Raw genomic sequence first — 144,179 nt, 5'->3', positions numbered from 1 at the left:
TTGTCTCCAGAACATGTGCCCATTATCCCTGGTCCTTACATCTCCAGAAAATGCTTTCATTGTCCACAATCTCCTCCACCTCCAGATCATTCCTCCTCCATTCTGAGTCCCTTCCACTTCCAGAATGTGTGTCCACTGATCCACTTTTCCAAACAGTGAGTTTATTGAAAACTTTAGTGCAGTACAATTAAAATAGCTCAGTAAAAGAGAATCTGAACAAGTACAACAATACACACAGTGTACAGTAAATAAAGATGGGCAACAACCAAAATGCAGGTATACAGAGTACAACCGGTTAGTGCTAGCCAATATAGGTCGGTAGTGGTGCATGAAGATAAACAAAGACAGAAACCATGTAAGGCGGGCAGTGTTCAGAACAAACGTATACATTAGTGTCTGGACAACTCACCCACCTGTCCCAAATTTTATCAAACTTGGCGGGACATCCCCTGTGTTTATAGAGCAATTTGTGAAAGGGAATATTGGTATTTACCTCACGTATCCACCTAGCCAAGGTTGGGGGATCACTGCGCATCCAAGTCCTAGCTATCAGTTTCCCAGCCACAAACAGCGTCTCCTGCAAGAATATGGACATAAACTTATTCATATCCCCATCAGGGTATATACCCAGGAGACACTGCTTGGGGTCCAGTTGCAGCGGAGACCCCATCTTGTCATGTAGAAAGGCCACTGATCCACTTTTACTTCAGAACATGGTTTCACCGTCTCTGTCACCTCCACCTTCAGAATATGTCTCCACCAACTCCCTCCTGTCCATGTCCAAAACATGCACCTGTGATCAGCAGTCCATTCCCTTTAGCACATTCATCCACCGTCCTCTACACCTTCAGAAGATGCCTCCACCATGCCCAGTCCTCTCCACCTTCAGAGCATGCTTCAACCATCCTCAGTCTCCTATATCTCCAGAACATTCCCCAGCTCCCACAGTTTTCAGGCCATTTCAACACGTTTTTTTAATGATAAAGAATAGGGATCAAGAGAACACAATGCTAGATGTTTTTGATTGAATCAGACTATTTATTAGAGCTGTGGGTGACACGAATGTAAGCAATGAAGGTAGAGCAGTTTACAAGGAAAAATTGGCTGGACTAATGTCAGCTTCATCAGCTCAGCATAGAAAATGCACTCTGTGATTTTCAGTTTAAATAAGTGTAGCATGCAGAAATGCTCAACTGATAATATCCAGAATCAGTGACTAATTAAAGCCATTTCGTCAAAGATCACACGGTTGCAGAGCAAATTTATACAATGTAGTAAATATGTTTGCTTACTAAATTCAGACTGTCAAACCAATGCTAAGTAATTAATAGTCTCAGCGTCTTTTGTTTAAATCTTTGACTCTATAGTCACTCTATAGAGTTTCATGGAGTCTCGGCCTGCAGATAATTATTCTATGTGGCTGCATCTCATGTGATTTGAAAGCGCTCCTGTACTTTAGCAATACCAGATGTAGTAATTGGCTTGCTGCAGAAACATTCAACTAGTATTCAGGTCAGCAATGGCAGTCTCCATGTATCTCTCTGTTAGAGTGGTTGTAAATCCTTACATACTGTATATCCAGTGAAGTGATTGGCCTCAGATGATACACAGAGATGAAACAAATCCTTTTTCATAAATTATACCCAATTATTATCTGCAACCATATGTCCTGGACAGCCTTCTACAACACAGAGATTACTACAGAATCTGGCAGCATAAGAAAGCAGGGGGCAGAAATCTGAATTCACACACTACACAGCTAAGGGAGAAGAACTCTGAACTCTGATTGGATAGAAGGGACACACCCCCATCCATACACTACAGAAGAACAAGCACAACTGTGGCTATCAATTACAGGCCGTGAGCTGGAGCTCTCCTCCCCCATCTTCTTTTTTCTCTTGATGTCCAGAAAAGCTGTCAGAAGTGAGTCATGCTGGTAACCAAAGAACTAGGTAGAAGGAAGAAATGCCACTCAAAGCTTTGGTGAGAGGCAAATATACAGTATAGAGGGATATACTTTGTTCAGGTTTCATGTCTGAGGTTTTTTCAACCACTTAAAGGCAAATTTTAACCACTTCTGGACCGGAAGATTTTCCCCCTTAATGATTAGGTAATTTTATGCGATTCGGCACTGCGTTACTTTAACAGACAATTGCGCGGTCATGCGAGGCTGTACCCAAATAAAATGTATGTCCCTTTTTTCCCAACAAATAGAGTTTTCTTTCTGATCACCTGTGTTTTTTTTTTTTTGGGTTTTGCACTATAAACAAAAAAAGAGCGACAATTCTGAAAAAAACAAAAAACAATATTTTTTCATATTCTGCTATATAACGTTCCCAAAAAAATAAATAAATTAAACATTTTTTTTATAATTGTAGGCCAATTTGTATTCTGCTACATATTTTTGGTAAAAAAAATCCCAATAAGCGTATTTTGATTGGTTTGCGCAAAAGTTATCGCGTCTACAAACTAGGGGAAAGATTTATGCCTTTTTTATTATATTTTTTTTTTACTAGTAATGGTGGCGATCAGTGATTTTATGCGGGACTGCGACATTGCAGCGGACAGATCGGACCCCTAACTGACTTTTTTTTACACTTTTGGGGGGACCAATGACATTACTACAGTAATCAGTGCTAAAAATATGCACTGCTACTGTAATAATGACACTGGCAAGGAAGGGATTAACCCAGAGGTGATCAAGGGGTTAAATGTGAGCATAGGGGGTCCAATGACATTACTACAGTAATCAGTGCTAAAAATAGGCACTTTTACTGTAATAATGACACTGGCAGAGAAGGGGTTAAACCAGGAGCGATCAAGAGGTTAAATGTGAGCATAGGGAGTGTTTTCTAACTGTGGGGGGAGATGGGCTTGTGAAATCAATACAGAGACCTGTGTTCCTAAAAAGGAGGAACACAGGAGCTCTGCATTGATTCCTGAGAGAACAACAGTCTGCTGTGTTTACAAGAGCAGACCGCCATTCTCTCTTCACAGGGAGCGATTGCAGGTGCCTAGCGGCAAATTGCGGCCGTCAGTCCCGTAGATGGGCCTCCTCACTGGTGAGTGGGCGCGCAGGTGCGCCCCCAGGATCGCTGCCTGCAAACCGCTGTACAGGTACGGCGATTCGCGGGAACCTGCCGACCTGCCGCCATATATAGGTGGCTGGTCGGCAAGTGGTTAAACATAAGCATTGCTACCTCTGACCACCAGAGGGGGTGATTTTCACACATTAAACATTGGGAATAGAGTATTCTCTGCTATAACCTTGCACTTTAAAGTACTGTAATTATAAAGGCTTTTTCTTTTAATTAACAATAAACAGGTTTATACTCACTTGCTCTGTGCAGTGTCCCTTACCTCCTATTCTGGGGTCCACCACTGGTGCTTTCCACTCCTCCTCTTCTGCATGTGACCCCATAACAATACTATGGGGACTCACGTATGGGTGCGTCCCCTAGTTGGGTTGTGTGTGTCCATAAACACACACAGTGCGACTCGGCTCCTTCCTCACATAAACCAGTGGTTGACACTGCTCTCAGTGAGTCCTGTGAGACCAGGAAATGGGGAGACAAGATCTGCAACCGGGGACAGTACTGGACTGATACAGGACTAGGTAAGTGTTTGCAATAGTGAAAGTATTCAGTTTTTTTTTTTTTATATTATTTTTATTCAGTTTCAAAGGTTATAATACAAAACAGCCTATTAGGCATTCCCAGGCTCATTTCTATACATACCGGTAGATATTGAAGCACACAAAATTCCCTAATCGAACAAACAACTTAATAAGTACTTTCAATGACTATGTAGGACCGGCAGAGTATCATTAACCTCCCTGGCGGTATGATTAACTCAGATCCGACCAGAAGTGGGAGTGGGTACCTGTCAAAACCCCCCCCAAAAAAGTGCCCAAAACAGAAGAGGAGGGGGGAGGCATAAAGCAAAGCTTCCCCTTTAGGGAGAAGTTCTGCTTTAAAGTGGGAGAGTTCTCCCATGTATGATTTTATCCAGGGGTCTTCAAACTGTGGCCCTCCAGTTGTTCAGGAACTACACTTCCCATCATGCCTAGTCATGGCTGTGAATTTCAGAGTTTTACAATGCCTCATGGGATGTGTAGTTATGCAACAGTTGGAGGGCCGTAGTTTGAGGATCCCTGATTTTACCATTTTACCTATAGGGAAGCCTATAAAAAGGCTTACCTATAGGTAATGTAAATATCTCCCAAACGTTCACCGTAGGAGAGATTGACTTTAGATGCAACTGGTGACATCACCGGTGCATGTGCTCTGAAGGAACAGCATAACTGTCAGAGCCCCCCGTGCTCCAAAGACAACTAAATTCACAAAGACAACTAGCTAATTGAAATGCTTGCCCTATCTTCTGAATGAGCTGGTAACTCCTCAAACATGGACTTTCAGGTATAGATCTTCTACCACATACACCATATTATACCCTGAACCATAAACTCGAGGTTTCATCTGGTAATCAGGACCAATGATTTCATGTAGTTACTCTGTACGATACTTGCCAACGATAAAACAGTATTGAAATGTATTCTACATAATGGACAGATGTATTCAACCAAGGTTATTATTATGTATTGCTCTGTATTACTTTACAATAAAATATTGTGGAAAAAAAAAGAAACACACTTTACAAAGCTATTGGAAAGCCATAGGAAACTTTGTGTACAATCGTAGTTTCGATTCACTAATTAGTTTAACTGTCTTTATCCAGGCATCTGCAGAGTGGACCATGTAAGCAGTTCCAGCATGTGAAGGTTGATGCTCTCATTCAGCCAGAATCCATATCCAGTGTGTCTGTTCCAGGTAAGCTCTCAGACATCTCAAACAGAAGGCTTTAAAGCAAATCTATCAGTCACAACAGTCATTACATAAGATCAACTAGGCAAGGTGCTTGCACATGCTATAATCAGTTCTAAAAATACACGCAAGGAAAAAAAAACTAGCAGGTTCGCTGATCAGCAGTTTAGTATAGCCCTCCAGCTGTCTATTGGTGATAATTAGACAGCTGCTGCTCTTTATAGATCCTCTGGGTGGCAGGAACACATCTAGACAAAAACACAAAACAAGAGAGAGCACAAAGCCGCCCTAGTGTAACTCCGCTTTAATATGGTAAAGTTAAAAATAGAGATAGGCTCAGGCGTGTTCAGGATCCTAGCCCCAACCCACCTGCCCGATCCGGCCAGAAAGCCAACACTGTACACCACCAATCACAGGCAGTGAGATATTTCCCACGGTCCGCAGCTACACAGCCTGGGAAATGTCTCAATGCCTGTGATTAGCGGTGTGCAGTTTCGGCTTCCTGGCGGTATTGGGATCCCGAACACGCCTGGGCCCATTCCTAGTTAAAAACACTACAATGAAATTACAACCCCGACTGCGACCCTTCAATACACTTACCACCTTTGAATCCTTATATATTGACCTCCCGAAATCCAAACACTTATTGTCACAAATGTACAAACTTGTGCTTATCTCACAAACCAAATCTGTCCCCTATTATATTCGAGATTGGGAGAGAGAGCTAGGTCAGGATTCCAGTCCTTCACAGATACAAAGGATGATCAAATTCACACATACTTCCTCTGTTAGCTCACGTATTCAAGAAACATAATATAAATTTCTTACTAGATGGTACAGGGCCCCATCCTGCCTAGTCCAGATTTGTCCGGTGGCCAATGATCGCTGCTGGAGGAGGTGCAACCATTGGGGTATACTTTTTCACCTATGGTGGACATGTTCCATGATTAGGGCCTTTTAGGAGACAATCACCCCATGGATCCAGAAAACAACCCTTTGTCCCATATGGTTCTCTTCCTTACATTTCCTTTTCCACGGGGCCTCATCATTGGCTAAAGTATATAAGAGGAGTGTCACTCCTCACTTACTAAACACAGCCAAATCCCTGATCCCTAAATACTGGAAACAGTATGTATCACGTTGCTGGACTGGAAAAGGGAGGTTGATGCTATTATGGAGGCGGAGAGGTGGATACACATGGTCCAACAAGACAAATTTAAAGACATTTGGTCAGGCTGGATGTATTATTCCTTGGAAATACCTGCTAACTAATTTTGATCCCTGTACTCTACCTCAAACATGTACATAATTGCTACCTGACCATCCTATAGACGTACCCAGCATTATTCGTTACATTGATTGCTACTTTCCCTGTATTCTTTTTTCCTAAAGGTTAGTTTCCCTTCCTACCGCTACCCTTTCCTTTTCTTCCTCCACTTTACTGATGCTTTACTTAAGCCACATCTGCTCACTGTATGCATGCTATACGTGATGGGCCAAGTCAGGTGTGTCTGTATGATGAGGACGCATATCGTACCTTGGTTTACCACCCCCCCCCCCCAATCGCCCACACCCATGCTGACGATGGTGTGGGGATAGGTGGAGAGATTGGGTGCCTTTGGTGTTTGATACACACTTGATCTGTACATGTGTAATGTGCATTTTTGTATTTGGTGGAGTATTTCAATTATGTACATCAGATGTGGAATTTATGCTTCTACCTCTTTGTGATTTTTGTTGCATATATTGCACTTTGTATTTCATAACTTAAAAAACATTCATTAAAAAAAAAAAAAAAAATAGATCCACATCAAGTGACATATAATTGTGAAGTGGAAGAAAAATGATAAATGCTTTTCAAATTTTTTTAGAAATTAATATCTGAAAAGTGTGGCATGCATTTGTATTCAGCCCCCCTAAGTACTTTGTAGAACCACCTTTCCATGCCATTACAGCTGCAAGTCTTTTTGGGTATGTCTCTACCAGCTTTGCACATCTAGAGAGTAACAATTTTGCCCATAATTCTTCAAAATAGCTCAAGCTCTGTCAGATTGGATGGAAAGCCAACAATTTTCAAGTCTTGCCACAGATTCTCAATTGGATTTAGGTCTGGACTCTGACTGGGTCATTCTAACGCATGAATATACTTTGAGATAAATCATTCCATTGTAGCTCTGGCTGTATGTTTAGGGTCATTATCCTGCTGGAAGGTGAACCTCTGCCCCAGTCTCAAGTCTTTTGCAGACTCTAAGGCTGGGTTCACACTATTGCGAATTGGAATGCGGTTTTCCCCGGTTCACACAGCCTGGAGACGGCTGCAGAGCAAACTGCACAGGAGTCCTGTGCGTCTTCTGGTCCATTACAGGTCCGAATTCAGCCAAAAAGTCAGACCGAAATCAGACCTGAAATGGTGAACAGGGACGCACTGGACCCCTGCTGTGAGCCACTCCGCAAAGATATGAACCCAGCCTAATAGGTTTTCTTCTAAAATTGCCCTGTATTTGGCTCCATCCATCTTTCCATCAACTCTAACCAGATTCCCTGTCCCTGCTGAGGAAAAGCATCTCCACAATATGATGCTGCCACCACCATGTTGGTGTGTTCAGGGTGATGTGCAGTGTTAGTTTTACACCACACATAGCGTTTTGCTTTTAGGCCAAAAAGTTCAATTTTGGTTTCATCTGCCCAGAGCACCTTCTTCCACATGTTTGCTGTGTCCCCCACATGGCTTCTTGCAAACTGCAAACGGGACTTATTATGGCTTTCTTTCAACAATGGCCAGTCAGTTTAGGTCACATGTGTCAAACACAAGGCCTGCGGGCTGCATCCGGCCCTCCAGGCCATTTCATGTGGCCCTCGCACCTCTCCTGCAGCTGCAGGAGAGTTCCAGCCCTTCTTTGGTCCTCCTCTAGACCCTGCACATGCTGCTTCCCAGCAATACCCCAGCTTCTTCCCAGCAGCAGCACAAGGTAAGGGGGGTTTACAGTGATGTAAGGGAGGGTGGAGAACTCTTGACTTCTGATGGTGGGGGGGGGGGGGGCTCTTGACATCTGATGTAAAAGGGGGTGGGACATCTAGGCTTACAGATTCAGCCAGCCCCTTGAGGGCAATCATGATGCTTATGCGGCCCGAGAAGACATTGAGTTTGACACCCCTGGTTTAGGTGGACGGCCATGTCTTGGTAGGTTTGCAGTTGTGCCATGCTCTTTCCATTTTCGAATGATGGATTGAACAGTGCTCCATGAGATGTTCAAAGCTTGAGATATTTTTTTTATAACCTAACTCTTCTTTAAACTTCTTCACAAGTTTATCCCTTACCTTTATGGTGTGTTTCTTGGCCTTCATGATGTTGTTTGTTCACTAGGGTTCTCTAACAAACCTTTGAGGGCTACACAGTATTTATCCGGAGATTAAAATACACACATGTTGACTCTATTTACTAATTAGGTGACTTCTGAAGGTGATTGGTTCCACTAGATTTTAGTTAGGGGTATCGGAGTAAAGGGGGGCTGAATACAAACGCATGCCACACTTTTCAGATATTTATTTGTAAAAAGATTTGAAAACCATTTATCATTTTCCTTTCACTTCACAATTTTGTGCAACTTTGTGTTGGTCTATCACATAAAATCCCAATAAAATACATATACGTTTTTAGTAACATGACAAAATGTAGAAAATTTCAAGGGGTATGAATATTTTTTCAAGGCACTGTATATGTGCTATAGCATGACTGTTCCCATGGAAAAGTTTGTTCCCTTTTCTAAAGATTCATTGTCACAGAAATTTTTCTAACATAAAGCATTTTATTGTTAACCCTTTCCACCAACAATTATAGAGTAAAAATGAGATGGTATGTTTACTGACCAAAGGTCAGCTGTCACTTGAGATGGCAGTAATGCATGGCTTGATATTTGCTGTGTGTTTGCAATATTTGGAGTGTAAAGAAACTGATTGTCAAAGGATAAAGAACCCTCCTAAGCTTTAGAAGTGCTTGTAGGGCATTTCTATATTCTTTCAACAGTTTCTTCCTTCTCCCTATAGAAAACCTAAGAAGAAAAAAAATGGAGAAGTTGGGACTTTAAATGAGAGATATTGCAAGGCTGGTTGGACAAAAAATATATACATTTATTGGTACATACATACATACATACATACATATATATTATAATATAGAATACAGAATGATAAGAAAACTTGTAAGTGGTCCCCAAATCCAAGTACATATCAATAAACAAGGCAGAGATTCCAAAGAGTAAAAGGTATTATGATACAAATCATGACATCATGGGACTCGACGCGTTTCGTGGACTGTGTATGCCACTTCTTCAGGAGTAGACGTGTGATACGTATCTAAAAAATAAATTAGTATAAGGAGATTGCAACTATGATGATGAAGGGAACAGGAAGGGGGAAAAAGGGAGAGGGGGGGGACAGAGCCCTCACAATCCCAAACTTACATAAAAGTTATCATGGCACCAGCACTGAATGTAAAGACACGACCATGAGTGCCCCCCATGGGAGCTGAGGGCACACAGAGAAGGCAGGCAAGGAGAGATGCAACACACATGGCGAGTCTGGGTGATTCAAGAGTACACAGTCCACGAAACGCGTCGAGTCCCATGATGTCATGATTTTGTATCATAATACCTTTTACTCTTTGGAATCTCTCTGCCTTGTTGATTGATATGTACTTGGATTTGGGGACCACTTACAAGTTTTCTTATCATTCTGTATTCCATATTATAATATATATGTATGTATGCATGTACCAATAAATGTATATATTTTTTGTCCAACCAGCCTTGCAATATCTCTCATTTAAAGTCCCAACTTCTCCATTTTTTTCTTCTATTGAATAGGGATGGAGATGCACGATACAAAGCCCCTTCGTGCATCTCACTCAAAGTCCCACATCTTCCCCCTCCTTTTTTTTTTTTGCTATAGAAAACCTAATGTTTATGCATGTGCTGCAGCCGTTCATTGGCCATGCTGGCTCTTAGCAGTTTCTAGTTAGATTGTTGACAGGCTCATTTGTTACAGCCCATCATTGTCAGTAAAAGCCGTCATTGTATGCCTGTCTTTGATTTACAGCTCTTGGTTAATTAGATACATTTTTTTTCCAGCTTCCTGGTGTATCCTGAGCCGAGACTGACAGCATTTCTTGTGAAACTGTCCAGATTCTGTCTGTAACATCAGTGGCCCACTGAGACTTGTGTCACCGTCCCACCAGAAGACCTCAATTATTCTGGCTGAGATATGTCTCCTCCTGATGACAATGTTCAAGTGCTGTCTTTTCAATCCACCTAGTGGGGAATGTATTTGCTTGTTATAAAGGGAAATCCTCAGAGAGCCAGCTTATGAAATGCCTCAAAATATAAACATAAAATTAAAAATCAAATTCAAAATAACCATAAGTGAAAAACAGCCTTAGCCAGGATCAAGGAGCCCACCTAGTCACCCATATAAACCAGATCTTTAGGGACTAGGCCCATGACACAGACCTTTAAAACTGCATGTAAAACTAAACCTGACTTTTGTTTATAGGTTACCAATACTCCACAGGTATACAGTAGGATCAAAGTCAATTTTTAAAAGAAATATTATTGAAAACTATTCACAGTAATTCACGTTTAGATGCTGGATTATTTATACATATCACTACTTTGCTGCCCTTTATTAGAAAAAAAACATGGTAGACCCATTCTCATCTTCTGATCCTAGTTCTAACCTTAAAAAGCTTCTCCAGGAAACAGCAAGTCTATGGCAACACTGGCAACTAACCATTTGTTGGCTGTGACCTCACAGAACACTGAAATCATAGGCCACTTTCACACAAACGGATTGTTCGTCCATTTTTCATCCATCCATCCATTGATGAATAAAAACAAACAGACATCAATGCATTCCTATGGAAAATCGGATGTAAATGAATGATCATTCATTTACATTCATTTTCATTTGCTTCGGTCAACATCCATTTTTTTGAACGGATGAAAGCCCTATTTTTCATCCCTTAAAAAATGGATCAGACGAAAAACGGATGAAAAACTGATGACAAATGATGACAATGGATGAAAAACAGAAGTGAAACTGATGTTGACTGAAAAAAAATCATGACAAAAAAAGTGACTGAACTGATGAAGTGAACGGCCTTGGGCCCCTTTCTCACAGGGCAGATCCACTCGGCGGACTTTGCTAGCTCACGGGGGAATCGCTCCATTGATCCTCGCTGAGCAGGCGGATGACAAATCAGTCTCTGCTCACTGTGCAGAGACGGACCTGTCAGAGTCCAGCTCTCCTCTATGGGGAGATCGGATGAACATGGACAGCATGTCTGTTTTCATCAGATTCAACCTGCTGGACGGATGATGAAGGTATCGCCATCTGTCTGTTTTAAGCGGATCTTGTCGGATCGGTTAACAGCGGAAATGTGTCTGCTGACACCCGTCTGACATCCGCTACTCCATAGAGGAGAATGGGTGGCCCGATCAGGTCCACCTGAAAAACGGACAGACGGACCTGATCAGTCCGATCGTGTGAAAGGGGCCTTAGTGTTGTTAATCAGGTGAATGCCAGCAGGTACTTACTAGTAAATTGATTTAATTACCAGTGTAGCCCTAGCCTTACCCTCTCTTTACTCACAGATGGTAGCTGTCCAGTAATATACACATCCCTTCCTGCTTATGTGGTTCCATGGGGAATCAACATATGACATTAGCTGAAATGAACTGGTCGTGAGGTACATGTAGAGCTGAATATACAGAGTGCTTTCTGTACTTGTAGGAATTACCCAGTGATAGCTTTTATGTTTTTCAATACATCACAATCTGGAGCATACACGGTCTCTGCAACACAACTGGGAGCACACACAGACCTGGCATCACAACTGGGAGCACACACAGGCCTGGCATTGCAACCCGGGAGTGCAGACAGGCCCAGCATTGCAACCAGGAGCACACACAGGCCTGGCATCGCAACCAGGGGCACATACAGGCTTTGCATCTGAACTGGGAGCACACACAAGCCGGACATCACAACCTGGAGCAAACAGTCCCTACATCATAAACTGAAGTACACACAAGCCCAACATCACAAACTAAAACAACACAGGCCCTACATAAAACTGGAGCACACACAGGGCCTGCATAGCAAGCTGGACCACACAAAGGCCGACACAAATTGGAGCACTCACAGGCCCCACAGATATCACAACCAGGAGCACACATAGGGCCTACATCACAAGTGGGGACACACAGGCCCTGCATCACAACTGGGAGCACACACAGGCCCAATATCACAACCAGGTGCACACAGGCCCAACATCATGAACTGAAGCACACACACCTGCCCACCATCACAAACTGGAATGCACACATGCCCACCATCACAAACTGAATTACATATAGGCCTAACATTAAAAACTGGAGTGCACACAAGCTTAACATACCAAACTGAGTGCACACATGCCCAATATTAAACTGGAGCACACACAGGCAACGTCACAAACTGGCACGTACATAGGCCCTATATCACAACCAGGTACACCACAAGCCCAACATCACAAATGGGAGCACACAGGCCCACCATCAGAAACTGGAGCAAACACAGGTCCCGCATTACAAACTGGAGTGCACACAACCCGGACATTACAAACTGGAGCAAACACAGGACCCACATCACAAACTGGAGCGCACACAGGCCTTACATTGTAACAACAGTGGCTTTAGTGTGAAGACATTGGGTTGATTTACTAAAGGAAAATAGGCGGTTTGCAAGGGAATTTTTTCTCAGCTTAATGACTTGGGGGAAAATGTACTTTGCACATGGTTGGAAGTCAGCAGAGCTTCACTTTACTCACTAAGTTAGGGAAAACTTCTTTGCAAAGCATATATTCCCTTTCAAAATGAACAGCTTATTTGCCTCTAGTACATCAACCCCAATGTCTCAGCTAAAGAATGTGCTCCTCCAGGACACTTCCTTTATTACCTGAATTTGTTCTTCCTTTTGGGAAGTTGCACAGCCGATCTAGCTAAGGACTTAAAGTGGTTGTAAACTCTCCAGCAAAACTTTATCACATTGTATTCTACATCAGTAATGCTAATGATTGCCGTCTGTTACACTTTATGTCCCACAATGTTTGAATACATCACCGGCGCATGCGCAGTTCGTCTTTAGATTCACGGAACACTATGTGTGCCATCTCCCTAACAACATCAGGCCGTGTATGTCCATTCCGCTGACAACGGCACAGCTAGCAAGGCTTGTGATACTATTTCTGCTGCTATTAACAGCGAAGACTGGTTGCCATAGTAACGTCTATTGAGAAAGAGGCTTGGATCACACAGGATCGCGCATGCGCAAGATTTTAGTAGGAGAAATGAAAAAGGGCGGAAATGGCGTCCATAGGGGAGCCATAAATCATTAGTAACGATGGTGCAGCTTTTATTCTTATAACTAAAAAAAAGTAAGTGAGAAGTGTTTTTAATAACTATACCCTGTGCAATTAATGATAATTATTTTTTAAATGACAATATTTAAAAAAGCGAAATGGAATGCAGAGTTTACTTCTTCTTTATTCTTAACCCTCTCTAATTCAGAGATCTATTCAGCTCAGACAGTCACCCTTTGAAAGTAATGTGAAAGAATTTAGCTTCATCCTGGAAAACATACCTAGCTGCATATCCTGGGGGCAGTTTTTCCTAATTTTATCCAATGATGCATGGCTAGGTTCACAGAGCCACTGAAGCAGCTGACACCTTTACCCAGTTATACATTCTTTTTTTTACCCTGGGAATGATTAATATAGAAGACCTTCTCGGAATGTTGATTTCTTTTTTTAATTATGTATTGTTTGATATTCTATATATGTAAACTGTTCACTATTGGTATGGGAATTAATGCATAGTACAATGCAAGTTGCTAGAAAATGTCTTTCCAAAGGAGTTATTTAATATAGGAAATGTACAGTTGAAACGTACCTAATAAAACTCTTAAACTATGTTGTGTCATTGTAAAAAAAAAAAAAAAAAAAAAAAAAAAAAAGCTTCTGTTGTACTTTATGATCATTGTGACTTTTTTTTTTTAAATGTATCTGCTAACTGCCTTTATTTTAAGAACATCTTATTTCACACCCACCTGTACTGTTTTACTATAAAGTTGCTTATATTACTAAACTCATGCGAATCTAACCTTCAAACATATGGGTTTGTTCAATAAGATGCTGTGAAAGTGCGGCCATCTCTCAAATCCAGCGACCTGAAAATAGATTGCCTGGTACGAGTTGCTATATTGTGATCTGAAGCACCACCCATTGATGAAACTTGGTATAGCAGTTCATCCATCTAAATGCAATGGTTCCCTTTGTAAGCACAGCTTACAAGCTTTTACAAGAGCTTAGTGATTATTTAAGGGAGTACGAAGAGCATAGCAATCCCTTGTAGCAGATTCCCCCAATAAGGGACAGGGCTCTAGTCTGAGGGTGAAGTAGAACTCTAGGTTTGATGGTACAGCTGCTCTTTTATACAGTTTTCCCCCACAAGGTTACCTCCCAGGATGACCTTGTGGGGAACAGGACATGAAATTCACAATCCAATAAATACAGAGTTTTACAATCAGTCACTCCCATACAGTGTACACAATCCCCCCCCCCTTCTGCCTGATTACATTATCATTTGCAGATTAAATTGTATACAGAAACAGAATTAACCTGAACTAATTATCTAGCCATCTGGACAGAACAATATGAGGTCATTTTCATTTAACAATGGGACAGGCAGACTTAACACAATACACATTATCTCAATACACAAACAATAGGGAGAGCCTGTCTGACATTGGTGGACATGGAACAGAAGCCAATGTGATTAGATCTTTCAAATATCACCAGCAGAAGGAAGGAGGTCCTGATTCCCATCTACAAGTCTTTGGTGAGACCTCATTTAGAATACTGTGTCCAGTTCTGGAGACCTCACTTACAAAAATATTTTGATAAGACAAAACGAGTCCAAAGACCGGTAACAAAAATTGTGGAAGGTCTGAGGGATAAAACATAGCAAGAGCAACTTTGGGAACTTAATATGTACAGTCTGAGGGAAAGGGGAACCATGATTGAAACCTTTCAGAAGGGCAGGATTTTCAATATGAAGCCAAGATCAAGAATATGGAGACATGATCTCAAACTAACAGGAGGAAAGTTCAATGCTTGATGTTTGGAATAGACTTCCAGCAGAGGTAGTGAGTCAGTCAACAGTAAGTAGACTCAAACAATCTTGGGACAAACACAGATCTATACTCAATTTTTTTATATATATATATATATATATATATATATATATATATATATATATATATATATATATATATATATATATATATATTGGCAGACCATTTGGTCTTTTTTATGCCATCACTCTTCTATGTTTCAATACAGCCAGCAGTAAGCCTTCTGTAAATAAAGACCATGGCTGAAATGTCAAAATCATTTAAAGAGGGTGTGGGAACTGAAGTGGGTAAAACTGCACATATAGTTCCAGCCTAAAGATCTCTGACAGTATTTTTGTTATCACAGAATAACATGATTGTATAAGGAGATGTCAGCTTCTTCTTGTCCAGTCATCACTAGGGGGAGGCTGCATGTGAAGAAGGTTGTCATCTGTATGACAAACAAACAAGTAACCAGCACATTCTAGGAATATTTCTCAATTCTCTACTTTCTCCAGCTGATCATTGACAGCAAAGGCTTCCGCCTTCGTTAGCGCTTTATTTCTACATCTATACCACTTAAGGCCCCATTTACAAGATCAGACCGATCTGGTCCACCTGTCCATTTTTCAGGCGGACCTGATTGGGCACCCATTCTACTGTATAGAGAGGTGGATGTCAGCGGATATGTGTCTGCTGACACCCGTCTGTCATCTGATCTGAGACTATCCACCTAAAACAGACGGATTGCGATACATTCGCGATCTGTCCAGGAGGTCGGATGGGATGGGATCGGATGAAAACAGACATGCTGTCCGTCAGAGGAGAGCGGGACTCTGACAGGTCCATCTCTGCACAGTGAGACGAACTTGTCATCCGCCTGCTCAGCGAGGATCAACGGAGTGATACCCGCTGAGCTAGCGGAGTCCACCGAGCGAATCCACCCCATGAAAAATGGGCCTAAGTAAGCAGAATACAAGTTTTTTGGATATTACTGTAGTTGATTCTTTCTGCCACATTATATATATATATATATATATGTAAATATATATATTTTTTTTTTTTCTAGCAATTATATATATTGTTACAAGCATAAGGCAGAGATTTTACTTTTACCAATGACATAATGTATTCAAAGTTTAACTTCTGGCAAATGCTAAAACAGTGAGGGGAATTCAAGTGATGACAACACTTTTCTGGTTGTATGACCATTTTGACATGGCGTACATGCTAGTTTCAGTACCAGTACCAACACAATTCAGGTAGTTCTTACTATCACAACTTTTGGAATCTCACTGTGGCTGCAACAGAGTCAACAAAGATTCCAGTTTACAGTAAGGCAGATTGGTACTGAATAAGACCAACTCTTGGCATACAGAGAGATGCCAGTTCATATGAGCTGGGAACTGTCATTGATGTGACAGCATCCTGCGTAGGATTCCTGGGTTGCTAGGACATTGGCTTCCTTGCCATTCATCCCCAGCCACATTCAGCTGCCAACTGGGAGATTCCCAGGGCAACATCTGAAAGTAAATAAAGGGGTGGGGATGCTGATTGACATCATTATCCAAATATGATCATTGAGATATTTGGGGAATGACGTCTTCCAGCATCCCGGCCTCTTTGTTAGCTTTTAGGCAGGGAATCTCCTGGCTAAAAGTGAACAAAACTTTGAGGATAGTGACCGACATTTTGGGTAATGACTTAGACTGGCACATAGACCCTTTGCTTTCATCCTAGGAATCTCCCAGCTGCCAGATAAATTGGTGATTTGTTGCTCTGATGCTGTTGGTCCCACAGCATCCAACCTAGAACACCTTTGGACACTCCAGGCTCAGTGACGCCCATGCTTCAGATACATGTACCTGTTTCCAACAGATACACGAACGTCTCATCTGCGCTGACATTTGTCATGAAGTAGAACTGAATTCTAAAGAGTGGGGAACTGATAAAGAGTGTCATAGACAGCCACTTTTGTGATTCATATACCCCTATTAAACATTTTACAGAGAAAGGTGGAGTTACCATACTACAGAGAAAGTGTGTGTAAAGCCAATACAATACAATATTTGCTAGTTTTGGATAGCATAGGGAAGAGTTAGAACTCCTTTTTATTACTATCCCCACTAGGGAGATTTACCCTTCCTGGTTAGACATGTGCAGTTCATTCCGTTCCGAATTGAAATTCGGACGAGTTTTTGGTTTTGGGAAATTCAGATGTATCTGAATTTTCTAATTAAAATAGTACCGAATTGAAACAAATCTGGAAAAAAAAAAAATCGGATAAAACTAGATTCTAATAGTTTTCAATTCAATTTCAAATTCAAATCAATTTCAAAAAGTTTTTGAATTTAAAAAGTTTTTGATTTGTTTTCTAATTTGCAAAAGAGAATAAAATAGAATAGAAAGTAAAGGAATATAATAGAAAAAAAATAGAATAAAAAGAATAGAATAAAATATAACCATCTTCTGAAATTCGAATTTCAAATAGAATACATTCAAATTAGAATACATAAGAAAATAATAGAATAGAAAAGAATAGAATAGAAAAAAAAATAATAGAATAGACTATATTAGAATAGAAAAGAATAACATTTAAAAAAAAAATAGAATAGAATATACTAGAATAGAATATAACCATTTCCCAAAATTCAAATAGAATCAATTCGAATTTGAATAGAATAGAAAAGAATAGATTAGAAAATAACAGAATAGTATTGAAAAAAACAACAGCCTAGAATAAAATAGAATAGAATGAATATAACCATCTTCCGAAATTAGAATTTTGAATAGAATAAATTTGAATAGAAAAGATTAGACTAGAAGAAAATAGAATAGAAAATAAAATAGAACAAACAAATAGAAAAAAATAATAGAATTCAAAAAACAATTGAAGAGAATAGAAAGAATATAACCATTTTCCGAAATAAAAAAAAGAATCAATTAAAATTTGAATAGAATAGAAAATAATAGATTAGAATATGAAGATGGTTATACTCTTTCAATTCTCTTCTATACTATTCTGTTATTTTCTGTTCTAATTTAATCTATTCTTTTCCATTCTAGTCAAAATTGAATTGATTCTTTTTGAATTTTGGGAAATGGTTATATTCTCTCTCTTCTATTCTATTGTTTTTTTAATTATTTTCTTTTCTATTCTATTCTGATATTTTCTTTTCTATTCAATTTTTTCTATTATATTCTACTCTTTTATTTTCTCTTATATTCTTTTCTATTCTATTTTTTTCTATTCTGTTGCTTTATCTTCTTTTCTATTTTGCTATCTTTGGAAATTGAAAAACAAATTGAAAACTTTTAGAATTTTAAAACCTTTTTAAATTTGAAAACTGAATTAGAATACGAACAAATGAAACAAATTCTGAAAACTAATTAAACAAATTTAACAAAATGAATTTATGCAAATAACAAATTGAAGGTTTTTACGTTCTGCACATGTCTAGTCCTGGAGACCACTGTCCCTGAGAAAGAATTTAAGCAGAGATCGAAATTTTTACAGTTGTCACCAGAGCAAGAGGCAAGGGGGAATTTTGTTCAATGGCAGTGGAAACTAAGATAGGATTATACCCTCACTTTGTAGAGATTGCTTCTGGCTTCCTGTGGCAGCTCAAGAACAGGAAGTACAAGGAAATCTCAATAGAGCACAGATAGCAAAAGATAAAGTGGCACAAATCTTAACCCCTCCCTTCTTTAGTCAAAACTAAAACAAAAGTTGGGCTATATGTACACTTTAATGTAACAACCGCGTCACCTTTCTGAAATCAGACTGCTGATTGGACAGTAAGGTAGCGGCGGTAGACAGGTCACTCTGAGCACTCGCACCCTGTAATCATAGTTTGGGCCTATGCCAACAGGCTTTTAGTTTGTGTCAAAACGCAATCCGTCCATCAGTCTGAGATTGCTCCGAATTCAGGTGTATTCAACCTGAGAATAATCTGCTTTAAGCTGCTTTTGCATTCCCACAGTATGGTTGAGAGTTGTAGATACAAACAAAAGTTCATCAAAACAGGCCCTTTATGGTGTTTGTCAGCATTTTACACCATTGACCCTTCCTCTCGAGTTCTGTAATGGAATTACAGGGAAATATAAAGATTGATTTAGGGTACTTATGTTGGCTGTGTTTAAGCTTGTTGAGTGTTTAGGGAATAGAATGTGACTTCTGTACTAAACAATAATTTGGAACAAAAAATACCCTGTTCATTTTTTCCCCGAAAGTCAACAATTCCTGATGATAGTTTATTATTTATTAATTAAATAGGACTTAAAAAAAGAAAAGAGGACTGCGCCCAACAAATGGCTGGCAGAATGAATGCAAAGGACTAGTCAACAGTATTGTCTTGTTCAGCTCAGTATGGAGGTGGCCATCTTGATAGAGGGAGGGTTTTGCATCCTTATGTCAGTTTCCAGCAACAAAAAGAATCAACAGTACAGTAGTGGCATCACCGGTTACAGTGTCTTCAATCTCACACTACAGATACATACCTCCCAACTTTCTGAGATGGAAATGAGGGACATCTATTAGCAAAAGTATGTAGGCATAGGACACACCCCCTACCCCTTAAAAGAAAATTGTACAAAAAAAAAAAAAAAATGATAGGTTAACCACTTTACCACCGGAGGATTTTCCTGCTAAAAGACCAGGGGTTATTTTGCGATTTTTTACTGCGTGACTTTAACGGACAATCGCGCGGTCGTGCGACGCTGTACCTAAACGAATTTCACGTCCTTTTTTTCCCACAAACAGAGCTTTCTTTTGGTGGTATTTGATCACCTGTGCGATTTTTTGATCACGCGCTATAAACAAAAAAAAGAGCGTAATTTTTGCAAAAACAACAATATTTTTCACTTTTTTTTATATGAAATTCCCCCCCAAAAAAATGTAAAAATCAAAATTTTTTTAAATTTTCGGCCAATTTGTTTTACGCTACCTATGTTTGGTAAAAAAAAAAAAATCGCAAAAAGCGTATTTTGATTGGTTTGCGCAAAAGTTATCGCGTTTACTAACAAAGGGAAAGATTTTTGTCATTTTTGGTGTTTTTTTTTTTAACGAGTAATGGCGGCGATCTGCGATTTTTTTTGCGGTACTGCGACATTGCGGCGGACAGATCGGACCCTTGACTGACATTTTTGACACTTTTGGGGGTACCAGTGACATTACTGCAGTAATCAGTGCTATATATATGCACTGTTACTGCAAAAATGACACTGGCAGGGAAGGGGTTAACAGTATTGGACAGGGAGGGGTTAAGTGTGTCCTAGGGGCGTGTTTCTAACTGTGCAGGGACAGGTCTTCTAGTGTAAAAACAAAGATCAACAGTTCTACATAGTAGAACTGTTTGATCTTCACTTTTACACAGGGAGAACTGACAGGTGGCTTGTTTACACAAGCCGCTCTGTCTTTCTCCCGCTGTACCGGCGATCGTAGTGTGACCGGCGGACATCGGGTCCGCCAGTTACACTCCCGCACTCCTCCGTGAACGAGCTGAGGCGGGCGCGCGCCTCAGCGGGCGCGCGCCCGCCCGCTATTGGCTCTGGAAGGAGTGACAGGCGAGCGACGTAGACCTACGTCACTCTGCCTGGCCGGGGCCGACTGCCGCAGTAAATATACTGTGCGCAGTCGGCAAGCGGTTAAACCAGCAAGTGCTTTTTTTTTTTTTTACCTCTACTATTGCTTTATAGTGGCTTTTGGAATTTTCAAATGCAGCAATTAAGAAATTGGATTAAAGGCTTAGCACTGGGAAACATATGAAAGATAAATAGTGCATTTTTTATCCAACCATATAGATCAGACCAAAATGAGGAGGAAAGAGGGACAGAGAGTAATTGTTCCAAATCAGGGAAAGTCCCTCAAAATCAGGGACAGTTGGGAGCTATGCAGATGAATACAGCTAGGAGGCTGTAGACACATGGAATAACTATGCATCCTCATGCAAGGCCGCTGATAAGGGGTCCGGGCTCCATCACGTATCAGGGGGGCCCAGCCAGACAGAAGCCTCAAGGTTCACATAATACATGTTCTATACTGTGAGTACATAATTTTGCCCCTTCCCCGACTGATTGGCAGTGCCCCCAATCTGCCCACACTAAGCACCAGAACCCCCCATCTCCCCCTACTTAGCACCAGTGCTCCCCTCCCCCACTGACAGGCAGTGCCCCCAGTTTGCACCCACTAAGCACCAGGACCTCCCCCCTCCCACTAAGCATCAAGACCACCATCTCTCCCCACTAAGCACCAGAACCCCCCCCCCACTAAGCACCAGCACCCCCCCCCCACTATGCACCAGGAGCCCCTCCTCTCTCACCACTAAGCACCAGGACCCCCCCCCCCACTAAGCATCAAAACCCCCACCTTTTCCCACTAAGCACTAGGACCCCCATCTCCCCACTAAGCACTAAGAAGCCCTCATCTCTCCCCACTATTTATTATTATTATACAGGATTTATATAGCGCCAACAGTTTGCGCAGCGCTTTACAATGTGAGGGGAGACAATACAGTTACAGTACAATTCAATACAGGAGGAATCAGAAGGCCCTGCTCGTTAGAGCTTACAATCTAGAAGGGAGGGTCAAGTGAAACAAAAAAGGCAATAACCGTGGGGGATGGGCTGATGGAGAAAATGGAGGTAGAGTTGTTAGGTGTGGGTAGGATAGGCTTCTCTGAAGAGGATGGTTTTCAGAGATCGCCTAAAAGCTAATAGAGTAGGCGATAATGCAGGGGTCAGCAACCTTTTTCTTCTTAAGAGCCAAATTCATTGTATGTGAATGCGTGGAGAGCCGCATTCACCTGCTAATAAATACAGATAACATTACACAACCCCCGCACCTCTGGCACCCTTTACATTACACAGCCCGCACCTCTGGACCCCTTTACATTTTTACACAGCCCCCCGCACCTCTGGTCCGCTTTATATTACACAAATCCCCACACCTCTGGCCCCTTAACATTACACAACCCCCCGCACCTCTGGCCCCCTTTACATTACACAGCCCCCTGCACCTTTGGATTCCTTTACATTACACAGCCCCCACACCTCTGGACCCCTTTATATTACACAGCCCCCTGCACCTCTGGACTCCTTTACATTACACAGCCCCCGCACCTCTGGACCCCTTTACATTACACAGCCCCCCTACATATTACACAGCCCCCCTACCCAACCTCCCCTGCATATTACACAGCCCCCCTGCATACTACACAGCCCCCCCTACACATATCCCTGCATATTACACAGCCCCCCCGCGCTGCTACTTAAGCTACTACTTAAGCCACTTTGTTATGTTAACACAAACGTCCCTGTTTGCTACTGACAAGTGTCCCAGTGCCTGTGCTTTATAGCACAGGCACCCCCCTGCACCTCTGGCCCCCTTTACATTACACAGCCCCCTGCGCCTTTGGACTCCTTTACATTACACAGCCCTCGCACCTCTGGACCCCTTTACATTACACAGCCCCCCTACATATTACACAGCCCCCCTACCCAACCTCCCCTGCATATTACACAGCCCCCCTGCATACTACACAGCCCCCCCTACACATATCCCTGCATATTACACAGCCCCCCCCCCCCCGCGCTGCTACTTAAGCTACTACTTAAGCCACTTTGTTATGTTAACACAAACGTCCCTGTTTGCTAATGACAAGTGTCCCTGTGCTTTATAAATAAAATGCCACTATATACCTGATTTCCAAGCGGCGCTCACGTGACCAGCCGGCTCTCTCCTCCTCCATCCATACTAATGTCAGCTGGGGACTCTCAGCCCCTCCTGCTCTAGCTGTCAGATCAGGAGAGGGGAGAGCTGGCCATTCACATGAGCACTGAGCAGCATTTTATTAATAAAGCACAGGCACTGGGACACTTGTCATTAGCAAACAGGGACGTTTGTGTAAACATAACAAAGTGGCTTAACAACCACTTTAAAATGTCCAAGACGTGCACTGCCGGGCAGGACATTTTAGCGACAGTTGACCGGGTGCACCCCGTGGGCTGTAGGTTGCTGACCCCTGATCTACACAAAGATGCAGTTCTCCTTTAAAACCTTTATCAAATGAAAAAAACAAAAGTCAGTGCCTGATTCCCTTAGCCTCTGCCTAGTAGTAAATTACAGGTGTGCTATATATAGGGGCCCATTGGGAAGTGGACTGAAAGCAAAATGACAGATACTGCCCTGAGCATTTAGATCTTTGCTTTGCCTTCTGACCTGCAGCAGAATTACAAAGATACAAGCTATGTGCCATGTGACGTTCATTCCTTTTGAACAAGCACTTGTATCGCAACAAACAGCTTGCTAAGTAATTTATTCTGCTTTCTGTCTTGTTATAACTGTGTAAAGAATGTCACCCAAATCTTTTTTGGAAATAAAATCATTTAATCTTGAAAAGGATAAAAAGATAAGTTATATAAAAATATTAAAAATTTCAAATGAAAATCCAACACATCTCAGAACTTGTGCATCAGTTCCATAACGGCGATGGTTGTACTCTGACCAAATATGAAGGCTCCACAGAGGACAGAAATGATCCCCCAAGCGATTAGACACGTCCTGCAAAGACATTAGCAAAGGATGGGTCAGACGTATATTACAATGAAATAAACACATCTATAGAAAGTCCATAGAATAAGAGGCGCGGGATATCTTAAAACATTCAAGTGTTTGAAAGATAGTTACAGGTACATCTCATAAAATTAGAATATCAAAAAGTTAATTTATTTTAGTAATTCAATTTAAAAAGTGAAACCCAAATGTTTATATAGATGCGTTCCACACAGAGTGATATTTTTTAAGCATTACTTTCAATTTTGATGACTATGGCTTACAACTAGTGAAATCCCAAAAGTCAGTATCTCAGAAAATAAAAATATTACATAAGACCAGGATTTTTTAATACAGAAATGTTGGCTTACTGAAAAGTATGTCCATGTACAGTATAGTTGCACTCAATACTTGGGCCGGGGCTTCTTTCACATGAATTACTGTATCAATGCGGCGTGGCATGGAGGCGATCAGCCTGTGGGACTTGTGTGGTGTTATGGAAGCCCAGGTTGCTTTAATAGTTGCCTTCAGCTCAACTGAATTGTTGAGTCTGGTGTCTCTCACCTTCCTCTTGACAATGGGGTTTAGGTCAGGTGAGTTTTGCTGGCCAATCAAGCAAAGTGATACCATGATCATTAAACCAGGTATTGGTACTTTTGGGAGTCTGGACAAGTGCCAAGTCCTGCTGGAAAATGAAATCAGCATCTCCATAAAGTGTGGGCAGATGCCAAGTCCTGCTGGAAAATGAAATCAGCATCTCCATAAATTTCCAGGTAGAGAGCGGTGACTTTGTATTTAATAAAACACAGTGGATCAACACCAGCAGGTGACATGGCTCCCCAAAATCATCACTGAATGTCGAAACTTCACACTGGACCTCATGCAACTTGGATTCTGTGCCTCTCCCCTCTTCCTCCAGACTCTGGGACCTTGATTTCCAAATGAAATGCAATATTATCTACAGTCTGTGATGATTTGGGGAGCCATGTCATCTGCTGGTGTTGGTCCATCAAGTCAAAAAGTCAGCCTAATCCTCTATCAGGAAAGTCTAGAGCACTTCATGCTTCCCCCTGCTGACCAGCTTTATGGCATTGCTGATTTATTTTTCCAGCAGGAATTGGCACCTACCCACACTGTCAAAAGTATAAATACCTGGTTTATTGATCATGGTATCGCTGTGCTTGATTGGCCAGCAAAGTCGCCTGACCTAAACCCCATAGAAAATCTGTGGGGTATTGTCAAGAGGAAGATGAGATACCAAACCTAAAGGCCCATACACACGATAAGAAATTCGGAAGGGAAATTTCGTCCGACGACCGATCTGGCGATTTTCAGATTGTTAGTATGGTGCTTTCGACAGCCGACTCCAACTTTTCGGCTGACAAAATCCTGATGTGCAGGCATTAAAATTTTTGTCCCTCGTCAACACACGTCCGGTTTTCCTCTGATTAGTACAGATTTTGACGGGGAAAAATCTTATGAGCAAGACTAGGCATGCTCAGAAATGAAAGAACACATACAAAACAATCCAACACATGACATCACTTCCGAAGTAGAATTCTGTCATACGGGAAAATTCGTATGAAAATAACCTCTTCACTTTCCACATCAGACCAGCATGCCACAAAAAACGGACGACAGATCGTTCGATAATCTTATTGTGTGTACGGGGCTTTACAATGCAGATGAGCTGAAAGTCACAAAGAAACCTGGGCTTCCATAACACCTCAGCAGTGCCACAGGCTGATTGCCTCCAAGCCACGCCACATTCATGCAGTAATTCTTGCAAAAAGAGGCCCGACCAAGTATTGAGTGCATACTATACTGTACATGGACATACTGTTCAGTAAGCCAACATTTCTGTATTAAAAATCCTTTTTTTTTTTGGTCTTAATTTCTGAGATACTGAATTTTGGGTTTTCACTAGCTATAAGCCATAGTCATCAAAATTGAAAGAAGGAAATGCTTGAAATATATCATTCTGTGTGTAACGCATTTATTAAAATATATGAGTTCCACTTTTTGAATTTAATTACTGAAATAAATTAACTTTTTTTGATGATACTCTATTTTTATGGGCTGCATGTGTGTGTGTGTGTGTGTGTGTGTGTGTGTGTGTGTGTGTGTGTGTGTGTGTGTGTGTGTATACACACACACACACACACACATATATATATACATACAGTATAAAGAGTCCTAACAGAGAAAGTATGTGCAAGCTGGTGCAGTCAGATCGCAAACAAAAAATCCAAATGTGCAGATAAAAGGAATTGTAGAGTCTCTTTTTTTTTTTTTTTTTTTAAATAGCAAACATTTTATACTTACCTCTTCTGTGCAGTTGGTTTTCCACAGAGCAGGCTGCCTGGATCCTCCTCTTCTCAGGTCCCTTTTTGCTGCTCCTGACTCCTCTTTCCTTTCGGGTGCCCCCACAGCAAGCAGCTTGCTATGGGGGGCATCCGAGCCAAGCTGCAGCTCTGTGTGTCCATTCAGACAGAGAGCTGCGGTTCAGCCCCGCCCCCTCTCTCTCCTTATCTCCTTATTGGCTAATTAATTTTGATTCACAGCCGCGGGAGCAAATTGCGTCACGGCTGTGTCTCGGCCAATCAGGAGGATGGCCGAGAGACTCGTGGATATTGCTGGACAGAGATGGGGCTCAGGTAAGTATTAGGGGGTGCTGGGGAGGCTGCTGCACACAGAAGGCTTTTCATCCTAATGCATACAATACATTAAGATAACAAACCTTCTGACTTTACAACCCCTTTAAAGCCTCCACAACACACCCTTCGTGCTTCACCACAAGCCTCCTTAGTGGAAATGCCTTAATTTATAATATACCTATAATATAGGTCCTGGTATATAGTTTGGCTCGCAGATGATCCACTTGTTCAGGTCATGAAATCTCTCGAATGTCAAAAAGAAAAGCTCCTATAGTGCATTACCATAAAATTATTTCAAAAGATTGCTACTCACAAACATCTTAAAAATACAAGCTTTACTTATCCACACAGGTTACAACAATCCTGCTGCTAGCATGCATCCCTGTGCTTTCCAATGTGCCACAGCCTCCGTCATCTCACCTGCCTATGCAGACTCTAAACCTCTAAGCCTGATGCAGCTTTTCTTTTCGTCAAACCAACTTTCTCAAAGGGCCAAACAATTTATAACCTTCCCCTTTCAGGAGTTAACTGTTTCACTACAGTGGTAATGAATTTAACGGCTTCATTCACTGCAGGGAATTGGCTTCATATATGCACCACAGACAGCATATAAATGCATTAAATGCATTAACACAATGCTCCAAACTAATAAAACATTACAATTAAAGTAAAACACATTCAATTATAAGAGTTTGCCCCTTTATACATCATGACCTTTGAAAAGTTTTCCCTTTTGTTTTTAGGGTGTCACAGCAATCACCCATGGCTGCTTCAAGCTGCACCTTGTAGCTAGTAATCAGTGGCAATGTGTAAAGTCTACTGGGCTACTCGCCTCATTTTTTTTTATTTTGTCTTTCAGTTTTTACTTTGTATCTTCTGCAATCATCTTCTATGGTTTATTACAATGCCACTCATATATTTCCTTGAGACCAGGCACATAAAGAGGGGGGCGAAGGGAGGGGGCGGGCGGTCGATCGGAGGGTGCTTGAGTACCTGCCTCTTTGCCCCTAGATGTCCAAAGTGCTCTTTTGTCAAAGCAAGGCTCTCCTTTTTTTGGTAGAGTCCTTTTATGAATGACTGCCCAAGTGCCCAATGTAGTTATAAGTACAGGCATCCCAAGTCTCCCGCGAGGTGCGGGAGACTCCCGCATGCGGGCTGCGGCTCCCTGACACCCGCAAGTGCCGTGCGAAATCCCTGCTACCAGCTGTCAGCTGTCAGAATGGAGCTGATGCTTCCTGTATAGTTCTGGCTCCATCCTGTCACGGGCTTAGTGATATCAAATGCACTCCGCCTGTGAGAGGAGAGATACAGGAAGCATCAGCTCTGCATATTTCCTCCAGTGCCATTCCTCACACTCCGTTAATGTCTCTCAGAGGAGCCAGCATTTCCCGCCAGCAGTACCCACCAGCATTACCCGCCAGCAGTACCCACCAGCAGTATCCACCAGCAATACCCGCCAGCAGTAAGTCACATGTGCTAGGGGTGCAACTAGCCCCCAGCACATAATTGTAAGTATCCCAGCATGCGCAGTGTTTCTGACTTCAGTATACAGAGGTTTACTTCTTCTGAGAGATATTAAAGGAACGCTTTAACCACCATGACCACTTCAGTGATTTTACATGGTCATGGTGGTTAAAGTGTTGCTTTAATATCTCTCAGAAGAAGTAAACCTCTGTATACTGATTCCACGGCCCTGACGAGTCATTTGGTGATGAAACGCTGTGACGTCATCGCGCTGAGGACGCAGCGGCTATTTTATTGGTGGGAACCGGACTACACATTGAATACTGACCCTGTTCTGCATTTTTAGGTGAGTGCAATAGTTTAATAAAATAGTTTTGACCTTAATCCTTACATACTACTCTATGAGTGTTCTTATATTCTTGGGGTCTTCTGACACCTCTTCCCTGGGGACTGGATTCTGAGTCTGGGGATTTTGTGAGATCCTCCCCTGAGAGCTTGTTTGAACCCTGACAATTACTTGATATTGATCTGAATACGGGATGAGCCTGGGATTTGGATATGGATGCCTTATGTTAACATCAGGACAGTAAGAGGCAGTGTGGTTGGAGGTGATCTGGTGGTGGGAGCACCTATTTGCCCTGACAGCTGACCCTGGTGAATGGATGGATTTACTCTTTCATTGGACTAAAATTTACTCACTTTGTTTCTAGCGCAGCACCTTCCTTTATATACTGATTACTGATATACTGATATACTGATTCAGTATTTGCCATGAAAATAGCCACAGATGCTGACATGGCATTAAATAAAACTAAACTCTTCTGTACGAAACATGGGCCAAGTTCATTTTGTCCTACACAGAGTTTCCTATAACAGCTGTTCTTTATTATTCTGTATAACAGAGAAGAAAAAGTCTTCAAATTTGCACAACTTAAAAGTTAAAAAATATTTTGTGTCTTAACTAGTCTTTTCTGTTCTGTTTCTTTTTCAAAGCTATATCACAGCATTTTTCTGCCCTATCAATACAGAATCATTCATATCGATACACGCATCAGTAAGGAATGCATCACGATACATTGCTGTATTGATATTTTGAGCACAGCCCTATTTAAAACCCTGTTCCATGTGCCCCCTTTATACTTTGAGCACCTTCCCCTCCCAAGGTCTCTGCATGGCCCTGCTTGAGACCCTTTCATTCATACCAATGAGGTCATCGACACCACACTTTGCACATATTTTACAGACTTTGCCCTCTGAAATGCACTCTGCAGTGGATCTATATTACATATTGTGAGTGATTACCACCCTTCACCATACAGAAGATGATCATTCTTTTAGGCTGGGTTCACAATGGATTGGGGACCAGCTCGCAGCAGGAGGTCCGGTGCATCCCATTCACTGTTTCAGGTCCGAATTCCATCCAAATTTTTGGCTGACCAGAAGACCCACGCAAAGACCCACGCAAATTTCCTGCAAACTGCTCCCTAGCTGTCCCAGGGCTGTGTGAACCGACTCCATTGAGAGCCGGTCACAGTCTCCTGACATTCGAATTTGATGTGGGGAAACCTGCACTGCGTTGCTTTAATTGACAATTGTGCGGTTGTGCGACACTACCCAGATAAAATTTATGTCCTTTTTTTCCCAATTTGTATTTTTTGTGCTAGAAACAAAAGAACAACTGACAATTTGAAAAAAAAAAAAAAAAAACTTTTTACTCTCTGCTATAAAACCTATCCAATAAAAAATTTTTAACAATCAAATTTCTTCATCAGTTTAGGACTGCATGTATTCTACTACATATTTTTGGTAAAAAAAAAAAAATCCCAATAAACCTATATTGATTGGTTTGTGCAAAAGTTACAGCGCCTAAAAACTATGGGATATTTTTATTTATTATTTTTACTAGTAATGGCGGTGATCAGCGACTTATAGCGGGACTGCAATATTGCCGCAGACAAATTGGACAGCTGACACTTTTTGTCACTTTTTTGTCACTTTTTTGTCACTTTTTTGTCACTTTTTTGGGGACCAGTGACGTTATTACAGTGATTCGTGCTAAAAATTAAACAGCGTGAAATTTCCCCTGACAGCTATTTTATTTTGACAGCTAGCACCTCTGGCTGTGGAATACTCAGACAATGGCTTCATCTGATAGGATGTAGCACCTGTTTGTAGGTGCAGCATAATGCGGAGGAGAAAACACACAGAGTTCAAGTGCAGAACAGGAATACTCTATATTGTAAAAAAAAGTCCAGCAACACACAACAGACCTGGCAAGAAGGGAATTCTGACCAGGAACACGCACAAGTTGTAACAGCAATGAGACAGTAGATCGAAGACTGTCACATGGAACAAAATGTGGCCCAGCCGGTCTGTACCCAAACCTGGAAGGCTTCCAGAAAGGATGGCATTTCCCTGCACTTTCCCTACTCCCATGGAACTTTAGAGCCAGGGTCTTAAATAGACTCTGCCTGACCCAAGATGTTCGCCCAAGTTATATGGAGTGCAAGCATCCAATCTGATAGCTGCTTCCCAGTAACCAAGAAAACCATAGAGTAATTAGGTTCCCCTCAACTTCCTCTCCCATCTGCATTGCAGCTGTGGACAAGCACCACCTGCAATAGAGAAAATCGACTACACCTACCTACATGTTCAGCTGGCAATTTTCCATCCAGCTCCTTTGATTTTCAAATTAAAAGATGGTGGGTGCTAATGCAGGCTCAAATTTCAACCTGTTCATCAAGATCCGGCGGAAATTCTCTGTTTATGGGCAGCAATAGTACTATAACAAAGATAAAGGTGACAAAGGTTGGAAATTTCAGTGCCCATATTTTTGTCCTAGTAGGTTCCTTTTCAAGTATTAGATATGGGGGGCTGTACTGGGATTGGTCAGTTCCCGGAGTCTTGGTAGAGATGCAACCAATCTTTACTAAGCAAAAGCATCATTACTGAGGGAAACTGACTTGTGGCTTGTTTGCTACAATGAGAAGCTCTGCACTGATCTCATCCTAACCACAGAAATATAATAGCAGGCATTTAAAATGGCTAATAGGTTCCCCTTACGTGTTACTTTAACCCTTTCACCCCCCTCCTGCCCAGGCCAATTTTCAGCTTTCAGCGCTGTCGCACTTTGAATAACAATTGCGTGGTCAAGCAACACTAACCATAAGAAATTTTTATCACACAAATATAGCTCTCTTTTATGGTATTTTATCACCACTGTTTTTTTTGTTTTTTTTTTTATATATGCTTTGTTAAATAAACAAAAAAAGGCCAAAAATGTTCTTCGTTTCTGTTATAAAATTTTGCAAATAAACCTTTCTTCATTATTTAGGTCACATTGTATTCTGCTACATTTCTTTGGTGAAAATAACCCAAATCAGAGTATAATATTTAGTCTGTAGAAAAGATATAGAGTCCACAAACTATGGAATATATCTGGAAATTGATCAGTCCTGATATACTGACAGACAATCTCATTTCTTGAGGCACGAAAACGCCAGAACAGTACAAATACCCCCCAAATGACCCCCTTTTTGGAAGAAGAATGTCTGAGGTAATTAGTGAGAGGCATGGCGCGTTTTGTAATTTTTTTGTCACTTTTTTAATATTTTTTTTTTTTTAAATTTTCTTAAATCTTTTTTTTTTTACATTCTTTTTACCATTCTGTGACCAAAGCAATACAGTGTTATTATTTATAAAGATTTTAATTTTTTAAGGATATTTTTGTGTTCTGTGTTTGCTTACAGCAGTGAATTTTTACTGAATAACAGTGTGTAGACACTGTATATTTTTGTATTTGGCTGTGATTGATCACTTCTAATCACAGGGTGCAAATGGGCTATGACTGGCCCTGTTTGTGCCATGTGATCACTGTGCCCAAACACAGCTAGCAACACAAATGAATGGCATGAAAGGAAGCCATTCATTGTTTACAATTGTCATGTGGTCTGCTGGGATTGGTCACAGCGATCACATGACACTGGCAGCGGGTTGGTATAGTGATCAATTATCGCAGCAGGTCACAGATCGCGCCTGAGCGTGGCCCAGTGAAGGCGCGTTCTCAGGAAGATGTCATAAAATATCCTCCCAGAACAACAGTGTTCCCATCCATCCGTCATTTCACAATGACACAGGCGGGAAGCAGTTAAAGGCCTTATCAATATTCCTACCTGCACCTTATGTGTTTTACCTGCAAAAGATATGCATTGATCATGTAGTTTCATAGTGTAAATTTTGCCTTGTACGCTCAGCATATAGTAGAGGAAATCTTTACATTCTTGTGTCAGAGGTTTCTGTGTGTTCAAACATGAGACATGCCACATGGCATAGCCCAGGTTAATGCATGACCTCTCTAGTCTAAGAATTTACACTTTTTGTGAAGAAACTATATATCCCACAACCCCTGGGTCTCTCAGGCCAGCACTGGTGCAGGTGAAGTAATTAGACTTGGCACAGCCACAAACAGATCGAACATTCCATATTGGAAGAGATGTGATGCAGCACAAAGGAAGTGGCAAGGCATGGATTGGATGCTACATGGCCTGGAAGAAGAAGTTGCCTGTCCCCTTAGGGAACAGGGACAAGCTAGGTGAATGAATACATGGACTTAGGGGAATCAATCGCCCATGAAACTACAAACTGCAGCCACAATATGTCAGCCTGGCCATTAAAAAGGTAAGGAAGCAGGAAAGCAAGCAGGAATTACATTTCTGGGGGTGTTCTGTACACCAACTGTGTACAGAATGCCTTCAGGTTGCCATATTTCATTAAATTTTACAACGTTCCACACTGAAAAGGAAAGGTGATTTTTTTCAATCATTTAATTACAATATGGCTTGTGTAGCAACTGTTTATGCTAATTTTTTTTTTATTATTCCTTATATTTTTTTCCTACAAAAGTAAAATTACCCTTTAAGTATATAGAATCACTTACTTTTTCCTTGGATCCACTGCTTCAAATTCCATTGCACATATCAAACACAGCCCTGCAATATACAAAAAGATAAATTAAACATTGTTTACAAAGAGCATACGTTTTCATATCCACACACAAAGCCTATTTTTCAGACACCAGCAAAAGATGGACAGCACAACTAAGAGCTACACTTGACCCAATGGATCTGTGCACAGTTTGGGGGAGAAGTATTTTGCTCAGTGATTGCTCAAATCTTACTTAAAATGGTTGTAAACCCTTAGATATACTATGTGAAGTGACTGGCCTCATGTGATACACAGAGATGACACAAATCCTAATACATAAGTTATACCTGTTTATCTGCAGTATTCTCTTCTCTACATCTGTCCAAAGTCCAGCATTTATTAAGCTTGTCTGAGCAGCTGAAAAAAGAGGGCCGGGAACTGAAGTTATACCCTGCAGAGCTCAGTGGGGAGAGCTCTGAGAGCAGATTGGAGGGGAGGGAAGGGAAGGGACACCCCCCCCCCCCCTCTTCACTCTTCACACTTCACACAGCCCACAGGAACAGAACTGAGGCTGTCAACGAGCTGGAGCTCCCTCCCTTGTTACCTTTTTTTTTTTGAAAACATGTGAGAAGTGATTTATACTGATAGCAGTGGAACAAGACAGTGGGCAGAAATTACACTTAGTGCTTGTAATTGAGACAAGTACACACAAGGGATATGCTTTGTTCATATTTTATGTCTGAGGTTTACAATCACTTTAAGCCAAGCTGCAGAACAACAGAAGTCAGCTGCACACCACTGTGAAGATACCCAACTCAAATTATTTCATGAAAGTATCAAATGAAGACAGCACATGAGACACAGAGAAATGCTGTGGCTGTTAACGCGTTTCACACATATGCTAGAACTTATTCTTAACAAACAGGAAATCAGAAGTGTGATCCCTAAATAGTCACCAAACTCTTGTCTGGAGATTGGCCTGAGAACACACAGCTGATTCCTTCCTGACAATCATACTACACATCAATTAGGAATTGTCAAAAACAGACAATCCAATTTGAGCCATAAAAACAAATATCACAGGAATTCTCATCACTAAAAAATACACAAAATTATTCCTGAGTAAAATTGCTCAATCCATCTCACATATAAATTAACTTTTATTCACTTCACCAATGTAAACATTTAAGATGGAATTTCAACACCAGTTCATGCAGGAGAGATGCATCCTGTGGCTTATTCATAAAAGTGGCTAACATCCCATTCAAATTTGAGTCCATTAGGATTGTGGGTTTGGCATTGGAATATCCAGGATACCTCTCTTCTACACAACAGACCAAATTCATCACCTCCCTTTTGGGTGTCCATACTTTTTCAATGATCTGCTGACATGTCCCCCACATGATGATTATTTGAAATGCAGAGCCACTTTCGTTGAATGATTTATGTCTATAATGTATAGATGCTTAATAAAATCATCTCGGGGCACCTTGTGGTCCTGCCCACGTATTGAAAGTGGCAAAGACCAAAAGTGATAACAGAGATCACGTAACGGGTGTTAAAATAATAAAAAATATTCTATTTTAAACTCCTTTCCATTCCCCGAAGAACAGTCTCTTCCCTCAATGTGTGATTACAACAAGAGCAACCTGAAATCCCACATTTAGAATTGCCCTTAAAGTGCAACCAGGTGGTGGAGACCTTGCCCACTGGATTGAAAAAGCTAAGTGATAGACTGTAACGCTTCTGCGTTTCTTATATGGTGTGGATTTTCAGCTGCAGAAATAGTTCCACGTCAGTAGCCATGTAAGAGATATGCTGAGATACCATTCCCAACCTCAATGACTCATGTGTGGAAGGTCTTATTTCAGCCAGTAAATACACACAATTAGCAAGCTGGTTCCTAGAATGACTTGATGTATGTGGTAACACAATGATGAAGGTTGAGGGATAGGTTGAGTGGAGGTGGTAGGTGATAGACACTTGAAGGTGAGACAGTAGCAGATGGATGCAGGAAGGTTTAGCAATGTTGTATGGTAGCAGATGACAGAATAGCAGGTGGACATACAAAAGAGATCAACCCAGTGCAGAAAAGTAGCAGTAGTCTCAAGAGCTAGCAATCTAGTTATGCAGATGTGATAAACAGTCCTTACTATGCAGAGCTAGATAGTGTAAGCTTAGTATAAGTTTATAGAGAATTCCCCTGCGGGGTACTTAGCACTATTAGCGATACAGCCGAAGGGTGGTTCAGGAGAGGCGGATGATCCAGTAGCGGGATACAGGGATCAGCGCGGCGAGGTTCCGTCAGCGAGGTAAGCTTGCAAGCATGGAAGCTTCAAGCAAGGTTAGTATCCAGGTAAGGGTGTTTGAACGAACACATGTGAGTGAGAACCGACGCCTTAAATAGCCATCTAGTCCGGCGCTGAGTGATGACAGCTCCAGTCTTAAAGGTGTATGCGCACCTTTCCAAAAGTAAATGGTGGGGCGCATACACTTGTGGAAAGTGTAATTTAGGGTACCAAAGGTACCGGAACATTACATAGACTAGTGCCCAAAGTGGGTGCCCTTCTGGGCACTATATTGATGCCACCTTTCAACATTTCTGCACAAATACTGTCACTACATAGAATGGGCAAATATCTGTTTATAATACATTTTACTTGTTGAACTCCACACTGTATGGTGTCGAAGTGCTCTATTTGAGTCATTCTGTTGTTTAATTCCTTTTAGAAGGTGTCCCCTATGTTTACCTTTAGCAATGGTGAGGGCCCTAGCCAACATCTATTTGGGGTAACCTTTATCTCTAAAATGCCCATAAAGTATAGATGCCTCATGTTCAAATTGTTGATCGCTACTACATATATGCCCGACTCGCAGGAACCAGAATTCATCTAATTGTATGTCTTGGATAGCCTGAATGGGCCTTGAGTAATGAATTACCTGAAAGGGGTTTCCTATACAGGGTGGAATTTCCTTCACTGCCCATACTCGTCAGATGGACATCCAGAAAACAAATTTCGGTTTTGGTTTTGGAAAACAAAAATGGCCAGTAAAATGTAAGTTCCTATTGTTCTGATTAATTTACACAAGAAATGAGTCCAGCTGTTCCACACCATCTTTCATAACTAATAAAAAATCATCAATACATTTTAAATAAGTTCTAATTTATGGTAGAAAGGGGTTCTCACCACCATAGATGTGGGACCGCTACCACCAACCCATATAAAGGTTGGTGAGTCAGAGCAAAAATTTCTCCCCATTGTGGCCCTGCCTCTCTGGAGGTAGAGTTCCCCATCAAAAGCAAAATAATTGTGGGACAACAGGTACTCAAGAACTTCCAGGATGCAAGTGCGATGTTCTACTGCAAGGTCTGTCTCAGCCTCTAAGTAAAATTATACTGACTCTATCCCCAATTGATGTTGCACAGTGGAATACAGGCTTGTGACATCACCTGTGACCTAAGTCTCTCTCCTCACAGGTAAAGCCATCTATAATTCTCAAAAGATGGTTGGTATCCTTTTTATAACCCGGGAGTTGTGTGACAAGTGGCTGTAGCTGCCTAACTAACTACTGTCCCAAGCACTCATTCAATGAACCGATGCCCGATATTATAGGTCAGTAATGGCAAACCTTGGCACCCCAGATGTTTTGGAACTACATTTCCCATGATGCCAATGCACTCTGCAGTGTAGTTAGGCATCATGGGAAATGTAGTTCCAAAACATCTGGGGTGCCAAGGTTAGCCATCACTGTTATAGGTCTATCTTGGGAGAATTATGTTGTACCCAGTGAGCTCCAAATAAACTATCACAGAAACAAGGGAATTGTTAAAGTGCTCAAGGTCTTTCATACTCGGTAATTTACTACAAACAAAAAAAACAACAAATTACAAACAAATGACAGTCCTTTTTACATAGAGACAGCAAAATGACCTGGGAAGATGAAGATGAAGAAAGCACTTATTCCTCCGATGATGGAAATGACCTCACTGATGTCAGGAACAAACAAGGCAATGATGAGTGTGACCAGAATCCATAGTACTGTAAGTATAATCCGTACAAAGCGCTCATAGGAAGCGGTCACATATACTGTCATGTGCTTGTGATCCATCCAGACCTCCTGTAGGACAGACCTGTGGAACAAGGAAACATTATGTAACAGTGACATGCCAACAGGGATGGGGGATGGCAACCCCATTCCATGCCCATGGTACCTAGGGTAGATCTGCATGCAGGGGAATAGCTAAAAATCATGGCGCCCCCATGACTTCTGTCCATGATACCTGGCAGTGTCAAATGTGACAGTACTGTTATTGATTTGAACAAAGTATGCCCAAATAAAGGACAGGTACTGTAACATAAGAACTGTCAGCGAAGTCAGGACACTCTTAGGACTATTGCTGTGGATAGGTTGGGGAAGAGAAAGGCAACATCTCAAATCTCAGAACCTTGGTGTAAATTTTGAGCCCCCCCCCCCCCATCTCTTTTCACCGCCGCAGCAAGCAAGTCCTCAAAGAGGCAATCCAATAGCAAGAAAGGCAAAAAGGAAGGAGAAAGAAAGAAGGAAAACAAGACAAGAGTTGTAGTACCAAAAAACCATCACAATATTTTATTTGATTACATTATTGGTAATGCTCCAGCACACAGTTGATCTACATATAACCCAGTTAGCTGAGGACACACTCTTTACAGCCTGAGAATACTGTAATAGCATACAGGGTTAATTTAGAACCAGTTAGGATTTTTAGTAAATGTTCGGCAAGCAATAAATCTATACTATTAAGCTAGCTTAACAAATGTTCCTTACAGTAACAGAAAGAAAAGAGGAATCTGTGAGTAGCCACATTAGAGATGCATTATCTTCACATTTACACATTTTCTAACTTTTATTTAGCTTAACAATCTTTCTAAAAGGAGCCACATCCCACCCTTAGGCTCCATTGCAGTAGTATTGGCCGCAATGGCTATTGTTAGACTACAGTATGCAAGTGCATAATACGAAAAGTGAAAATTGCCATGGAGACTTACCTTAAAAGACAGTGGTTCCCCATTTTAAAAAAAATGCCAACTGCCAAACCATACACCCAATGGTCACTATCCTAAACTCTACTACCAGTCTACATTGAAAAATTACCTGCATACCTGTTGTCCTACATATTAAATCCTTGTCGTTGCCACTGTCCTAAGTCCCTGTAATAACCTGTGTGTTACCTGCTTCCAAGCACTGCTGTCTGTATTTATCTCAAAGGAAGGAAGTAAATCACATTGCAAGAGATTACAGCTCATACCCAGTAGCAAGTGAAGCTTTGTGAATTCAGATTCCATAACACTCAAGGAAAAAAAGGTCTACTAAACAAACCTAACATTTTTACATAGTTTCAGTGCTTTCCAAACAACATCTTCACGGTATTTAAATATTCCTGTGGTTCCTCCTTAGGCACTTACCTTCCCAGCAATAGGATGATTGGATAGATGGTGATGATTGAGACAGCAAACAGTAGCCTGGCTATTATCACAACCACATCATCTCCAGGGTAAGACATCAGAATATCAGCTGCTACAACATCTCCAAAAGTCAGGTACCCATAAATACCTGGAAAGTGGAAAAAGGTGACAATGTTGGGAACACGCTAAACTCTAAAGCCAAAGGATAAGTAGTCCACAACACCTTCAAACAGGGCAACATTCCAAACTTTTATTTTGTGTTACTGTGGGGGTATGAGACAGGCAGAAAGCACCACCATCCCAGCAGATAAGTGAAGAATTTTTTCATTCAAAATGTTTGGTTAAGGTGGATCTCAAGCCAAAAGTTTATCTTTTTTCTCACTTTTGTCCTCACTTTGTGGATATTTTCTCTCAATGTCTTTTCTGGCACTTGGACAGAAAACAAGAGGAAGGGGAATCTTAGTTGAGACAGGAATATATACCTTCTCCAAAAATTTGGGAGTGGTTGCTATTTTAAGCATTTGCATCCAACAACCTTCTACAGATCTCTAAATTCAATGTGTGTAAGAAGCCCCACCTTCCAGCCTCCAGGTTGTCATACTGTTCTGTTAGTATAATTTGCAGTTAATGAAACTACCTGCACACCTCAGACAGCTAGGACGGTAATCAGCATGCTCCAAGGTTAGTTTAGTTATTGTTTTAGGATTGTGCATTGGCATGGCCTGGTCATTAAAAAAAACCCAGCCCTGTAATGAGTATCGAAGGAAGTCTTGTTGCACCTAACAGGAAGATTAAACCATACCGAGTAACTAATGTACAAACATTTACTACATTGAAAATGATTTCCCAAATGCTATTGGTATCTACTCAAATCCTTGTGAGACAAAATTTTACAATGCCAGCAGGCCCCAGAGCAATTACATGGTCTACTAAGTTGTAGTCATGCTAATTTTACAGTTCTAGAGGGGCCCAAAGCAGTCACATGGTCTGCTAGGATTATAGTCGTGCCAATTTTACAGTGTTAGCAGGCCCTAGAGCAGTCATGTTGTCTTCTGAGTTATAGTCATGACAATTTTACAGTAGTAGGGGGCCCCAGAACAGCAACGTGGCTAGGGTTGTAGTCATGCCAATGCTAGGGGGCCTCAGAGCAGTCACACAGTCTAGTACTAGGAATGTAATCATGCCAATTTTACAGTTCTAGGGGCACCATAGCAGTCACATGATCTTCTAGGGCTGTAGTCATGTCAGTTTTACAGTGCTAGGGGGTCCCAGAGCAGTCACATGACCTTCTAGGGCTGTAGTCATGCCAGTTTTACAGTGCTAGGTGGCACAGAACAGTCACATGATTCACTAGGATTTTAGTCATGCCAGTTTTACAGTGCTAGGGGGCCCTAGAGCAGTCACTTGGTCTGCTAGGGTTGTAGTCATGCCAATTGTACAGTGCTAGGGGGCCCCAGAGGAGTCACATGGTCCGCTAGAGTTTTAGTCATGCTAGTTTTACAGTGCTAGGTGGCCCCAGAACAATCACATGGTCCACTAGGGTTTTAGTCATGCCTGTTTTACAGTGCTAGGGGGCCCCAGAACAGTCACATGGTTTACTTGGGTTTTAGTCATGCCTGTTTTACAGTGCTAGGGGGCCCCAGAACAGTCACATGGTCCTCTAGGGTTTTAGTCATGCCTGTTTTACAGTGCTGGGGGGCCCAGAGCAGTCACATGGTCCTCTAGGGTTTTAGTTATGCAAATAAAAGCTCAACGTTGTAAAAAGTACAGCAACCTGTACAATTAAACTTTTTTCTATATAATTAGCTTAGATCACCCAATAAAATGTCAGTTTCTTGTGGTCCAACTTATTATTTACTAAGTCTGTATATGTAATATGGAAACTTGTAATATGGACGAAAAAAAAAGCTGCATTTGTCTACCTGTCAGGGAGTAAATAAGAAGGCAGATCAGCATGGACACCACAGACACCGCTACCCAATTAGACAGGCTCTTGTTCCTCATGCTGCTGTAAATTGTGATACAAGCTTCATGGCACTGGAAAGCAGAAACAGGCAGTTATGTCACATCAGCTGGTATATTCTTTTTCAAGACATTAAAGCTGAAAGATGTGATTGCTGTTGGCTATACACAGCGGTTACACCACTAATGGTCAGTCACTCCATATAACATTACTTACTGAAGGCTTTCTTTTTTTGTACTGATAGCATTTTTCCTATTTGCTGCCACCCAAAGCAAGAAAATATAATTCCATTTCATTCTAGTGTTATGCATGGTTAGCAAAAATGTCAAGTCAACAAAAAACAAGTCAAATGGAAATCATAAAACTTAATGAAAGTGTTTCTTTGATTTACTGCCTTGCTAACATAAAATGTAGGCCATTTACAGTAAATCTAAACCCAATCACCTAAAGTGTTAATTTAAATTCAAAAGTCATTTTCAGTGATAATAGGAGTCCCCCATTAAGGTCCTTGACATGGTAATTACTACTATGGGGTGACAACACTGTTCCTGTCAATTAAATTGCCTCCTGCGCTATCACCCTGTCTCATTTTTCCAATGGATATAAGCGGTTGTGCGGATGATAAATGTGCAGTATGTTTTGTGGTTGTAACCATAAGAAAGCTCATCCTGAGCAGTGACCTGCAGCTGCTGCTTGAGTGTGCATGCGGGTACGGTAGATACAGTAGGCCTCATGCACACTGGATCTTTATCCCCAGTGCTTGGGATCCTGGAATTTTGGTACAGATGGAAGGTACATGTACACTTTCCAGCCTCATCGACTGTAGCCTGTGCAAAATGGTGTGAGACTAAAAGCTGTGACAGCTGGACAGGGTTAGACCAGAAGCAGCCAGTCCATAGGGGCGCAGGGGTGCCGCCCTCCCTGGTTTGCATGTGGGGTGCCTGACTCATAGGTTTCTATGAATTTTTTTTTTTCAAGCACATGATTAGAGCCTGAGGCTCTAATTGGCTTAAAAAGGTTGGGCTCAGGGCACAGCGCCCACTCACTTGTGACACTAACGAATCAATATTCGCTATTGGTGTTCGGCTTCTCCTCCCAGGACAGGAGGTGGATCTAAAGAAGGACAGGAGGTGGATCTAAAGAAGACCGGGTTGGCCGGGAGGAGAAGCCGCGGTGCCACAACCCTGACGAGATGAGTGCCGACCTGGGGGGGGAGGGGGGTTTGTTTGTTGCCCCTCCCCCCAGAAAAACATTCAGCATCAGCCGCCATTGGGATTGGACAGTGCACCCAGTGGTACTTGCATTTAGGGCAGTATATGCCCAGGAACGAATGCCTGAATGCAGACTGCTTAAAGTTGAGTTCCACCCATTTTAATAACTTTAGATGTATGTAATCCCCTTTAAAATTACTTTTACCAATGGAAACTTTTTTTTTCCCTAAAACGTCTTTCAGGACAGCACCTTAGAGAGATGGCTCCTCCCTCTCCTCATCAGGAAACACCCCATCCACCAGATTTTAAAAGGAGGCTTCTCCCACCATTCATCAGTTTTTTGTGTTTCCTCCGGCCGAGGAACACCTCTGTGGGGAGCTTGGCTCTTAAGGTGCTATCCTGAGAGACCGGGCTTCCTACGTCCACCTACCCTTTTTTGGAGACGATTGCTTATCCCATTCACGCGACCGACTGCAGTGCATGGGCTCCTTCTTCCTCTTCAGTGCTCTAGGCTGAGTCAAGACCCCGCAGAGCACAGCCCTGGGAAGGCATCTTGGAGGAGCGGAACGATTTTTCTTAGGTTTCCGCCGCCTTTTTTTCAAATTTGCCGCCATTTCTCCGGATCGAGTGACGCTCGTCCGGACCGGAAGTGAGGTTCCGGAAAGGGCAGCGTTCTGCAGGGGGCGTATGGCGTCATTTCTGCCGTACGCAGAGGAAGAAGGGAGGAGCAAGCTGGTGACTTATTCCGGATCCGGTCCAGTGCAGGTGCGCTTTGGTCTCCGGAACCGGTACCGAAGCCACGGGTGATACCGCTGCCAAGCGATGGAAGCTTCTTCAGCGAGTGGGACAGGCACAGGCACCAGTAAGGCCCAGGTAAGGGGTATCTTTATATGGCCTATCTTACTGTGGGGTCTCTCTCCATCCCTTTTACTTTCCCCCCGGTGGCTGGGGGCCTGTCAGGGCACATGGGACTTCCCTTTAAATGTCTTTCTGTGCACCTTTGGTGGCCCTGAGAATCAGGCTGACTTTTAAGAAGCATGTGTATGTTTTCCCATTCATGTCTTCCAGGCTAAAAGCTCTGAAACTGTTTTCAAGAGAAAGTGTCCTTCATGCAAAGCAAAGTTGTCGGAAAGTTGGAAAAAGACACTTTGCCAGGGATGTATTGATGCACTAGTAAAGGAAGAAGCATCTGCAGTTTGTGGCGATTTAGTCGCATCTGTGAGGAAGGAATTGGATGCTACCATCCAATCTTTTCGGTCATCCCTACAGGACCCTGCCCTGAGTCAGCCATCAGCCTCACTGTCCTCTCAGGGTTCACAATTGGTTCCTTCGGTGGGGACAGAAGGGGTTCCTTCCACCCAAGGAGATAATTCCCCCTCACATTCCAAGGAGGATTCAGAGGAAGAAGAGGAGGGAGGGGCACAAAGCAGGCCCACTAAATACAAACTATCCTTAGAGCAAGTGGATGGTCTCCTGAGGGCAGTTTACATCACCCTGGGTCTAGAGGAGGAAAAGAAGGAACTGTCCCTACATGACAAAATGTATGCAGGCTTGGAAGAGCCTAAGGGCCGTATCTTCCCAGTGCATCAGACCATCTCAGATGCAATAAAATATGAGTGGGCTGATCCAGAAAAGAAAACCTTTTCCCTAAAGCCTTTAAAAGGCGATTTCCTTTTGATGAGGACCCAGGAGCTCCCTGGAATAAGATGCCAAAGATTGATGCAGCCTTCTCCCAGGTTTCTAGGTCAACAGACCTAGCATTTGAAGACATGGGAATCCTGAGGGATCCCATGGATAAGAAGATGGACCAGCAACTTAAGAGATCCTGGCAATCCATCATGGGGAGTCTGAAACCTGCCATGGCAGTAACCTGTGTGTCCAGGAATCTGGACTGGAATACTGGCTTAGCCAGCTAAAAGCACACATCACAGCAGACTCACCCAAACAGGAAATTTTGGATTCCTTTTCCACGCTCTCCACGGCCATAGCCTTCATTGCTGACGCTTCAGCAGAGTCAGTGAAGATGACAGCAAGATCTGCAGCTTTATCCAACTCAGCCAGAAGGGCTCTTTGGTTAAAGACATGGCCTGGAGATACAGCTTCTAAAAATAAGCTGTGTGGACTTCCTTTTCAAGGGGATCTACTATTCGGGCCTGGGCTAGACTCTGTTCTAGATAGAACAGCAGACAAAAAGAAGTCTTTTCCTGTGAAGAAGAAACAGGCAGCAAAGAAGCTTTTTCGACCTCAAAAAGCTCAGCAAAATAGCAGACCCCAGGAGAAGAGAAGAAACTGGTCGACACAAAAACCCAAAGGGAAAGGAGGTGTTCTCTTCCATCCTCCTGTGTCAACCAACAAAACACAATGACAAGACATTGCCGGTGGGAGGAAGATTGAGGGAATTCCTCCCCTATTGGGCAGCCATAACAGAAAATCAATACATTCTGGGTATGCTGTCCCAAGGCTACAACATAGAGTTTTCAGAGACGCCACACGAAAGGTTCTTTGTCACAAACCTCCCAAGAGATGCAGAAAAAGCCCTGGCTATGATGGACCTGTTAAAGGACCTGAGGCGACAGGGAGTTGTCTGTCCAGTTCCAGTGGAGGAACAACATCAGGGATTTTATTCCCACATATTTTTGGATAAAGAAACCATCGGGGGATTTTCGTCTTATACTGAATCTGAAACCATTAAAACAGGTCAGTTCTGTACAAAAAGTTTCGAATGGACTCAATTCTTACAGTCAGAACCCTGTTAACAAAAGGATGCTTCATGGCATCAATCGACTTAAGGGATGCTTACCTACATATCCCTATTGCCCCTCGCTCACAGAGATTCCTAAGGTTGGCAGTAAATCTGGGAAAGGAAATGCTCCATATCCAATTCAAAGCACTCCTTTTCGGGCTATCATCCTCCCCTCGTATTTTTACGAAGGTAATGGCAGAGTGTCTAGCTCCCCTCCGCCTTCAGGGAATCTCTGTGGTGCCTTACCTGGACGACCTGCTTTTCTTTGCCCCATCAAAGGAAAAACTTCAAGAGGACCTGCACAAGGCAAGAGGTCATCTAGAAGCTCTGGGATGGATAGTGAACATCAAGAAATCGAATCTCACACCGGCTCAGCGGGTTCAGTTCCTAGGGTTTCAGTTATGCTCTGTGGAACAAAGAATCTTCCTACCAGAAGACAAACAGGTCAAAATACAGAATTTGGTAGCAAGGCTACAAACAAATCAGTGGTGGTCGATCAGAGAGATCATGTCAGTCCTTGGAAACCTGACTGCATCAATTCCAGCTGTCCAATGGGCAAGGCTGCATTTTCGACCACTCCAATATTTCCTCCTCAGAATCTGGGATCACAATCCAGAGACTTTGGACTTAAAGGTAAAAATCCCCACCAAGGTCAAGAGGTCCCTTTGGTGGTGGAGAAATCGGATAACCTTGTCTCAGGGTTTGGCCTGGTCCTTCCCGGCAGACCAGAGGTTAACAACGGATGCCAGCAGGTGGGGGTGGGGAACCCACTGGAACCAAAACCTGGCACAGGGGGTTTGGTCTCAGACCGAGACAAGAAAATCCTCAAATTGGAAGGAATTAAAGGCAGTCGGCCTAGCCCTAACTGCCTTCTCTCAAAATCTTCAGGGGACTCATGTTCAAGTCCTTTCAGACAACGCCACTACAGTGGCATATCTAAACAAGCAAGGGGGCACAAGAAGCAAAACCCTACAGCTTTTGGCAACGGAAATTCTGCAATGGGCGGAAAGGCAGTTACTTTCCTTGTCAGCAATCCACCTAAAAGGTACACTAAACAGTGTGGCGGATTATTTAAGCAGGCAGAAGATCCGAGAAGCAGAATGGAGCTTGAACCCAGAAGTCTTTATGTTGATAACCAAGACTTGGGGAAAGCCAGAGGTGGATCTGTTTGCAACGAAAGAAAACGCAAAACTTCCACTTTACTTCTCACTCCACAGAAACGACAACTCTCTGGGAGTAGATTCCCTGGCACATCCCTGGAGGTTCAGGTTGGGGTATGCCTTCCCCCCCTTCCAGCTCATTCCATTGGTGTTGAGAAAAATCCAAATGGAAAGAGCCTCAGTGATCCTGATCACTCCTTATTGGCCCAAAAGAGTTTGGTTTTCGACTGTCCTTCAACTATCAGTCAAACCTGCTTTTCAGCTCCCTCTTCGTCAAGACCTACTGTTTCAAGGTCCAGTTTATCATCCAGAAGTGGAAAAGCTAAAGCTCACCGCCTGGTATCTGAGGAGCAACTGCTGAAAAGGAAAGGATTTTCAGACGCATTAATTGCTACTCTACTTTCCAGTAGGAAAAAAGTCACAAGGAATATATATGCAAAAGTTTGGAAGACATATAATACCTGGTGTGAATCGAAAGATCAAAAATTGGACAGTATTACTTCAATTTTGGAGTTCCTACAGGAGGGCGCAGGAAAAGGTTTGGCAGTAAGTACCCTCAAGGTACAAGTTACAGCCCTGGGGGTATTCTTGGAAAGGCCCATTTCTTCAGAATCTTTAATCATCAGATTCTTCAGGGCCCTTACCCGCTCCAGACCAGTGCCTATCAGAAGCTTCCCCAAATGGGATTTGTCGGTGGTCCTTCAGGCTTTCACAAAGGAACCTTTTGAACCACTAGAAACGGTTACACTAAAAAACCTCAAGACAGTCTTCTTGGTGGCAATAACATCAGCAAGAAGAATCAGTGAATTACATGCTTTATCAGCTATCGAACCTTTCTTGTCCATATATCCAGATAGGATAATTCTCAAGACGGATCCAGGGTTTCTCCCAAAAGTAGCTTCAACGAGAAACCGATCACAAGAAATTGTGTTACCTACCTTCTGTCCTAATCCATCAGGAGATAAGGAAGAAAGCTTTCACTACCTAGATGTAAGAAGGGTTCTTATACACTACTTGGAGGTTACTAAAGAGTTTAGATCATCAAACTCTCTTTTTGTTCTTTTCTCTGGCAACAAAAAAGGTCGCCAGGCATCAAAAGGATCAATAGCCAGATGGCTCAGATCCGCTATTTCAGAGGCTTACTCCCAAATGAAATTGTCTCCCCCGCAGGGGATCAGAGCTCACTCTACTAGAGCGTTAGCCACTACATGGGCAGAGAAAGCTGGTGCCACTCCAGATCAAATCTGCAAAGCGGCTACGTGGTCAAGCTACTTTACATTTGCAAGACACTATAGGTTGGACCTTTTGGCAGCTGAAGATCAGGCTTTTGGCAGAAAGGTCCTGCAAGCTGTGGTCCCTCCCTAAATTATGTAAGTCTCGATAATCCTCTCTAAGGTGCTGTCCTGAAAGACATTTTAGGGAAAATTCAAGTTAGACTTACCGGTAACTTGTTTTCCAATAGTCTTTCAGGACAGCAGGAGGATCCCGCCCTATTGTATAAAATGTATTGCTGTGATTAACCATATCTGTTTATGTGTTCCAGCATGGGCCGGAGGTACTCTTCTACAAACTGATGAATGGTGGGAGAAGCCTCCTTTTAAAATCTGGTGGATGGGGTGTTTCCTGATGAGGAGAGGGAGGAGCCATCTCTCTAAGGTGCTGTCCTGAAAGACTATTGGAAAACAAGTTACCGGTAAGTCTAACTTGAATTTTTTTTGCTAGGAAATACCTTATTTTCTTCTTTATTCATCCTCTCCTCACTTCCGGGTCCGGCCGCCGATCGGCGATTACGTCATTCGGCGATTTGCAGGGGGTGCTGGGATGTATCTCATGGGATGAAATCTCGCATTATTACACAGGTATCCTGAGCTGTACTGTATGTATTGGATTGAGGCCATGCTCTGCCCCGCCTCCGCTCCGCCTCCTCTCAGTGAGCGAGGACTGAAAGCATTATATCCTCACTGAGCTCACTGAGAGGAGGTGGAGCGGAGGCAGGGCAGAGCACGGCCTCAATCCAGTGCATACAGTACAGCTCAGGACTCCTGTGTAATAATGCGAGATTTCATCCCATGAGAATAAAGAAGAAAATAAGGTATTTCCTAGCAAAAAAAAAAAGTTTCCATTGGTAAAAGTAGTTTTAAAGGGGATTACTTACAACTATGTAATCCAAGTTATTAAAAATGGGTGGAACTCCACTTTAAGTTCTTGGCATTTGTCCCTGTGCACATAGTGCCCTAAATGTAAATACCATGCTGTGTACCGTCCAGCCGCAGCGACTTTCAGCGTCAGACTTTTAGGCTTGGTTCACACCAATGCAGTTTGCTTTTGATCCATTTCTGCAGTGCTTTTTGCATTTCTGTACACGCCTTTTTGACACATCTTTTTATGCGTTTGGGTTTTGCATTTTTTATGTTTATTTTTGGCCAATTTTTTGTTGGGTGGATTAAAAAATGTAAACTGTGGAAAAATTGCGGACAAATCATGGCAAAATTGCAACAAAAATGCAATACCTGCTTTTCTGCAGCTTCTCTATTGAAATCCATTGAACCAAAAATGCACCGTTTTGCTTTTAAAAAAGTCTCTGACCCTTTCCAAAAATGCAGTGGCTGAAAAAAGCATAGATGTGAACGTGTCCCATAGGAAACCATGTTAAATGGGTTGTAGTGTGCGTTTCTGCAAAAAGCATTAAAAACCGCATAGGTGTGAACGTACCCTAACAGGCTGCCAGCAACTGGGTTTGGGCGGAGCACCTTTGCCTTTCTCCTGCACAAAAATGCTGGGATCTCATGCAGCGGGGGCCAAACACCCAGTATGCATGAGGCTAAAAAGGTGGCTGCAATGTGTTGGTGTGAAAAAAATATAAAAAACAAAAAAAACAAAAAGCTAACTATGGTTTATAATACACAGTGCTTTAGCAAACTAGGAATAATTTAAGGGTTCAGATATTCTTGAAGATACATCCCCAATTCCAAAAATATTGAGACTAGGGATTGACCAATATCGTTTTTTAAATACCGATACCAATATTTTGGTCATCGGATATCGGTATGTAAAAATTCATATTTATTTTTTCCAAGTACTCCTTGTGGAGGTATCTGGGGGTCTATGAGACCCCAAACACCTCCTTTGAATGCTGTCAGTTTTTTGAATGTGGCACCGAGTACCCGGAAGTGATGTCATGACATTTTACATGGAGACCCGATCAGAGCCGAATGCGGGTAGGATGTCCGGGTCTCCCGGTGGGACGGGAGACCTGGGCGATGCACGGAAGGCGGCGGGCAGGGGGGGGGGGGATGTCCCCTCCCGCTCCTTGTAATGACAGCCAAGCGGCTTCTCAGCCACATCGGTTGTCATTACAAGACAGCCGACCGTCGGCTATAGACACCGGTACCGAGGTGATGCCTTTAGCTGCAGGCATCACTCTGGTACAGCACTTTCCCGAAATATCGGCAATATTGGTAACCTCAGGGGCCGGTTTCGATATATCGGGGAAATTGCATATCGGCCCCTGATATATCGGTGGTGCAGATAATTGGTCGATCCCTAGTTGAGACGCGGTGTAAAATCTGCATAAAAACAGAATGCAATGGTTTTCAAATCTCACGAATCCATATTTTGATAACATTAGAAATAGAATAACACATCAAATGTTTAAAACTGAGAAAATGTACCATTTTATAGTAAAAAAAATGATGGCAACAACACGTCCCAAATCAGTTGGGACAGGATAACAAAAAGCTGGCAAAATAAGTAGTACAAACAGCAGGAGGAACATTTTGCAACTAATTAGGCTGATAGGCAAAAGGTCAGTAACATGGGAATTAAAGGGGAATCTTAGAGAGTCAGAGTGTCTCAGAAGTAAAGATGGACAGAGGTTCACCAATATGTATAAATCTGCGCCTAAAACTTGTTGAACAACTTTAGAATAATGTTCCTCAATGTAAAATTGCAAAGACCTTTATTATACGATCATCTACAGTACATAATATCATCAAAAGATTCTGAGAATCTGTAGTAATCTCTGTGCGCAAAGGACAAGGACAAAACTCAAGATTTAATCTCAGTGACCTTTGAGTCTTAAGACAGCACTGCATTAAATACAGGCATGATTCTGTGATGGACAACACTGCATGGCCTCAGGAATATTTAAAAAAATCACTGTCTGTAAACACAGTCTGCAATGCCACCCAAAAATGCAAGTTAAAGGGTAACTCCACTTTCGTGGGGGAAAAAGATAGCAAATAAATAAAAAACAATATAGCTTATACAATTGCGACACAAATCATATTGTAATTAAATGTTATTAAAAAGTATCTTTCCTTTTCAATCTGCAGCTGTTGTAATTTTCTGAAAATGCAATGCAATATGGCTACCTGGAGCTGTTCTGTACACAGAATGTATACTGGCCACACCCCAGAAACATAATTTCCTGCTTGTGTGATTCGCTCACCAATTTTCCCAGAAGTCTGCCTAAAATACAAGTCAGATTTCTGGCATCCCCTGCAACAAAAATGTAATTTGTGGTGAGATAATCCCAATAGGAACACGTCTAAAGGGATGCAGGCCCAGCAACTTTCCTCATTAAAGATCTGCAGTTGCCACAGATGACAGATAATTATGAAACCATTCCCATGACCGCATGACTGGCACACTCAGCACAGAGGAACAAACAATGATTTCTTCAGATTAACAAAAGGTAGAAATCTGCAACAAAGTTTGTTAAAAACCTTGTAATGTACATACAGTAGATCACCCAGAGGGGAATGTTTTTTTTATCAACAAAAGTGGAGTTACTCTTTAAAGCTCTATCATGCAAAGAACAAGCAATATTTAATCATGATTTAGAAACACCACCATCTTCTCTGGTCCAAAGCCTTTTTTAAAATGGTCTGTTGCAAAGTGAAAAAACGTTCTGTGGTCAGACAAATCAAAATTTGACATTTTTTTTGGCAACCATGGAAGCTGTGTCTTCTGGGCTAAAGAAAAGAGGGACCTTCCGGCTTTTTATCAGCACTCAAAAGCCTGATGGTATAGGGGGTGCATGAATGTGCATGGAACGGGCAGCTTGAATATCTGGAAAGGAACTATTAATACTGAAAAATATATCCAGGTTTTAGAGCAGCATATGCTCCCATCCAGAAAACATCTTTTTCAGGGAAGGCCTTGCATATTTCAGCAGGACAATGCTAAACTGCATACCACATTTATGACCACAGCATGGCTTCATAGTAAAAGAGTTCAGGTGCTTAACTGACCTACTTGCAGTCCAGACCTTTCACTATTTGAAAATATTTGGCACTTTAAACAAAAAATGCAGCAAAGAAGACCCAGGACTAAATTAGCAGTTAGAAGTCTATATCAGGCAAGAATGGGACAACATTTCTTTCCTAAAACTCCAGCAATTGGAGGAGGCTACATCATGGTAAACAAGGCCCTTTTCCATTTTCTCAGTTTAAACAGTTTATGTTTTCTATTTGTTTTTGAGATTTGCAAATCATTGCAACCTGTTTTTATGTACATTTTAGACAGCTTCCCAACTTTTTAGGAATTGGGGTGGTTTATTTTGAATTTAATATCACAAGTTATTATTCGCAGATCCTTTTTTTAGGAAACTTCTTTTTACAAGTCAATACAAATTTACCATAGTGTTACCTACTCTTCAGGGATATGCCTGATGATTGCCTGATTCAAATTCAACTCTGCTATTTGAATATTTTAATAAGCATGGGGACCAGGACCAAGAGAAAAGAGCCATATTCTGCATTGCATTATCTCTCAGAACAGAACCCATAGGTGACCCTAAACTACAGTTTAAATTAAAAAAAAAAATCTATACCAGTATGTACTCTTAACTATTAAATATAAAATCTTCTAGTGCTCACAGCGTCCTCCAAATGTTTTCTTTTATTGCTGCTGTGATCCTGCTTCCTGTATTGTTCTCAATAGCTAAAAAATGGACTAGGAACTATAGGGTTCGTAGTGTGCATGGAGCACTGCAAATGACCGCATGACTGGCAAGCACTGATTGTTCCAAACAAACAGAAGTGAGGAGGAAATTTGGGAGGATGTTACAGTAAGGCAGAAAAATGCAGTAAGAAACAATTCCCTGAAAAGTAGATTAGATTACAGGGCCATTAAGTAGTATATGTGTATGGATTATTTTTGTAGACATTTTTTGTAGAATAAGAATATCATTTAGTGTCACTAAATTTAGATGCTATGTACCTAGCTGGCAGTTTTTGCAATTTACCTGAAAGCCAAAGCAGATTGTGGGAATCACGCTGAACATTGAAGCCAGTGAGGAAACCCTAGAAATAAAAATGCATGTATTAAAGGATATTTCATCCAAACCATAGCATCCAACATTATTCCTCACCAAAATAGAGTATTGTATGACTGGATCGTTTTATGTTACCTGACCAATATCTTATGAGAAGAGAAGATAGAAAGGAAGAGGAGGCAAAGGAGAAAGGGAGAGGAGAGGAAAAGAGAGGAGGGAGAAGAGGGGGAGGAAAGGAGAGGAGAAAGAAAGAAAGAAAGAAAGAAAGAAAGAAAGAAAGAAAGAAAGAAAGAAAGAAAGAAAGAAAGAAAGAAAGAAAGAAAGAAAGAAAGAAAGAAAGAAAGAAAGAAAGAAAGAAAGAAAGAAAGAAAGAAAGAAAGAAAGAAAGAAAGAAAGAAAGAAAGAAAGAAAGAAAGAAAGAAAGAAAGAAAGAAAGAAAGAAAGAAAGAAAGAAAGAAAGATGATAGGAGAGGCGAAAGGGAAAAGAGGAGAGGAAGGAGGGGAGAAAAGGAGAGGAGAGGGGAGAGAGGAGAGGAGGGAGAGGAGAGGAGAAAGGAAGAGAAGGGGAGAAAGGGAGAAGAGAGGAGGGGATAAAGGGAGAGGAGAGGATAAAGGGAGAGGAGAAAGGGGGGGGGGAAGGTAGAGGAGGGGAGAAAGGAAGAGGAGAGGAGGGAGAAGAGAGGAAAGGAGAGGAGGGTAGGAAGAGAGGAGAGGAGAAAGGGAGAGGAGAGGCAAAAAGGAAAAAAGAGGAGAGGAAGAAGAGGAGAAAGGGATAAGAGAGGAGAAATTGAGGGGAGAGAGGAGAAGAGGGAGAGGAGAGGGGAAATGAAGAGGAGGGGAGAAAGGGAGAGGAGAAAGGGAGGGGGGAGAAAAGGAGAGGAGGGTAGGAAGAGAGAGGAGAGGAGAAAGGGAGAGGAAAAAGGGAGAGGGGAGGAGAAAAGGGAGAGGAGAGGATAACGGGAGAGGAGAGGGAAAAGGGGGAGGAGAGGAAAAAGGGGGAGGAGAGGAGAGAGGGAGAGGGGAGGATAAATGGAGAAGAGGGGAGAATGGGAGAGGAGATGAGGGAGAGGAGAGGAGAAAGGGAGAGGAGATGAGGGAGAGGAGAGGAGAAAGGGAGAGGAGATGAGGGAGAGGAGAGGAGAAGAGGAAGAGGAGAGGAGAAAGGGAGAGGAGAAGAGGAAGAGGAGAGAAGAAAGGGAGAGGAGGGAAGAAAGGAAGGAGTAGAGGAGAAAAGGAAAGGAGGGAAGAAAAGGAAAGGAGAGGAAGGAAAGGAAAATGGGAGAGGAGTGGAGAAAGGGAGAGGAAAATGGGAGAGGAACGGAGAAAGGGAAAGGAAAGGAGAGAGAGGAGAAAGGGATAGGAGAAGAGAAAGGGAGAAAAGAGGAGAGAGAGGAGAGGAGATGAGGGAAGAGGGGATAAGGAGTTGAGGAAAAGGAAAGAGATCTTTTATTGAAGCTACTATACATGGACCATTTATTGGAAAACTATGAGACTTTCTGCCATTTTTGGCCAGTGCTGGGTACCATTATGATCATAAATACAATTACAGTATCATTATGTAAAATACGTAAACCTGCTACTTTAACAACCAACCAGTCTTCAAAGTTTAGTTAAGAAAGACCAGTGAAAGACAATTTCTAATTGGTTGTGCTAGGTTTCTGCTTTTTAGACACTGATCAAATAAAAGGTTTAAGCAATCTTTCAAACATCTAATCCAGGTCTAGAAGAAGACAAATAAATCTCCCTTTGTTCCCCAAAACAAATATGTCCTTTTTACCTAAATAACACCTAAACTCCAAGAACAAAACTGTAATACATTGCATCTTACCGGTACATAGATGTGGTGGCTGCAATGTTTTTTTTTTCAGCTTTTGCTCCTGCCAGTAACACTTTCTGTCCCAAGGTGACAACACTCACTCACTGTACTGTATGTATGGAGGAGCAGTGTTGTCATACTAGGATGGGACGTATGTTAGGAATGGAGAACCCCTTCTCATCTCCGTAACATATGGAGGGGTGGGGGAGGATGTTTCTGGTCCACAGAAAGAAATGTTGACCACTAACTGATATTGGTGGAGAAAAAGCAGAGAGTCTAGGAAGCTATTAGTTCAACAGATGGCAGGACCACTGGGTTTTTTTCATCAAGCAGATATTTCAAATCACTTTTATTTGTAAATTTAAAATACCAAAATGGAGCAAAATTAGTGTTATTGTTCGGGTTTGCATACGCTATCATTATCTCTTACCCTTGCTTATAATATTTTCTGCAGTGTAGCCATGGCCTTTTCGTTTACCTTGCATATGCCAATAAACATGTACTAAAAGCAATATAAATGGCAGTGTTTGAAACATTCTTCATTTAAATACCTAATTTTCCTATGACATTGTAGGCACTTGTAGCATGAAGAAAATAATATCAACATGAATTGTGTGTGTCCACAAAAATCGAAACCGATAGGAATTTACTCCATTTTATGCACACACACACACATTAATAATGTTAATAAATACTTCTAGGTAGAGCATTTAATAACATAACCCAAATCAAGTATAAGGACTCTTATCTTATGGCTGGGATGACATATGGGAAAAGATAATCTGGTGTATTTTGTGATTTAGATAATACAGTATTAAATGATAATGTATGGGAACATTACAGCTGATTTATATAAAGCTCTCTTTTTAAAGTCACTCTAGAGACTGACCATTTGTGATATTTGTTGTCAGAAAGATAAAATAATCCCAACCCCTAGCAGAGGACCCAATAACCTACCCTCACAGGAATCCCTACAACTCTCATTAAAGCTCTCCCATAGAGGGCATTTCCATAAGTAGCTGTATGGCATGCCAACACAATAAGTTAAGGGTGCCACACTCCCCATCTGTAGCATAAGCTGTCCAATCTTCAAGTAGTGGTAAAAAGTAGCTCTATTTTTGAAGGAGACGAGAACAAAAATGAATAATAACCTGTAAATACACTATATAGCCAAAAGTTTGTCAACACCTGACCACAACATCTGCTATATGGTGAAGTTATGCGGGCACTCCTTCATAAAGTTTGTAGTGATAGGCAACTTTAACTACTTCCGCACTGCTCACTAGAGCTGTACTGCGGCAAAGTGGCTCAATAACATCTGGCGATGTAGACCTACGTCACCAGACATTCCCCTCTCTCGGTGGCGCTCGCGCGCCGCCAGAGGCTCGCTCCCGCTGTATTCAGTCACAGCGGGAGTCGGGCCAGGGGAGGAGCGGCGGCGATCGTCGGGGAATCGAGTGTGGAGATCCGCCTGCTTGTGTAAACACAAGCGGGCGGATCTCCTAAGTGACAGGCAGGGTCAGATTGCAGGGATCAGCATAGCTGAACCTGCGATCTGTCCTTGTGTCACATAGTCACCTCCCCCCACACACGTCAGTAAGCACCAGTCATACATTAACCCCTTGATCACCAATAAAAATTAACCCCTTCCCTGCCAGTGTCATTTTTACAGTAACAGTGCATATTTATAGCACTGATTACTGTAGTAATGTCACTGGTACCCCCAAAAGTGTCAAAAATGTCAGCCAGGGGTCTGATCTGTCTGCCGCAATGTCGCAGTCCCGCAAAAAAAAAAAAAAAAAAAAAAAAAAAAAAAAAAAATCGCAGATTGCCGCCATTACTCGTTAAAAAAAAAAAAACCACCAAAAATTACAGAAATCTTTCCCTTAGTTAGTAAACGCAATAACTTTTGCGCAAACCAATCAAATTTGCTTATTGTGATTTTTTTTTACCAAACTTAGGTAGCAGAAAACAAATTGGCCAAAAATTTTAAAAAAATTTAGATTACATTTTTTTGGGGGCGAAATTTAAATTAAAAAAAATGTGAAAAATATTGTTATTTTTTCAAAATGTATGCTTTCTTTGTTTATAGCGCAAAAAGTAAAAATCGCACAGGTGATCAAATACCACCAAAATAAATCTATGTTTGTGGGAAAAAAAGGACATAAATTTCGTTTGGGTACGGTGTTGCACGACCGCGCAATTGTCAGTTAAATTCGCACAGTGCCGAATCGGAAAAAGTGGCCCAGACGTAAGACAGCAAAATCCTCCGGTGGTAAAGTGGTTAATGCTACAGCATATAAAAGACATTTTATACAATTGTGTGCTTTAAACCTTGTAACAGTAGTTTGAAGAAGGCCCTTTTGTGTTCCAACATGACTGTGCCCCTGTACAGAAAATAATCTTCATAAAGACATGGCCTGAGGACCTTGGTGTGGAAGAACTGGAGTGGTGTGCTCAAGTCTACTGAACACCTTCCACATCAATGGGAATGCCAATTGTGAGCCAGGTCTTCTCATCCATCAGTACCCAACTTCACAAAATGCTCTTTTGGCTGAATGGATTGCCACATACTGTACACAATCCCAAATAATTTGGAAAACCTTCTCAGAAACTGTTCAAGCTCAAAACAAAGCTGAGGGAAGGAGGTAAACTCTGTATTGATGACCATGGTTTGGACTGATGTTCAACAAACTCAAGTAGATGCAATGGTCAGGTGTCAACAAACATTTGGCCTTATAGTGTTAGTCTATATATGCATTGAGTATGTATGAAATTCTTTGCTCCTGTCTTTGTAAATTATTTCCCCTAACTGTGATCACCATGGCAGGGCCATTGTTAGACTAATTCTGCAATGCTGAAACTTCAGCTTCAGCTAATTAAAAAGAAGCTGACAGGACTGAAATATAGGAGCATCCGTTACAGATTGGGTTCTGAAGATGCAGACTCTGGGACTAAAATCACTCATTTAGAAGACCGTTATCTGTGCTGACCCTTCACTAGCTGCATGCTTGTTCTAGGTCAGTGTTTTCTTAGAAGTAAAGCAAACATTTATTATATTGCAGTTTACCAATTCTTAGATGTGATGGCTTCATTAAATGTTCTTTTTTAGGCTCTCTTTCCTTACTTTTCCCCTGGTGATCCAGCCAATAAGTCTGTTTTTTCAACAGAACAAACTCTCCTGCAGATGCAGCTGTTAAAGCATTGAGACATACCATTTACCACTGACGGGTGCTTACAATGATCAGTTAATGTTGAAAAATGTAAAGTAATGCACTTGGGTGCCAGAAACCAGAAAGCAAGCTACTCACTAGGGGGGGAACCCCTGGGTGAGTCTAGGATGGAAAAAGACTTGGGGGTACTGGTAGACAACAGGCTTGGCAGTGGCATGCAATGCCAAGCCGCTGCAAGCAAAGCCAACAGAATACTGGGATGTATAAAAATTCAAGTTAGACTTACCGGTAACTTGTTTTCCAATAGTCTTTCAGGACAGCACCTTAGAGAGATGGCTCCTCCCTCTCCTCATCAGGAAACACCCCATCCACCAGATTTTAAAAGGAGGCTTCTCCCACCATTCGTCAGTTTGTAGAAGAGTACCTCCGGCCCATGCTGGAACACATAAACAGATATGGTTAATCACAGCAATAAATTTTATACAATAGGGCGGGACTCCTGCTGTCCTTAAAGACTATTGGAAAACAAGTTAACGGTAAGTCTAACTTGAATTTTCCCTAAAACGTCTTTCAGGACAGCACCTTAGAGAGGATTATCGAGACTTACTCAATTTAGGGAGGGACCACAGCCTGAAGGACCTTTCTGCCAAAAGCCTGATCATCAGCTGCCAAAAGGTCCAACCTATAGTGTCTTGCAAATGTAAAGTAACTTGACCACGTAGCCGCTTTGCAGATTTGATCTGAAGTGGCACCAGCTTTCTCTGCCCATGTAGTGGCTAGTGCTCTCGTAGAGTGAGCTCTGATCCCCTGCGGGGGAGACAATTTCATTTGGGAGTAAGCCTCTAAAATAGCGGATCTGAGCCATCTGGCTTTTGTTTCCTTTGATGCCTGGCGACCTTTGTTGTTGCCAGAAAAAAGAACAAAAAGAGTTTGAGGATCTAAACTCTTTAGTAACCTCCAAGTAGTGTATAAGAACTCTTCTTACATCTAGGTAGTGAAAGCTTTTTTCCTTATCTCCTGATGGATTAGGACAGAAGGTAGGTAACACAATTTCTTGTGATCGGTTTCTCGTTGAAGCTACTTTTGGGAGAAACCCTGGATCCATCTTGAGAATTATCCTATCTGGATATATGGACAAGAAAGGTTCAATAGCTGATAAAGCATGTAGTTCACTGATTCTTCTTGCTGATGTTATTGCCACCAAGAAGACTGTCTTGAGGGTAAGGTTTTTGAGTGTAACCGTTTCTAGTGGTTCAAAAGGTTCCTTTGTGAAAGCCTGAAGGACCACCGACAAGTCCCATTTGGGGAAGCTTCTGATAGGCACTGGTCTGGAGCGGGTAAGGGCCCTGAAGAATCTGATGATTAGAGATTCTGAAGAAATGGGCCTTTCCAAGAATACCCCCAGAGCTGTTACTTGTACCTTGAGGGTACTTACTGCCAAACCTTTTCCTGCACCCTCCTGTAGGAACTCCAAAATTGAAACAATACTGTCCAATTTTTGATCTTTCGATTCACACCAGGTATTATAGGTTTTCCAAACCTTTGCATATATATTCCTTGTGGCTTTTTTCCTACTGGAAAGTAAAGTAGCAATTAATGCATCTGAAAATCCTTTCCTTTTCAGCAGTTGCTCCTCAGATACCAGGCGGTGAGCTTTAGCTTTTCCACTTGTGGATGATCGTCAGGACCTACTGCTGCAAGGTTCAGTCTAAGAGGGAACTGAAAGGCAGGTTTGACTGACAGTTGGAGGACAGATGAAAACCAGACTCTTTTGGGCCAATAAGGAGTGATCAGGATCACTGAGGCTCTTTCCATTTGGATCTTTCTCAACACTAACGGAATGAGTTGGAAGGGGGGAAAGGCATACCCCAAACTGAACTTCCAGGGATGTGCCAGAGAATCTACTCCCAGAGAGTTGTCGTTTCTGTGGAGTGAGAAGTAGAGTGGAAGTTTTGCGTTTTCTTTCGTTGCAAACAGATCCACCTCTGGCCTTCCCCAAGTCTTGGTTATCTACGTAAAGATTTCTGGATTCAAGCTCCATTCTGCTTCTCGGATCTTCTGCCTGCTTAAATAATCTGCCACACTGTTTAGTGTACCCTTTAGGTGGATTGCTGACAAAGAAAGTAACCGACTTTCCGCCCACTGCAGAATTTCCGTTGCCAAAAGCTGTAGGGTTTTGCTTCTTGTGCCCCCTTGCTTGTTTAGATATGCCACTGTAGTGGCGTTGTCTGAAAGGACTTGAACATGAGTCCCCTGAAGATTTTGAGAGAAGGCAGCTAGAGCTAGGCCGACTGCTTTCAACTCCTTCCAATTTGAGGATTTTCTTGTCTCGGAGTGAGACCAAACCCCCTGTGCCAGGTTTTGGTTCCAGTGGGCTCCCCACCCCCATCTGCTGGCATCCGTTGTTAACCTTTGATCTGCTGGGAAGGACCAGGTCAATCCCTGAGACCAGATTATCTGATTTCTCCACCACCAGAGGGACCTCTTGACCTTGGTGGGGATCTTTACCTTTAAGTCCAAAGTCTCTGGATTGTGATCCCAGATTCTGAGGAGGAAATATTGGAGTGGTCGAAAATGAAGCCTTGCCCATTGGACAGCTGGAATTGATGCAGTCAGGTTTCCAAGGACCGACATGATCTCTCTGATCGACCACCACTGATTTGTTTGCAGCCTTGCTACCATATTCTGTATTTTCACCTGTTTGTCCTCTGGTAGAAAGACTCTTTGTTCCACAGAGCATAACTGAAACCCTAGGAACTGAACCCGTTGAGCCGGTATGAGATTTGACTTCTGGATATTTACTATCCAGCCCAGAGACTCTAGATGACCTCTTGCCTTGTGCAGGTCCTCTTGAAGTTTTTCTTTTGACGGGGCAAAGAAAAGCAGGTCGTCCAGGTAAGGCACCACAGCGATTCCCTGAAGGCGGAGGGGAGCTAAACACTCTGCCATTACCTTCGTAAAAATACGAGGGGCGGATGATAGCCTGAAAAGGGAGTGCTTTGAATTGAATGTGAAGCATTTCCTTTCCCAGATTTACCGCCAACCTTAGGAATCTCTGTGAGCGAGGGGCAATAGGGATATGTAGGTAAGCATCCCTTAAGTCGATTGATGCCATGAAGCATCCTTTTGTTAACAGGGTTCTGACTGTAAGAATTGAGTCCATTCGAAACTTTTTGTACAGAACTGACCTGTTTAGTGGTTTCAGGTTTAATATAAGACGAAAATCCCCCGATGGTTTCTTTATCAAGAATATGTGGGAATAAAATCCCTGATGTTGTTCCTCCACTGGTACTGGACAGACAACTCCCTGTCGCCTCAGGTCCTTTAGCAGGTCCATCATAGCCAGGGCTTTTTCTGCGTCTCTTGGGAGGCTTGTGACAAAGAACCTTTCGGGTGGCATCTCTGAAAACTCTATGTTGTAGCCTTGGGACAGCATTTCTAGAATGTATTGATTTTCTGTTATGGCTGCCCAATAGGGGAGGAATTCCCTCAATCTTCCTCCCACCGGCAATGTATTGTCATTGTGTTTTGTTGGTTGACACAGGAGGATGGAAGAGAACACCTCCTTTCCCTTTAGGTTTTTGTGTCGACCAGTTTCTTCTCTTTTCCTGGGGTCTGCTATTCTGCTGAGCTTTTTGCTGTCTGTTTTCTCTTCACGGGAAAAGACTTCTTTTTGTCCACTGTTCTATCTAGAACAGAGTCTAGCTCAGGCCCGAATAGGAGATCCCCTTGAAATGGAAGTCCACACAGCTTAATTTTAGAAGCCGTATCCCCAGGCCATGTTTTCAACCAAAGAGCCCTTCTGGCTGAGTTGGTTAATGCTGCACATCTTGCCGTCATCTTCACTGACTCTGCTGAAGCTTCAGCAATGAAGGCTATGGCCGTGGAGAGCGTGGAGAAGGAATCCAAAATTTCCTGTTTAGGTGAATCTGCTGTGATGTGTGCTTTTAGCTGGCTAAGCCAGTATTCCAGATTCCTGGACACACAGGTTACCGCCATGGCAGGTTTCAGATTCCCCATGATGGATTGCCAGGATCTCTTAAGTTGCTGGTCCATCTTCTTATCCATGGGATCCCTCAGGACTCCCATGTCTTCAAATGCTAGGTCCGTTGACCTAGAAACCTGGGAGAAGGCTGCATCAATCTTTGGCATCTTATTCTAGGGAGCTCCTGGGTCCTCATCAAAAGGAAATTGCCTTTTAAAGGCTTTAGGGAAGAAGGTTTTCTTTTCCGGATCAGCCCACTCATGTTTGATTGCATCTGAGATGGTCTGATGCACTGGAAAGGTACGACCCTTAGGCTCTTCCAAGCCTGCATACATTTTATCATGCAGGGACAGTTCCTTCTTATCCTCTTCTAGACCCAGGGTGATGTAAACTGCCCTCAAGAGACCATCCACCTGCTCCAAGGACAGTTTGTATTTAGCGGGCCTACTTTGTGCCCCTTCCTCCTCTTCTTCCTCTGAATCCTCTTTGGAATGTGAGGGGGGAATGATCTCCTTGGGTGGGAGGGACCCCTTCTGTTCCCACCGAAGGAACCAATTGTGAACCCCGAGAAGAATGTGAGGCCGATGGCTGACTCAGGGCAGGATCCTGCAGGGATGACCGAAAGGATTGGATGGTAGCATCCAATTCCTTCCTCACAGATGCGACTAAATCGCCACATACTGCAGATGCTTCTTCCTTTACTAGTGCATCAATACACCCCTGGCAAAGTGTCTTTTTCCAGTGTTTGGACAACTTTGCTTTGCATGAGGGACATTTTCTCTTGAAAACAGTTTCAGAGCTTTTAGCCTGGAAGACATGAAAGGAAAACATACACATGCTTCTTTATGAGTCAGCCTGATTCTCAGGGCCACCAAGGTGCACAGGAAGACATTTTAAGGGAAGCCCCATGTGCCCTGACAGGCCCCCAGCCACCGGGGGGAAAGATAAAAGGGATGGAGAGAGACCCCAGAGTAAGATGGGCCATAATAGAAATCCCCCTTACCTGGGCCTTACTGGTGCCTGTGCCTGTCCCACTCGCTGATTAAGCTGTATCCATCGCTTGGCAGCGGTATCACTCGTGGCTTCGGTACCGGTTCCGGAGACCAAAGCACACCTGCACTGGACCGGAACAAGGCACCAGCTTGCTCCTCCCTTCTTCCTCTGCATCCAGCGGAAAGGACGCCATACGCCCCCTGCAGAACGCTGCCCTTTCCGGAAACCTCACTTCCGGCCGGACGAGCGTCACTCGATCCGGAAAAAATTGGCGGCAAATTTGAAAAAGGCGGCGGAGGCCTAAGAAAAATCGTTCCGCTCACCGAAATGCCTTCCCAGGGCTGTGCTCTGCGGGGTCCTGACTCAGCCTAGAGCACTGAAGAGGAAGAAGGAGCCCATGCACTGCAGTCGGTCGCGTGAATGGGAGGAAGCAATCGTCTCCAAAATAGGGTAGGTGGACGTAGGAAGCCCGGTCTCTCAGGATAGCACCTTGAGAGCCCAGCTCCCCACAGAGGTGTTCCTCGGCTGGAGGAAACACAAAAACTGACGAATGGTGGGAGAAGCCTCCTTTTAAAATCTGGTGGATGGGGTGTTTCCTGATGAGGAGAGGGAGGAGCCATCTCTCTAAGGTGCTGTCCTGAAAGATGTTTTAGGGAAAAAAGGGATTCACTCCAGAAATAAAGAGATTATTCTCCCGCTCTACAAGACTCTGGTCAGGCCACATCTGGAGTATGCCGTCCAGTTCTGGGCACCGGTCCTCAGGAAGAATGTGCTGGAACTGGAGAGAGTCCAGAGAAGGGCAACAAAAATAATTAGGGGACTGGAGGACATCAGCTATGAGGAAAGACTACAAGCACTGAACTTATTCTCTCTGGAGAAGAGACGATTGAGGGGGGATATGATATCAATGTACAAATACTGTACTGGCAACCCTAGCATATGGAAAAACCTATTCAGAGAAAGGGAATACAATAAGACACGTGGCCACTCACTAAAACTAGAGGAAAGGCGGTTTAACCTTAAAATAAGTCAGGTGTTCTTCACTGTAAGAGCAGTAAGGATGTGGAATTCTCTTCCGCAAACAGTTGTATCAGCAGGGAGCATCGATAGTTTCCAAAAACTATTAGATGGGCACCTTTAAGACCACAACATAGAGGGGTATACAATGTACGGTTAAAAGCAAACACACACACACACACACATCATAGGTTGAACTGGATGGACTGATGTCTTTTTTCAACCTCACCAACTATGTAACTATGTAAGCTTTTAATTATTCATGTAAAATGTTTGTTCCAAAGGGAACAAAACTGTTACTGTAACTGCTTGGGTAACTTCAGGAGTTCAGCTTCAATGTGTTAGTGTATCTAAAATTTACTAGTACATCTAACACTCCCTTCCACCCAGACTGACAATGCTGCTCTCCAGAGGTTCCCATGTGCTCCTTCATCTAATACAGGTTTGTTACTGGTCAGATCACCAGGTAAAAACAAAAAAGGGAAAAAGCTTAACATTGAAAACGAATGAAGCCACCATATCCAAGGATTGCTAGGCTGCAATTTATTACATTTGTGGTTTTGGGTTAGCCTAGTGTCAAAGGCTAATTACTGTATATGATCATTTTGTCAATTTGTTGTGGCCCCGATAAAGGGGGAGTGGTTGAATGTTCAAGCACAGGTTGGTAGTCCTGTCCTGTCCTATGCTATACTATAACATTTTTTGGAATGTTCACAACTCTTTATGCCATGTTTCTCTCTTGATAAAGGCAGAAGAAACTAACAGGACAAACTCAGTATTTTATTGTGTCCTAGTTTTAAGTCTAGGAGATGATAGAAACTGAAGGCATTCTTCTGCCATACTTACTTTGAGGAATGTTCATGCTTCTGGAATACAGTGTGCTCCATGAGATAGTACTTCACAATGATTACCACCGTCAGGTAACAGGCCGCCAGGGTGCCCAGAATACTGAAACCACAAGAAGGAAACAGGGCATTTATCCTTGACAATTACTTTATTCAGCATCAAGCCGTACACTTCATTTACTATTATACAAGTATGACTATTCTGTTTCTTACATTTCTGACAGGATGCAAATGATATCCAGTGTCACTGCAAGCATTGGCAAAAATATCGTTTATACAATAAGTATTCTGTAAAATATTGGACTTTTTCTTTCCATTCTGGACCTTACGGATTTCAAACCCTGAAATGTATGCAAAGAATAGGAAGAGAGAAATGGGGGTACATTCTCAACTGTTCAATAATTATCTAGCACAAAGTCCTTCTCCAAACACCTTTGTTCAGTTTCATATTGAATATTTACAGAGCAGTAAATGATGACCAGGGTAACATGTTTCTTTCTGCAAGTTGGTCCCTAATTATACAGTGGGTACGGAAAGTATTCAGACCCCCTTAAAATTTTCACTCTTTGTTATATTGCAGCCATTTGCTAAAATCATTTAAGTTCATTCTTCTTCCTCATGAATGTACACATAGCACCCCATACTGACAGAAAAACACAGAATTGTTGACATTGTTGCAGATTTATTAAAAAAGAAAAACTGAAATATCACATGGTCCTAAGTATTCAGACCCTTTGCTGTGACACTCATATATTTAACTCAGGTGCTTTCCATTTCTTCTGATCATCCTTGAGATGGTTCTACACCTTCATTTGAGTCCAGCTGTGTTTGATTATACTGATTGGACTTGATTAGGAAAGCCACACACCTGTCTATAAGCAAAAAGAACAAAAAAGGGGCGCACCGACCTAGCGCATTATCCTCAATAAAAGGCTTTATTTAAATAACATAAAAAATGGCTACTCACAGACGTAGATAAAAGTAAAGCATATCAAGCTGGATTGCTCGAAAGTCCGTGTTTTAGTCCATATGGTTGTCCATGATGAGATGACTGACGCGTTTCGAGGCCTAGCCTCTTCCTCAGAGCCACTGTGTCATGACTACCTCTCTGGTTTAAATAGTAATGTGGTGAAGTAGCGATCCAGCCACCACCCCCAAGTGGGAGTGCCTCCTCCCCCAGGGGGGTGCGGCTAGAGCACCACCCACCTACTCTTGTGACATTAATAGTAGTATGCAGTGGCATACATCAATCATGAACGTACAATACAAGTGCTAAAATAATACCATTATATACGTGAAATAGACACATGTCCATAAAAACAGTACAACAAAATCTAGATTAAAAACCACCATGGGCTAATGTTAAAAACAAATAAATAAATAAAATTGCTTTCACAGTGCACTTAAAATCAATGTAGATGCTCCCTGGATTGACAGTAGAGAGCAACCAATATCAGTTTTGTTAGGTAATTACCCCACAATTTTTCTATTATATGTACCTTCTGCTGTACCTGATCTAGGCTAGAAATTCCTCTATTCATAGTGGTGGTGTTCCTCCCTCTCCATGTTTTCCATCCTGTTGGGGGGGGGGGGGGGGGGGTTTGCACTGAAAAGAGGGATCAAAGGGGAGTAGAGGGCCGATAGTGTACTCAGTGCCCCTAACCTGCTTCGTTAGACTAGTGGGGCACAGACCGTAATAGACCGTGGAGCCGATCGGTCATGTTGCACCGATCACCGGCTCCGTGGAACGCACGCCGCTGCCCTACTTCCGGGTTATTGCGTCATGCGTTCCACCCATCGTCACTTCCGCCGATGTCACATCCGCCGACGTCACTTCCTGTATCGACGAAAACAGTGTACAGCGGGGCGGTCCGTCTCCAGGGCAACTCTCTCTATCCCGGCATTGGCCCGACAGATACCGCCCACCATGTACAGCATCCTATTCCACTACACTCTACATAGGCGCTCCTATTGCAGTGTTCGGGTATTGATAGTGCTGCTATCTCCACTTGCAGAGCCTCTACCCCTCTATGTGTTCAATTGGGGACCATTTTGGGCCACTATATATTTAATGAAATCAAAGAACCAACATTTATATTCATATTCATCCCTGTGCACATCCTGCTTGTTTATACTGTTAGTGACGGTGCAGCCCTGTTGCATACACGTGTGAGCGCACATGCACAACCACATATATAGCCCACAGGAAGCTTGCAGGCAAATGCACATACGCGCGCACACATGTACGCAACATTGCTACTGTACACCATCCACATAGATTTAAAATGAACCCTCATCTGATTTAACGTGTGAGTCCAAACAAGAACTATATATATATATATATATATATGTATGTGTATCGCACCATGTATCTACATAGATACTTCATGTGGTCACAATATAGAGAACAATTAAAATCAATATAAATAAAGGCTGATAACCCAAAGCATATATAGGTGTACAAATACACCTTCTTTTAGAAATTGACCCAAAGGAGGACTATTTTAGAGAAGACATGTCCTCCAGGCTAGGTGAACTGATGTCATCGTTCACTTACGGCTCATTGCAAACTGAATGGGACCATAATTTTAGATATAGTTCTAAAACCCAGGAACCACGTCCATAGACGTCGTTTCGGAAATTTGAACCATATAGGAATGTGTATATAAAAAAGTATGTGTTGAGAAATTATTATCAAATTAATATAAAAAAAAAAAAAAAAAAAAAAGGAAACAGAGATGGAACAGACCGAATGTGCGGTGGTCATGGCATATACGAGCCATACAGCACCCGCATCTGGCCTGAAATGTGAAGGATGCATGAGGATCTGGGGAGCTGACCAAATGGTGAGCCCCATAGGCCTTATAGAACCCCATGAATCTCTAGATCCTCATTTATGCCCCCTGGTGCTAAAGACCCCAGGGTGAATATCCAATAGGATTCTCTTTTGCAGAGTTTCTGGAATCTCATCCCATCGTCTTGATCTTTACCGATGGCTTCGACTCCAAAAACCCTTAACCCCGTAGGGTCTCCATCGTGGGACTGGCAGAAATGGCGAGGTACCGAGTAGTTGTTGTTACGGTCTCTCGGTCCTTCCTTAGTCTTTTTGTTAATTATACTGCACTTATGCTCCCCGAATCTTACCCTCAGGGGTCGTGTAGTGCGTCCGATATATAATAGACCACATGGGCAAATTAGGGCATATACAAGGTAGCTGGTGCCACAATTAATAAACTGTTTAATCTCGTGGCTTCGCCCATCTGTACCAGCTACTTCCTTCTTCCGATGCCACATAAAGGTACAGGCTCCACAATTTTTAACCCCACACCTGAAGTTACCTTTCTGGTCAAAAGCTGAGAACCAAGGGATGGATGTTGATACCCCTCGAGAGACTTTGGGTTTACGGACCCTGCTGGGAGCAATTTGGCTTCTCAAATCCTTTGGCTTTCTGAACACTATTTCTGGTCTTGGTGGCAATATCCTTCCCAAGACAGGATCCTGTTTGAGAATTTTCCAATTGCGCTGGATCACGCGTTGGATATCAAAGGCTTTGTTACTGTAAACAGTGCTGAACCTGACTGACCCAGTATTCCCAGCTTTAGGGGACTTTTTCTTGGAAAAGCTAGTGTACTGGGGGTTGTACGTTGAAGAGGAATGTTCGACAAGGATGTCACTCTCATACATCAACAGATATTTAGCGTATGCCTCCTCAATATGTTCAACTTTGTAGCCCTTTTCCACAAATCTTTCTTTGAGGATAGCACTTTGTTCTTCATAATCGGACCTTTTTGTGCAGGTCCTGTGCAATCTACAGAACTGCCCAAAAGGGATATTTCGTATCCATCTGGGATGGTGGTTGCTGGTTGCATGAAGGTAGGCATTGCCCCCACTCGGCTTGAAGTGAGTTTTAGAGACAATGCCTCCATCAGAATCAACACACAGTTCTAGATCTAGAAAGACTAAACGGGTATCATCCATTACCTGAGTGAAAGAGATCCCAAAGGGATTATTTGCGCAATGTTGCACAAAACCTGCCAAATCCTCCTGTGTGCCATCCCAAATGATTAGTATATCGTCGATATACCTGGCATACAAGGCTAGATTCGCCCTAAAGGGATTGTTCTTCCAAATGAATAGGTCCTCCCAGTACCCCATAAAAAGGTTGGCGTAGCTGGGAGCAAACCTAGCCCCCATTGCTGTTCCTCTAATCTGCCTGTAGTAGTCCCCTACATAAGAGAAATAATTGTTATTCAATACATAGTTGATACAATCAACCAAAAACGTGATTTGTAGGGGATGCAAATTACTGAGGCTCAGGTAGTGTTCAACAGCTTTTAAGCCATAGACGTGTTCGATGGACGTGTACAATGAGGACACGTCCAAAGACAGCCATTTATATTGAGGGGACCATTTCACCGGGGTCAAAATGTCCAACATATGACTTGAGTCTCTCACATAAGATGGGAGAGACACCACCAAATCCTGCAGGAAATGATCTATATAACAGCCTAAGTTGCTAGTTAGGCTGTCTATACCAGCTATTATCGGCCTGCCAGGGGGGTTCTCAAGGTCCTTGTGGACCTTGGGGATATGATAAAAGTGCGGGGTTTTTGGATGTTGCTTTAATAAAAAGTGATATTCATTCTTTGAAATCACTTTATTACCCAAAGCTCCATCTAACAGCGATTTTAATGATGCTGTATACTCCACTAGAGGGTCCTTTTTTAACTTCTCATACGTCACTTGATCGTTGAGCGGGAACTTAGGAGACTTTCTCTGGCCAAAGGCTTCAGTAACAGCATTAATACATATGAGCAGCGGACAACTGCAGACAGCATCCGCACTGATGAGATAGACACTGTGGATAGGGAAGACACCATGGTGTCCCTTTTTTATAGACTGAGACGAACTCTGGAGAAAGAGATGACCCAGTGGTGGGACATTCTACTTTTAGAGAAGTACCTCGAGGTCGATCGGATTCCGAGAGGTTTAAGACTCACCAAAATGTGCCTCTGGCTAGATGAGGACTTGCAAACCGAATGGTTAGCTAAAATGAGAGAGTGTAATAAATTTTTGTTAGAATCAATTATAAAGCAGAGACAGAGATATTTAGAAACAATTCGTATAGATGTGAAAGATGTACAAGAAAAGCTAGCCGAATTTGTGGACATAGCTTCATTCAATATATGGGATGGGAATGTAAATGAACAGGTGGTGAGCTTTGAGACCGAGCTTATCAGCAAAAAATCGGGCAAACTTGAAAGGGATAGGCAGGACTATCAAGAGGGACGGGAATTTAATTGGAAAAGGGGTCCTGGCCCGCGTTCACAATCCAGGAATACTGGGGGGTCCAGGTGGGCTGAACAGAATAACTCCCCAAGAACTGGACACACCAGTCAAGGGGAAGGCAGGTCTGGAAGAGCTTATAATAATAAAAACAATAAAAATAAAAATAAAAGAAGTGCAAGGAACAACAGCCATACCAATAACACCAGGAAAGATAAATCGCATTTTGGAACAAATGCGGGTACTAAACCAAATACAAGAAATTCCTGCATGGCCCCCATGAGGAGGAGTGTTAACGGTAGGCCTGAGCCTGCCGTCAACCATGTCTCCAGTGAAACGGTGGAAGATAGAACCCTGGACACCACTCCCACATTAACCAGTGCCATAGACATGGTTGGGACCGTTGCCCAGAGTGAAGGAACACATCCCCAGCCTGTCATTTTTTTAGGGCAGGGGGCTGTGGGGGGATTCACCCCCACGGCCTTGAAACATCTCAACTCCCTCCCCCAGAGGTATCCCACAAGGAAAAGGGGAGAAAGGGAAAGAGAGGAAAAATAGGAGGAAAAAAGACCAAAAAGAGGGCGGAGATAGGTGGAACACACTCCACCATCAAAATTTACAACCTTTCTGGAACGGTGTTTACGGAAACTGAGCTAAACCTGCTTAGAAAGGGGCTCAATTTCGCCCCCCCCAGCTATCCAAATCTATTTGAGGTATTTATTGACCTGAATAAATATATCAGAGGGCTTACAGTTAAAAGATTCTATGCCCTCAAAAAGAACTTGGATTCAGGATCTGCTATTCCGGATGAACCGACTCAGAATAACGGTAGGGAAGAAGACGCACTAACCATCCTCGAGAGTCTTTTCGAGGAGGGGGGTTGTGACGATCTTCCAATAGTTCCGGAACTTATTGGAACAGATAAAACCCTGATATATACCTCCTTTAGACCTAAGTCATCTTTTTTTCCTCATTGGGCAAAGGGCAATTTTATACCCACTTTTTATGAGGTAGTGTTGGAGGAAATTAAACAGGTCTGCCAGAATAAGAACAGAATGCCCAATAAGCATAAGTACCAAGTGAGGGGTTTCGAAATTGGTGAAAATATGATGGATACCATAAAGAGTCTAAAGAACAACGAGGAGATTATTATTAGGCAGGCTGACAAGGGGGGTGGCCTGGTCATACAGGACCGATCTGCATATCTGGCAGAGGCTTATAGACTTTTGAACGATCAAGTGACGTATGAGAAGTTAAAAAAGGACCCTCTAGTGGAGTATACAGCATCATTAAAATCGCTGTTAGATGGAGCTTTGGGTAATAAAGTGATTTCAAAGAATGAATATCACTTTTTATTAAAGCAACATCCAAAAACCCCGCACTTTTATCATATCCCCAAGGTCCACAAGGACCTTGAGAACCCCCCTGGCAGGCCGATAATAGCTGGTATAGACAGCCTAACTAGCAACTTAGGCTGTTATATAGATCATTTCCTGCAGGATTTGGTGGTGTCTCTCCCATCTTATGTGAGAGACTCAAGTCATATGTTGGACATTTTGACCCCGGTGAAATGGTCCCCTCAATATAAATGGCTGTCTTTGGACGTGTCCTCATTGTACACGTCCATCGAACACGTCTATGGCTTAAAAGCTGTTGAACACTACCTGAGCCTCAGTAATTTGCATCCCCTACAAATCACGTTTTTGGTTGATTGTATCAACTATGTATTGAATAACAATTATTTCTCTTATGTAGGGGACTACTACAGGCAGATTAGAGGAACAGCAATGGGGGCTAGGTTTGCTCCCAGCTACGCCAACCTTTTTATGGGGTACTGGGAGGACCTATTCATTTGGAAGAACAATCCCTTTAGGGCGAATCTAGCCTTGTATGCCAGGTATATAGACGATATACTAATCATTTGGGATGGCACACAGGAGGATTTGGCAGGTTTTGTGCAACATTGCGCAAATAATCCCTTCGGGATCTCTTTCACTCAGGTAATGGATGATACCCGTTTAGTCTTTCTAGATCTAGAACTGTGTGTTGATTCTGATGGAGGCATTGTCTCTAAAACTCACTTCAAGCCGAGTGGGGGCAATGCCTACCTTCATGCAACCAGCAACCACCATCCCAGATGGATACGAAATATCCCTTTTGGGCAGTTCTGTAGATTGCACAGGACCTGCACAAAAAGGTCCGATTATGAAGAACAAAGTGCTATCCTCAAAGAAAGATTTGTGGAAAAGGGCTACAAAGTTGAACATATTGAGGAGGCATACGCTAAATATCTGTTGATGTATGAGAGTGACATCCTTGTCGAACATTCCTCTTCAACGTACAACCCCCAGTACACTAGCTTTTCCAAGAAAAAGTCCCCTAAAGCTGGGAATACTGGGTCAGTCAGGTTCAGCACTGTTTACAGTAACAAAGCCTTTGATATCCAACGCGTGATCCAGCGCAATTGGAAAATTCTCAAACAGGATCCTGTCTTGGGAAGGATATTGCCACCAAGACCAGAAATAGTGTTCAGAAAGCCAAAGGATTTGAGAAGCCAAATTGCTCCCAGCAGGGTCCGTAAACCCAAAGTCTCTCGAGGGGTATCAACATCCATCCCTTGGTTCTCAGCTTTTGACCAGAAAGGTAACTTCAGGTGTGGGGTTAAAAATTGTGGAGCCTGTACCTTTATGTGGCATCGGAAGAAGGAAGTAGCTGGTACAGATGGGCGAAGCCACGAGATTAAACAGTTTATTAATTGTGGCACCAGCTACCTTGTATATGCCCTAATTTGCCCATGTGGTCTATTATATATCGGACGCACTACACGACCCCTGAGGGTAAGATTCGGGGAGCATAAGTGCAGTATAATTAACAAAAAGACTAAGGAAGGACCGAGAGACCGTAACAACAACTACTCGGTACCTCGCCATTTCTGCCAGTCCCACGATGGAGACCCTACGGGGTTAAGGGTTTTTGGAGTCGAAGCCATCGGTAAAGATCAAGACGATGGGATGAGATTCCAGAAACTCTGCAAAAGAGAATCCTATTGGATATTCACCCTGGGGTCTTTAGCACCAGGGGGCATAAATGAGGATCTAGAGATTCATGGGGTTCTATAAGGCCTATGGGGCTCACCATTTGGTCAGCTCCCCAGATCCTCATGCATCCTTCACATTTCAGGCCAGATGCGGGTGCTGTATGGCTCGTATATGCCATGACCACCGCACATTCGGTCTGTTCCATCTCTGTTTCCTTTTTTTTTTTTTTTTTTTTTTTTTTATATTAATTTGATAATAATTTCTCAACACATACTTTTTTATATACACATTCCTATATGGTTCAAATTTCCGAAACGACGTCTATGGACGTGGTTCCTGGGTTTTAGAACTATATCTAAAATTATGGTCCCATTCAGTTTGCAATGAGCCGTAAGTGAACGATGACATCAGTTCACCTAGCCTGGAGGACATGTCTTCTCTAAAATAGTCCTCCTTTGGGTCAATTTCTAAAAGAAGGTGTATTTGTACACCTATATATGCTTTGGGTTATCAGCCTTTATTTATATTGATTTTAATTGTTCTCTATATTGTGACCACATGAAGTATCTATGTAGATACATGGTGCGATACACATACATATATATATATATATATATATATATATATATATATATATATATATATATATATATATATATATAGTTCTTGTTTGGACTCACACGTTAAATCAGATGAGGGTTCCTTTTAAATCTATGTGGATGGTGTACAGTAGCAATGTTGCGTACATGTGTGCGCGCGTATGTGCATTTGCCTGCAAGCTTCCTGTGGGCTATATATGTGGTTGTGCATGTGCGCTCACACGTGTATGCAACAGGGCTGCACCGTCACTAACAGTATAAACAAGCAGGATGTGCACAGGGATGAATATGAATATAAATGTTGGTTCTTTGATTTCATTAAATATATAGTGGCCCAAAATGGTCCCCAATAGAAAACATAGAGGGGTAGAGGCTCTGCAAGTGGAGATAGCAGCACTATCAATACCCGAACACTGCAATAGGAGCGCCTATGTAGAGTGTAGTGGAATAGGATGCTGTACATGGTGGGCGGTATCTGTCGGGCCAATGCCGGGATAGAGAGAGTTGCCCTGGAGACGGACCGCCCCGCTGTACACTGTTTTCGTCGATACAGGAAGTGACGTCGGCGGATGTGACATCGGCGGAAGTGACGATGGGTGGAACGCATGACGCAATAACCCGGAAGTAGGGCAGCGGCGTGCGTTCCACGGAGCCGGTGATCGGTGCAACATGACCGATCGGCTCCACGGTCTATTACGGTCTGTGCCCCACTAGTCTAACGAAGCAGATTAGGGGCACTGAGTACACTATCGGCCCTCTACTCCCCTTTGATCCCTCTTTTCAGTGCAAACCCCCCCCCCCCCCCAACAGGATGGAAAACATGGAGAGGGAGGAACACCACCACTATGAATAGAGGAATTTCTAGCCTAGATCAGGTACAGCAGAAGGTACATATAATAGAAAAATTGTGGGGTAATTACCTAACAAAACTGATATTGGTTGCTCTCTACTGTCAATCCAGGGAGCATCTACATTGATTTTAAGTGCACTGTGAAAGCAATTTTATTTATTTATTTGTTTTTAACATTAGCCCATGGTGGTTTTTAATCTAGATTTTGTTGTACTGTTTTTATGGACATGTGTCTATTTCACGTATATAATGGTATTATTTTAGCACTTGTATTGTACGTTCATGATTGATGTATGCCACTGCATACTACTATTAATGTCACAAGAGTAGGTGGGTGGTGCTCTAGCCGCACCCCCCTGGGGGAGGAGGCACTCCCACTTGGGGGTGGTGGCTGGATCGCTACTTCACCACATTACTATTTAAACCAGAGAGGTAGTCATGACACAGTGGCTCTGAGGAAGAGGCTAGGCCTCGAAACGCGTCAGTCATCTCATCATGGACAACCATATGGACTAAAACACGGACTTTCGAGCAATCCAGCTTGATATGCTTTACTTTTATCTACGTCTGTGAGTAGCCATTTTTTATGTTATTTAAATAAAGCCTTTTATTGAGGATAATGCGCTAGGTCGGTGCGCCCTTTTTTGTTCTTTTTGCTTCTAGTATTGGTGGACTACCCCAGTCCGACAAGGGCAGCAAGATCCTAGCCATCTGAGAAGCCAGTTGTCAATCCCGTGAAGTGTGTGGCCAAGGGGCCTGGATACCAAGCGCAGGAGAAGGGTGGTTACAGCTTATTGTTTTTTAGAGCACACACCTGTCTATATAAGACCTTCCAGATCACAATGCATGTCAGAGCAAATGAGAATCATGAGGTCAAAGGAACTGCCTGAAGAGCTCAGAGACAGAATTGTGGCAAGGCACAGATCTGGCCAAGGTTACAAAAAGATTTCTGCTTTACTTAAGGTTCCTAAGAGCACAGTGGCCTCCATAATCCTCAAATGGAAGACGTTTGGGACGACCAGAACCCTTCCTAGAGCTGGCCGTCCGGCCAAACTGAGCTATCGGGGGAGAAGAGCCTTGGTGAGAGAGGTAAAGAAGAACCCAAAGATCACTGTGGCTGAGCTCCAGAGATGCAGTCAGGAGATGGGAGAAAGTTGTAGAAAGTCAACCATCACTGCAGCCCTCCACCAGTCGGGGCTTTATGGCAGAGTGGCCCGACGGAAGCCTCTCCTCAGTGTAAGACACATGAAAGCCCGCATGGAGTTTGCTAAAAAACACCTGAAGGACTCCAAGATGGTGAGAAATAAGATTCTCTGGTCTGATGAGACCAAAATAGAACTTTTTGGCCTTAATTCTAAGCGGTATGTGTGGAGAAAACCAGGCACTGCTCATCACCTGTCCAATACAGTCCCAACAGTGAAGCATGGTGGTGGCAACATCATGCTGTGGGGGTGTTTTTCAGCTGCAGGGACAGGACGACAATCGAGAATCAATTGGTTGCAATCGAGGGAAAGATGAATGCGGCCAAGTACAGGGATATCCCTGACAAAAACCTTCTCCAGAGTGCTCTGGACCTCAGACTGGGCCGAAGGTTTACCTTCCAACAAGACAATGACCCTAAGCACACAGCTAAAATAACGAAGGAGTGGCTTCACAACAACTCCGTGACTGTTCTTGAATGGCCCAGCCAGAGCCCTGACTTAAACCCAATTGAGCATCTCTGGAGAGACCTAAAAATGGCTGTCCACCAACGTTTACCATCCAACCTGACAGAACTGGAGAGGATCTGCAAGGAGGAATGGCAGAGGATCCCCAAATCCAGTTGTGAAAGACTTGTTGCATCTTTCCCAAAAAGACTCCTGGCTGTATTAGATCAAAAGGGGGCTTCTACTAAATACTGAGCAAAGGGTCTGAATACTTAGGACCATGTGATATTTCAGTTTTTCTTTTTTAATAAATCTGCAACAATGTCAACAATTCTGTGTTTTTCTGTCAGTATGGGGTGCTATGTGTACATTCATGAGGAAGAAGAATGAACTTAAATGATTTTAGCAAATGGCTGCAAATATAATAATTGTAATGAAAACAATGAGTTAATTTGTGTTCATTAGTTTCATTTATTTGCAACTGCAGAGGGTTTTGTAAGTTCCATAATGTGCAGCAATTGGCCAAAACCAGCCCATCGAATTCGCAAGGCATTCAAGTCGCATCAAAGTTGCAATCTAATCGTATCAAAGTCACAATCAGGTCCATGCAGGTCGCACTGAAAAGTCGCACTGGAAACATAACAAATGAATCCAAATCTTCAGAAATAAATTCCAAAAATACGATTCGGAACAAATATACAGTACAAAACAAACTCAAATATACAAAATGAATTCCAAAAACGAATCAGTCTAACATCACAAATTGATTTACTTAAAGTGGAGTTCCACCCTATTTTTATACTTACCTCCATCTTCTCGCTCCGGGTCACCTGAAAAAGAAATGGATAATCGCATATTTTTTTTTTTTTTACTTACCTCGTAGCGAAGAAAAAATACTTACCTTACTTCCTTCTTCCTCCTTCCTCGGCCGCGGCCCGTCGTCACTTCCTGGCTCTGCAATGATTCCTGGGAGCTGAACGTCATAGCTCCCAGGAATCATTGCGCCTGCACCGGCCCCGACGTCAGTTCCGGGTCGCGCGCGTCATCCCCTTCTAAACAGCTTCTGGGCATGCCCAGAAGCTGTAGAGGGATGACGCGCGCGACCCGGAAGTGACGTCGGGGCCGGCGCAGAGCATCGTGGGACCAAAGAAGGCGGAAGAAGACGCCGAAGGGGATCTCGCTGGCTTCAAGCTGCCCACATCTGAGATGGCAGCGCTGGACAAGATGTTTTCAAGGTAAGTATTTGTCCTAACAGGTAAGTGCAACCCGGGACAGATCAGAGGCTAGCCATTGTGGAATGCACTAGCCCTGACTGTCCCGGGGGTATTAAAAAAAAAAATAAAAAATCCAGGGTGGAACTCCGCTTTAATGAACAAATATGAAACAAAAGTAATTTTTTCATCATGCACATCTCTAGTGTTTAATGCTAGGGAGAGGCTCCTGGCGAGGAGGTACAGAGGAAGGTTACCATTGCTGGTTCTGCTATCCTGGAGACTTCAGAGAGTTGGGAAAAGGATCTTTCTATCAGTCATCCCCTTCAGTCTGAAGCTATTCTGGTAATAAAAGCATTATTAAGGCAACATCTCAAGTGCTGGGACTGTGGTAAAGTACCATCAACATTGCTGAGAACTGTTGCACTCGAGTCGCCTGTGATAAAATGACTTTGATGCCATATTAGTTAGGACTGCTAAGTAAGCACTGTTCTGCTGTCCTCCATACGTTATTTGTTACTTCTAATTAACCAAATAATAACGGTGCCATTTCTTTGGTCTCTTTGTCCCTTTACTTCATCTTGGGTACCCATTAACTGGCCCCACCCGCAAAGCAATCTAGTTCAGTTTAAGAAAAGGGAGAACAAGCTTTTAAGAGGGTCAAGTTATGAATATTTGAAATAACTATTAATATGTTCTGCATTTGTGAACATAATGGGGCACCATTGTGTGAAACAAAGGAAGACAGGAGCAGAATGTAGGCAGATGCAGGCATTTGTCCCACCTGTAGGTGATACTATACCGATTATACAGGGGTAGAGTGTGATAAGGGGAACTGTCCCCTATGGACTCGGTCAGTGTCTCTGGAAAGGTGGGTGTCTAAAAGACATTTCGCTGTGAATTGAAATTTAGATTAAATTTTATTTATTCTGCGATTCGGATGCATTCAAATTTCCAAAATACAATAGTAACTAATTTAAATGAATCCGAAATAACGGAACTAAAATTTCATCTGAAATTCTATTCGAATTAGAAAATGAAATCGAATTTGAAAACAAATTTGAAATATAAATATATTGCTGATTTCCTTCAAAGACTTTGCGTATTAGTGTTAGAATATAGCCATGTTTCCTGAAATTTGAAAAGAATAGAGTAAAACAGAACAGAAAATAAAACAGAACAGAATAGAATAAAAATAGAATAGATTAGACCAAATTAGAATACAAGAAAGAATATAGCCGTATTCCAAAATTCTAATAGAATAGAAAAAAATAAAACAGAATAGAACATAGAATAGAAAATAAAGGAATAGAAAAAAAATAGAACAGAACAAAATAAAAAGAATAGAACTGTCTTCTGAAATTTGAATTTTCGAATAGAATAGAACCAGCTATTCTTCACAATTAATTCTGATCGATTCGATATTTTTAATTCCAATTCAGTTCAAATACTTCTAATCCATTGGAAAAAATGTAATCCGGTCGAAAACGAAGAAACAAAACTAAATTAAATGATTTTCGTTATGAATGCAAGAAAACAAAATTAGTAGCTTAACTAATTGATCCGTAATGAAAAAGAATTGTTCATTCTGCACATGTCTAGTGTCTTTTTCCATGCCGAATCCCCGTGAGAGTTCAGGTGGCCATCTTAATGGGGAAACCTTTAAATAGAGGATGTCATTGGGATGCGCTTTGAGAGGATGGAAGGTTGGAGAAAGAAACTTGCTGCTTCGGGACCATGCTTGGCACATAAAAGGGTTCCTGGTGAGCAGGGATAGTGCCGGAGTTGTCAATATCTCAGTTCTCACACCCAGGGTCGCAGCTCACATGGGCTGGAGAGGTAACCGGTAACAATGGCAGACCCACATCAGGCCACAGGCCTGGAAAACCTGCTACACATGACAAAGTGTGGAAAATTTCAAGGGGTATAAATACTTTTTCAAGGCACTGTATGAGCCATTGTTCCCAAAAAATTAGTAAGGTTGAAGTGTTGCTTTACTAGATATATACCTATTCTAGGTCTGCATTTCCTAGGTAATAAAACCCAAGTATGTGGATGACAGATCTGGAAGAGCATGGACCTTTACAAATTCTAGGTAAAAACATACTTTGGAAAATCCATTCATAACCAAAATTGAATATTTATTCCTCCATTCGTGGTTATCAATTTATGACTGAATAAACCTAAATCACTATCAATATTTGTTTCTGGTGGACAGAAATCCAATCAGAGATTCAGCCACATTAAACTGAATGTCCAATCGATATGATGGGAATGAAATGCTGAGGCAGCGGTTCTATGTAGTATACAAAGTATTTGCTTAATGAACGTCAGATGCAGACCTACATTCCACAGAAAATAAAAATGGAGCACAACCTGAAGAATGTTAGGAATTAAAATCTAGCTAAAGCCACTGCAATATATCATTCATCATTTGGTAATATTTTTGTTTTTAGTGTTCTGCATTTGAATTAAACCTGTCACAAACCTGGCAAACTGAATACTTAAAGAAGAAGATGCCCCTGAAGTTAAAACGGCATCTTAAAGCGATCAACAGATCCATAGATATAGGCAGCTAATTCTATTTCCTAATCTCTACTTTACCTGCAAAAAGTCAATCTAAAGCCTCGTACACACGCACCGATTGTTGGCCGAACGATCGGCCGTCTTTTGTCCAGTGTTGTTGTGTTGGTTGAAATGTGCTCTAGACTGCACACGAATTTTGTCGGCCAACAACAACCAACTGCAGAAGTGATGTTATGTTCTGGTCTACTTTCCGTGTGTTTTTTCTTCTCTGAGCATGCCCAGTCTTGCTCATCTGACTTTTGTCGGCCGAAATCTGTACTGACTGACGAACAATCGGCCGTTCTGGTGACGGCCAACAAAAATTTTATAGCCTGCACACCAGATTTTGTTTGGCCGAAAACTCGCAGTCGGAAGCATCATACTAACAAGCCGACAATCGGCCGATCGGACGTTGGCCGAAAATTTACGGCCAACAATCGGTGCGTGTGTACGAGGCTTTAGTCTAATCCCTTTGTGCTTCCCAAGCCACCCTATTGCTTACTTACCTTAGTGATGGTCAGCCTCATTAACCAACAGCTAGTCATAGAAAGGATAAAGTCAAGCTCTGAGTATTCAGGAAAAGTCAATATGAAGCTGGCCACATACAAAGATTTTTCTCTTTCAGCCCAGTTGGCTAAACATAAGAATTCTATACAGTAGATTCTCCCATTCAGGCTATTCAGTAAGAAAGGATGAAACTCCCTATGCCAGCTATTGTAGTCTGACAGCCAGCACCATGGCTGTCAGAATACCCAAACATTGCCTGCATCTGATTGGCTGCAGTCACTGTTCTCCATGTTTTCTGCCCAGCTCAGCTGAAATTTGTTAAGCCGGGTTGTACCACCCATAACTCGAATTTGAGCTGTGTATGGCCACCCATAACTGGAATTTGAGCTGTGTATGGCCACCCATAGCTGGAATTTGAGCTGTGTATGGCCCCCTTAACTTTATCTCTGGATCTGACATGTAGTTTTAACTAAAGATCATCTCTTTATAATGCCCAGTGGAGCACCATCAGTCATTTGCGGTTTTCCACATTTTTATAAGCCCTTTTATACTAAAACTCTCAGTTTTCAATATCAAGAATACAGCACATTGTTTTTTTCTGGCGCTTAAGAGTATAGCATTACTGCCACTCAGAATTGACAGCAAGGAACCCTTTCTTACCTTAATAACCAACGTGCTGCAATATACACCCAGTAGGCCATACCAATGAGTAATCGGTCCATTAGGGCATCCTAACCCCAACAACAGGGGTGCAACAATGGAAACTTTTCCTCAAGTAGCTAGACAGAAGCAATTCCAAAGGTCTGGTAGGGTGCTTCTCCTTCCCCCAAAAAACTTGCTCATCAGGATGCCACTTCCTCCAATACATAGACTTAAAGCAGGACCCTGCTTTTCCCTGAATGTTGCCAGTGATAATTGGGATCTCCATTTAGAAAACCTAGTTACTAGTTTACAGTACATCAGAGCTTCCGCATACTTTCTTAAATGTAGCCAGTGATAACCAGGACCTGGTTTTAATAAACCTATCACTACTGTGCATCAGGCCTTTATTACACATCCACCAGCAAGTGTTTAAACTGACCCAGCATCAGATATATAATTTCATAATCCATGCAAGTGTAACATCTGCATGTATTTATAACTGCTCGAAGAGATCACAGTACTCCCCCCAGAGTTGTATAAAGTACTCGAAACCCATACTTGAGTAAAAGTACAAGTGCTCGATCAAAAAGTGACTTGAGTAAGACTGGGATGCCATTAAAGTGATTGTAAAGTCTCATTTTTTTTCCTATAAAAATAATAAACATGTTATACTTACCTGCTCTGTTGCAGTGGGTTTGCACAGAGCAGCCCAGATCGTCCTCTTCTTGTCTTCAGTGCTCCTGGCCCCTCCCTCCTGTTCATTGCGCCCCCCCCCCCCCCCAGCAAGCAGCTTGCTATGGGAGCACCCAAACTGAGTCACATCTCCCTGTATCCATTCAGACATGGAGACTCGACCCGACCCAGCCCCGCCACCCTTTTTCCCATGATTGGCTAATTGACTGATTGACAGCAGATGCCGCTGTTGTGTCTCAGCCAATCAGGAAGGAGAATCTCTGTCGGCTGAGACAATCATGGACATCACTGGACAGAAAGGGACCTCAGGTAAGTATTAGGGGGGGATGAGGGGGGCTGCACAGAAGGCTTTTTATCTTAATGTATAGAATGCATTAAGATTAAAAAAAAAAAAAAACTTCTGCCTTTACAACCTGCCGTCACCCAGCCAGTCCATTCCACTGTGGTTCACTGTCAGCTTCCTTCTGCTGTGGTTTGAACACCCTGCTTGGCCCTGGCTGCTAGCTAGATCAACAGGCATTAGTGCCACTCTGTGCTCTTGTCCCTCCTGTCCACCCTATCAGGGGCCCTGAGCTAGAGGTGCAAGAGAGGCCTCATCAAAACATGCTCCTCTATCAGGTATCTGACAGCCCTATAGTCATAGTCACAAGGACGCGCTTTGAAAATTGATTTTTTTCCTTTAACTCAATAATGAACCCTACGGACTGAAACTGATGCCATTAACCACTTAAGCCCCGGAAGATTTTACCCCCTTCCTGACCAGGGCCTATTTTGCGATTCGGCACTGCGTGATTTTAATGGACAATTGCGCGGTCGTGCGACGCTGTACCCAAACAATTTTGAAGTCCTTTTTTCGCACAAACAGAGCTTTCCTTTGGTGGTATTTGATCACCTGTGCGATTTTTTTGATCATGCGCTATTAACAAAAAAAGAGCAACAATTTTTTTCACATTTTTGTATATGAAATCCCCCCCCCCCCCAAAATGTAAAAATCTAAATTTTTATAACATTTTAGGCCAATTTATTTTCTGCTACATATTTTTGGTAAAAAGAAAAAAAAAAATAAATAAATAAAAATCACAAAAAGCGTATTTTGATTGGTTTGCGCAAAAGTTATCGCGTTCACTAAGGGAAAGATTTTTGTCATTTTTTTTTTTTAACGAGTAATGGCGGCGATCTGCGATTTTTTTTTTTGCGGGACTGGGACTTTGTGGCGGACAGATCGGTCCCTTGACTGACATTTTTGACACTTTTGGGGTTACCAGTGACATTACTACAGTAATCAGTGCTATACATATGCACTGTTACTGTAAAAATGACACTGGCAGTGAAGGGGTTAACTTTATTTGAGAAGGAGGGGTTAAGTGTGTCCCTAGGGGAGTGATTCTTACTGTGATTGGATGTGGCTGTGTGTGTAAAAGCAGAGATCTACGGTCCTACATAGCAGGACCGTATGATCTCTGCTGTTACACAGGGGAGAAAGACAGGCGGCTTTGTTTACATTAGCCGCCTGCCTTTCTCCCGGTGTAACCGACGATCGCGAGTGACCGGTGGACATCGGGTTCGCCGCCGGTCACTCGTGCGGGGGGGTCCGTGAGCGAGCGGGAGCGCGCCTCCAGCGGCGCGCGCTCACTGCCTAGAGCCTCACAGGCTAGCGACGCAGTACTATGCCTGTGAGGGGCTGACTGCGAAATCGTCGTTAAGCAGTCGGCAAGTGGTTAAAGTTCATGTACAGTACGTGTAAAGGCAGGAGTCCCAATACTTTTGACAATATGTACTGCTCCTCTTGTCCATTTAGTGGTGTCAGAATGATTGAATTTCTTGTCCCTGTAATAGTAGGCAAGGCATTAAAGAGGTTGTAAACCGAGAAAAAATTTTTTTCTCTTCTTTACATCCTGAAAGAGAAACACATAATGAGCTAGTATGCATCGCATAGTAGCTCATTATGAAATACTTACCTTAGAACGAGCCCCCGCCGTGCCGTCCGCTTACCTGTATGACGGGCGACATGTATAGTCGCCCGTCTTCCGGGATCGCGGCATCCGGCCATCTGATTGGCCGGAGCCGCGGTGACGTCAGTCCCGCGCACGCGCGCGGGAGCCGACGGTCACGGCACGGGGCTCTGAAGGAACGGCACGATCTGCCGTTCCTTCAGAGCGCATGCGCCAGTGACGTCACTGGCTGCATTAAAGGTAAATATCTCCTAAACGGTGCATGTTTAGGAGATATTTACAGTACCTATAGGTAAGCCTTAATATAGGCTTACCTATAGGTACAACTTCCTGAGGAGGGTTTACTTCCTCTTTAAGAAGTTACAGAAGACCAGCTTAAAATTGGAGGTGCTTTGGAGACAAGTCATGTTCCTAGGTCTGTAAGGTATCTCTAAACCCAAGAACAAAAATGTAATATGTTGCAGCTTACTGGTCCTTAGATGTGGTGGCTGTATTAGTTTTCATTTTACTCCAATAACATTTTCAGCAAGTACAGAAATATCTGTTGACCATGGCAGAAATTCTATGCCCTTGTAATTTCATGTGAGCTCAACAGAAAGCAAAAAAATCTTTACTTTCTTCTGTAAACTACTGATCTCTAATGTAACGCTAATGAACAACGGCAGACATTTGAAATCCAGCCTGGGTGACAGCCTTGGATTCCTCCATCGAAACAATATAGAAGCGAGTGTAACCAGCTACAGACAGGAAGTGTAGTATTTGTTGAATTATTGGCTGAAAATAAAGTGGAGTTCCACCCTAATTTTATACTTACCTCCATCTTCTCGCTCCGGGTCACCTGAAAAAACAAATGGCTAATCGCATTTTTTTTTTTTTACTTACCTCGTAGCGAAGAAAATATACTTACCTTACTTCCTTCTTCCTCCTTCCTAGGCCGCGGCCCGTCGTCACTTCCTGGCTCTGCAATGATTCCTGGGAGCTGAACGTCATCGCTCCCAGGAATCATTGCGCCTGCACCGGCCCCGACGTCAGTTCCGGGGCGCGCGCGTCATCCCCTTCTAAACAGCTTCTGGGCATGCCAAGAAGCTGTGGAGGGATGACGCGCGTGCCCGGAAGTGACGGCGGGGCCGGCGCAGGGCATCGTGGGACCGAAGAAGGCAGAAGAGGACGCCGAAGAGGATCGCGCTGGCTTCAAGCTGCCCACATCTGAGATGGCAGCGCTGGACAAGACTTTTTCAAGGCAAGTATTTGTCCTAACAGGTAAGTGCAACCCGGGACAGATCAGAGGCTAGCCATTGTGGAATGCACTAGCCCTGACTGTCCCGGGGGTATTTTTAAAAAAAAAAAAAAAAAATTCCAGGGTGGGACTTCGCTTTAAGAGAAAAAAGGCATGGCCAAAAAAGAGAAAAGAAATGCAGCTGCCTTAGGCTAGAATACTGCAATACATTATTTTTTGATTTGGGGTTTAGATATGCTTTTTTTTGGTTTGCCTGAGTGTATTGTCAATTTTTCTGAACAGAGAAAAAAATTTATTTATATTATATATATATATATATATATATATATATATATATATATATATATATATATATATATATATATATATATATATATATATATATATATATATAATAAAAGCATATAAAATTAAATAGGAATCCATATACTGAATGCCATAATCTCATGAATTACCACATAAAGTTGTCAGTGGACAAAATTTTTCATGATATTGGTCTTTGAATCCCTGGTCAAGTATTGGTTAACCACAGATATATGACTGTAGACTAATAATACCACAATTATATTCCTTGAGAAATGTAGTGACTAATCTACATTGAGGAGCACGGATATAGAATTAAACATGACACTTCAGGAAACCATCTTGTAAGCTTTTGACATGTTATAAGAAAACCGGTAATTGAAGATAATATGAAGAGCCGAGATTGATTGCTCTCAATACCTTAAAGTTAAGCCTAACTAGAACAGTAAAAATGAACTATTTAATTATATACTCACTGCGAGAGAGGGCTATTCATAAAAGTCAAAGTGATAAATGAGAATCTCTTACCAATGTATGAGTTCTGTAATATGCAATATAGTGTGCAATATATACTAAAGCACAGGAAATTATCATTTTTCTTTGACATGACTATTAAAAAGGAGATTCCTGGTTTGTTTAAAAGCAGTAGTGTAATTGCCAACGGAGGGCCCGCATTGCTCATTTTGGACCTCACCTCATCCTGGCTAGTGGCTACTACTCATCTACTGCTTTCACCCTTGCTTGCCCCCTTACTGCCCTCTAGTCAGAGGCGTAACTAGAACCTTCAGGGCCCCGGTGCAAGAAACCATGAAAGGCCCCCCAGACCCCTGGCCAAGGCCCTTCCCTTCAAGCCTGGGGCTCTTCCCACTGATCCTGGGGCCCTTTATTCTCATTGCGGGGACCTTTATTACGGTCCCGCAGTGGGACCCTTTCACAAGTTCTGCAGTTGGCCCCCTTCCTGCCAACTTGGGGCTACGGTGTTGGAATGCCAGGGCCCGGTTGCAAGTGTGACCTTTGCAATCCTGGAAGTTCACCCACTGGTGTAAGTTTTTTTTTTTGGTATTCTTTTTTATCACTTTAATTAATTTTTTTACAATGTCACTGACTATGACTCTGTCCATTCAGAAAAGGAAGGAGCTGGTAAATTACATATTTACCAACTCCTTCCTAGTTCTCTATTGTGACACATCCCCTGCAGCAGGAGAGGGGAGGGAGCACAGTGATGGGGGGGGGGGGGGGCAGGCGAGGACACAGGGGCCCAGAGACAGCAGGACACGAGTGAACTGGATAGGAGTGGTGGGGGCAGCATACAGAGGAGCCAATCTCCTCCATTTTTCTCCTGCAGCTACTGGAGGAAAAAGGAGGACAGTGATTTCTCTACATGCTGCCCCCGCTGCCCCTCCTATTCAGGTGTACAGGGGAGCGGTACAGGCCCCCTGGAGCATGGGGCCCAGTTGCAATTGCAACCCCTGCATCCCCTGTAGTTATGCCCCTGCCTCTAGTATTACCACTTAAAAGAGACCATGACCAGGCCATTTAAAAAAAAAAAAAAAAAAAACAATCCGTCAAGAACTTGTCTGTGGCCTTCCCTGGCTCCTCCCCTGGTCCCTCCTCTTGCCAGTCTATGGCTCATTAGTCCATTTCTGTGCATTATTTACAGTTTGTTATCCTTCCCGATGTCTCTTCCATATTTTCTCCACTCCTTTCTTCTCTTTCTCTCTTTGTCCCTTCTTTCCTTTCTCTCTCCCCCTTGCACTCAATTTATCCTTCATACAGACTTTTTTATATGCTGCTTAATAGGTTTTCAGCTCTCTTGTATTTTCTTTCAAAGCTTCTCATAAGGGGTAGCCAACAGCTTTACCTGGTATAACATGCTTCTTTAATTCTATATACCTATGGCTCCCAATTGTTTGCAATACAACTCTCTATGTTGCCGCTGCCCTACTTTTAATGTTTTCCACCATGTTACTCTAATGATATATTTCCAGTTGTTGAGTTTTACATATTTTTCCAATAAATTGCAATAAAAAAAAAGGACATACAAATTGAAGAAAGAGGATACAGGCCGTGCATCATATATCTTTACATACACTTTTTGAAGAAGACAATAATATGCAATACTATAAACCAACTTTTAACATGGTCACCACCACCATCTTACTATCTAGTCGGAGGGTTTGCCTTCTGGTGGACATGACAGAAGGCAAAGACATAAATCATTCTTCCATGTAGTAGTAGAGGTGGAAATAGCATTCTAACATTAAGATAAGAATCTACAGTATATGTGTCTCCTGCACCTGTAGTAGCCTAAACATAACTAGTTGTGGTGGTGCTAAACCTGGGGTATTCAGCCAAGCCTGCCATATAGAGTATCATTTTCAGAAGGCGTTTGTGTGCTCGTAAGTCAACTGCCCCTTTATGAGAATTATTTAACTTGTTTTACCCATTATTTTTAGGTAGGAATATGTGGAGCGAGCCAAAATATGATAATTGATATGTTTGGGGGGGGGGGGGGGGAGTATATACACAGTATCTCACAATAGTGAGTACACCCCTCACATTTTTGTAAATATTTTATTATATCATTTCATGTTACAAGAAGAAATTATACTTTGCTACAATGTAAAGTAGTGAGTGTATACTTGTATAACAGTGTAAATTTGCTGTCCCCTCAGAATAACTCAACACACAGCCATTAATGTCTAAACCTCTGGCAACAAAAGCGAGTACACCCCTAAGTTAAAATGTTCAATTGGGCCCAAAGTGCAAATTTTTTGTGTGGCCACCCTTATTTTCCAGCACTGCCTTAACCCTCTTGAGCATGGAGTTCATCAGAGCCTCACAGGTTGCCACTGGAGCCCATTTCCACTCCTGCATGATGACATCACAGAGCTGGTGGATGTTAGAGACCTTGCGCTCCTCCACCTTCCATTTGAGGATGCCCCACAGATGCTCAATAGGGTTTAGGTCTGGGGACATGCTTGGCCAGTCCATCACCTTTACCCTCAGCTTCTTTAGCAAGTTTATCTTGGTCTCATTAGACCACAGGAAATGGTTCCAGTATTCCATGTCCTTAGTCTGCTTGTCTTCAGCAAACTGTTTGTTGGCTTTCTTGTGCATCATCTTTAGAAGAGGCTTCCTTCTGGGAGGACAGCCATGCAGACCAGTTTGATGCAGTGTGCGGCGCATGGTCTGAGCACTGACAGGCTGACCCCCCCAGCACTCATACATCTATTTCCCAAAGACAACCTCTGGATATGATGCTGGGTACGTGCACTCAACTTCTTCGGTCGACCAAGGCTACAATGTAAAGTAGTTCTCTTCTGAGTGGAACCTATCCTGTTAAACCGCTGTATGGTCTTGGCCACCATGCTGCAGTTCAGTTTCAGGGTCTTGGCAATCTTCCTATAGCCTAGGCCATCTTTATGTAGAGCAACAATTATTTTATTCAGATCCTCAAAGAGTTCTTTGCCATGAGGTGCCATGTTGAACTTCCAGTGACCAGTATGAGAGAGTGAGAGCGATAATACCAAATTGAACACACTGCTCCCCATTCACACCTGAGACGAGTCACATGACACCGGGGAGAGAAAATGGCTAATTGGGCCCAATTTGGACATTTTCACTTAGGGGTGTACTCACTTTTGTTGCCATCGGTTTAGACATTATTGGCTGTGTGTTGAGTTATTTTGAGGGGACAGCAAATGTACACTTTTATACAAGCTGTACACTCACTACTTTACATTGTAGCAAAGTGTCATTTCTTCAGTGTTGTCACATGAAAAGATATAATGAAATATTTACAAAAATGTGATGGGTGTACTCACTTTTGTGAGATACTGTATTTCCTTGTCAACTGCTCCTAAGAAACATAATATAGGGTCCAATGGAACCCTTATCGTGTATGTTGTAGATATAGTTTCAGTTATTTCCATCCAATAACAATGTAATTTGGGACAGCGCCATATTAACCACTTAAGCCCCGGAAGATTTTACCCCCATTCCGACCAGGGGGTATTTTGCGATTCGGCACTGCGTGAATTTAACGGACAATTGCGCGGTCGTGCGACGCTGTACCTAAACAAATTTGGCGTCCTTTTTTTCCCCACAAACAGAGCTTTCTTTTGGTGGTATTTGATCACCTGTGCGATTTTTTGATCACGCGCTATAAACAAAAAAAAGAGCGTCAATTTTGCAAAAATAGCAATATTTTTCACATTTTTTTATATGAAATTCCCCCCCAAAAAAAAAATGTAAAAATCAAAATTTTTTAACATTTTCAGCCAATTTGTTTTATGCTACCTATGTTTGGTTAAAAAAAAAATCGCAAAAAGCGTATTTTGATTGGTTTGCGCAAAAGTTATCGCGTTTACTAACAAAGGGAAAGCTTTTTGTCATTTTTGTTGTTTTTTTTTTTTTAACGCGTAATGGCGGCGACCTGCGATTTTTTTGCGGTACTGAGACATTGGGGCCGACAGATCGGACCCTTGACTGACATTTTTGACACTTTTGGGGTTACCAGTGACATTTCTACAGTAATCAGTGCTATACATATGCACTGTTATTGTAAAAATACACTGGTAGTGAAGGGGTTAACTTTATTTGGGAGGGAGGGGCTGTGTGTGTCCCTAGGGGTGTGCTTTCTACTGTGATTGGCTGTGGCTTGAGCTGTAAGGACACTGATCAACGGATCTACATAGTAGATCCGTGTGATCAGTGTTTTTACACCGAGGAGAATGACAGGTGGCTTGTTTACACAAGCCGCCTGACTTTCTCCCTCTCCCCCGCCGATCGCCGAGTGACCGGCGGACATCGGGTCCGCCGGTCACACGCGGGGGGGGGTCCGTGACCACGCGGGAGCGCGCCTCCGGGGGTGCGCGCTCGCTCCTTAGACCCTCACAAGCTAGTGACGTAGCCCTACGTCACTTTGCCTGTGAGGGGCTGACTGCCGACGTAGATCGGCGTTAGGCAGTCGGCAAGTGGTTAAATGAATTAAAGACCCTTCCTCATTGCAACATTTGGGATATAGAGCTGCATCAAAAGATTATAGTTAATTCAATATATTTAAAGTGGTTGTAAATCTCTGAAATTGATAAATTAACAAACCACATCCTTCTATAGTGTGTACTTGCCTTGATTCAAAGCATCTAGTGCAATTTCTGTCTGCTTTTTCATTATTTTGCTATCTACATCCATGCGTCACTTCTGAAAGTCTACAACGACACCTGACAATCCTGGGAGACACCCCCACCCCCCTCGAGCACACAGCAGATAGCTGACAACTTCAGTTGTTCATGTTTCCCTTTGAGACTGTGTAGAGGAGCGTGTGTCCTTTCCCTACACTCAGGTCTCATTTTACACTCAGCTCCCTGCTGGATATATGTAAGGGTTTTCAACCACTTTAAGTATGTAAACGTCTCCTTTGTGTACACATGGAAATGCCCCAAGACTACTGCTAGGCACCGCCATCTTGGATGTGGTTTCAACAGCCCCAGCAGACTCAGAGCTGTCACTTAAGGATTCTCCTCTGACTGCTATATAAAAGATAAAGAAGAAGATAAAGGGAGAGGTGGAGGAGCAGGGCCAATATATAAATGGATTTTTGTAAGATCTTACCGTAAAATCCTTTTCTCTTAGCTCATTGACAGACGTAGTCCTCGGTAATTCAGCACCTTTGGGTTATGCTGCCTCCACAGGAGTAGGACTAGACAGGAAATAAAAAATGCTCTGGCCACACCCTAGGGGCAGTCCCCGAGGGTATATCCTCTCTCTCCCTGCTACAGCACATCAGTTATGTCACAAAGCAGTGTTTAGAGAATTTAACCCAACCCAACTCCAAAACAGAGGGGCGGGTACTACGTCTGAGCTAAGAGAAAAGGATTTTACGGTAAGATCTTACAAAAATCCGTTTTTCTCTATCGCTCATTGACAGACGTAGTCCTCGGTGATTCAGCACCTTCGGGACGTCCCAAAGCAGTACCACAAATGAGGGGTGGGAAAATGGAAAATTAAATCCAAATCTAGAAGGCCCAACCGGTGCCAACTAGAAGTTTACAATGCTCATCCTCAATGATGAGACTCAACAGAAAAAAATTTTTCAACAGAAAAAACCCTCGAGGTAGACCGCCGGTCTCCTCAAATTGCGGCCTGCAAAACTTTGCGGCCAAATGAGGCATCCGCCGATGCCATCACATCAATCTTATAAAATTTTGTAAAGGTATGTACCGACGACCAGGTGGCCGCCTTACATACCTGGACCACTGACGCCTGATGGCGGAAGGCCCAAGAAGTACTGAGCGCTCGAGTGGAGTGCGCCCTAACAGGGAACGGAGGACTCCGACCCTTAATAGAATAAGCCTGTACCACCGTCTGTCTGATCCATTTGGCGATAGTCGCGGCAGCTGCAGGCAACCCCTTTCTGGGGCCATCCGGGATCACAAAAAGTGAATCCGTCTCACGGAACGATTCCGTCGCCTTCAGGTATACCCTGATTACCCGAACCACATCTAAGGAATGCAACGCATGTTCCCGATGATGATTGGGCTGAGGACACAAGGAAGGTAGTACAATATCTTCATTCAGATGAAAATCTGAAACCACCTTAGGAAGAAAGGATGGCTTAGGATGAAGCACTACCTTATCCCTATGAATCACTAAGTATGGGGACTGGCATGATAATGCAGCCAGTTCTGACACCCTGCGTGCAGAAGGGATAGCCACCAAGAAGGCCACCTTCTGGGATAAAGTAAGCAAGGGAATCTCCCTGATGTTTTCAAAGGGCGGTTTCTGTAGAACCGTCAAAACCAAATTAAGATCCCAGGGCGGTAAGGGCGCGTGGACTGGTGGAGCCAGGTGCCGCACCCCCTGGATGAAATTTCGCACCAAGGACTTGGTAGCTAAAGGTTTCTGAAAGAAGATTGCTAATGCTGAAACTTGACCTTTGATGGTACTCAAGGCTAGTGTCTGCTCAACCCCTTTCTGCAGAAAGGCCAGTATTCGGGTCACCGAATAGGTACGTGGAGGAATCCCTAAAGATTCGCACCACGCGATATAAGTCTTCCATGTGCGATAATAAACCTTGCTGGAAGTCGCTTTCCTTGCTTTAATAAGGGTAGGAATAACTGAAGCTGACAACCCTCTGTCCTTCAGTACCTGGGTCTCAATGGCCAGGCCATTAAAACCAGCGACTGTAAAGCATGATGGAAGATTGGTCCTTGAGACCGCAGACACTCCCTGAGACGAAGTTCCCCAAGGAACGTCCGCGACCAGTCTGTCCAAGTCGGCCAGACCGGCTAGACGAGGCCAGCCTAGAATTTCTAGGACCACTGGCGTTGACTGGATCTGACCCAGACAGCCCTAGAGCTATCTGGTCCTGATCATCAGTCTGCTCCTTCTCTGTTCCCACACATTTATCAGACACCTGATTCCTATCCGGAACGGTGATTTCTTCTGGTTGAACCTCCGGGACCGAAGTCACCTGGCTAGAGGCTTCTCGGGCTGTCTGTTCAACCGGATCCGTTTCTTGTGGGGAACCTGGACTAATCTTTGAAAAAGGTAAAGAAAAAGATCTGTTCAGGGAACGGTAACTGCCACTCCCTGTAGTACTTAAATGTTGGAAGGGAAGAATCGCACCGTAACAGTGATCGATGCTCGATCTAATGCCCTGAAAACCGGTGAAGACGTCCCCCCACCCTCAACACGGGTGGGGGCACACCTTCAAGCTGTGTAATTCTTTGCTTCGGGTTTGGCTGAGTCGGTCTTTTGTTTGTCCGTCCAGCCCCTTTTGAACCCGCCTGGAGGAGCCTTGCCTTTCCCGCTTGTTCCAGCCGGGCGTGCGAACCCTTTATGGGCGGTAAAGAAAGGTCCTCGCTTGTTACGAGGTCCTTTAGCTCTTGCCGTTTGTGGCAAGAAAGTGCTCTTGCCCCCAGTGGCATTCTTGATGATCTCATCTAGAGTGGCACCAAATAGGCGATTCCCCTGAAAGGGGAGATTCGTCAAGGTCTTTTTGGAACCTAGGTCTGCTGACCAGCATTTTAACCACAGCACACGTCTGAGGATTACCGCTGACATAGATGCTTGCCCTAATAGGGGAGTAGTATCCAAGGCTGCGTCACAGACAAACTGTAGTCCTTGTATAATCTGTTCCATTAATTCAGATGTTCCCTGGGGGATATCTTTCCCCCTCAGGTCTTGGCGTACCAGTCTCGCCCATTCCGTTAGTGTCTGGGAAACTAGACCAATAACAATTACTGGTCTAAATGCTGACCCTATCAGGGAGAAGATAGTGCGGGACTCCGCTTCCACCTTTCGATCCACCGGATCCTTAAAGGACGAAGTGTCCTCCACTGGGATAACCGTGGCTTTATTCAGCCTGGAAATAGGTGGGTCCACCACCGGTGGTACCGTCCATTTCTTAATGAAGGATTCCTCAAACGGATAACGTCTATCAATACGCTTGGAAATAGTAGAGGTACGCTTAGAATGTTCCCATTCTACCTTAATCTTATCAAAACACTTGGGTACAGGAAAAACCTTCACCGTTTTGATGGGCTTGTTAGTACCAAAGGGAATCTCTGTTTCAGTTGCCTCTGCCGGTAAAACCTCAAGTCTTAATGTTTCCCGCACCGCCACAACTAGTGCGTCCACCAATGCTTCTTCCCGAATTATGGCGGAAGAATGAACGTCCTCCTCACTGTCTGAGGGAACTTTACCTGAGATAACAGCCCTTGCAGAAGGACCTGCAACTGCAGTGACCATCTCTGAATCTGAGTCAGAGGTGTCAGATGATATAGGGGTAGGCGGGGGTCGCTTTCTTGACCCACGTCCCTGGCAGGCCGTCTCCACCCGAGCCACCAAAGACTCCAAAACTGATGTAAATGCATCTATACTCTGTGCAACGGCAGGTCCCGTGGTCCCCTCGAGGGAAACAGGTGGGGGTGCTTGTGTGGCAGGGTCCATGATAATTCCAGTTACTATCCAAAAATAAAACTTTTTTTTTTTTTAGACCCCCAGCGCCACAAAGCCCCTCAGTGTTAGCTGCTTAGGGACCCCTATCGAGCGAGAGAGATCGACCCCCAGGCTCACCACTTGATGCTCAGAGTTTTCCACTGCACTTGTCTCAGCCCTGTCTGAAACCGACAGGAAGTCTCTTGGCTGGCTGCCCGGGAAGAAAGGGGGCGGCTCCGCACGCCTTCCGGCGCCTCCCCAAGCTCCACGAGGTGTTTGGGACACATCAAACATGGCCGCCCCCGTGCTGGAGACACGAGGCTACGCCAAAATGGCGGCCTCGTGCGATCTAGCAAAACAATGGCGGCGGCTGCACGCAATAGCGGCGTGATCACAACACCTTCTCTACATGGGGATTTAGCCTGGTCGGCGGTACCGAACCCTGGCGGACCGTAGGGCCATCGGAAGGCCTGCTATTGCTGGAGACCTGATTAGGGAGACAGTCTACATATCCCTGGCTTCTGACTGGTAGGAAACTTATTATATCATAGCAAGATTCCAGTACTGCCGCTGATTACAATCTTTTAAACATTTTTACAATTAGATTGTCAGCTCCCAAACCAAGCCTCCTGGCTTTTTGCACGCAAAAATCACACTCAAAATAGGGGGATCTGTGCCATGTTTATAGGATAGAGGGAAAAACTCATCCTTACCATACAACGAGGGCCCGCGTTCACCACAAGACCCGTCAGAGGGAAAGGGGGAACATACTACTCACCATACCGGAACCAGGCGGGCGCCAACTCCTGACAGTACCCCTCTCCACCGGGGTGGGAGGGCTGTCGACCAATCCGGACGCCGTGACTCATGGTCCTTGGCGTTTCAGCGAGACGTTTAACTCGCAGGGTCAGTCCCCGTCCAGTGGGACTATGTCGCGGCCGACCCAGCGCGGAGCTATGGCCTGCACGCGCTCGTAGGCTGAACTGGGGTGACCACTGGATCTCAACACCCAGCCCGTCGCCCAGTTCAGCTTTCTTGCTTGAAGATCTCACAGGAACACTGGAGAAAAAAAAGCTATCTAAAAATCTTTTTAAGCAAAAAAATCCTGCCAGGACCGAAGATCCCAACAAGGTATCTAGGTCCTTACTCCTAACTAGACAGAAAAAAACTGATGTGCTGTAGCAGGGAGAGAGAGGATATACCCTCGGGGACTGCTCCTAGGGTGTGGCCAGAGCATTTTTTTATTTCCTGTCTAGTCCTACTCCTGTGGAGGCAGCATAACCCGAAGGTGCTGAATCACCGAGGACTACGTCTGTCAATGAGCGATAGAGAAAAAGTAATTCAACATTCCATAAGAGAAGGCTATGACATGCAAGGAGGGTGGGGGCTGTGCTAGAGAATTGAAACTTTCTGGAGTGTTAATTTCCTAGCTCAGAGTCCTGTTGCAAGCCAATACAAATTTGTAAGGGGGAAGGAGAGAAAAAAAACCTAGCCATTAAACACTTTATATACTTGATTTTTCTGTGTGGCAATTTTTTTATTTTTTTCATTTTGATCACAGGGTCTCTTTCAAATTAAACACATGCTTTATGGCAGAGCTACAAATGCAAGATGCTGAGGACTAGTGCAAACCTCAGATGGATTTCCCATGCATCATCATAACAAGGGTCCTGTATGAAGGGGTTCCTAACAGGGGGTCACCATTAAATTGCTCAATTTCATTCTACTGTATTACTAATATATCTTGATTAAAAGTAGAACTAAATTTAAAAAAAAAAGTTTATCCATTTTGGATAAAGTAAGGGAGGGTTATAACTAGGGATCGACCGATTATCGGCAATGCAGATATATCGGGGGCTGATATGCACTTTCCCTGATATATCGGAATCGGACCCTGAGGTGACCGATATTGCCGATATTTCGGGAAAGTGCTTGAACCGGAGTGATGCCTGCAGCTAGAGGCATCACCCCGGTAGCGGCGTCCATAGCCGACGGTCGGCTGTCTTGTAAAGACAACTGATGCGGCCGAGAAGCCGCTCGGCTGTCATTAAAAAGGAGCGGGCGGGGGCGTTCCCCCCCCCCCCCCCCCCTCCTGCCACCTTCCGTGGCTCGCCCGGTTTTCCCGTCCTGCCAGGAGACCCGGTAACCATCCTGCAGGGCCGCCGAAGACCCGATCAAAGCCGCATTTGGCTCTCATCGGGTCTCCATGTAAAAACCCGGAAGTGATGTCATGACATTCCAGGTACTCTGCGCCACACTAATAAAAATGACAGCATTCAAAACAGCCAAACTTGGCGTTTTTAATGCTTTTAAGTGCAGAGGAGGAGTTTGGGGTCTTTTAGACCCCCAGATTCCTCCACAACAGTACCTGTCAAGAAAAAAAAAAAAATTTAAAAATGTACAAAAATATCGGCCGATACCGATATTCAATGGCCAAAATATCGGTATCGGCTTTTAAAAAAAAAAAACAATATTGGTCGATCATTAGTTATAACCCCTACTGGGTTTTTATTTGCCATCTGTGTCCCATTAAGGGGATTTCTCTTCACTTGTCATACTATAGCCACAACGGGAAGTGTCAGGAAATGCCTCCAAAGTGAGGGAAACCCTTGGTTGTCACCAGGGTCTCCAGAAGTAGTGTCTCCATTGGAAGATTTCCCCTCCTGCCCTGTTCTGGTGACCACTCAGAATTTGGTATTGGTTTTACTTCCTGGGATAATGATCACCTCCACTGTCTAAAGAAAAAAAAAAAAATAGCATTTAATCCTATTTATATTTCTGCTGCAAACAGGTACACTTTAAAGCAAAAGAGGCGTTCAGTACTGCATGGACTAGCACACAGCTTGCAGCCACATGAATAAGCAAGACGTAAATGCAGAAATATGACCATGAAGCAGTTTAAAGTAATCTGCAAGCAGTGCCATACATAATGATGCCATATACGTAGAAACTCAGAAAATGGGTCACATCTCCGGGCTTCTACTCGTATTTGGGACAAATCACTGCTTAAAGAAATATATACGAAATCTAGAAGAGGTAGAAATGACCCAGATTCTCTATACTAAAATTAATTCACTGATGTACTGAATGATCATACCCTAAAGCCATCTGACCAAGTTGCCCTAGCGATATCCCCTGACAGCATTGCTTTTGCTTCCCTTAATCGCAACATTTTCTACAGAGATATCAGGGTCAAAAGATGGGACATTTTATAAAAAGTAGGTTTAAAGCAAAATTAGATCAACTGTGCATCCAAGTCTACATATTTAGCATTTTATTAAAATTATTTGTACTATAGTGTGCTGCCACCTAACTCTTTCTTGATCAAGGTCAAAACAAACCTTAAAGACTGAGTCCAATTTTTAAATCTTGAAATTCTTTAGCAAACCTGTACCTATTAACACAACTACTTGTACTGTATACATGTGGCTTGTTTTTTTTTCCAGGACAGATTGGGCTTTCATTTGGTGGTAAACGTAATGGATAGCTCCTGATTTTGTTTTATTATCAAAGAAAAACTTGCCCAAAATTGTAAAAAATAACTTTTTTAAACTACGGTATATACTGTATCTTAATGCCATTACCATGACCCACCACCCACAAACGTATTCTACTCCTGACTATCACGATGATAACGCATATGTGTGCATTATTTGTTCATTGGGCCAAGAAACAATAGTACACATATTGGGTTTTGTTTTTTAACCACTTGCCGACTGCCGCACGATTATTTACGTCGGCAGTCAGCCCCTCACAGGCAGAGCGACGTAGGGATATGTCGCTAGCCTGTAAGGGTGTGGGGGCACTCCTGCTCCCGCTCGGTCACGCACCCCCCTCCGCGCGTGTGCCCGGCGGGCCCGATGTCCGCTGGTCACTCGCGATCGTCCGTGACAGCGGGAGAAAGGCAGGTGGCTAGTGTAAACAAAGCCGCCTGTCAGTTCTCCCTGTGTAAGAATGATGATCAAACGGTTCTACTATGTAGGATCGTAGATCACTGTTCTTACACACACAGCCACAGCCAATCACACAGTTAGAAGCACGCCCCTAGGACACACTTAACCCCTCCCCAATACAGTTAACTCCTTCACTGCCAGTGTCATTTTTACAGTAACCGTGCATATATATATATATATATATATATATATATAGCACTGATTACTGTAGTAATGTCACTGGTAACCCCAAAAATGTCAGTCAAGGGTCCGATCTGTCCGCCCCAATGTCGCAGTCCTGAAAAAAAAAAAAAAAAAATTGTCCTAAAAGGTTAAAAAGTTTTGATTTTTACATTTTTTGGGGGGGGGGGGGGGGGAATTTCGTATAAAAAAAATGTGAAAAATATTGTTATTTTTGCAAAATTGATGCTCTTTTGTTTATAGCGCATGATCAGAAAATCGCACAGGTGATCAAATACCACCAAAAGAAAGCTCTGTTTGTGGGAAAAAAAGGACGCCAAATTCGTTTAGGTACAGTGTCGCACGACCGCGCAATTGTCTGTTAAAGTCACGCAGTGCCGAATTGCAAAATAGGCCCTGGTCAGGAAGGGGGTAAAATCTTCCGGGGCTTAAGTGGTTAATGTCCCACCTAAACTCACTGACACTAACACTCACACTGACACTAAATATAATACCTTTTCTTTCTAAAACATACTGACCCATAAGCTGGCCATAGATGAGTCAGTTTTTTTTGCTCAACCAGTGGGTTGATTAAAAAAAACTGACCCGATTCCACCATCCACACCATCAAGGTGGATAGGGGAATCCTCACAGCTGCGTAATTGTATTCTGACAGTGGGGAGACTTCCCCTCCATCAGAATACACTGCTCAGCGCTGCAGGCTATAGCCTGCGGCACTGATCGATAGGAGATTTTCCAGCAAGGTGGTTATACAGAAGTCAATCAGTAGATCAAACTGATTGGACAATATCGACTGGAGTCGCATGCATCAGAAAGTAATGAATGGAACGAAAATAATTTTGGATTCATTCATTATGTTATGATTAAGTGATTAAGAGATTATGATGGATCTACCTCCATCCAACCCAAACACAATAAGTAGGAATAATCTTATTTCACTTTTTTACCTTACTGTATTTATTGCAATAGGTTTCCATTTCATATGTAGTGTATTTTTTATAATAATGAAAAATATTAATGCAAAAAGTATTGGCTGATGGTCTAAGAGTCAAAGACTATCACGCCACTCATCTGAATAAAAAAAACAAATCCAAATTATTACATATTTATTCCTTATGTAATTAAGTTGAATTCATTTCCTTATTCCCAATTGACTTTGTTGGGCTGCACACATACAAATTAAACAAATGGTCTCTCTATTTCAACCCTGATACAAAAAGAATCGCATTAGAATATTCACACTATGCTCACTAGAATAAAAATGAATGAATCCAGATCAATTCGGATCATTTGTTATGTTATTTTGGATGCTTTAAACATTAAAATGATTGTAAAGTCTCATTTTGTTTTTCCCTATAAAAATACTAAACATAATATACTTGCCTCCTCTGTGCAGTGCTTTTGCACAGAGCAGCCCAGATCCTTCTCTTCTCGGATCCCTGGCTTAAGCTCCTGGCCCCTCCCTCCTGTTGAGTGCCCCCAAAGCAAGCAGCTTGCAATGGGGGCTCCCAAACTGAGCTGCAGCTCCGTGTATCCATTCCCCCTCTCTCTCCTGATTAACTGAGTTCGATTGACAGCAGCGGGAGCCAATGTGTTTCAGCCAATCAGGAGAGAGAGTCCTGATGGCTGAAGCACTCGTGGACATCGCTGGATATAGAGGGGGCTCAGGTAAGTATTAGGGGGGGGGGGGCTGCTGCGCACAGAAGGCTTTTTATCTAAATGTATAGAATGAATTAAGATGAAAAAAACCTTCTGACTTTACAACCACTTTACCAAAAGACCCAAACTATCACATAATGTTATCAAAATGAAACAAATGTATATGAATTAATTTGTTGTTTCCGTTATAATTCATTTCAGATTCATTGAAATTCATTACTATTGTGATGCAGAGATTTAGATACATCCTAATCTCCAAATCACGCAAATTTTGTCCCAATTTAGATTCATAACAAAAATGAATAGCACTTGTCTAGTGTGAACCTAGGTTTACATTTCAGACAGCACTATTTATTGTTCTGACATAACTGCTGTGCTGGAGTTAGCTAAGAAGTAGAATTCCTTTTTTGTTTTGTTTCAGTAGCTGTTACTGGTAAAATCTCTATTAAGTATTCTGAACTCTAGGTTATCAGTGGTAAATCAATATTACTAGGAGTGAATCTTGAAGATACAGTACTGGTTAAAAATAATAGAAAAAATAATATATATGTTATTATATCTTTTCATGTGACAACACTGAAGAAATTACTAAAATGCTACAATTTAAAGTAGTGAGTGTACATTTGCTGTCCCCTCAAAATAACTCAACACACAACCATTAATGTCTAAACCACTGGCAACAAAAGTGAGTACACCCCTAAGTGAAAATGTCCAAATTGGGCCCACCTAGATATTTACCCTCCCCGGTGTCATGTGACTCATTAGTGTTACAAGGTCTCAAGTGTGAATGGAGAGCAGGTGTGTTAAATTTAGGATTAATCGCTCTCAATCTCTCATACTGGTCACTGGAAATTCAACATGGCCCCTCATGGCAAAGAACTCTCTGAGGAATCGGATCTGAAAAACAGAATTGTTGCTCTACATAAAGATGGCCTAGGCTATAAGAAGGTTGCCAAGACCCTGAAACTGAGCTGCAGCACGGTGGTCAAGACCATACAGTGGTTTAACAGGACAGGTTCCACTCAGAACAGGCCTTGCCAAGGTCGGCCAAAGAAGTTGAGTGCACGTGCTCAGTGTCATATCCAGAGGTTGTCTTTGGGAAATTGACGTATGAGTGCTGTCAGCATTGCTGCAGAGGTTGAAGGGGTGGGGGATCAGCCTGTCAGTGCTCAGACCATACACCACACACTGCATCAAATTGGCCTGCATGGCTGTTGTCCCAGAAGCCTCCTCTAAAAATGATGCACAAGAAAGCCTGCAAACAGTATACTGAAGACAAGCCGACTAAGGACATGGATTACTGGAAGCATGCCCTGTGGTCCGATAGGGCCAAGATAAACTTATTGGGTTCAGATGGTGTCAAGCGTGTGTGGCGGCAACCAGGTGAAGAGTACAAAGACAAGTGTGTCTTGCCTTTAGTCAAGCATGGTGGTGGGATTGTCATGGTCTGGGGCTGCATGAGTGCTGCCAGCACTGGGGAGCTACAGTTCATTCAGGGAAACTAATGCCAACATGTCCTATGACATGCTGAAGCAGAGCATGATCCCCTCCCTTTGGAGATTGGGCATCAGGGCAGTATTCCAACATGATAACAACCCCAACCACACCTCCAAGACGACCACTGCCTTGCTAAAGTAGCTGAGGGTAAAGGTGATGGACTGGCCAAACCTAAACCCTATTGAGCATCTGTGGGGCATCCTCAAATGGAAGGTGGAGGAGCGCAAAGTCTCTAACGTTCACCAGCTCTGTGATCTCATCATGGAGGAGGAGTGGAAGAGGACTCAGTGGCAACCTGTGAAGCTCTGGTGAACTCCATGCTCAAGATGGGTAAGGCATTGCTGGAAAAGAATGGTGGCCACACAAAATATTGACACTTTGGGCCCAAGTTAGATATTTTTACCTAGGGGTGTACTCACTTTTGTTGCCAGTGGTTTAGAAATGAATGGCTGTGTGTTGAGTTATTTTTAGGGGACAGCAAATTTACACTGTTATACAAGCTGTACACTCACTACTTTACATTGTAACAAAGTGTAATTTCTTCAGTGTTGTCACATGAAAAGATAGAATAAAATAGTTATAAAAATGTGAGGGGTGTACTCACTTTTGTGAGATTAATATATTATATATATCTTGTATATATTTTAAATGTTTTTTAAATATACAAACACACCTTACCTAACCTCACCATAATCACAAAATATCTACAGACTGAACATACAAATAATTCTGCCATAGTTTGCCTGGGTACCATTTTTTACTACAGATACCCTTTAGCCATACTTAAAGCGGTAGTAAACACCGCTTGGTCATTTGTATCTACAGGTAAGCCTATAATAAGGCTTACCTGTAGGTAAAAGGAATATCTCCTAAACTTGCACCGTTAAGGAGCTATTCACCCTGGATGCAGGCAGTTACGTCTCTGGTGCATGCACTCTGAAGGTCCTGCATACCTTGCCAGACCTTCAGAGCTTTGACCCAGAACGGAAGGCTCCCTGACATCAGCACTACTTTGGCCAATCACATAGCTGGAATGCGCTACCCTGAAGAAAGACCGGGGAAAAAGGTCAGCCCTCTCAGCGGTGACATTACAGTAATGGAGGGCTTCGTTCCAAGGTGAGTATTTCATAATGTGCTACTATCCGGTGCATAGTAGCACATTATGCCATTGCCTTGCAGGTGTTTTTTTTTTTTTTGTTAACAACAACCGCGGTTTACAAATGCTTTAAGGGATCCGGAAATCCTGGAGTGAAGTACTACAAGCAGGCTATGAGGAAAGACAAGGTGTCAGGTCATTCAGAAGGTAGTGGTGACTGTAGGGGTCATAAGTGCTTGGTAGAGAAGGAATAAGGAACATTTCTCTTTCATTTCTTATACCAAATTTGTTAAAGGTGTTAAAGGGTCCCTGCATTGCATACTGATGATCGGGGTCCTGATGACCTGAATAAGTATGAATTTAGTAAAGCACTCATGGACAGTGCATACCAAAACACCTATGTGGACAGGGCACCTTGGGCACTGAAGCACCCATGGACAGGGCAAACTTGCTACTGGAGCACCCTTGGGCAGGGCAAACTTGCTACTGGAGCACCCTTGGGCAGGGCACGCTGGCCATTGGAATAGGACTTTGCATAGTATACAGGGACTGAGTCTCCAAACAGAAGGATGACTTTTTAAATGGCTCTCATAGTAATCATTACATTGTCTATTAGGTCACATTGTATTGTTCTTTACTTGGTAAATTACTAAAGTTGACATTTACTGTATGCTGGATTCTGCAAGGAAAAAATGAATGAGTGAATTTAGTATAGGCGCACCTTGTGTATTTCTGGAAACTGATTTCCTTGGGGATGGAGAGTGGGAGGATGATGAGAAAGCAGAGGAGGCTCATGGTTAATCTTGGATCCAGGTACCATGGCTGGAAACTTTCACCCACTCCATTCATGGTCAGGTTTACATGGATCGAGTCACACACTGCACAGGGAAGAAACCACAATGTATGTAAAATACACATCATACCTGTTATAAACACACTCTTAATATGAACAAATTATAAAAACTGAATACATTGGTTGGGATGAGGAGGTTGCAATGGACCCTTCAGTACTGGATACAGTTGTAATATTTTAATATAAAAAGAGAGATTATGTAACACAGCCAAGTCATCTTTTTATATAAGCTACTTTTTCTTCTTTTAATTTTCTCAGTAATTATTATAAGACAGGCTTTGCATCAAATGAGGCTGAACCTGATAAGAAAGCATCATCATTCATGGGTAGACTTATCTTTAAATACAGTTCTGATTACTAGCAGAACTAGACTTTTATCAATGTCATTATCCTGAAAATAGATTCTTTCCTCAGCTTTAATACATTTACCAAGGGTCTGACCATCCAAAAGTTATATATTTATTTGTGTTGCTGATGGAACTTCAAGTCATATTTTACAAGACAGCTAATGACTATGTCCCTGCTCACCTTGGGGTGGTTCTAAGTTTTCTAGAACACTAAATAAAATCTCCACTAGGAGGGGGATATCCTGGAAATGGCTGCGACTAGTGCACAGACCTAGGAACTAAGCACAGAGATCTGAGAGACATGAAAGTTTGTTAGGTTGTAATCAGTGCTTTAAGTGGTCCGGTATGCACTGGTACTCAGTACCGCCACTTCCAAATATGGCTCTTGAGCATACCGCCACCTCTCCGTACGCTCATTTTGGACATCTGTGCCCTCAACTGCCCCCCCCCCCCCAAGAATATTTCCCACTCCAGAGCCAGACCAGTCACCACCAGTGAGTCCCTCTGCTCCGGAGTCCAAGCCCAGGCCAGGGGGGGTGCTCTGTGGGGACCCTGATGTGGGGTTGGGGGGGGGGGATTTATAGGCTATAATAGAGTACCGGCACCTCTTTTGAGCCACTTAAAGCACTGGTTGTAACTCTTCAGTATCTACAAAAAACTAAACCATGATCCAATGCCTAAATAGTCTTTTCTAGTATAACAGTGCAAAGTATTATGCTACTGTATATAAAAAAAAAAATGATTTACTAGTTAAGTGACCTTAGACAGACATGCGTGGTCAAATACTAAAAAAAGCATTATATGTGTGCAAAGTTCAGTAACTTGAAGCAACCAGCTTTAATAATTTCATAACAATGAAGGAGAATTAGTCATTGGCTGATATAAGTTTCTGCACTTTGTGCATCCCTCCTAACTTTGATAAATGAGTCTGCTTGTTTTTAAAAGAAAGAACCTAGAAGGGTAACTCACAGTTTTCTAGCTGATCCTCCACCACACGGAGAAAAGCCACAGATATCATGAACAGGTTGAATATGAAGCAGATTCCACAGAGTTTTCCAATTGCTGGTCCACAGACATCTCTCACCACTCCCTGGTAGGTGGAATGGCTACTAAGAGAGGATGCATATCCAAGAATTACCAGTCCACTTATGAGAAAGACCAAGGAACCCTACATTGAAAATGAAATAGAAACAGTCATGCAACCCAAACTTCACTTGATTCCACTATATATGTAAAGAAAAAAAACATTTTCATAGTTTATGTATACAGTGTGTAGTACAGGGGGTGTCAAACTCAATTTAATTGCTGCATCAGCATTATGGTTGCCCTCAAAGGCCTGGTTGTATCTTTAAGACTAGATGGCCGGAGAAAACCCCCATCAGAAGTTGAGTCCTCCACCCTCCCCTACATCACAGGCCACCCCCATTATCTTGTGCTGCTGCTGGGAAGAAGCTGGAGCTGAACTAGGAAGCAGAAAGTGTAGGGCAGGGGTGTCAAACTCAATTTGATTGCAGGCCGCATCAGCATTATGATTGCGCTAAAAGGGCTGGTTGTATCTCAAAGACTATGTATGCAGAAATCATGAGTACATTACATACAGAGTGCCGAGTTTAGGAGTACACAGTGTACAGAGTGAAGGGTTTATGGTTGCATTATGTACAGAGTGCAGGGTTCAGGAGTATACAGGGCCGGTGCTAGACTTTTTCGCACCCTAGGCAAGACCAGCTACTTTCACCCCCCCAAAAAAAAAAAAAAAACTGTACACATTTTCCCCTTCCTGTATACACTTCCCCCCTTTAATCCTACACACCCTTCCTGCACACACTGCCCCCCTTTAACACTACACCCCTCTTCATATACACACTGCCCCCCTTTAACCCTACACCCCCCTTCATATACACACTGCCCCCCCATTTAACCGCACACACCCCTTCATATGCAAAGTTCACCCCTCTCTAGAGGTGACATCCACGGGGGGATGAGGAGGTGACAGGAGAGGAATGTGGCACTGGCCATGGCTGTACCCTAGGTGGCACTGCCTAGTGGTAGCACCGGCCCTGTTTGTACAGAGTGCAAAGTTCAGGAGTATGAGGCATACAAGGTGCAGAGATCAGGGGTGCACTGTGCACTGAGTGCAGGGTTGAGGAATGCGCTCCATCCACAGCCCCCATCTCTCTCCCCTCCCCAAAGGTCATTGATTGGTGGGTTGAACAGCAGAGATAAATGTTGAAAACATATTAAGTGTGAAAAAAAGATTAGACAAACTCCAGCCAAGCTGGGTTGCCCTTTGTAGTCTCAGAGGCAGACTTCTTCTTTGATCATGGTAATTTTTGACCCTAACAACCAGTTTGAAAAGGTATCTTCTTGGTACTGATAATTCCATTACTGCTATTCAGGCTTGTGCCCTTTTTTCAGTTGCCTATTTTATTATCCCACTAGCCTTCAGGTACTTACAGCAATAGTATTATATCACTAGCATAGAAGTTCTGTTGAAAAAAACAGTGCTAAAACACATATCTAATTTGTTACTTCCCAGCTTGCAGCTTTACCACTGTGATGCATTTAATACATTTTTGTAATCAACAAAAATAGTGCTGAATAAACATAAATCAATTTATGTGCAGAAAAAAAAAAAAAAAAAAAAAAAACATTAATTAACCACAGGATCAATTAGTGTACTAAAAGTATCAAGAAAACCATATTGTGAATCTAGTGATAATTGTGACAAAGTCTGTGCTTAGTAATAATGGGTCCACAATAAAAAAAAAAAAAAAAAAAAAAAAACTTAAAAGGGATAATCCCCCACTGAATCTTCCAAAAGATGTGCGCTCACCTTACAGATTGACCCTCACTACAAACGTGAATCAAGCTGGAAGAAGCCAAGGTCAGAAATGGTGGCCACAGATGGAAACTCTCATGGGCAAATGGACACTTCCAAGAATCCCCAGCAGGAACCACAAACTCAGCTGCAGAACCAGTTTCAAAAGGCATTGCATACTGCCCAGCTCAAGAGAAGAAATGAATCATAGTGCTCACTGCCTTAAATTTCTTCATTAATATAAAGAACATATATGCATTTACTTTTATAAACAATATGCAGGCATTGGTAAACACAAAAAGAGCGGTTGTCTCATCCTCATAAACTAAAAATCTGTGCAGTCAAACACCACCACTCAGGGATAAGTTAAAGCAAGCAGCCCGCGGTGTGTGTGTGTGTGTGTGTCTCTCTCTCCCAAATCGGTAAGCTCCTTCTTACGCATTTCATCAGTGTGACATCATAAGGGCACCTCTGTAGGCATAATTTACCCCCTTGAATAATAATTCCATTTAAATTGTGTAAAACAATTTCATTTGAGTTTGTCATGCCTGCTTTATAGCAATAGAAGGGTTTGTTAGGTTATGCAGTGATAGACATGTTGGAAAGCATTTACATCATGAGGATCTAATAATTCCCTTTAGCGCTCCACCTTTGACAGAGCCAGAACAATGATATGATGGATCTTGGAAATTTGGAAATGAAAGGGAGAATAGACAACTCTCTCAGTGCTTATGTTTTTTGGAGGAATGTTTCTCAGCTATGACCTCACTAAAGCTACTTGGTATCTTTGGAGTGAGAATAGTTGAGGGTTCTTTGAGAACGAAAGACACTAAAAATCAGCTACTTTGAGGGTTGGCGCATAAGATCCTACCATCACACGGATAAACTTCAAAGCCTAAAAGCATTGGTATCTCTGGATTTCAAATATGGTTACAGGGCTAGACACAACACATACAGTCCGGTCCATAAATATTGGGACATTGACACAATTCTAATCTTTTTGGCTCTATACACCACCACAATGTATTTGAAATGAAACAAACAAGATGTGCTTTAACTGCAGATTTTCAGCTTTAATTTGAGGGTATTTACATCCAAATCAGGTGAAAGGTGTAGGAATTACAACAGTTTGTATATGTGCCTCCCACTTTTTAAGGGACCAAAAGTAATGGGACAATTGGCTGCTTAGCTGTTCCATGGCCAGGTGTGTGTTATTCCCTCATTATCCCATTTACAAGGAGCAGATAAAAGGTCCAGAGTTCATTTCAAGTTTGCATTTGGAATCTGTTGCTGTCAACTCTCAATATGAGATCCAAAGAGCTGTCACTATCAGTGAAGCAAGCAATCATTAGGCTGAAAAAACAAAAACAAACCCATCAGAGAGATAGCAAAAACATTAGGTGTGGCCAAATCAACTGTTTGGAATAACCTTAACCACATGCTGACCGCCTCCTGTATATTTACTGCAGCAGTCAGCCGCTTACAGGCAAAGCGACGTAGTGCTACGTCGCTTGCCCACGAGCCTTGTTAGTTCCCTGCTGAGCCAGCGCGTGTGACCGGCAGCTCCGATGGCCGCCAGCCACTCGCGATCTCCCGCAGGAGAGGGAGAAAGACAGACGACTGATGTAAACACAGCCGTCTGTCATTCTCACCAAAGTAATCACTGAGGCTATGCGATCCTGCTATGTAGGATCGTATGTCTCTGTGATGCCACGCCCCCCCACACAGTTAGAATCACACACCTAGGAACATACTTAACTCCTTGATCACCAGTAAAGTTAACCCCTTCCCTGCCAGTGTCATTTTTACAGTAACAGTGCATATTTATAGCACTGATTACTGTAGTAATGTCACTGGTACTCCCAAAAATGTCAGTCAGGCGTCCGATCTGTCCGCCGCAATGTCGCAGTCCCGCAAAAAAAAAAAAAAAAAAAAAAAAAAAAAAAAAAATTACATAAATCTTTCCCGTAGTTCGTAAACGCAATAACTTTTGCGCAAACAATCAAAATACGCTTATTGCGATTTTACCAAAAATATGTAGCAGAAAACAAATTGGCCTAAAGTGTTAGAAAATTTAGATTTTTACATTTTTTTTGAGAATTTCATATAAAAAAAAAAAAAAAAAAAAAAAAAAGTGAAACATATTGTTATTTTTTCAAAACTGTCGCTCTTATTTTGTTTATAGAGCAAAAAATAAAAATCGCACAGGTGATCAAATACCACCAAAAGAAAGCTCTGTTTGGGGGGAAAAAAGGACGTAAATTTTATTTGGGTACAGCGTCGCACGACTGCGCAATTGTCCATTAAAATCACGCAGTGCCGAATCGTAAAATAGGGCCTGTTCTTTGAGCAGCCAAATCCTCCGGGGCTTAAGTGGTTAAAAAGAAAGAACGCACCGGTGAGCTCAGCAACACCAAAAGACCTGGAAGACCACAGAAAACAACTGTGGTGGATGTGTCACGGAACCATGAACCAGACGTACAACAACAGATAAGTGAAAATAAGAAGGCTTTATTGAAAATCAAGCTGTAAAGCGAAAGTCCAAACGGATGGCGAAACCGAGGCAGAGTCCTTGCGAAGCCAGAGGTCAGGAACCAGGAGGGTGGTCAGACGAAGCCGGGATCAGGAACCAGCAGGGTAGTCAGACGAAGCCAGGATCAGGAACCAGCAGGGTAGTCAGACGAAGCCAGGATCAGGAACCAGAAGCAGCAGCAGTCTTAGAAGCATGTGAACACAGGAGGACCAAGCAAGGAACTGAAGCCACAGACCTCCTATATATATATATATATATATGAGCTAGGCATCCAGCTCCTCCCAGTGGGAAGGAGGAGCCGCAGGGTGGGAGGCTACAAGAAACCCAGAAACCAAGATGGCCGCCAGCACATGTCAAACGAAGGAGAACAGCAAGAAGGTAAGACCATGACAGTACCTCCCCCTCAAGGGCCCCTCCTCCGCGGAGTAAAGAACGGTTTCTGGGGGAAGCGTGCGTGGAAGGCTCGGAGCAAGGCAGGAGCATGGACAACTGCACCCGACCGCGGACCAGGCGTGAGTCCAGGATATTGCTCACCTCATACTCCTCACGATTGCCCACTTGGACCGGACGAGGCCGAGGAAGTGAAACGATTACACACCAGTGGCTTCAACAGGGAGACATGAAACACGTTGGAGATCCGTATGCCAGGAGGAAGCGCAAGGGCATAGGCTACCGGGTTTACCCTGCGAAGCACTCGGAAGGGACCAACAAAGCGAGGCGCCAGCTTGGGAGTGGGCACTCGAAGGTTGAGGTTGCGGGTGGACAACCATACACGGTCTCCGGCCTGGTAGGAAGGAGCAGGCGCTCGTCTGCGATCAGCCTGGAGTCTCTGGCGCTGCGCAGAGACCTCAAGGGACTTCTGGATCTGTACCCAAGAAGCACGTAGGACGGAAAGGTGATCCTCCACAGCCGGAATATCCTGGGGAGAGAATACCTCCGGTAACACGGCAGGTTGGAACCCATAATTGGCCATGAAGGGAGACGTCCCAGAGGAAGAGTTCACCGCCGTGTTCCTGGCAAACTCAGCCCAAGGCAGGAGGTCAACCCAATTGTCTTGGTGATCGGAGACATAGCAACGAAGGAATTGCTCCAAGGCCTGATTGGATCGTTCTGCGGCCCCATTGGACTGAGGGTGGTAGGCCGAGGAGAAGGAGAGATGAATCCCCAACTGGGAGCAAAAGGCGCGCCAGAACCTGGACACAAACTGACTCCCCCGATCCGACACCATCTCCTTGGGCAAACCGTGCAACCGGAAGACCTCCCTGGCAAAAATCGTGGCCAACTCCTGTGCAGAGGGTAACTTCTTGAGAGGAACACAGTGGCACATTTTGGAAAATCGATCCACAATCATGAGAATGACCGTATGGCCTCGGGATGCAGGGAGGTCCACAATGAAATCCATCCCCAGGTGTGACCATGGGCGCTCCCCGGTGGCTATGGGTTGCAGAAGGCCCAACGGAAGGTGCCGAGGGGACTTACTGTGGGCACAAACGGAGCATCCTGCTACATATGCGGCGATGTCGGAACGTAGGGAAGGCCACCAGAACAGACGTGAAACAGCCCAGGACAGCTGATTCTTTCCAGGATGCCCCGCGGTCTTGGAGTTATGGTAGGTTCGCAACAACCGAGTGCGCAACTCCTCAGGCACAAAACATCTGCCGTTGGGTCTCCCAGAGGGAGCACCAGATCTGCTCACCCAGGGGAGAGGTCAGGCTGGTGCGAATGGCGGCCAGGATCTGATTCGGAGGTATGACCGAAGTCGGAATCGACTCCTCCCTGGACAGGTCGGAGTACTGCCGTGATAAGGCATCCGCCCTGATGTTCTTGGAACCGGGTAGGTAGGAGACCACGTAATTAAAACGTGAAAAGAACAGAGCCCATCTGGCCTGACGTGGTGTCAATCTCTTAGCCTCAGAAAGGTAGGTCAGATTCTTGTGGTCCGTCAGGATGAGGACCGGAACCACCGAACCCTCGAGCAAGTGCCTCCATTCTTTAAGGGCCTGCACGATGGCCAATAACTCCCTGTCACCAATCTGATAGTTGCACTCCGCGGAAGACAGTTTCCGGGAGTAAAACCCACAAGGAAGCAGAGGACCCTCTGGTGTTCTACGCTGAGACAGAAGGGCGCCTACTCCCGTCTCAGATGCGTCCACCTCGAGGACAAAGGGCAACCCAGGGTTGGGATGCGACAGAATCGGAGCCGACACAAAGGCGGACTTTAGAGCCTCAAAAGCTCGGATGGCCTCGAGCGGCCAGACCTGGGAATTACTGCCCTTCCTGGTCAGATCCGTGAGAGGCTTGGCTAGCATGGAAAAGTCCCTGATGAACTTCCGATAATAATTGGCGAAGCCCAAAAAGCGCTGCAGGGAGCGAAGACCACTGGGCTGGGGCCACTGTAAGACAGCCGAAACCTTCTCAGGATCCATGGAGAACCCCTCAGCGGAAATGATGTAACCTAAGAAGGTTACCTGGGATCGGTGAAATTCGCATTTCTCAAGCTTACCGAACAGCTTGTTCTCTCGTAACCGTTGCAACACTTGTCTGACATCCAGAATGTGGGTCTCCATGGATTCAGAATATACCAAGATGTCATCCAAATAGACCACCACACACTGCTGCAACAGGTCACGGAAAACATCGTTAATGAATTCCTGAAAGACTGTGGGCGCATTGCACAACCCAAAGGGCATAACCAAGGATTCATAATGACCGGTCCTGGTGTTAAACGCGGTCTTCCACTCATCGCCCGCCTTGATCCTTACGAGGTTATATGCCGCCCTCAGGTCGAGTTTGGTAAAGACCGTGGCCCCTTTAAGGCGATCGAACAGCTCGGAAATCAAGGGTATCGGGTAAGCGTTCTTGATCGTGATGCGATTGAGACCCCTGTAATCGATGCAAGGCCTCAACTCACCGCCCTTCTTTTTCACAAAGAAAAATCCAGCCCCTGCCGGGGACGAGGATTTGCGAATGTGTCCGCATGAAAGCGCCTCCTTCACGTACTCCTCCATGGCCTCATTCTCCGCTACCGACAGTGGAAAGACCTTGCCACGAGGAGGAACGGCACCAGGTTGTAACTCGATGGCACAATCGTATGGGCGATGCGGAGGTAGGGCAACCGCGCGCACCTTATCGAATACATCCCGGTACTCCTCGTATTCAGGAGGCAACAGAGAGTCCGAGGAAGTACACAGCAACTTGACAGGCCCATGGATGCAACTAGCCCCACACTGCGGTGACCACGAGAGGATCTCGGCCGATCTCCAATCGAAAGTCGGATTATGCTTCTGGAGCCAGGGGTACCCCAAGACCACCGAGTAGTGTGGAGACGAAATAACCTGGAAGCAGACCGACTCTCTGTGAACGGCACCAATGGCTATCCCCACTGGAAGGGTCTCATGAGTCACGTGTGGCGGCAGAAGGGGTCTGCCGTCTATCGCCTCAAGAGCCAGTGGAGAACCTCGGGCCTGCAGAGGAATGGAATTGGCGGCAGCGAACACACTATCAATGAACAAACCACCAGCACCAGAGTCCACCAACGCCTGGGTCGTCACTGAGCCCCCGACCCAGGAGAGGACAACAGTGATCAGTGGTTTGTCAACACGGGAAACCGGGGACGAGGAGACTCCACCCAAGATCTGCCCCCGACAGGATCTCAGGTGCGAGCGTTTCCCGGACGGTTCGGACATGCCAACCGAAAATGCCCACCGAGACCACAGTACATGCATCGACCCTCGCGTCTTCGGAGTACCCTCTCCCCCTCGGACAGGCGAGCAAAGCCCAGCTGCATGGGTTCACCCCCAGCCAAGTCATCCCCAGGAGGCGTGGGAGGAGAGGGAGGCACGGGTGGGACAGCAAAGGTAGGCGCCAATCTGTTAGGAGGCCTCCGCAGACTCTCCTTAAAGGAAGGTCTCTCCCTGAGTCTGGTGTCAATCAAAATCAAGAAAGAAATAAGAGACTCGAGCTCCACTGGTAGGTCCTTAGCTGCAACCTCATCCTTCAAGGCATCCGAGAGACCATGAGAGAAAGCAGCGACCAGAGCCTCATTATTCCAGCCCACCTCTGCTGCCAGGGTACGAAACTCAATGGCGTATTCAGCTACGGATCGTGAACCCTGTCTGATGGACATAAGGAGCTTCGCAGCAGAGGCAGCACGAGCCGGCACATCGAATACCCTCCGAAGAGAAGCAACAAAACCGGAAAACTCGGCAATCACCGGATTGTTGTTCTCCCATAAAGGGCTGGCCCAGGCCAAGGCCTTGTCCAAGAGCAGCGAAATTAAGAAGCCCACCTTTGATCTCTCAGTAGGAAAGGCATGTGGCAGCAACTCGAAATAAATGCCCACCTGGTTAAGGAAACCTCGGCACTGAGTTGGCTCTCCCCCAAAGCGCTGTGGAAGGGGGGCAGAACCGGTCATACCCCGAAACACCGCAGGCGCAACAACAGGTGTCGGGGTAGACTCTGGCGCAACAACCGGAGCGGCAGTAGGAGCGGGCCCAGGAGCGACAACCGACCCATCTGCAACGGGAGCGAAATGAGCCGTGCGTTCAAGCAGGGTTTGCAACGCCACGGCGAACCGACCCAACAGGTGATCCTGCTGATCAAGTCTGGCAACCAGCGTGGGTAGCGAGGATGGCCCTGTACCGTCAGAATTCATGGCTTGGTCCTAATGTCACGGAACCATGAACCAGACGTACAACAACAGATAAGTGAAAATAAGAAGGCTTTATTGAAAATCAAGCTGTAAAGCGAAAGTCCAAACGGATGGCGAAACCGAGGCAGAGTCCTTGCGAAGCCAGAGGTCAGGAACCAGGAGGGTGGTCAGACGAAGCCGGGATCAGGAACCAGCAGGGTAGTCAGACGAAGCCAGGATCAGGAACCAGCAGGGTAGTCAGACGAAGCCAGGATCAGGAACCAGCAGGGTAGTCAGACGAAGCCAGGATCAGGAACCAGCAGGGTAGTCAGACGAAGCCAGGATCAGGAACCAGCAGGGTAGTCAGACGAAGCCAGGATCAGGAACCAGCAGGGTAGTCAGACGAAGCCAGGATCAGGGACCAGAAGCAGCAGCAGTCTTAGAAGCATGTGAACACAGGAGGACCAAGCAAGGAACTGAAGCCACAGACCTCCTATATATATGAGCTAGGCATCCAGCTCCTCCCAGTGGGAAGGAGGAGCCGCAGGGTGGGAGGCTACAAGAAACCCAGAAACCAAGATGGCCGCCAGCACATGTCAAACGAAGGAGAACAGCAAGAAGGTAAGACCATGACAGGATGACTGAAGAAGTCTTTCCCTGGTGAAGAAAACACCCTTCACAACAGTTGGCCAGATCAAGAACACTCTCCAGGAGGTAGGTGTATGCGTGTCAAAATCAACAATCAAGAGAAGACTTCACCAGAGTGAATACAGAGGGTTCACCACAAGATGTAAACCATTGGTGAGCCTCAAAAAAACAGGAAGGCCAGATCAGAGTTTGCCAAACATCTAAAAAAGCCTTCACAGTTCAGCTTGTACCAGAGTGATGGGAAGAGAAGAGTATGGAGAAGAAAAGGAACTGCTCATCATCCAAAGCATACCACCTCATCATGGTGGTAGTGACATGGCATGGGCATGTATGGCTGCCAAAGGAACTGGTTCTCTTGTATTTATTGATGATGTGACTGCTGACAAAAGCAGCTCTGAAGTGATTCAGGCAATATTATCTGCTCATATTCAGCCAAATGCTTCAGAACTCATTGGACGGCGCTTCACAGTGCAGATGGACAATGACCGGAAGCGTGCTGCGAAATCAACCAAAGAGTTTTTTTAAGGGAAAGAAGTGGAATGTTATGCAATGGCCAAGTCAATCACCTGACCTGAATCCATTTGAGCATGCATTTCACTTGCTGAAGACAAAACTGAAGGGAAAATGCCCAGAGAACAAGCAGGAACTGAAGACAGTTGCAGTAGAGGCCTGGCAGAGCATCACCAGGGATGAAACCCAGCGTCTGGTGATGGCTATATGTTCCAGACTTCAGGCTGCAATTGACTGCAAAGGATTTGCAACCAAGTATTAAAAAGTGAAAGTTTGATTTATGATTGTTAATCTGTCCCATTACTTTTGGTCCCTTAAAAAGTGGTAGGCACATATACAAACTGTTGTAATTCCTACACCTTTCACCTGATTTGGATGTAAATACCCTCAAATTAAAGTTGAAAGTCTGCAGTTAAAGCACATCTTGTTTGTTTCATTTCAAATCCATTGTTGTGGTGTATAGAGCCAAAAAGATTAGAATTGTGTCGATGTCCCAATATTTATGGACCTGACTGTATATACATTTTCACATTTTAAAGGAAAGTGTAATGCATTTCATGTGACCACATATTTTGAGTTATTACTGCAGTGTTCACAATAAAATTGTTTTTGTAGGACTTACACATTTATACACGCTCCTTTCCATTTAGTTGACCACTTTACAGTGAAAAGACTATATACTTTATAACAGCCTGGCCTCTAGAAGATCATTTTATCACAACTCCTCCTGCACCATGACTCCTGACATTGTCATGACACTGTAACAGCAGAACATGCATGACCCAACATCATGACTGCTTATTTGCTCTGTGAATACAGATGTTTCCTGCTTAAGGCAGGACTTAATCCAAAAGATTTGGCAAAATGTTCATATTGTGCATGCAAATCTGACCATTCACCAATGTCCACAACTAGCTTCTATAATGTAGACATCTACCTGATATGGACATAACAACTTTATATCATGCAGATATATAATGCTACGCTACCTTAACCACTTAAGCCCCGGAGGATTTGGCTGCTAAACGACCAGGGGGTATTTTTGCGATTCGGCACTGCGTGACTTTAACGGACAATTGCGCGGTCGTGCGACGCTGTACCTAAACGAATTTGGCGTCCTTTTGTTCCCACAAACAGAGCTTTCTTTTGGTGGTATTTGATCACCTGTGCGATTTTTTGATCATGCGCTATAAACAAAAAAAGAGCGTCAATTTTGCAAAAATAGAAAATTTTCTTATATGAAATTCCCCCCAAAAAAAATGTTTTTAACATTTTCGGCCAATTTGTTTTATGCTACCTATGTTTGGTAAAAAAAAAAAAAAAATCGCAAAAAGCGTATTTTGATTGGTTTGCGCAAAAGTTATCGCGTTTACTAACAAAGGGAAAGATTTGTCATTTTTGTTTTTTTTTTTTTAACGCGTAATGGCGGCAATCTGCGATTTTTTTTGCGGTACTGCGACATTGCGGCGGACAGATCGGACCCTTGACTGACATTTTTGGGGTTACCAGTGACATTTCTACAGTAATCAGTGCTATACATATGCACTGTTACTGTAAAAATACACTGGTAGGGAAGGGGTTAACTTTATTTGGGAGGGAGGGGCTGTGTGTGTCCCTAGGGGCGTGCTTTCTACTGTGATTGGCTGTGGCTTGAGCTGTAAGGACACTGATCAACGGATCTACATAGTAGATCCGTTTGATCAGTGTCTTTACACCGAGGAGAATGACAGGCAGCTTGTTTACACAAGCTGCCTGACTTTCTCCCTCTCCCCCGCCGATCGCAGAGTGGCCGGCGGACATCGGGTCCGCCGGTCACACGCGCGGGGGGGTCCGGGGGCGCGCGCTCGCTCCCTAGACCCTCACAGGCAAGCGACGTAGACCTACGTTAGTTTGCCTGTGAGGGGCTGACCGCCGACGCAGATAGTCGTGCGGCGGTCGGCAAGTGGCTATAGACAGAATATGCAAAGTCCAAACAGGGTAGACCGCTCCAGGTGAGGCTAGGATCAGGTGCCGGTCGGATCCGCAATCCAGGATAGCTTCAGACAAAAAAGAATGACCGCACTTCTGATGGATTTTCAAGGAAAGGAGTATCTTTATTCCACATCAATCAAATGGCAGGTACAGGTACACACTGTGATTGCAGGACAATAGGTGGACGCGTTTCACGACTGGATATGTCGCTTATTCATCACCCTTTGGTCCTGCAATCACAGTGTGTACCTGTACCTGCCATTTGATTGATGTGGAATAAAGATACTCCTTTCCTTGAAAATCCATCAAAGTATAGACAGAATATGGTCCAGGCTGACCTGGCCACGAGATTGGTTATTACAAGACTGTTTCATACTTGCAATATGCATACAGTGCCCTCTCCCACAAAACACTACTGGACATATAATAACGAAGTTTAAACAATATGCACTAATTATGATTTGAGGTGAGGGCCTCATACATCCTAAGGACTAAAACCATAGGAGACACTAGCCCCGTAAGTAATGAATAACACAAAAGGAATATATAAAAAAACGGGACGGTGGTTCCCATGGGTATAACACAGTATGTCACACAAATACATACATGTTTGTTTAAAGTATAAAAAATTCTTTATTTAATACATACAATATGTCATATCAAAAAATGGCAGGGCAGCTAAAAGCCCACACAAATGAAGTAACACACATATGTGTCAAAGGATCATCAGCCATAAAATGACAAGTGTCACACGGAATCTGCCAACATGTTTCGCAATACAAGCCACTTCTTCAGGGCTTCATTGACCATATTTGAATCATAGACATCGCTAAAGAATTAGTTGGATGTGTTAGAGCTAGGGGGAGACCATAATGAACACTTCACCTTGCAGATAACGGGTACAAACAAAAGCCAATTGAGTGATATATTATCTACATAAAGAGAGAAAACATGCTCAAACGTTCAGGAGTAAAGCTCAGAACGTAGCCCAAAAATCGATTGATGGTTTAAGATAAAAAGTTAAAGGATATTTAACCATACATCATCAACTCTGTTGTATATAGAAGATAGGCATGAGTACCAGGGATACCCACAAACAGTGTCCGGGTCCTGAGAACCCACTAGTACAGCCTGGAAGTTTAAACAATAGACCTCACTCAGTAAAGCAATATTAACAGCTTTAGTAAAGTGGTGAGTAATTAATGTTAAAACTCCAGCCAAAAACATTTATTTTTGGACAAAGTGGTTTAAGTTTTATAGTAATCTGAATTCTTCAAAATTATTTTCAAATTCCATGAAGACCCCAAGCATACACCCTATGGGGACACAGATAGCGATAAAAACTTGACTGAAGTTCCATGAACACTCTGTCTTATAATTCTTTCACTCGAGTTCAACTTTTAGGACTCCATTACACGGGCAGCCAGCTGGCGGTAAAAAACCAAGCTGTGGTTTTACAGAACCCAACCACCGGTTAGAACACTGACATGCAGCCGCTCAGGACAGTACTCATGTCGCAGTAAAAATTAAACAGCATGTTGCATTCGGTGAGTGCTGCCACCACAAAACACAACCCATACAAGTCTATAGTGCCGAACTGACAAAAAAGGGAAGTAAATACTCCAAGCAAATGGCCCCCAGTTCCCAGGTGTAACTGATCTGGTCGTTAGTGGGCATCAGTGTTATGTCAGGAATCAGCAGCTAGCAGACCAGATATTTGTAGCTACACACAGAAACTGGGACCAGACTAATATATATATATATATATATATATATATATATATATATATATATATATATATATATATATATATATATATATATATATATATATATATATATATATATATATATATATATATATATATATATATATATATATATATATATATATATATATATATATATATATATATATATATAATGCAAATATAAAGGGTTCGCGCTTAGGATAAATGGGTGTTAATGCTCCAAAATCAATAAAAATAATTATAAAATAATTAAATAATTAAATCAATATAAGCTGCTGCAGGTAAAAAAGGTGATACCTCTCAAACAATAAAACAACTATGTACCTGCGCTGCTTATGTCTAAACACCTCAAAATATATGTGATTCTATAAAGTGCTAGTGCAAAATTATACTGAGTGCAGCCTTAAAAAAATCTATATATATATTACACAAGTACACACAATAAATATCAGTTATAAATTTCATATATGAAAATACCGCATAAAAAACTTGTGCAAAAAACTTATAAATACAAATATGTATTATATACTATATAGTCCATGATAATGTTAAAGTGAAAAAAGTCTCTGTGCTTTATTTAAGTGCTTCGTGCTCCAATAATATTAAAAAGTGCTCGTGCTCAATCCAGGTGAAGTGGTGCTCCCCTCTCAGCTCCCCACTCACCAGAAGTTGGATGTAAAAACGCCTTATCAGTAGATAAAATGGAGTAGATCCCTCACTGGATCGCCAACAGGAGCAAGGTAACGCACCACAAGCCTCTCACTCTATCTCCAGGTTATGTTCTCACGATTCATAAAAAGAAAGGGCCATCATCGTGCAGTATATAAGACTTGTTTATTCACACGCAAAACAAATAACACTTACACTGTACAGGAAAAAATATCGCCTTGTGCAAACCCGCGGGACGCCAAACAAATGGCCGTGCGTTCCACCCGCGTAACCGGAAGCCGGAAGTGGTTGCAGCCGGAAGTGATGTATTACGTATTCGGACGGCTTGACGCGTTTCGCTCCGCCAATCAGAGCGTTATCAAAAGCCTTTTGATAACGCTCTGATTGGCGGAGCGAAACGCGTCAAGCCGTCCGAATACGTAATACATCACTTCCGGCTGCAACCACTTCCGGCTTCCGGCTTCCGGTTACGCGGGTGGAACGCACGGCCATTTGTTTGGCGTCCCGCGGGTTTGCACAAGGCGATATTTTTTCCTGTACAGTGTAAGTGTTATTTGTTTTGCGTGTGAATAAACAAGTCTTATATACTGCACGATGATGGCCCTTTCTTTTTATGAATCGTGAGAACATAACCTGGAGATAGAGTGAGAGGCTTGTGGTGCGTTACCTTGCTCCTGTTGGCGATCCAGTGAGGGATCTACTCCATTTTATCTACTGATAAGGCGTTTTTACATCCAACTTCTGGTGAGTGGGGAGCTGAGAGGGGAGCACCACTTCACCTGGATTGAGCACGAGCACTTTTTAATATTATTGGAGCACGAAGCACTTAAATAAAGCACAGAGACTTTTTTCACTTTAACATTATCATGGACTATATAGTATATAATACATATTTGTATTTATAAGTTTTTTGCACAAGTTTTTTTATGCGGTATTTTCATATATGAAATTTATAACTGATATTTATTGTGTGTACTTGTGTAATATATATATAGATTTTTTTAAGGCTGCACTCAGTATAATTTTGCACTAGCACTTTATAGAATCACATATATTTTGAGGTGTTTAGACATAAGCAGCGCAGGTACATAGTTGTTTATATATATATATATATATATACACACACACACACACAAGTATATCCTTAAAGTCAGATTTATTTACAGTTAAACAAAAGACAGTCACACACCAGCAAACAGTAAAGCTCAGTGACAAAATACCTAATTAACCTAATAGAGACCGAACAAGTAACTATATACAAAATGAGGGACACAGGTTATAGGAAATACCAGGGATACAAGCGAGGGGGGAATCAAGACTGGCCACAGGAACAAGGAACAGGAGTAAGCAGCAGGGTACACAGGCATAAATATTTGGTAGCAAGGATGGCAACCAAAACACTGATGCAAGGAGCAGTAGCAAAAGTGGAACTCAAGTACCCTGCCAGCAGGTGTGGCCAAGTGGAGCTGACCGCTGGCACCTGCTGGTTGCTGAGTGACACCTGCTGGTGAATACTAAAACTGCAGCTTTGTGCCCAGAGCACCATAGTGCCACCAGCAGGCAAACTCGGTCCTAAAACAACTTCATAACGTAGCAATGTAGAAAAAGCTAATATGTTTGGCATTAGGCTCCATTCACACCTGGGCGTTTTCAGCTCCAAAAACGCTCAAAAGAAAACGCTTCCAAAACGCCCAACAAGTAAAACCCCATTCATTTAAATGGCCCCTGTTCACATCTGAGCGTTTTGCAAAACGCCTGTAGCTGAAAAAAGTACATGAGCTTCTTTTTGGGCTGATTACCAGCGTTTTTGATAGATGTCAATGAAAAACGCCTGAAAAAAATCGCGGTAAAATCGCGGTTAAAATTGCGGTAACAAACGCTACGCTCAAGTGTGAATGCAGCCTAAGGGCTTCATCAGGACCTTTTTCCTCTTTTTTTAAAAAGGTCCTGATAAAGCTTTTATACACCCTTTAAAAAGGGTGGGTTAAACAAGTAGAATAATAGTTGAGTAAATATATATAGTTTGATATGTGACACCAAAATAACTATGTTCCCTACAGCAACTTATAAAATGGCTGAGCCAGAAAGCACCAAGCCAATGTGAAAAGAATGAAGATACCACAATAATAACAGGGGTATAGTAAGGGGTAAAGCAATAACAATGCCAGCAACCTAACTACTATGCACAGGCCCTGTCTAACCACTGGCCAGTAGTATAATTATTTTAGTCCTGCTGGTGATGGGGCCCTTGCATTGGAGTGCTCAATCGTATAACCAAAGTAGTGGCCAAGGGCCTCTAACCACTGGTATCACCAGCTTTTGTCTCAAGCGGTCACTCAGTGGCCAGCAGAAAGGTCCTCCCTTTCTAGCCTGCTCTCTGCAGTTGTAAAGGGAAGTGGTAAGTAAGTGGAAGTTAAAATGCTTTGAAAACGGGTTCAGCTCTGAAACAACAGCACAGCATGTTGTTCTAGCTCTTTGCAGCAGCAGACAGTCTCTATACAGCAGCACACATCTCTCAGGCTCACTCCTCCAGCAGTGGGAACAGCAGCAGGCTCTGTACACAGTATTCACAGTGGCCAGTCTCTCTCCACCTGGGCTCCCTGTAGCAAAGTCTTCTTGCAGCTTTCCTCCTGCATCGCAAATTAGCAGCAGGCAGTCTCTGGTAATTCTCGCTCTCAGCAGCACGTGTTACAGCAACACTGAACTTCATCCTCTAGTAGTAGCATTTCCGTACACTGGCTCTCAATACAGTCAAGCAGCAGAAGTCCCAAGCCTCTCTCTCCCTCTCTGGGCTACAGGCAGTACAGTCTGGGCCCATATGCTATAAGCACCTTCACCCCCCTGCAGGTCCTGCTGATCTATTCCTTGTTCTCCACATGGGTCACTCTCCTGAGTGGTGCACATCGCTAAAATGTATCAAGAAGCCAACCAGGATCCTCCTGGCCATCCAGTTTCCTTCTTTTCCCTGCCTCTTTCTAGGGGCCTATCCTGCAGCTTGGCTGCACTGGCTGCCTTAAACCAGTTCAGCCGTTCTCCCCCAAGCAATCCATCAAAAGGTGTTCTGCTAATGGCTTACTGTATCCCAGAGCTAGCAGTCTAACGGACAATGTAAACTCCTCCCCTACGATCAATAACCAAGATTTTGATGAAGTCTGAAGATTTATTAAATATGCAATTGGTGGAGAGATGCAGACATGTGCTTCTTCCTTGCAGTCTGAAGAGAAACTAAAATTTCCCAGAAATCTGTTACTTCTGACCATCCCAGAGTGAGAAAAAAAAAAAAAAAAAAAAAAAAGGGGATGAATGGCACTTTACCACTTGGTCACTAGATGGTACTACCCCATTACCCTATTATACAGAAAGTACATTCTAATGGCAATAACATAACAGAAACTATGCAAGAATTTTAATTGACATATTTTAAAGAGAAGTAATGACTTTCTAAAAAAAAAAAAAAAAAAAAAAAAAATTTTACTAACCTAGGTGGATGCAGCATCGATCTAATGCTTCATCTGTCCCCCGCCAGCTCTGAACTGAAAACAGAGCGATCAAAGACCGCTGATCAGTCAGTATTCTTTGTCACCCTTCCCCACCCCGGACTCACTCGAGAGGGCAGGAAGGGCTGACAGCAGATTGCTGAGAGGCTGAGCTAGCTGTCAGTCCAGGCTTCTGGGCAGATTCCAACCAAATTTTCAGATTCTTTTCAGAGCCTGGACTGGCTCTGTGATGTCAGCCGACAATGGCTGAAAATGGATCACGGGCGTGCAGAACTAACCGCATTCCTGTAATCTACAAGAGAATTATAACCAAATTAGCTTTGGCTATACTTCTCCTTTAAACAAACATTGGCATTTATTAAGCTGTGTGCCCTCTGGGGCAGAAAAAAAAAATGGGAGAGAAGAAGAAAAAAACAACTTTAGTGCTGCTTTTATTTTGTCAGCACTGCTGGGCAAGATTTTAGGAACCACAATAAGATTAAAAGCAAACGATATATGTTCATAGAATACAATTTACTGTAAGATGCAACAAAACTGATAGGATTAGCATAAATCTTTGCATGATGCTTCAGATACTAGTTTATTTAAGGTTCTCTAGATTTTGATAGAGCGGCAAAGTTAGAAAAGGTTTTTTATTGCTGTCCATGTCTCTTTTTGTGCTGGTGATGACTATTACAACCAAAACTGGATATAAGAGAAAATCCAAAATTTCTTAGTTGTCACAGGAATAGAGGGGAACTTTTCAAATGAATCCTTTTTCTACATCGGACATCTGTCTAAGAGGGCGGTTTTCCTTACTTTTAAAAAATTTCCACTTATTTCTGCTATGTCTGTTGGGAAGCGCTCTGGAAAGCTAGGCTGGCCATATACTGATCGGAATTTGGATGGTTAAGCAGGGACTAGACTCAAGCCCCGTACACACGCAACGATTATCGGCCGACTTTTGTCCAGAGTGGTGTTTTGTTGGTTGGAATGTGCCTAGACTGCACACGAATTTTCTCGGCCAACAAAATTCTACTTCAGAAGTGATGTCATGTGCTGGTTTACTTTCCGTGTGTTTTTTCTTCTCTGAGCATGCCCAGTCTTGCTCATCAGATTTTTGTCTGCCGAAATTTGTACTGACCGACGGAAAATCGGCCGTTGTGTTGACGGCCAACAAAAATTTTATAGCCTGCACACCAGATTTTATTTGGCCGAAAAGTCGGAGTCGGTTGTCGAAAGCATCATACTAACAAGCCGAAAATCGGCCGATTGGACGTTGGCCCAAAAATTCCCGGCCAATAATCGATGCGTGTGTACGAGGCATCAGTTTTATCAGTGTGGGGCTGTCCCTGCTTGACAGAAGTCGATCATTTGATCGACTTCTTTTTAAGGGACATGTCGGAAAATGTTCCTCAATCAGCGGCCAAACAAACAAGAAGGCAAAATTGACTGCATTACATTGATAAATGCAGAAGGTTCCATTGAGCTGTGAATCACCTGGCCCTTTGAGATAGAACTTGTTTTAAAGATTTATTCTTCATGTATAATTTAAAGGGTATGTAAACCCCAACAATGACATGCTTGCACGTGGTGCCTTTTGGCCTGTCAAATATACCAGAGAATTTTTTTTATTATATCTGTTTGAGGGGTGCGAAAAAAATACCTGCTGTCAGTTAATAATTCATGTGCTTTTCCCCATGCTGCATAGTGAGTGATATTGTTCTTACCTATCTCTGGAGGACTACAGAACACTGCCCCCCCCCCCCCCATGTTTTGGAGAAGGGGAGGTTTCTTTTGTCTTAACCTATTTCTGGTGTCTGCTGATACTTTAGGGCAAGAACCGCGGCGCTGTCTCCCGGAAGTGGGGAAGGGTACCCGTTCCCCCCTCACCCTGAAAGGTGCCAAATGTGAACTTTTGGGTGAAACTAATTTACTTCCACAGTAGGAATGAAGGATCAGTCAGGTTGCATGTAGATTTTCCAAATAGTTAGATCAGTAAATTAAAGCATGTCCTCCTGGTTTCAGAAGCAAGATATTTAATATCACCCCCTAGGAGGACCCTTTAGACTGAGCCTCAATCCCCTCCTTAGTAATGTATCAGATCATTATATCTTCCCTAAGCTGGCCATACATGGAGTGAATATTGTCTGGCTTTTGATGAACCAGCCATCTGTTTGAGATGATTTCAATATCACTGACAGGTGCATTCGACCAGGTCCTTTAGCACCCAAGGCAAAAATGTCAATGTGCACCGCCAGCAGCATAGGTTGCAGGTGCTGCATTTTTGTAACACCCCCCCCCCCCCAACTTTTGCATTCCCATAGACTTGTATGGCAATGCAAACCCATTAAAAAAAAAAAAAAAGAATAAAAAAAAAGCCCAGCGACTAAAGGACCATCTTGAGGCTGGATGCCCCCCAAAGCACCCATTTGTGCTCCTCTTTTTTAGGGACACTGAGCCTGGTAAAATAATCCTGCCAAGCCACTGCACCAGACATGGGCAGGTGCAGTCGCCAGCAAAGCTTTGATGCTGAACCTGCACCTTTGACAGGCTTCGTGTTATTGAAGAGGTGGTTCTGTGAGAGGTACAATGGCTCAGTGTCACTGAGCTGCCCTGAGGACATTTGGGTTGATTTACTAAAACTGGAGAGTGAAAAATCTTTTTTTTTTCTCTGTCAAAGCTTAACCACTTGCCGTCTGCTCACTAGAGCTGTACTGCGGCAAAGTGGCTCTTGTAGGTCTGACGACGTAGACCTACGTCGGCAGACAGTCCCCCGGAGGCTCGCTGTATTCAGCCACAGCGGGAGTCGGGCCAGGGGAGGAGCAGCGGCGATCGGGGAATCGAGTCTGGAGATCCGCCCGCTTGTGTAAACACAAGCGGGCGGATCTCCCAAGTGACAGGCAGGGTCAGATTGCAGGGTTCAGCATAGCTGAACCTGCGATCTGTCCTTGTGTCACTCAGTCACCTCCCCCCACACACGTCAGTAAGCACCAGGCATACATTAACCCCTCCCTCTCCAATAAAATTAACCCCTTCCCTGCCAGTGTCATTTTTACAGTAACAGTGCATATTTATAGCACTGATTACTGCAGTAATGTCACTGGTACCCCCAAAAGTGTCAAATGTCAGTCAAGGGTCCGATCTGTCCGCCGCAATGTCGCAGTCCCGCAAAAAAAAAAAAAAAAAAAGCAGATCGCCGCCATTACTCGTTAAAAAAAAAAAAAAAAAAAAAAAAAAAAAACACACCAAAAACGACAGAAATCCCCTTAGTTAGTAAACGCAATAACTTTTGCGCAAACCAATCAAAATACGCTTATTGCTATTTTTTTTTTACCAAAAATATGTAGCAGAAAACAAATTGGCCTAAAATGATAAAAAATTTTGATTTTTAATTTTTTTTTGGGGGGGAATTTCATATAAAAAAAAAAAAAAAAAAAAAAAAAATGTGAAAAATATTGTTATTTTTTCAAAATTGTCACTCTTTTTTTGTTTATAGCGCAAAAAGTAAAAATCGCACAGGTGATCAAATACCACCAAAAGAAAGCTCTATTTGTGGGGAAAAAAGGACGTAAATTTCATTTGGGTACGGCGTTGCATGACCGCGCAATTGTCAGTTGAATTTGCGCAGTGCAGAATCGCAAAAAGTGGCCCAGACGTAAGACAGCAAAATCCTCCGGTGGTAAAGTGGTTAATTGAACAAGCTGAAATTAGAAGCCTTTTGGCTACCATGCATAGCTGCTTCAGATTTTGCACTCTCCAGTTTTAGTGAATCAGCCCCAGTGTGTCCAGTATGAACCTTCAAAAGCCTCAGTGCAGCCCTTCACCAAGCCTTTTTGATTACCAGCTCAATTGGCCTCATGGGCAAGTCAACACAGCCCTGCCCAAGGCTGGGTTTTGCCGCATCCAATTCACATGACAAGAGAGTGTGACCGGCTCTCAATGGTCCTGTGCATCTTCTGGTCCATTTCAGGTCCAAATTCAGGCAAAAATTCAGACCTGATTCGCACCTGAAACGGAGAACAGGGACGCACCAGACCCCTGTTGTGAGCTGCAGACACAGCTAGGTTGAGCCCAGCCTAAAAGCGACAAGTACACCTGTCAGGAAAGAAATACTGGTTGCTCTTAATGGCTTCATTCAGACAATGTCTTTTACCTGCCTGTCTCTGGCTACAACACATCTGATTCACTGTCGCAGAACAAACAAGCAGCGCATGAGTGTCATTAAAGTGTCCAAATTCCAATTCTCATTCCAGGTCAGTGACTCTTCAAATCAAAGCATCCACATGACAGGCAGGAAATCAGCATTTTTCAGAAGTAGAGTTGAGAAGTGGAAGTCTACAGATTTTTTCACTACAGATGTATTTTAAAAGGGTTTTTGACATGCAATACGTTTTTTATAGCAACAATTCCCCCCACACTTGTGTGATAGAGCAGAGTGGTCCCCAATCAGTTCAATGCTCAGATGATGCAGCTGAAAAGAAGACACCCAACTATCTCAAGGAAGTGTCAAATGTCAGATTTCCCATTTCACAACCACTGTCAACCTGTCTTTAGTTGCAGGAACTGAACATCTCAAGGCAACCTACCACCATCCCTGCCATACAAAATGTATCAGTTGTTGGTAGTAGGTTGTCTTGGTCCATGCAATTATTTTTAGGCTGGAAAACGTATATCCAACTTGTGTATGGCCAGTAGAACAGGTTGGATCTTGCACATTTCCAGGTAGAAGGACACATGTTGTAATTAGAATGTAAAATCAACCTTTCATCAGAGCTCTATCCTAAACTAAAGGCAGGCTGTGCTAGAGATATGCAGCACCACTAAGTTCGAAGACATGAGATACTGGAATGGTAGGCGTACATCTGTTTCTTAAAAGTTGCCTTTAGTTGATATTAAATCTCTGCATGGCCCGATCTTTTTAAAAGAACCGCATTATGTGTTTGTGTGTTGGGGAAAGAGGTTTCCATTTAAACTTACAAACCTGCATGGGAAGAACATACTATCTGACATTCATAAAGACTGAAGCGTCTCTCAATTGTTGTAAAAGTAGTGCAGCATGTGCCAAATTCATGGACCTGTACTTTAATTTTGCACATGCTGCGCCACTTTTAGAATGCTGGTGGGACACTTTTGCAGAATCTATCTGCACTAATTTCTCTCTCTGTACACCAAAAGAGAGTTGGTGTTTACACCTTCCCACCCGGCCTATAGAAGAATGCACAGCTTGTGCGCAGCGCAGTGATCGGGGGTGCGCTGTGTCCCTCAAACACATTACATCACTGATCATTGTAAAGAGCCTATGACGTAGGCTCTTTACCATGTGATTAGCTATGTCCAATCACAGTGTAAATAGGAAATGCTGGTTATTGGCATTCCTCTCCTCACGCTGATAGTGCGTGAAGAGAGAGCTGATAAGTGGCATTCCTCATAGTGGACACCTGCAGTTATATTCAGTGCCCTGATTATCAGTGGAAAATAAAATAAAAGTGCAGCGCTAATGGGTGAGGAACTGCAACAGTTCTCAAAACAAACAAATAAAATTACATATGTGATCATTTTATTTGTTTGTATTGAGAACTGTTGCCGTTCCTCACCCATTAGCGCTGCACTTTTATTTTATTTTCCTTTGCATCAACCTTTTTGTCAGTGGTTTGTGTCAGCAGCTTATACACTTTATTGGTTAGCGCAGTTTATGCACCCCTTTTATTCTCCCCTGATTATCAGTGCAGCCCCATCAGTGCTGCCCTTCAGTGCCTATCAGTGATGCATGTCAGTGCTCATCAGTGCTGCCCTTCAGTGCCCATCAGTGATGCATGTCAGTGCTCATCAGTGCTGCCCTTCAGTGATGCATGTCAGTGCTCATCAGTGCCTATCAGTGATGCATGTCAGTGCTCATCAGTGCTGCCCTTCAGTGCCTATCAGTGATGCATGTCAGTGCTCATCAGTGCTGCCCTTCAGTGCCCATCAGCGATGCCTGTCAGTGCCTCCTCATTAGTGCTGCCTATCAGTGCCGCCTATCAGAACTGCAAATCAGTTCCCATCAGTGCCTCCTATTCAATCTCAGCTCATCAGTGCAGGCTATCAGTGCAGCCTCATCAGTGCACATCAGTGAAGGAAAAAAATAACTTATTTACAAAATCTTATAACAGAAAAACTTTTTTTGTTTGTTTAGCAACAAATAAAAACCCAGTGGAGATTAAATACCACCATAAGAAAGCTCTATCCGTCTAAAAACAATATTAAAAATTTTCTTTGGGTACAGCGTTGCATGACCGCAAAATTGTCATTCAAAATGCAACAGCACTGAAAGCTGAAAATTGGCCTGGGCAGGAAGGGGTGAAAGTGCCCTGTATTGAAGTGGTTAATTAGCTCCACTTTATTGCGTCACAATGTAATAGTGGCACATTTTAGAACTACTTGAATTTGGTGCATGAGTCGCAGTCAGAACCAGAAGTGTCACAAATGCTCCATGAATGTGGCGCAATACATGATGAACAAGAGCGATTAATGCCAGAAAAGCAGCTTTACTGAATTCCCCCCCCCCCCCCCACTATTGCATCCAAATATAAAAAAGGTACAGTATTGTGGATTGCTCCTCTAACATTGCACTGACGCACTTCAACTTTAATAAGTGGGAACAATGGTGCATAGAATAGTTTATATATCTGTGTCACTGTCAAGAAATTTGGATATAAAAAAAAAAAATCTAATGAAAAATATCAAATGTATCGAACCGATTTACACATTTTCATCCAATGTCTTGACCCACACTGGGTCTAGTCTGCACAGCTTATGGACATACGTAAAAACAGCATGTGTGGCCAACTTTACAATTTTGCTTGATTCTAATAAAAGTGTCAAACTTAATGAGCCACAGATTCACACATCCAATTTTAATAAAATGTTGTCTTGCGCACTTTGATTTCTGCACAGTTCAAAAATGAACAGCCTGTACAATCAGATTATAATGTGTGTGATCATCTTTATAATCTAATTAAAGCCAAAAACAGATTCAAAAGTTAAATGTTTAAGACCACATTAGATCTTATTGAAGTCTACACGCCTAATGGCTTTTTTTATAGTTCTAAAGTTGACAGAACATACAGTCAGATTGTAAATTATGTGGCCAGCCTTACAATCTGCTTGGATATAATGAAGGCATCTAACTCATCCAATTTTCATTATTTTGGCGATTACGCAAGTCTGCCCACTTGATCGTTTTCTGTATAGTTCTAAGCGTAAGAGGCTGTACATTCAGATTGTAACGTGTGTGGCCAATTTTGGGTGCAGAAGATCTTTACTTACCAGTTCCACCAGAACAGCGGCGTGAGTTCCACCTGCTCTGTTGAATGCCCATGGGAAATTGAGGAGCCCAGCTCCCAGCGCAGACTTTAACATGATGAAAATAGCTCCCATGGAGGACAGATTGGGGCTTCCACATTCCCCACCAGGCTTGGCCAGCAAGCTGATGCTCTCTCTAGCCAGTTCCTCCATCCCAAATGCCCACCAAAGTACAGTGGCTCAGTGCAAGCCTGGAGCACCAAGCATGAGGATGTCCCTTCTTTCAGCTCTAGCTTGGCCTTTTTGTTAATTGGGCTGGCAAGAATTAACCCCTGAACTCCCAGGGCAGCCTTTTCAGACGCCCGCCCCCCAATCATCTCCCCCCAGGTCCTGTCTCTAGGAGTCAGCGGGGGTCCCCTCTCTTCAATAACTATCAGGATTTTCACTAATCAACATTAAAAGTGCTGACAATTTAATTAGCAGGATTCCAGGGTTAGTCCCCTCTCAGGGTGGTGTGAGATACTGAAACACAGTGTGTGAGATTAGAACTGGTTGCAGCTGACCTCTCTGCAAACACATCTATTAGCTCTTAGGAAAGTGGGATTTTCCTCATTGTGCCAATTTCATTTCTATTCAAATTACATTCCTGTTAAAAATGGATATCTGTGAAATTATCAGCTGTTTACAGAAATGTCTAGCCATGGTGACAAATCTAATATGCTGACATTCAACTGGGAATTTAAAGTGCCACTTATACAGTTTGCACATTATGGATTTATTTGTCTCATTTTAGGGAAAAAACATTTTTTTTAATATACATGGTAGATATTCCAGCAATTGGCATAAAGTAGCGATTATGTGATTTTTTAGCTTTTATTTCTCTAAATATGGCAACAAATTTCAATCTTTAGAGCTGGAATATTTCTGTGATTTTACACGAACAAGCAATGTTTTCACATGTTTGTTCATCCATCATAATAATCATTGTATACACTACACAGTCACATTTCCCGCACCTGGAGGTATCATTTTAATATACCAAACAAGATGAAATATTATCAATACTAATCAAATAATAATCCACAAAAGCGCACAAAAAAGAAAAACACAATCAAAATGTTCTCACACCGAACAGATCAATGAGCAAACTCAATAATAAAGGGATAAAAAGAATATATTAATATGAACAAAGTCCATCAGAAAATGACAAAACAAAAGTCTATAAAAGTGTGATGAAATAATGCTCCACTTCTTCGCACTGTAGATAAAACACCAAATATCCACCACCACAGTGACTATGCAGGTCCCCCTCCCATAAAGCATTTGTTACCCCAACACTTCATATTTCTGATATGTGCCTGCGGTACAATGTGCTTGTAGCACTACTCCCAAGGGAGCTGCTGAGTGTGGGTCCCCCTGGGTTAACGCTAGCAACAGTAGTACCTTTAAGCTTGTTTCCCAAGTGTGAATACCTCAGACAAGAACCAGTCCGGTTTCTTTGGGTTTTTAGGTTTATTTGAGAACTTGGATAGGAGAAGGGATACTCCAACAATTGAACCATGCACAAATAGGCAGGGACTCTACAAAAAAATGCTGCTTAACCACTTGCCGACCGCTCACTGGAGCTCTACTTCGGCAAAGTGGTTCGTTCCCGTCCAGCGACGTAGACCTACGTCGCTGGACTCCTCCCCTTGTGGGCGGCGCACGCGCGCCGCCGGAGGCGCGCTCCCGCTGTATTCAGTCACAGCGGGAGTCGGGCCAGGGGAGGAGCGGCGGCGATCGCTGCCGCTCTTCCCCGATCGTCGGGGAATCAAGTTTGGAGATCCGCCCGCTTGTGTAAACAAAGCGGGCGGATCTCCTAAGTGACAGACAGTCACAGATTACAGGGTTCAGCATAGCTGAACCTGCGATCTGTCCCTGTGTCACTCAGTCACCTCCCCCCACACACGTTAGTAAGCACCAGGCATACATTAACCCCTCTCTCTCCAATAAAATTAACCCCTTCCCAGCCAGTGTCATTTTTACAGTAACAGTGCATATTTATAGCACTGATTACTGTAGTAATGTCACTGGTACCCTCAAAAGTGTCAAAAATGACAGTCAAGGGTCCGATCTGTCCACCGCAATGTCGCAGTACCGCAAAAAAAATCGCAGATCGCTGCCATTACTCGTTAAAAAAAAAAAAAAAAATGACAGAAATCTTTCCCTTAGTTAGTAAACGCAATAACTTTTGCGCAAACCAATCAAAATACGCTTATTGTGATTTATTCTACCAAACATAGGTAGCAGAAAACAAATTGGGCAAAAATTTTAAAAAATTTTGATTTTTACATTTTTTTGGGGGGAATTTCATATAAAAAAATGTGAAAAATATTGTTATTTTTTCAAAATGTATGCTTTTTTTGTTTATAGCGCAAAAAGTAAAAATCGCACAGGTGATCAAATACCACCAAAAGAAAGCTCTGTTTGTGCGGGAAAAAAGGCCGTAAATTTCGTTTGGGTATGGCATCGCACGACCGCGCAATTGTCAGTTAAAGTCAAACAGTGCCGAATCGCAAAAAGTGGCCTGGACGTAAGACAGCAAAATCCTCCGATGGTAAAGTGGTTAATGCTGATTTACGCTTGCTGACGCTGATTAGTGCTGTCTAATGCTGGTCACGGCTAGGCCGCTTACTATGACTTCACCTCTGACTGTAGAAAAAGTCCTTTGAGCCCCCTGAGGTACTCCTTCCTAGGGTAGCTGACTTGTAGTGCAATCTGTATCGCTGAACACTTCATGGCCCTTCCTGGTGCCCCCTTTAATCCCCAAACTTCAGGGCTTTAGTACTTGGCACCCCCTTTACTGTACTCTCCTGGTTAGCTGGCTCCTGGATCCCCCTTCATCTCTCTGGAGTGGTCCCCTTTCCTAGGCATGCCTTAAGTACTTACGACACTGTTTTTCCAGAAGATCCGCTCTGGATCCTCTGCAGCCCAGCTCAACCTCTGGCCCCTAGGCTGACTGCCCGGACCACCTTTACACTTCAGCAGGAAGAGAGACAGCCCTCACCTCCTCCTGGGACTGATGCTCACGCCAAAAGACACTCTGTCACATGCTTCCTCCAGATTTGTTTCCAATCCCAGGGAGCACTGCGGCAATCCCCGCCCACTTGGTTAGCCATAAACCCTGGTGCGCTATTGGCTAGGTTTCCTCCACTGTCCAACAAGGTCCCTCATTGGATACAGTGAGGAGACTCTCCAGACTCAACAGGCCACACCTGGAAGCAAGTGACAGATTAGCTAACAGATCCATTCCCCCTGATAAGCAGACAGGGCCACATATATGCTTTTTCCTAGCACCTACCTAGGAGGGGTGCTACATGCTTGCATGAGAAAGTCTCCTGTTCTCTTTGTATTTCTTCCTTTATGTGAAATCCCTTGTGTTTGGCTCCAGAGCAATTTTTTTTTCATTTGTCACATACATGTAAAAATCCTATTTTTTGGCAATAAAATTACATAAACCCCTAGAACATTATATATTTTCTGAAAGCAGGGGCCCTGTAGAATAAAAAGGTGATGGTTTCAAATTTTTGTTTCACATGATATTTGCGCAACTATTTAATAAATACAAATATTCTGGAAATAATATAATAAAATTAATTTTAGTGCAAAACCACACCATTTAATACCCAATTTTGGTTAAAATATAAAATATGAAGTTGCATGAAGTAATTAGATACCTAACATTCCATGTTTTAAAATTGCTTGCTCCCGCTATATCGGCAAAAACTTTGCTGCCCAAAAATCACCGTAGGTGACGCTTTAAAAGCCATTACAGCTCATCAAATTAGAGTACCAGCTATTGTGCTAGAATTATTGTTCTTACTCTGACGCAGGGGCGGCCCATCCATTGGGGGCGCAGCGGCGCCGCCCCCCCCTATCCATGCGTCCTGCCCCCTAATCTACATGCAGGGTGCCGGACGCATGGATTCTAATAGGGGATTTTTTTTTTTTTTTTGAAGCACGTGATTAGAGCCAGAGGCTCTAATAGGCTTCAAAAAAGGGTGGGCTGGGGGCCCTGAGCCCACCCATTGTGTGACAATAGCGAATGAATATTCACTATTGTCACACTGACTCCCCTTTTCCCCCTTTCCCGATTGGCCAAAAGGAGAAAAGATCTTATTGGCCAGTGGCCAGGAAGAGGCAGAAGAGACACGGCTGGAGGAGAAGGACAGCAGCTCATGGCTCATCCAACCAGCACTCCCCGACTAGGACAGGAGGAAGGAGGAGGTAAGGAGGCAGACCGTGGGGGGAGGAATGTGTCGCGGGGGAGGAACGTGTCGTCTGCCAACTGACTGACCGACCGGGGCAGGGGGGGTGCGTGCGCATTGGTTTGACGTCTCCGAATTACTAAGCACCAGCCGCCACTGCTCTGACGTCACGGTGATATGTCACGTGGGATGCGACCATGGTTTACGTACACACCCTGGGCTTGCATTTGCATTTGTGCAGGTGAGCGAGGCTACGGTGGGTTTTGGCAACTTTTGTTTTAATTTTAAAGTGCAGGTGATAGGTACTCTTTTTGAAGACATTAGGGGTCTAATTGACCCCAATATCTCCCCTTCCCTTCACACAATCTAACCAAGCACACATTGGCTTGGTTAGATGTGTCTCCTGGTTGTACTGGCCAGGAAATGGTGTATATGAAACCGGAAGTGACATCACTTCCAGTTCTTATTGTTTGCATGTGAGATTGAGGCCTGGATTTATCTTGATCTCACTGCAGTCTATCTCTCCCCACCGGCGAATGTGTTCCTGGTTGTCGATAAGCACGGGACAGCCCAGGAACCACAGAGTGGCAACGCGCAGCTGGCTGTATGAAAGTAATTGGCAGCTTTGGAGCTGCCACATCACTGTCACTTTGAAGCCGGTCGCCGACTGTACAAAACCCACACAAGCTGATGGCTGCTGCTGCCATCGGCTTGTGATCAAAGGTTCACTCTTTGGAGGTACACAGTACGCCCAAAGAGCTGAAATGGTTAAAAACTGACCACAGTAAGCAGGAGAGCACACCGTGGTCGGTTCTCTAGCTATACTGGGAACTCAGTGTACTCTCTTCCAATGATCAGACTTGTCCTGACACGCCCCCGCTGCACAGCCATTCACTGTGGAGCTCGGTGTGCTGCTGCTTCTCCTCCCCATAGCTCTTATGCTGCTGAGAACAGAGGAAATGTGATAATTTATAAAAAGGGAAAAAAAGGTATTTATGTTTTTTCTATATATACAAAAATGGTTTGCCTTTGATTTCTATTTTCGAACTGAATGAGTTGTTTTACAAGATGATCGGTTACAAACACTTTAAGAGTAAACACTCACCAGACAATATTGCCATTCATTCTCATGACTGGGAAATAATGCTTAAATGTTGATACGCCACCTTGGCGTTAACTCCTTCCTTCCCATACCTCATGACCAGGCCATAGATCTCTGTAACGTGGGTTCAGATCCAGTTGCTATTGGATACCGACTGCTAGGTAGAGAGCCAGATAGCAACCCCCTTTCTACCAGAGGACCTTGGTACCTCTACCAGGTACCATGCCTAATGAGTGCTTACTTAGTGTCTGGAGCTTGGGTCTGGTTACACTTAGCAACTACACTCCTTCTTCTTGTCTTCTTTGTACTATACAGACCCTGGTACTTTAGATACGCCAGAACCCACATGCACCCCTTTGAATAACTTCAGACCAGGCTCATAATGGTTACAGTGGTAGTAAACTCACGTGGTGTATTTTTACCTATAGGTAAGCCTATTATAAGGCTTACCTATGGGTACAGTAAATATCTCCTAAACATGCACCGTTTAGGAGATATTTACTTTAGCAGCAGCCAGTGACATCACTGGCACATGCGCACTGTGCTCTGAATGGACTGTGGCGTTCATTCAGAACTCTGTGCCCCAGCCGTAACTCCTACGCACATGCGCAGGAGTGACCTCATCGGAGGCTGGCCGTTCAAACTGTCGAAACTCGGAAAAAAGACAGAGTGAAGATGTAAGCGCCTACAGCAGTGACAGCACACAGCTGGAGGGCTTTGTTTTCAGCATACTAGCGTATTTGAACTAGATGTGTCTTTTTTCCATCTGACAAACTATGTAACTATGTATGTAATTTAAAATTAAATTGCCCGATTTTTTTTTGGGTACTGTTTACTATCTCTTAATGTAACTTTACTGAAAAAGTTGCAGTATACAGTTCAATATGAACCTCTTTGTTCCTAAACTAACTACAGTTGTGTAGCTGCAGAGGCATGAAGTGATCTTGGTAATCTCCATTACTTGGATGTCCTCCAAAAATCCTGGTGCCTTCAGCAGACTGCAAGGAGTAGCAGTCCCAATACCACAAGCCATGAGGGGGAATAGAACCAAACAAGGGCCAACTGGACCTCAGCGTTTCCCCTTTTTTAGCACAGGCGCGTTGGCTGGGACCAAAAAGCCCGGGAACTGAACTTGCATCACTTAACCCTTTCCCCCAGCCTGGGCCAGCCGCTAAGTCACTAAAAGATATTACAACCTGCCTACACATGAGTCAGATATGGCCCTTTGCTTGCTTTTAATCAGCACAACAAACCCTACTATATGGATGAGAGCTCAACCCTTATATACAGTATATATATATATATATATATATATATATATATATATATATATATATACAGGGAGTGCAGAATTATTAGGCAAATTTGTATTTTTGAGGATTAATTTTATTATTGAACAACAACCATGTTCTCAATGAACCCAAAAAACTCATTAATATCAAAGCTGACTATTTTTGGAAGTAGTTTTTAGTTTGTTTTTAGTTTTAGCTATTTTAGGGGGATATCTGTGTGTGCAGGTGACTATTACTGTGCATAATTATTAGGCAACTTAACAAAAATCAAATATACAGTATACCCATTTCAATTATTTATTTTTACCAGTGAAACCAATATAACATCTCAACATTCACAAATATACATTTCTGACATTCAAAAACAAAATAAAAACAAATCAGTGACCAATATAGCCACCTTTCTTTGCAAGGACACTCAAAAGCCTGCCATCCATGGATTCTGTCAGTGTTTTGATCTGTTCACCATCAACATTGCGTGCAGCAGCAACCACAGCCTCCCAGACACTGTTCAGAGCGGTGTACTGTTTTCCCTCCTTGTAAATCTCACATTTGATGATGGACCACAGGTTCTCAATGGGGTTCAGATCAGGTGAACAAGGAGGCCATGTCATTAGCTTTTCTTCTTTTATACCCTTTCTTGCCAGCCACGCTGTGGAGTACTTGGACGCGTGTGATGGAGCATTGTCCTGCATGAAAATCATGTTTTTCTTGAAGGATGCAGACTTCTTCCTGTACCACTGCTTGAAGAAGGTGTCTTCCAGAAACTGGCAGTAGGACTGGGAGTTGAGCTTGACTCCATCCTCAACCCCCACAAGCTCATCTTTGATGATACCAGCCCAAACCAGTACTCCACCTCCACCTTGCTGGCGTCTGAGTCGGACTGGAGCTCTCTGCCCTTTACCAATCCAGCCACGGGCCCATCCATCTGGCCCATCAAGACTCACTCTCATTTCATCAGTCCATAAAACCTTTGAAAAATCAGTCTTGAGATATTTCTTGGCCCAGTCTTGACGTTTCAGCTTGTGTGTCTTGGTTCAGTGGTGGTCATCTTTCAGCCTTTCTTACCTTGGCCATGTCTCTGAGTATTGCACACCTTGTGCTTTTGGGCACTCCAGTGATGTTGCAGCTCTGAAATATGGCCAAACTGGTGGCAAGTGGCATCTTGGCAGCTGCACGCTTGACTTTTCTCAGTTCATGGGCTGTTATTTTGCGCCTTGGTTTTTCCACACGCTTCTTGCGACCCTGTTGACTATTTTGAATGAAATGCTTGATTGTTCGATGATCACGCTTCAGAAGCTTTGCAATTTTAAGAGTGCTGCATCCCTCTGCAAGATATCTCACTATTTTTGACTTTTCTGAGCCTGTCAAGTCCTTCTTTTGAGCCATTTTGCCCAAGGAAAGGAAGTTGCCTAATAATTATGCACACCTGATATAGGGTGTTGATGTCATTAGACCACACCCCTTCTCATTACAGAGATGCACATCACCTAATATGCTTAATTGGTAGTAGGCTTTCGAGCCTATACAGCTTGGAGTAAGACAACATGCATAAAGAGGATGATGTGGTCAAAGTACTCATTTGCCTAATAATTCTGCACTCCCTGTATATATATATATATATATACTCCTAAAGTTATTGACACAAGTGAAAAGTGCATAAGTATATATAAAAAATGTGTATATGTATATAGGGCTAAGTGCGATTGAAACCAAGTCACTTGTATCAGCATATGAACCTTTAATAGCACAAAAAATATAAAATGACACAGAAAACTCCCACAGACTGGACATAATAAAATAAGAATGCCTGTCAATGGCTAATCCCTGTGAATGCCAAATGTATAAATTATGACATATGAAATGAAAAATTGTACACATGGAGGGAGAGAATATAAACCCATAAAGTGAGTTCTGGGTTTGGAATATATTCTCATGGATGAGAAAAAAGCCTAAAACGAATACAATGATATGATCGTGATGTAGCGATGAAAAGATGAGCATGAATGAAGTAGTGACAACAATATAAACTCTGGGGTCAAGAGGAGACACTCAAAAGCAAATAGATATATCCATAAAAGTGATGGCTCAATGAAATCTTCGTGTCCCTAACCCAGAGTTATCCACAATAAATATGCATTTCCACTTTCCTTGGTACGTTACGATCATTAGACATAAAAATGAAGAAAATGGTTGAAGCAATGGAATCCCTGTGGTCAAGAGGAGACAGTAAAACATAGGTGTATTCACTGTTCAGAGGACTAAAGAATATCTTCGTCTCCCTCACACAGATGAATGCTCAATGTTGGCAGTCCCACATGATTTGTGTGAACATTTTATTGATCATTTACATGTGGACTCTGCAGTGGTATATTTGCTAAACACAGTCCTTACCCAAGAAACCAAATGCCATGTATGTCTATAGTCCAAGTAAGCAAAGTTCACAAAGATATATAGTAAACCCCCCTCCATTGCGGGGGTTACGTTCCGGACCCAGCCGCGAAAAGTGAAATTCCGCGAAATAGAAAAACCCTATTAAAATGCATTGTAGGCATGTTTTTTTTACTGTCACTGTACATGTAAAAGCATTTTAAGGTCTTTAAACACACTTTTAAAACAATAGAAACTCATTTAAACACATAAAAGATACTGAGAGACATAGCAAGAGCTATGGAAAACACAAAAATATTTCATTTCAATGATTTATATAGTAAAATAACATTTCAAAAATAAATGCAATATACCGGGACCGCAAAAACTGAACCGCGATGGAGCGGGGGTTTACTGTAGTTCCATATTTCTTATATAAATATACTGATGATTATGTGCATATGGTCTCTGCAGCAGCGTATACATGAGGTAAACCTATTGTCATTGATCACAGTTTTTGTCCCAGAGACCAAATGCATCAAATGTTATACATCTTCGTGGTAAGCAACATCCAAGAAAGGGCTACAGTGTATAACCCTCACTCATAGCATAGCAAATAGTCTTGTGAAAAGTATGAGATGCCACTGTTTGCCTGTCTATTGGCCATCCCTACACTATTCTTTGGAGATTTGAAGGAGAAAACCTTGGAATACTTTATGGAATATCCTTGAACAAACCAACCATCTTTCAGCTTTGAAGATGAGTATCACATCTCATACTTTTTCACAATTTTTCATTTCATATGTCATAATTTATACATTTGGCATTTACAGGGATTTGCTGTTGACAGGTATTCTTATTTTATTATGTCCAGACTGTGTGTGTTTTCTGTGCCATCTTATATTTTTTGTGCTATTAAAGGTTCATAAGCTCATACAAGTGACTTGGTTGACTATGTAGTCCTGTATACACATACACATTTTTTATATATACTTATGCACTTTTCACTTGTGCTTTAGGAGTATATATATATATATGTATATATATATATATATATATATATATATATATATGTGTGTGTGTATATATATATATATATATATATGTGTATATGTGTATATATATATATATATATATATATATATATATATATATATATATATATATATATAGATATATACACCTCACCTGAGGTGGAAGGTCGCTTAGGTCAAGGACTCTGTGAGGTGGAAGGTCGCTGAGGTGAAGGACTCTGTGAGGTGGAAGGTCGCGGAGGCCATAATTGTCTTCAGTGACGCCTTTGTACCCCCTCTGTGGGAGACCCAGTATGCGGGCCGCCCAGTCTGAGTGGTGCGGGATCCACGGGTGACAGATTCATCTTCACAATTTACAGAGCTCCATGCCATTACATAACTTTGGGAACCTGATTGAAGTTATCCCAGGAGGAGTAAAGTCCCTATTTTTAGCCTGATTATTTGGATGAAGTTGGAGCCTGTTGACTCTGGATTTACCTTTTATGGGAAAGTTTGTTTGACCTGCTGGTAACACAGAGATCATAGATCTAAGGTGAGCGTGGTGTGTTTTCACTGGTGAAGGGTCTGTCACCTGGAATAATTAACTTCCTCCTTTTTTCACACTGGATTACGTGGATCCTCTAGGCGTTTTGGACATTCCTTTACCAACTTATTTTTAGAAATAATTTTAGAAATGTTATTGCGCTGCACTATTTTATATTGTATTTATGTTTGAGGTATAAGTGATTTACCTTTTAGTGTTCAGCTGGCATTTGTATGTTAGGAACCTGTTTGCGCTGATTGTATCAATATTATTATTTAGACTCCAGATGGAAATGTAATCCGGCTGGAAAATTCTACAGGAGCAAAATGGAGGTCCTCCAGCCAGCGAGGGAGCTAACTGGGGGCATCTGGGTAAGATGAAGCAGCCAAGATGCCTGGGAATGACGGCCGCCTCGCAGTGGAATCCGGATCTGTCGCCTGGAAATGACATCACGAGCTGGCGGAAGTAGGAGATAGTCACCTGTAAGGTGTGGGCAACACTGTGATAAGTGGGAGGCGACATAGATAGGAATATAAGCCAGTAGCCGAGACTCCATGTTTTGGGGCGTGGCCCCTTCCTCAGGTCAAATGGCACTAATGGCCATCATAAATATAATAAAGGAGTGGTCTCTTTCTTTCTCCTTGAAAACATGAAACCATATGGATTGACTGTTTAAATGCTATGGTTCCCCCCTGGCATTAACTAAATAAACACATACAAACCCTTTCTATGAGGGATATTGCATATCCCATTATCTGCTTTGAATGCTTAAAGTATAATTAAAGGCATTTTTCTTTGGTTTTGGATAGAGTGGAGATGCATTAGAGCACTTGTCAGTTTTTATTGCTGTTTGTGTCCCCATTAGGGAGATTCACCCTCTCTATTTGTCCTGTTTACTGAAATCATTCAAAGTGAAAATAAAAGAAAATCCCAAATATTGGGTTGTCCCTAGAAAAGTAATAGAGGGGAAATCTTCCAATAGGAACACTAGTACTGGTGACCTGGAAGTCCCCAAGAAATTCCCTTAATTTGCAGAGATTTCCATTCACTTCCGGTTGTCCTGTCATTGACGGACACAGCTCCTGATCTTCTTAACCATTGGGTTATACTGCCCCCTACAGGTTTAAAAAAATCTGACAGCACCTATGGGTAGTCCCAGAGGGTATACTCCCCCTCTCTCTATAGGTACTCAAGAAAAGAAAGTATGTTTTAAAGCGCTCCCAAGGGGTGCTACTCTCTATTGTGGCTGCTAGTAAAGGCAAATAGTCAGGCAAGGCACTGGTGCTTCCAAAAGCTGTTAGCTGGAGCAGCCTTGGGGGGGGTGTGGGATAAATAAGGTTCAGGTGCCTGGAAGCTGAGAGTAATGGGCTGACCTCGGTTATGAGGAGGGAGGGGGAGGGGGAATCCGGGTGTGAACAATCCACTGTTCTGTAGGTAGAGGGGGGAGGGTGAGGGTGGGCGGCACTCCAGGCTGCTCTCCGGGTGAGCGAAGCAGCTCAATGTTAACCATGAAAGAGAGGGGGGAAAAAAGCGCCGGTGGAGTGCAGTTTAAAAGAAGTTTTATTAAAAAAGAACAGGTTATGGTGACTCGGTACTGGACTCACTTCTGTGCAGTCACTGTGGTGCCCTCCGTGATGTTGTCAGGTAGCTCGGTGCCTGCTCTGGGTCCTGGTGCGGTCCACTCGTCCGGGAGAAGTCCGGGGTCTCTCAAGCGACTTCCGGGTGGGATCGGCATAGGAGCTGTAGAGAGCTGTGGAGGCTTCGTCCGGCTGCGTCTGACGTCACAGGAAGTCTGGGCTTTAGTGGGCGTATCCGGGCATCACTACATGTTTCGGAGCATGCGCAACATCCTGCTGGCGGGCATGCGCACTCCTTTGTCAAGTGTCCGGATGGGAGGAAGTGAAGGAGATTATTTTGGAGGCAGGGGGCGTCATTAAGAATTAAAAGCGGCAATGGCAAAAGAAATCTTAAAGCGGCAATGTTCATTGGAGGCAGTGGGGGAAAAGATGTATATAAATAAACACACAAATGTAAAACGTCCAAAATGTCTTTCTTGACAGTTCTGGCCAAGTAGTCTAGGGGCATATTCCAGGCACAAGATAAAAACATTTAGTACTTGTACATTAAGGGAGACACTGAGAGGCATATCTGAATATACAGGGACTGGACAGTAATCATAAAAACGTCAGTCCCTCCGGACTCAACGAGGAACTTGATGTGAACACTATCCTTTAGCCCTCATTAATAATAATAATCTAACGCTTTCTGTTGTCCTTATTTCAGGTCACTTATACCCTACATAATTCATGCCCATCAAGAACACAACCTGTAAGTATGTACCCACACCCAAAACCCGCCCCCCCACCTCCCATCCCCTGGTGCTGACTCCTGGGTTTCTTCCTCCCCTGGACGCCGCACGTGGAGTGCAGAGTATCCTGGTGCTGCTGGCGCTTTTTCTGTGGGGTGGTGAGTCTGGTGGGGTCCTCTCCCTCTCTGATGCAGGATTGTGGGGTGCTCTGTTGCTGGCGACCAGGTGGTGCTGCCAGCATGGAGGGGTTGTCCTTAGCAGTGTTTGCACTTTTTTGTGGGGGTCCCCATGGAGGCTTTGGAGCATGTTTCCCCACCTAACCCCCTGTCAGAGGCTGCAGGGCCCTCAGGGTCCCAACCATCCATTGATGCACTGATGGTGGTCCTGGAGTCCTTTGTGTCCTGGGTAGAGGTGGTTTTTGGGCGGCCGGCTATCAAAAGCGCCTCCTTGCCTTCCCTTGCCTCATCTGTCTCCTCAGATCCTGAATCTGATTCAGCCGCTGCGGACATGGCTCAACCTGCAGGGTCTGTGACCTTGTGTCCTGAATTCTCAGATAATGAGGATGTTTCCTCTACACCCGTAGCCACGCACAAGCAGGCACAAGAAGGCACTTGTGGACGCACTGATTTGGTCTGTATGTGAGACTTTACAAATGGAAGATGCAACTGAAGCTGTGATGGAGGCACTGGTTGCCTTTGGCACTCACAAGCCGTCTAGAGCGGCAAAGGTGTTTCCTTTCCCCTCCTATTTTGACAGAATTGTACCTGGCAGCTACGGAGTCTTTTAGAAAGTCAGACTCAATAATTGTGCTCACGGATGGGCCTAGGAAAGGACTTCCACTGCGACTATTTCCAGATAGATCAGACAGACGGTGACTTAGGCCTATTTTATTAAAGGTCAGGTTCCTCCTTTCCCTGTCAAGGCGCACTCCGCTCGGGCAATCAGTGCTTCCTGGGTCTTCCGTCATCAGGCCTCAGTGTTGCAAAATTGCAAGGTGACCACCTGGTCATCAGTGCACACTTTCACAAAATTTTTAAAGTAGATGTTTTGGCATCTGCGGATGCTTCTTTTGGCCTGCAAGGTTTTGCAGGCCGCAGTTTAGAGGATCTGAACCTCTTTGAGGGTGTAATGTTTTTCAGGTGGGCGCCAATTGTTTTTTGGTTGAGCTCATGTTACCTGGTTGGCTATGGTTTAGCCTATGGAATTTTTTCTTGCTGTTCCCTACCCTCATGTTTGACACTGCCTTTGGACGTCCCAATGGTTAAGAAGATAAGGAGCAGTGTCCGTCACTGAATTAAATAGAAAATTGGATGTTTGACTTACCGTAAAATCAATTTCTCTAAAGTTTATTGATGGACAGAGCACCCACCCCTCTGTGGAGTTGTAATCTTCTGACATTACTTGTAACAAAACTGAGTACCTATAGCACAGAGGGAGAATATACACCCTGGGAATGACCATATGCTTAGTCAGTCTTTTTTTCTGCCTAGTGCCTTCTCCTGTAGGGAGCAATATAACTCAATGATTAAGAAGATCAGGAGCTGTGTTCGTCAATGAACATCAGAGAAATAGATTTTACGGTAAGTCAAAAATTCTATTTTAGCCTATAGTTCCACGTTAGGGATTCCCTCATAGTGACTGACTAATTATAACAATGACTGGTTCTCTTCCCTGCCCAGGTACTGCTTTATTGGGAATAAACATTGCCGGTGTTCTGCTGAAAACGCCAACTTCGACGACAACCAAGTCACTTCCGGTGACTCTCCAGCAGCAAAAATTGGAGATTTCGACGAGTTGGTTGTTTTCACAGAATATCGGGTAAGGAGGAAAAATGTTGTCGCCGCCTTGGAGGCGGTCATGTACAGTAGTTGGTTACTACTAGCGGGCGGACTAACAATGTCCACTCATTATAGCATGTACTGTAGTATACGCTGCCGGTGTTCTGTGAATACATCAACTATTCAAAATCTCAAATTATTCCTGCTGGAGAGTCAACAGAAGTGACGTGGTTGTACATTTTGGCGAGTTTGAGTTTTCGGCAGGACACCGGAATGCAGGAATCCTTAGCATACAAGAAGCCGTTTATGTCTTTGTTTTCTATTTTCTGTTTTTCTGTTATACTTTTTTTGTGATAATAGTTACATTCACTTTCTATGTATCAGGTTTATTTATGTTAGTGTTTCTTTAAGGTATGATTGGACAACTGACCAGGGAGATGTATGGTTTTGCCCACACTTGGGATGGTAATTTGGGTGATTGCCTCTTGGTCCACCTACAGCCCTGGTTGGGTGCCTAAGGGCTTCTTTTTCCAGGCGGGTGTGCAATTCCACATGTGAGGGAACATGAGTACTTTCCACATGTCTCAGCTGATCAGGTGTATTGCGGATATACGATGGAAACCTGATTACCTGAGAAAGGAGTCTATGAATTTGCTGGCATGTTCGGTCAAAGAACCAATGCCAGAGTTAATGGGACTGCCTGGAGGATTTTTTTCATTTTTGTGGACCTGGGTAACATTTAAAACGTAGTTACCTGTCAATGTTTAATCACAAGATAATCGAATGTATCCTTGTCAATCAAGCTTTCTAAAAAGGCCGTGGCCCATAGTGTGCGAAACTCATTTTCAAAGGAGGAAACCTGATCAGGGTTAAATGGACAGGATTATTGTCTATTGTTTAGCACATCTGTTGATATTTTTGGTG

At 43.1% G+C, this 144,179-nt stretch overlaps 2 protein-coding genes across 2 annotated transcripts in view; one reads left to right on the top strand and one right to left on the bottom strand.

Moving 5' to 3' along the window:
* The window catches only part of NECAB2 (N-terminal EF-hand calcium binding protein 2), a 389,351-nt gene extending 378,710 nt beyond the window's left edge, over nucleotides 1-10,641 (top strand). Inside the window, exons 12-13 of the mRNA XM_082269903.1 lie at nucleotides 4,738-4,829; nucleotides 9,950-10,641. Coding sequence (XP_082126029.1) covers nucleotides 4,738-4,829; nucleotides 9,950-9,978 — 121 coding nt within the window. The 3' untranslated portion in view covers nucleotides 9,979-10,641. The remainder of the gene's footprint in view (nucleotides 1-4,737; nucleotides 4,830-9,949) is intronic.
* A 12,842-nt stretch (nucleotides 10,642-23,483) lies between these two features.
* Nucleotides 23,484-128,814, bottom strand: SLC38A8 (solute carrier family 38 member 8; the record flags this gene model as incomplete). The annotated part of the gene is made up of 10 exons (XM_082270846.1): nucleotides 23,484-23,586; nucleotides 32,635-32,686; nucleotides 36,554-36,753; nucleotides 38,066-38,213; nucleotides 39,988-40,102; nucleotides 51,393-51,450; nucleotides 63,253-63,354; nucleotides 101,833-101,989; nucleotides 103,281-103,479; nucleotides 128,626-128,814. The coding sequence occupies 10 exons, from the start codon at nucleotides 128,812-128,814 to the stop codon at nucleotides 23,484-23,486; spliced, it is 1,323 nt and encodes a 440-aa protein (XP_082126972.1).
* Nucleotides 128,815-144,179: the final 15,365 nt, after the last annotated feature.

Source organism: Pelophylax lessonae (assembly GCF_965119305.1).
Source record: "Pelophylax lessonae genome assembly, chromosome: 10".
In the NCBI taxonomy this organism is placed as follows: Eukaryota; Metazoa; Chordata; class Amphibia; order Anura; family Ranidae; genus Pelophylax; species Pelophylax lessonae.
Note: the sequence above shows the minus strand (reverse complement) of the source record. Positions and strands in the feature narration are given on the sequence as shown.